The sequence below is a fragment of the Melopsittacus undulatus genome, chromosome 4 (assembly GCF_012275295.1).
Source record: "Melopsittacus undulatus isolate bMelUnd1 chromosome 4, bMelUnd1.mat.Z, whole genome shotgun sequence".
NCBI classification, from domain to species: Eukaryota; Metazoa; Chordata; class Aves; order Psittaciformes; family Psittaculidae; genus Melopsittacus; species Melopsittacus undulatus.
Genome location: NC_047530.1, coordinates 95,204,920 through 95,326,815, shown reverse-complemented (window position 1 = coordinate 95,326,815; position 121,896 = coordinate 95,204,920). Strand labels below are relative to the sequence as shown.

Genomic DNA, 121,896 nt, shown 5'->3' with positions numbered 1-121,896 from the left:
ACAGCAAATGTTGTCTTATATAGCACCAAGAAGAATTTTAATTACAGTGTGAAGGAAAGACACCACAAAAGCTTTTTTTTTGTGGTGAATCGTTTTAAGCTGACATTTTTATTCTGAAGTAGATGGTGTTTTCCTAACAATAAAAATTAAACTTTACATTAAAAAATAAAATATACCTGTTTATTTAAAAAAAATCACACTTATACAACTTAATCTATGAAATCTGATTTATTTTCTTGCATAGCAAATTCTCTTTCAAACTTTGAAACAGATAAAAAAGCAAACAACAATGCAGTGCTTCCTTTCCTGGTCTTCTCTTACCCCAACCTAGTCAAACAGTAGGAAGTAATCATTGAATATGCATGACTATATCATGAACCTGAACATTCCTTTGCAAATTAAACATACAGTCCTACTCTTAAATTTATTATGTGGAAATGGCACTAAAGAGTTGGCACTAAAGAGTTCAATATTTACTGTCAATTAAGTCACTTCTACTTGACTTTCCAGATAAGAAACTATTTTGGTAAGTGCCAGCTCTAAATACTCAACAAGGGACCGTATATCACCATAAATAAAACACCCAGTTCTGCTGTTCATTCCAAGATGAGGGACTAGATGTGACAGGTAATCTCAAATACATATGCATATCCATTAACTGGAGGCCCAGGTAACTGGTTGGAAACAGCACTGATTATCATAGTATAAATACTACAAAAGAGGAGATGTAATCAAACTCCCTTTCTGACATGGAAAAGATGATAGTAACATTTAGTATTAAAACCAAAGGAAAGACCAGTTGAGTAAGCGAATTTGATTGATGTAGCTACTTTCAAGAACAGAACTTCACTGTTTGCCCAAGGCATCCAAGAATGCAAGGGGCCAACACTCTCCCAGTGCGTTTTAGCCATGCTTTCAGGACCCGGAAGAAACATTACAAATTCAGCTTTTTATATTGCCCAGCTGCTGGCGGTGTGTGGATACTGTAGTGCCATCCATTCTCAATGCATCTCTCAAATTGTGCAGTCTCTCTTCTCCACCACCAGCCTACCACAACTGTGCACATTGTTGCCCGTACATTTCTGGTTTCATTTAAGGACACGTCAGTATGTTCAATGAGCCAGAAATTACCAACAGAATAAGTAAACGAGTTTTTAACCTTACTAATTGCACTATCCTGTATAGTCTTATTTAATCATACATACAAATTTATGCTCAGTTTTGACTTTGTGTTGCATTCCATTTTCTGAACAACTGCCTCTTCCCGAGCTGCTGGACAACCACACATATTAAATCTTTCCACACAGTTTTGAGAAGGTAGTATTATTTACTTCAGCTTTAAAAAAGTACTGGATTGATTACAATGCAAATACATACTTTACAAATGCAGATACCCATTATCTTGTGGTTTATCTTTTTGCTTGCATGGTGTATGAGGACTTCTGGTAAATACAGAGGCAGTTCTTCCACCACCTTTGTAACAGATTTCTCTCACAAACGATCTCTGTAACACCATCACCGAATTAAAGCTCAGTCCAACCAGCTATGAAACTACAGGACTCTGTTTATTTCTATATAAAACTGAGACCCTATATCTGGATCTCAAAGATGAAACATGAATTTTACAAGACTTTCAGGACTATGAAGCTATTCCAATAGTATTTAAGATTATTTTAAATGACTAGACAGAATTTATGCCAAAACCATTAAGATGTGTATTTTATAATCTGGGGCTATCAGTAATTCTACAAGGCAACACATTTACTCCAGAAGTCAGGCCAGGTTAAGTATTTAGTTATTAATTATCTCAAATGCCTTTTTTGTGTGTCTGTTTGGTAAAGAACACAGAGGTAATAAAATTCATGAGACATCTGCTACTTTATGCTGTTGCTTTCAATGCTCAAAGAAACCTAGACTGTTCAGACACTACAAGATGTCTGAAACTAAGGTCTTATATTCACTCTTTATTACTCACAATTCAACATTTAAAAAAGCCTTACATATTATTACCTATACAGTGCCACAGTTGTGCATTGGAAGTTTACAGACATAACACGTCACCCTTTTTCACAGGAATTTATAATTTATACACAATGATACAACAGATAAGACATGATTATCCGACAAGAAGTGCAAAATGACATATAACTAGTTGGTTTCAACTCATATGCATTATCTTCAATTTCCACATTATTGTTATTATGTGGCTCGTGAGCACCCCAGCTCACACATCAAGCTTAATACAATCTTCTGTAATTTCACATTCATAACATCTTTAAACTAATGATTACTGACATTTAAATTCAAGTGTAAAATCCAAACTACAAGCATTCTTTGTATACGCATTCTTCAAGTTACACAAAACCTACAAGCTATTCCACTCTTAAATATATCTACTTCCAGGAAAAGGCTGCATATGGTATATTTTTATTAGATTACTCACAGCAATAAAATCATATTGTGCATACAACAGCAGATCAGTCTCCTGCTGCAGTTCAGTAGCACCTGTTTTTAAATTATTTCTGAAATAGTTCTACTTGCTTAAATCTCCCACTGGGCTGAGCCTCAGCAGCAGTCCAGTATGGCTCTCCAGGCTTAGCCATACTGCAGATGCCATTTTGTTTAATTTTATGGATACAGCTTACCATGATTAGAAGGTAAATTCTAATCACAGAAAAAACATCCTAGAACATCCAGTGCTAAAGGGACATCAATGACACTTCTGGCTGATGTGACAATGGGAGTTATGTGGTCATCTCACTTTGGTAAGAGAGACATGATGCAATGCGAGATGAACCATGGGTGACTCCGCGCTTGAAGATGACATGTATCAGAACTAAACAATCAGCTTGTGGAGATGCCAGATCCAGTTAACATACAGATTCCTGCATTTCTAGAATACACTTGATGCTGCAGAATGGTCACAATTACTTTCTCTTCCTACACTTTGATCTGGAAATGAGTATTAATCAAATCTGTGAACAGAACTGTCTTCGCAAATCTTTTTTTTCAGATTCCTGAAGCTTCATCCTTAACCGGTTTGTGCCAGTGAATGACACTGGTATCTTGCAGTCAAAACACAGAACTTCACTTGCAGTAAGGGGTCCTAAGAAACAATTCCGCTCCCTACCCAGCCATCCCCCTATCCTGGTACTGCAAAAGGTTTGGAATGCACAAGTATTAGCAGGATAAAAGTTACTGTAATGACAGAGAAAGTGGGGAAATGTTGAACTGTTTGACAGCTTACTGACTCTAGAGCACTGATGGGCGCTAAGCCATGAACTTCCCTGGCTTTTACACACATATGCAAATAATCATTTGGGTTGAAACCTGTCCTGCTAAACTTACTTCCTTCCAAAGCAAGTTGGAAAGTTTGAAAAATACCAACTGAACTCATTTCTGAGCACTACTGCTGTGAAATGTTGATGTATTTCTGGTGTTTTAGACTAGTTCCAACACTGCCTTATCAAATGCACCACTTCTAATACTATTCAGCAAATTTTTAAGACCCCTGTCCACTAAAAAGCATCACATCCAAGATCCAGATTTTCAAAGTCTCAGTCTCAGCTTTCACTAACATTTGTACACACCAACATTTTCTACATACCATCTTTGTGCCTGCTCTGAAATGACTCAGCCTTAACCATGACGAATGCATTAATATTGATCTGCATCTCCCTGGAATTCACAAGCAGGTTGTTTTTTAGCTCTCCCATCACAGCAGTTCATGCTTTACAGCAGACTTCACATAAAAAACACATTTTCCTATGCCACAACTCAAAGCTTAGTGCAAGTTATCAAAAAATCAACTTCTTTTCCATCTTTTCTTACAGTTTCTCTAGCCTATTTTTCCCCACTTACCAGGAGGTCTGTAACGTAGGTGGGGACCTCCTCGTTCCCTTCTGTTGAACGTGTTCTGATTTTGTAGAATTTAAGCTTAAAATTCTGATTTTAAGCATTCACCACCAGAACATGTTCATGTACGAGCCCACACATACCACAGGACATGGTGGAGGGGAGGGCTGGGAAGACGTCCTGAATTCCAGCTGCTTTCCAGTGGAAAATTTTCTAGTAACTGCCAAAGATATGTAAAGTACTACGATTCCTTACTCCTCTTCCTGAAATGGAAGATGAGCAGGCAATGAAAAGCTGTAATGGAATCTGAAGCAGAAGAAAGCACATCTAACACAGAGTAAGGTGGTGGTAAATACTTAGAAAAATATAGGATTTAAACTTTGATGCCTTGCACTAGTTTCCTACTAGCAAAGCCTAGTCACTTCCTTGCTCAGTGCAACAGTAACCTGAAGTGCACTCAGAGCTGTGTAGCTTCTCTCATCCACTGCACAAACAGTCCAGAAATTTAATCCAGAATTTTTCACTGCATCACTGAAAAGGGAGTCCTGAAAGTTAAGAGCAGCAAAAGCTCAGCAGTGTCATGTCCACATCTTTTAATGCTGCACTTAAGAGTTAACAGCCTTAGGGTGGCTTTGAAATAATAATTTAAGAATCCATAAATATTTTCAATCTTAAATTCCCTTTACATGCTAGAGTTCAAGCAAGTGGATTTGTGACATTTCCCATTCTGCCGAGCCTTACATACTTTCTTACTTTGAACTGCAATTCAGATTTCACATACCATTAGCATTTATATTCCACCAACAGCACATATTGGAACTTATGGGTATATTCTTTGAATGGTAAATAGTGACTGAAATGTTTCAAATAGAAACCTCTCAGCAGAGTCTACATAAGCCAAGCTTCTTTTGATATTACAAGAAAGGTAAGAAAGGCGCCTGACTTTCTGATCTCTTCTGCCTTTAAAATAGCACAGAGGTGTCTTGTATTGTGCAGCATGCAGCAACAATATTAAAAACTCACTTGAAATTAAAGTATTTCAGAATTGGATTTGAGTATCAAATTAGGGCCCAGGTGTCACTGTAGATGACTGTATCAATTCAATGGTCAGCTATGGAAAAAATACAGAAAAAAAACCCACATGAAGAAAGATGTAGAAAATAACGATTTTTCACTTTACAACACACCTGTAGCAAAAGCATTCTGACCAGAAATGGCAGAGAGAAGACAGATTCTGCTGACGCTGTGTTAAAACAAGAACTAGAAAATAATACATGAAGTTAAAAAGGTGTGTAATGCTTTCTCCACATATTACAAGTACCCCATGGAACACATTATGGGTAAGGGCTGTTCATGTCCAAATGTCTAAACAATGTTCTGAAAAAGCTCTAACAATAATAATTTTATTCAGATAGCTTGATTTTTTTTTTATAAAAAACCCAATAAAGCCAGTTTATCAAGATTTACACTGATCCCTAATTATTGGGAGCGGAGAAAGAGAGCCCTGATGTTGGGAACAAACAATTTTCCTGGGGAGTTGCAGACATTTTGTTTCTTTGCTCAGAGTACCAACCACTCTTCCCAATGCCAAGGACAAAACCTGTGTCTTCTAACATTGCTAACTGCCAGGTATTACTTCAAGGAGCAGAAGTGCCTGCTGATTTATATCTTTACACTGTCTGAGCTCAGAACTCACACCATTTACTGTTCTAACAACCAATTACACTTAATAGCTAACTTCTAGAAATTTAATCTTTTGGTGTACATAAAACAAGGAAAATGACCAAGGAAAGTAATTTCTCAAAAGCAACACTGTAAAGCTGCACTAGCACATGATTCAAGTCTGGCTGCAGTGATGCTTCTGAATTTACAGTTTCAGATTTGATAATCAAAATTCTGTCTTGTGCAAGCATTTCTACCTTTATATTTATTTAGTTTTCATACACTCAGAGAGCAAAAGGGGTGGATCTACCTATACTGGATACGACATGGGGAAATCCTGGGAAACTTGCCCAGAAGTGACTGAGAACACTTCTCCAGCTGCAATGCTATTCAGCCTAACTAATCCAAGCAACTGGCTACCAGAAAAATCACAATCAACGTATAATAAAACACATGCACAGACTGACAGATGTAACATTACCAGTATGCAAAAAAATTAAAATGAAACAAATTAAGAACTCCAAACATTAAATTCAGATTGTTTATTGTAAACAGAATAACTCTAGCACTCTGTCATACTGGCTGTGTCACATGCACCCAATTCCACATCAACTGCTTAAAATAGCACTTGCAAAAATTACAGTTATGTAATAATAATTTATGGTTTCTTACATAAACTAGTTAACAAGCACTAAAATTGAATTACAGTGTATTCTAGGTAGTTTTTTATTGCTTGTAGACACTGCAGCTTTGGATCCATTGTAATGAACCCATTAGTATGCCTGAGTTTATCAAAATTTACTGCTATATCAAACTCAGAAACTGTAAAATGCTGGAGAACACTTTAAAGGAATTAAGAGTTGCTGGAGAACTACAAGGGTTTCCACATCCAGTCACAGAACTTTGAAATTCTACATTTTTTCCTCTGGAAAACATGGTTTGTGAGCTGATGTTAAGTACACAGATATTCCAATTTATGTATAGAATTTGTTAAGAGTCAATAGTACTTCCATGAATATATATATCTATTTATTTTTACACACGATAGAAGCCATTTCATTTTATTCACTGTAAGAGTGTTATGTTTAAATACTAAATCCCAAAATATATATTTTATATGTTGTCAAAAATTTTATATATATATATATATATAATACAAATATTTTGACTAAAGAAAAACTATAAACAAAAGCGAAATGCAAGAGGGTTAAAAAGCCCATTTTATGTGATGGATCCATGAAATATGTGGTGAACACAGACACCTTAGCTGGTTTTGCTTATATTATGTTTAATATTTTTTCTGAGACTACAAAAAAAAATGCCAGTGGCCTTCCCTGGCAACAGGTTACATCACAAATTATAATCAAATTTATTAAAAAGGTTTTGACACGTACTGATAACCTTTAAAATAACTTTTAAATACACTGTAATTATTCAGTTAAAAGAGACTCTCAGATAAACGCAACTTAAGGCCCTTACCCTGTCAAGCATTCATATAATTTGGCTTCAAAGCCAGTGTAAGAAAAAACATTACTTCAATTACAAAAACACCTCTATCAAATATACCTGGATTCTGACATGTGACAACACCCATGTCACATCAGGGCCTTAACTTCGTGTTCTTTTAACAGGAACCAAACTCTCAGTAACACCCCTGACGAGCAGATTTTATATTCTTTAGTGCTTTGCATACTCCATACTGTCTGAAAAACTGCAATCAATTTTATGCATTAAACAGGTAGGAGAACTTGGTAAGATGCTCCCTTACCTTCTTCTATCTTGGGGCTGTACCAAGCAAAAGACCACTCTGCAAAAGTCAGTATACGTGGTGAAGATTAGACACCATATATTATTGTTTTGCCGTTCTACTACATTATGGAATATATATATATACATACATATGTATATATAATTTCAGCACAACTCTTTGTCCTTCTAAGTTCTGTGCAGCCTTCTTAAAAGAAGTAGGAAGAAACATTTTGTGATGTAACCTGAACCACCCCCTGTTCTATGGCAGTACTGCACTGTCCCAGATACCTTTCTGAAGGAGTAAGGACCCCCACAGATGTATCAGAACTATAATGTATCTGATTCATTACAGGGCCCGTATCTGACATTCACCTGTTCTTTAGTCAAGAACTAAGGTGTGCTTAAAGTTAGTTGCACTACGAAGTGCTTTGCTGGACTGAGACCTAGCATAACAAAATGAGGCAAAACAGACCGAGTTCTCCACCAGTACACACACAACTGAAAACAAAAAAATGACACCAAATAACGTATTTTATATGCCAAATGGAAACAATTCACAGTAACACTAAAAAACTGAATGGGATATTGACAGTATCAAGAGACTGCGACAACACTTTTGATAACAAAAATAAGATGCACTATTAAAGTGTTTCCAGCATTTTACTAGTTTTAATATAAAATGTCCCCCAATTTGTATAGAAAGATTAAAATCATGCTCATATCTTCAATTATTCTCATTAAGACAATTCTCACTTACTACCATGTTGTCAAATTTCCTTTTCTTCCCCCTGCACTGGTCTTCATGAAACTTAAATAGAAAATATGTTGGTTGCATTAAGGATCAATTTAAAAAGTATCATTCAACACATCACTTCAAAAAAAATGTGAAAGTCTCTGTTTTTAAGAAAAATTGTTGCCCACATCCCAGAAAGGATCTACTTTTCCTCACCCTCTTCAGTCTCCAATAATAATTGGGATACTAATGGTGGTTTTCAGGAGTAACAAGGATATTTCATTTTGTCTGGAGGGTTATTTTATCAAAATGAAATTTTGGAGGGATATACTATTTTAAAAATATACTGCATCTACAAGTTTTTTATTATTATTGTTTCAGTTGATTTTGGTTTTCAACAGGTTGTCTGTAATATAAATGACACATGACCACAACTGATTTTTATATACTCTCTATCCCTAACACACAGCTAATGTCAAATTAATCAAGAAGGAATTCAGGACTTTCATAACGGACAGAACCATTTATCCTAATGATCTTTAATCATTTTGTTCATCATGAAGTCCCCTGAAACCATGTCAGTACTCATCATCTGCATTTCTTCACTGGGGTTCTTCACAGTTTTGCAGCCATGAAATTGATATGTGGTTTCACCAGTGGGAAGAGTGGCAGACTGCGCTTGAATTCTGTCATATTTTCTATCACATTTGGCTGCAAAGAAGCATATGCAAAAAAAAAAGCCTGCTCAGCATCTTTAACCACAAAAGTGAGAAATTCCTCTCTTCTAACTTTTGCTACAGCTGCATATAAACACAACTTTCTTGCTCTTTTCTGCAATATTAGTGATTCAAACTTCGTTATTACAGGATCCCCCAAAATAGACTGTTACTTTTCATGAAATAAATGGTTTCATGTTTCCTCTACATAATTTGAAACAGTAGCTATAATGCAGTAATTACATTACTAATAATGGCAGAACCTTCAGTAAATGCAGGGCTTGTCTTTTCATTTACAAATTCTACTTCAGAACATCCCACCTATCCTTTCAGTATCAGAGGTAAGATTATCAAAACAATAGCAATTCAATGAGCTATTATTTTTAGTAGCAGTAGCAAAGTACATTTTTCATATCTCAGTCATAATAGCTAATACATCATATAATTCATACAGATGTTTCCACCATGGTGATTATTTCACCTATAAGGGCTTAATAAGAACATAGATCTACTACTGCACTATGAACAGTTAATTATCTATTGCGACAAACACTACCATCCTTCTTCAAGAAAATTCTTTTAAGGTCTAGCCCTGTGCTATGATATCTAACCACACAGTGAAATATGTAATACTTGTATGAAGGGAATTTGTCAAATTGCATCCTCCACAGGTTACACATTGACAGTAATACTCATTGATATTTTAGGCTTTAAGATACTGACCAGATAGTTGGTTTTGTTTGGGTGTTTTTTTCTGGGTTTTATTTGTTTTAAACAAAGTTGATGAAGTTGTCAATGCCTATGCATCTTTCTCTTGACACTTGATAAATCTGATCATATACCATCAGTACTTTCAGACAACTATAATCTGTAATATAATCTGTGTATAACTCCACTGTGTAGGTATTCAATAAAAAGAAAACAAACAAGCAAAAAATAATCAAGAAAAATCCCTGTTGTTACTGAGGATTACAGTGCATGTAGAAGAGAGCTGAAATGTCAGCCCCACAACAGCATGCATTTCAGTAAGTTTGCTTCTCCCTATAAACTTATACTAAATTTCAATATTAAGAATACAGCTTGGATTTTTTTGTATTGTTTTTTACCTGTGGTAGTGGTGGTGCTGGTGCCAGGTTCACATCATTTTGGCATGGAAATTCTCCAACAACAGGGCCTATTTAACATCATCAAAATTAATTCAGGACCATAATTTAATCAGTAACTTTTATATAAGAAAACTGTTTTCTCTTACAAGACAGGAACACGTATCTACATGAAAAAGAGGTTATTAATTTTGAAGTAGCTCTAAGTAAGATTTTTTGAACATTTGTCTTTAGAATTACAAAGAGCTTAATCCATTACTTGATTTGAGAACATATGCTGGGGCAGTGGCTTTTATTCATTTTACTTACACATAAACAGAAGGTAGAAATAAGAAGTGCTAACCTTCTGGTCAATGAATACTTCAAACTGTTTTTTAATACAAATTATGAGAACAGTAGTACATGACAGTGATACATACAATAAGAGCAGTGCAACAACAACACATGTCTTTTAGTAAGGACATGCTTATGGAGGCGTGGGGGTTACTCCATGTACCAAAATTCTGAATAGCAAACCCACCTGTCCCCATGTATTCCCTACTCTAGTCCCCCCCCCAACTTTCTGCATCCAATCCTCTTGTCCATAAGTACTTCTTGTCTTAAAAATCGTAAACCTCCCTTCTACCTCCATATTTACATTTCAACCCTAACCTTCACGCTAGGAGTTCAAGTGCTTCACACTCCAAAAGTCCTTCTAAAGTGTCTACTGCTTCTGATTCTTTTCCACTATGAGAGAAAATGATGTGCCTCCAGGAGGACAGGTTCCCTCTGGGAACCTTTTTAGTCTTCCTCCACTTGGCAGAATGCTAATTTGGACTCATGGGAAATGCATTAATGTCCCAATTTCTTCTTCATGGCAGAAGAGAGGCCACATGCAAAATTAAATTGTTTAGGACTGGAGTGTATTGCAGAGAGAATATCTTGCTATAATCTCTGTAAGAGTAACCACTTGTGAGGTTTTCTCCCATGCTCACCCTTTTAGGATGCTACCATTTCAAGCAAATAATAAACCACTCTGGCAATGTATTTACTGCACTTGACAAAGTCTTCTCCTGATAAGAAGTATTAGAACTGATTCTATTTAGTAATGATTAGTCATGAAAACTGAAAAGATTCTTTGAAGCAAGTCTTCTTTACTCAGCTGCACTTACAATTTCCACAGTACCATAAAAATCATTCTGAGACTGGAAGGAATTTCGTGACAGGCATACAGCTTTTTGCTTCTTTCTGTTCTATAGAAAGCTTTTAATGTTCTTGATTTTGCAACCAGTTATATGCTGGAATATAAATCCAGTATAAACTGGTGAGAAACCCACACAAAACACCACAGAAGATTTTAATCTCAGTTTAGTTATATTAACCAGAAACACTTTCAACCTTTTAGTTCTTGAATTCTAAAAACGTAGCAACACAGTTTGCAATGCACAGCTAATAATAATTTGAAAATAAAACCTAAATGAACTTAGACTTTCTCAAGTTTAAGTATGTTTGACATGCCCAGAGGATTGGGGCTTTTTGTTTGTCTGGTGGTTGTTTTGCTTTTTCCCCTTTGAGTGTGCTTGAATAAAACTGTGGACATTCATAGCTTGTCAGGTGAAAAAAACAGCCACCATATTGTACTGATAGCTGCAAATCTTAATTTCGTTTTCCCTGTAGGACTCTTACAAAGTTTTATGCTTGTTTTAAAATATCCCATTGAAAACATGAGTGCTACTTTAAGATACATTGTTTTAATATCAATATACTTCAAAATGGACATGTGTACTTCACAATTTTGTGCCCAGAACTTGGTTTGAAGCACACATGTAAAGAAAACCTGTCAAAGTAGTAGTTTCTCCTCTGAAAGGTATACAGTTTCCAAAGCTGAGTTTTTCTTATAGTGCATTTATATCATATAACATGGTTATCTTTAACTATGATTTGCTTGAGCAGGAACTGATGAAGTACTAAGCACAATACTTACAGGAATCCATTTCCCTTGCAAGGACATGTACTGATACCTTGTGTCTTCTGGGAGCATCTATTGCCAACAGCACCTAAAGTATAAAACATCAAGTCCTTCAGGTGTGGGAAGTGTCACTCACATTATAAAACAGTAAAAGAATGAAAGCATTTACATTTTAGTTTAAGCTTTATAATGAAGGATGAATTCTGGGATATCACAGAATCATTGAATGCTTTGGGTTGGAAGAAACCTTGAAGATCCTGTAGTTCCACCCTCCCTATCATGGGCAAGGACACCTTTCACTAGACCAGGCTGCTCAAAGCCCTGTCCAGCCCAGCCCTGAACAATTCCATGCATGGGGTAGCCACAGGTTCTCTGGGCAACCTGTTGCACCACCCTCAGTGAAGAATTTCTTCCTAATACTTAATCTAAATCTCCCCTCTGTAAGCTTAAAGCCCTTCAAATATTTTTAGAGGTCATCCACAAAGTATTTTGAATTATTTCACAATCAAATTTAAGAAACTAAGGCACTGTTTCAGGCTTAGAAAAATTGGAAGTAATAGGAACTCAGCCATTCACTATCACAGTATCAGAAACCTAAACCTTTGCAGAATTTTCAATCCCTAGCAGCCTTCTGGAAGCACATCACCCTGAACACAACTATTAAGCTCAGCTGGGCTAGGTCACTCATCTAACCAAGTATTTCTCCTTTCGAATACCAGATGATGTGCAAAATAGTACAGATTCCTACATAAACAGAACGTGGATACTTGATCAAGTTATCATTTATTAAACAACAGCTACTGAAATTCCATTTGCTACGTTTGTGCTTGCTGCATATCTTCACCCATACCATTAAAAAAACAAAACAAAAATGTTAGTGTTCACTTTGCCATGTAAATAATAACCACTTTTAAGCTCTAAATCTCATAAAATAGACGGTAATGCAAAATGACCTTAGATGAAGGAAGTGAAAAGAATAAGGACAAATACAAACCAGAAACTGCTTTGAAAGACATTAGTCACCCCCAAAGAGAAATGAAGAACACAGATACACACATACCCATGGTTCTTCATGGGTAGAACTTTTTCCATCCAATAGTAAGTCCCTAAGACATATCTTCATTATTTTTCAAAGTATTCCCATAGCTGTTAGCTGCTCCTTAAGTAATACAACACTACATACACTTTGCAGTATAGCAAATTATCATTGCCTATGGAATTTGTTCCAAACTGAAAGGAATGAGGCCAAGTTTACTAGGGGGGAAGGGAGAGGACCCCTTACTATTTCAATTGCTTATATTAGATATCTATCTAGCAACTTCATGCTGATCTGCAATGTATAATTATTGCATCATTATATGTTCCTTTGTTCTGCCTAACTATGAGAGAAGGAAAAAAAGCGTTGATTTACAGTGAATGAAGCTTTAAAAATAACCATTTTATTCACAATTCATACACACAAAATAAGCTGAATCATTTATTATAATTTATTAGTTGGAGAAAAAAAATAAAAGAATAAATTTGCAATTTTGGCCAAATTTGGTCATAGAGCAGCACATTTTTTTATTCATAAAGGATGAATACATGAGAGAAAAGTAAGAGCTGGTAAGAAGGGAAAAAAACAACCCACCAACCAAAAAACCCACACAAGAAAAGCAAATCCTTTCCTGCAATTTTTACAGTGTAGCACTGCTAGTTGCCATTAAAGTAAGTAAGGTTCAGGAAACAGAATTACTATTAAGGTATCTGCATCAATCATATCATCTACATAAAACAGGCATAAGTATATGCTTTCATAGTTCACACAGATCACATCCAGTTTTAGCTACATCTCCTTCCAAGTAACATTTCAACTATATAACTGACTTACCTTATAGAACTGTATAATATCATCCTTGGTCAGAGTCTTTAGATAAGCCACTTCAATGTTATCTGCACAACAATAGTAAAAATTAGAACAAGTCTGCAAATCACAGCTCATTATTAGCACACTACTTATTCAAAGTACATTTCTTTCAAATTCAGATGCTATAATTGACTGCAAATGATACGCTTTTCATTGTTAACTTTCAAGCTAATACTTGCATCACTAAAAGTGTCATTGGAAGCTTGACAGAAAAATTATACTTCAGTAAGTCCATTTGATTGGACTTACTAAAAAAATGCATGTTTGAAGAATACCGATTGCACTTTATGTTATTCAGTAGCTGAAAAAGATATGCCTACTTCTGTATATTATCTTCAAATCAATGTTACACATTTCTAATGCAGACTAAGGATGGCTTTTATTCACAGTTAGGAAACAGGGTGGTAGGATGTACTTTGTACTTATATTAATAAATGTAAGGAACAGTGCCTACATCATACCTGTTAGGGAATAATTATCTTTTAGATATCTGGGGATAATGTGTCTTAGTAGCTACACTGCTTCATATGAATTAAGTCATAAGGTAATATCATTTCTTCACAAGCAGGAACATTTTTTGTTGTAGGCATGCTTGCTTTTCTTAGGGTTAACAGGAGGAATAAGAAAGAAATGCGTGCAAAAGAACAAATACGCAGCTAAGAATTCTGTGAGGCCGGCTGTAAGTAATTTATGTGAAAATACGAAGTTTGACACAGTTTGGAAAATAACAAGACATTTGGGAGAAAATTTTAAGTAAAGTAAAAGTATTATAATGATAAAAACATAAAAACCTGAAAAAAAATCTTTCACTTCTTAAGGCTAGAATATGAACTTCTGGTTTTGACAATTCTAGTCCTATTAGAAAATCATTAATGAAATAAGATTACCAGTGGGCAGAGGGGAATTAAAGATATAAAAGTCAATGGAAATAATGAGTTGAGTAGGATTTAGATGTTGAAGATATGACTACAGCTAGCAGTAAGAAATTCCAGAGAGACAGTATAGATCCAAGTATGGTAAAAACAAACACTGAAGGCAGAGAAAAATTAAACTGCTCCGTCAAACACAAAAAGAAGTACTTGAAGGGATAAGTTTCCTTTCCACTCCATACACTCAGGCATGAAACCTTGTCAATAGCTCTCATTCTCTCAAGACCAAGCTAGATGACAACTCAAAATTCTTCATTACTGAAACAGTTCAGATTCTGTCGACCAAAAAGAATGTATTTGTTATTGTTACTGTGGAAAGCCAATATTGTGCATATAAAGCAGAAAAGAAGTCACAGGACACAGACTTGAGTTTTATGTAAAAAACTGTCAGCCCATTTTCAATAATAACACTTGAAGTTGGGTCTTATTTGATCTTCTGCAAGTTTGTATCTTCACAGTATTGTGGATGAATAAAAAAATGAGAAGTGTTTCTTCAGGCCTATTCTAAGCTGAGACAGGTCACATGTTAGTTGAGATACCTCCTATTGCCTCTCCCATTGCTCCCCCAAAAGAACTGTCCAATGGGAAAAGGAATCTGGTTCATATGAATGTGTGCACCATCAGGAATGTCAAATTGCATTTGAATGCATCTCAGTCAAGCATTAGGTACATATGTAATACAGACATCTGAATATCACAGAAAGAAATTTGAGCTTATGTGACATTAATATCTGAATTCAAACCACTTCCAGTCGTTGACATATTCTATGTCTCACTGAGCCTTAAGGGAAAGGACAGAAGGGCAATGCATCATTCACCAACCCCCATCATATGGGGAACATCACGGAACACATTTATCTTTGTATTACTAACAGCTCCTGCAACAGTGAGTGCGCAGGCTCCACAAATGAGTTGTTTCCTCAAGGCAGCAGGAAGAAATACAACTTACTGGACACGATCACAAAAAAATATATTAAATTATGCACAGGCTATGTGAAAGTTTAGGTTGTTCCCAAATGAATTTGACACTGAACAATTACAAGTGCAGCCAAACAACAGCATTCAGTTTTAAAGGAACTGTAATTTCTCTTACCTCTGTCGAAGTTATACTGCTGGGAAATGATTTCACCCCAGTATTTAGCACATTCTGCAGACAGCTTCTTTGGTTTGTCTAGACGACGAATTGCTAAAGCTTGTATGTGTTTCTGGAAGGCCTCTTCTGTCATATCCTCTATGCATTTCTCCATAGTTTTTAAGAATGCTTCAACTCTGCTTTCTAAATAGTGTGGAGGCTTTTCAGACTGTATAATAAATCGCAGTCCTTGTATGCCATTTGCCCGACGTGGACCACTGAATACAATGTAACCTTGGCAAAACAAGAACAGTCAGAAATTAAAATTATTTGAAATTAAAATTATTTCACTTATAATACAGAATTAAACTTTGCATAAAATTGCATTCCTGTCAAACATGACATGTTTTTTTGCTGTCAAACACAGCTGCGTTTAATTCAGTATTATAAATGACATAATACATGTTTCCAAAATAGGCCACCATTGTGTTATAGATTTCTAATCATTCTTGGATGCTCACGTCAGAAGTGGACACAGTAGTTCAAAGTCCGTACATGAACAATATTATTGTGTGTGGATCTTGGAAGTTCCCGTTATAAATGGGATGTGTATCCCAGTGTTGTACACAGCAGCATGACACTGATAATTTATGTTCTACTTCTGATCCACTGTAACCTGTAGATTGTTTTCTACACAAGTGTTACCTAGCCATTTCCTTTCTAGCTTGTATCTGTGCCATTGATTATTCCTGCCAAACTCTTCCTACCAAACTGCATCTTATTCACGTTTCTAAAATGTCAAACGAATTTTGAAGTCTAATTCTACCTTCGCACACACTTGCAGCCTCTCCCAGCTTCATATTATCTGAAGATTTAATAAGTATATTCACTCTTCTATAAACCAGTTTCAATAAAAATACTAAATAACACTGGAACACAATAGAGCTCTGTAGAACACCAGTCATGACCTAGATGCTATTTAGCTTGAGAATATTGTGTACCTTTCCTACTAGCAAGAAGAGACATATGACATCATTACTTCCATCCATACAGCCAAATTCTATTTGCATAAAAAAGTTAGGTGTAGTTTGACCTGAGTTTGTCCAGTAATAGTTTCCGAGTTACCTTCTGTGAATTCAGAACTGGTTTGATAAAACCTGTGTTTTACAGGATTAGAATTAAGCTGACTGATCTCTAGTTTCTCTGCTCCTCTTTCTCCTTTTTTAAGGAAATGTCACATTTACCTGCGTTTATTTTTCCAGTATCTCACCTATCATTCACAAATACTTTCTTATAAGACTTCTAATTCCAAGATTTCATAATATTTTTTAATGTAATGTACAGTTCATCATGCCTGAACTTTTTAAAAGCTTTTCATTTGCATGAACAACCTTTAATCTGTTATTTTCCATTTCAAAGGTAAGGGTTGGCCTTTGATCACTGGTATTTATTTTGGAAATCACCTGGTTACAGTTGGCATTTTAAGTGAAACTAAACAAAGCCATCCAAAACCACTTTGACTTCTTTTTTCCACAACTAACTACTTTTCCTCTTTCTTGTCCTGGTAAATCATTTCTTGAATGAACTCTTGGTACTACTTCTACTGTTTAGCAAACTGCTAACTCCTGAACTTCTTTTCCCCCTTATCTTTCCAGGAATCTTATTAACAGTTCCATCACATTTACTGAATTTTGCTGGTATTTCTATTGTCTTACTTCTTAAGTCTTGTTAACTCTACCATTTGGCAGCTATGAAGTGCTGGACGTGCTCACTGCTCTTCCTCACTGGTTCCGCCCCTCCTCTTTAATTCTTACCACCAATCTATATAAAACCTGCCACAACCACATTCCAAAAACCTGCTAAATAACCTGGGTCCTGCCCTATTTTCAACAGTTATCTAGTTAAAAGCCTATACCGCTGATTCTGCTAGGTGCTCACAAAACATCTAATCTTGCCTGATATCCCTGGTAGTTCACAGTCATCACACTGAGACATTTGCCTGTCTCTCAGCTTTGGGAAAAACTACTCCTCCTCATCCATGCTTCAGCTATGCAAAGTCTCTGTCTATCCTTGTTATCCTGTTTGGAATAACCTTACCAGTTCTCAGTCGTACTGGTTCAGGTAACAAATACTGGTACTTTTTGGTGAACAGCTGTATTCTTAAAAAGTCTGAAATGTATTTAGATCTTCACTAACATGGCAGCTTACCCACAGAGCAGTATTCTTAAAATAGGGCTTATGATTCAATCAGGTTCACCTGGAAGTAGGATCACAAGCAGGAAAGAACATACTAATGCTGATTCTTTAAAATGATCTAAAATTTAGGAATCTGATCTAATCTCCTTTTTGTAAAAATTCTAGATATTAAATTTGCCATACAGTGACCAAACTGTATCTTAAGCCAGAGTTGGTTTCAGATATTTCAGACATCTTAAAAATTATGCTTGCTTCTTCTCAATTTAGAGTCCATGTATGGTAACATTCCGTTGAGTCACCAGCAGTTACAATGATTTACTTTTACCAAATGCCCTTTAAATGGCAGTCACTAAGCAGAGAAAGAACACCTCATCATGTCTCATGTAAATGTGTGTGTATGCATGCATGTGTGTACACAGACACACAATCACTATGTTGACACTTACCTAATTGTTCCTTGGTGCGCAGAGTATTGAAGCAGGGTTCTGAGATAATCTGACAAAAGAGCTCCAGAAACATATTCTCAGAAGTGCTCTGCATGTCTGTCTGGTAATATATTTCAATGCCACAATTATTATGAACTTCATTTCTCTGTTGATATACAAACCAACCTCCTAAAAGACAAAGTTAAAACATCGATGTTATTATCTACAATTAAAATTATAATGGTTAATCACTTGTGGAATGGAATTATTATGAACAGTTTAGGACTGTTAAAGCAGAATTTCCACTAACAGCATACTTTTCACAAAACCAGTAAAGAAAAGATTATTTTAACACATCGAAATGTCACAGCTTGAGCATATCAGGAGGTAAACTGAAACTGGCTGCTTCTCCTCAAGCAATTATTTTTGGAACTGGAATGGAATTCTGCATTGCCTCTACTGTGTAAATAGCTTCTAAAGACAATTTGTCAGAAACATTTACGGACATTAAAAATAATCCAGCATTTAATATCAATAGCTTCTTTGGTATATGGTAGTTTCCACAGGCTGATTATCAGCTATGATTTACTTGCTTTGACTGTATAGTTACATCTATTGCCACTCCTGTACAACTCTCAGCAATTGCTTGAACCTCCTTTCTTACACGTAACATTTTATATTTTTTACATAATAGAAGTAAAATTGTATGCAAACACCATGAGACCAAAAGAATTTGTATTGAGAAAAAAGAAGTTACCTGTGTAACAGCTTTTAGTTTTCTCAAAAAAACAAAGAGTCATTTAGGATAATCTGTCACTGAATGATCAATTAATACTTAAGAGTGCTCAGTAACAGTGCCCATTCAAATGTGTATACTAAGTGTTGTAAAGAGTGGGACAGGGCTCTTATTTCCACAAGTCACATTGAGTGAATTAGGGTGGGATCATAAAATGGTTTAGGTTGGAAGGGACCATAAAGATCATCCACTTCCAATCCCCAAGAGGTCCAATTTATATTCACAGATTAAAAATGAAACCAAATTCATTTTCAAGTATACCAGAAAGATGGTATTAGTGTATAATTTTATTAACAAAACCACACCCTAGTTTTATTTTAAATTTAAAGTTTAAAATAATTTGTAGTCAGAATTTGAAACAAACTCCCAGCAACAAAGTAGTTTTAAAATGCCATTATCAAACACAGAATCTCAATGTAATGTATGTTAAAAAACTGAAGTGAATCATTTAACTTACTGTCAGGAAGTTGCACTTCTCTATATCTCACTAGTTGACTGGGAAGGAGTGGCTTTGTATGAGCGTGCTCAATCAGAGTGTCCTCAACCATCTGCATAATTCCTAATGCAGCCTGGAAGAGGAAACAGAAGAGGATTTTTAACAATAGTTGGTCATTCTGTACCGAACAGCAAAATAAGACTTTTCAATTACTGATGGTGACATAAGAGAAAGGAAAAAAGAAAAATCAGGCATAAAAGTAGGGATATTGTAATTTAATAAAAAAAACAGCAGAAGTTAAGCAGAGAGGAGGAAGTAAAGGCTTCAGGAGCAAGGGTTTTGTGGGCGTTTTCTATGTTTATCTTGTCTACACGTTCAACTACTACTGCTCATCCCCAACACTTGTGAAACTAAAAGTTCAGTGGGCTCCTATTTTTGCCTTTACCACTTTGACAAACTCATCTTTCAAAGTTTGAAAACAAGATACCTATGATACATCTCAGCAGGTGGAATTTTAAGAAAACAAATTAGCAGTTAATTTCAAACACACATTTCATTGACGTTCTGGCAGTATTAGGAATCACTGCCCAGATACTTTCTTTTATTTGATGGATTAAAACAATAATAATTTAAAAATCATAAATAGTGGAAAAAAAATCATTCATTCAGGCACTTAAGTTTAAAAGCTTGACCTGTTAAGGGTTATGTATTCTTGTAGTCTGCATACTGGAAATTACAGTAACTTGCTACAGAGCAGTTTTGGCTGAAAGCCAAAATCTCTTAATCTGCGCTGCCACAAACTCACAAGTGGTCTTATAAAATCATGGAAAGTGCTGAAAACTTAATAAACACACAGCCCTTCTAACACCCCCACCCAGCATCAGAGACAAAAAGACTGATGTCTAACAAAAGCCAGTTTGAAGGGATAGAGAAAAATACCACTACATAGTCTTCCAATCAAGTCACTACATTAAAACAAAATATTTACAAGACTGTTCAGACAGATGTTCTGAACAGGATTAGTTTATTATTCATCCACTTGCAGCAAACAAAAAAAACAAACAGTAAAAAAGCAAATATCAAAATGAAATTAATTCCAGAAGAAATGGGAATTTTAAGCAGTTAATAGGTCTAATTTTTCAAAAATTACAGACTCACAAAACATTGAAAGGTGTCATAAGATTATGTAAATTTTTATTTAATTTTAGTTGGAACAAAATTAGATCCAGGTTAAAATTTCTGAAATTTGTCAGTGTTGATGATAGAAGCTTTCCTACCTGCATCTATTCAGGGAGGTTTGCAAATCATCTCTAAACATTATATTGCTATGGGCAAAACAGTACAACCTTCCCAGTTCTGTGGCTGTAGGACTCTTCAGTAGTCACTCATAATGCCAAACTAAAGAATGCATTTCAGTGCTATGACTGCATCAGCATGGAAATCTATGAACTCTAATAATTCAGTTTCATTTCAGAAGGAAATGACTTCCAGACACATACATGTAAGAAATATGGAAGGTAAGAAGTGAGTGTATTTTTCACATTTCTCCACATGAAAACAAACTAAAAAATTATTAGAAAGATGAACAAGAAAACTATGCTTCCAGTGCTGTTAGCTCCTTTATCTTTTTATTTTTCCCCTTCTTACCAGTTAATTTTTTTCTCTATACATTAAGCAGTCACTAGCAGTGTTTAGAACATCTGCTAGTAAACTATCACAGAGCTGGTATAACACAGAAATACCGCTATACCAGCCCTACAAAAAAAAAAAACAAACAACAAAAAACAGAATGAAAACAGGTACAAGAAAAGTATTACATTTTGTATTGGTTCAAATATTCAAACATTTGGTTATATTTCCTATGCAAATACAAACTTTTACTGTTTTAATGGAAGATAGAACAAATGCTTTCTGATTTTTATTCCCAAAAAGACAGAACTGACACTTATCTTTTATGGCCCACCATTCCTCTTCCGCTTTCTGCAAAGTGCTTCATTTGGAAGGATCTTGAATTCTTAAATCATTGCTAGTTAGCCTGAAACTTTCAGGATCTGCAGCATATCATTCCTTCAGCAGCTTGATCACATCACAGGAATGATATGCAACACAGACTTTAAAATATTTAGATCCTAAGTTGCTTTTTATTAAATTTCCAAGAGCAATAAAAGGGCATCACTTAGCCTAATAAATCTGAAGTGGAAAAAGTGACACCGTGATACTCCCATAAAGATAAAAATGTACAAAGTCAAATTATGAAATCACCTTTGGCAAAACTGCTTTAAGATCTGAAAAGATTAAACTAGTCTTCCATTTTTTTATGCTGCTTTTAAATAAAAACTGTTTTATTAAAGAAGGTATCACACCAACCTGTTTTGTTATATTGCCATGGAGAAGTGCTTCAATGTGTAACCGTGACAACAGTTGAGCTATAAAGGCCTTGAGGCGGGGAAGAGTGACATCTAGAATAGATATTTAGACAGTTAAATCATTTACATGTATTTTTACATTAAGTACCACCTAATTCATCATTAGGTACGGTGCAATGCACAGGAGGAGAAACTCGTCATTATGAAAAAGTGAATCTCTTCTTAAAAATGCAACATTGGCAAGTTCCCAGGTCTAAATACCAGCACTCATCATATAGTTTATTTCACTTAGAATTCACATACAGTCTGACCCAGATTCCAAAAAGAAGAAAAAAGCCTCCTTTCCAATCATGCTGAACAAACATTCATTATCCAGAGAAAATAGCTGCAATCATTCAGGTGGTGTTCCAAGATAAAGCCGTAGCTATTAACTAAACAAGCAGCATGTAGTTTATAATGCTCAAGAAACACACTGTGCATTTAACCATCCAGACTGAAAAAAGAACCTCAACTCAAATATGGTGTTTTGATAGTATCTTTGTAATAAACAATACACAAGAAAAATACTTTTGCAATATATCCCAGAATACACATATACACATATTCTATGCTAGCTTGTCTTAGCAAAGCAGTTTGCATATATAATGCAAAATATAGTTTAGTATATTGAATCAACAGAGTAAGAGAAAGTACAGCTGAATGGGTGGGGTGTTCATCCCAAATGGAGTGAACATCTCCATTCTGAATTCCGACACTACAAGAATGCCCACACTGTAACACCAAATCTATTACTTTCTCATTTTGTCACTTTCTCAACTAAAATAAAACCTAAAAATACTCGTCTATTTCACAGAAGTTTTGAAAAGATGAATGCAATTAAGACTTTGAGGTCTCTCAGTTATTCAGTGGAGGACACACATATCTAAAAGATCTGTTAGCTGTATTAGAAAAACTGATACCATGCTTATCAGTCTTTCCCTCTCTTATGAGGGGTAACTGACCACCAGTAAAAAAGTTAATTTCCACATTTTTCTCTGATTCCAAATCAACTTTTTATTGTTGTATAATCCTATTTTAAGTTTTACCTCTAGAACTGCTTTTTAATAGTGCAAAAGATTATGGTCACATTGAGTGTGAGAGAGGAAAACAAAAAAATAAAAATCATGCATAAACTCCCTGAATTTCAAGCAGATTTCCAGCAGTGCTAAATAGACAGCATTCCTTGAGAGCATTCAATTTTCAGTCATTCTTATGCTGAATACAGTAGTATTAACCTTATAAATACAACTTACACATGGAACAGAAAATCAGTCACTCAAAAAGCAATGACCTACATAAAGCTGAATCCACTGACATGAACATCAGTCTTAATTTTGTCATTGACTTCACAGGCAGCATTGGCACCACTGCTAATCTCAGAGATACCTGCAGTAATTTAAGAAGCTACGCAACTAAGCATTTATAATTCTACTCTGGAACAATCCTGTAGAAAAAAACACACCCCCTTGTGCAGCTGGGTCAGGGCATCTATAGAGTCTGTCTTAATGAAGCAGTTTTCAACATTACAACTTCAAACAGTTCGTTCTGAATCCACCCCCTCAAATATATACAAAAGCCAGGTGTTCTTCTTGAAAATAATGTCTCAGTGTATTCTATGAAGATATTACAAGATATTTTGCAAACTGTCCCAGTAACCACCTTTTGTTATAACACAGTCAGACAGAAGTAGGGAAGGAATTCTTCAGATAATACTAAAATAAATTAAAATCTCTTAATTTGAAATTTCTTCTTCCTGTGCTCTTTGTTTAGAGCCACAATGTTCTGGAACTGTAAAATTATTACTACCTACGAAATACATATAAAATATCTTTATATAGAAACAGGAGTTAAGATTCCCTGATAATGGGAAAAATAAAATAGTGTGCACATTGGGAAGTACAATGCAGGAACATTCAATGTTCTGCAAGATGTCAGCTAGTGCCAAACGATTTTGGCGGTGTTGGTTAAGCACTGCATTCACCATACCCTGAACATTATTTTAGCAGCATTGGTTGAACATTGGATTTGCCATAATGTCCTGGTTTGAGCAGTAGCAGTCATTTTTTCTCCTTCTTGGTAGCTGGTGCAGTGCTGTGTTTTGACTTTTGGGCTGAGAACGGTTGCTGATAGCATGTATGTTTTGAGTTACTGCTCAAATGTTTGGTTTGTCCAAGGCCTTTTCTGAGCTCATGCTCTGCCAGAGAGGAGGGGAACCGAAGAGGAAGGAGAGACAGGACACCTGACCCAGGCTAGCCAATGAGGTATTCCATACCATAGCACATCATACCCAGGATGTAACCGGGAGAGACCCAGAAGGGGCTTCAGCTCTGGGGGGATGGAGGAGGTATCGGTCGGTGCTCGGTTGGGCAAGGTGGGGTGAGTTATGAGTCGGTGGCTGGTGAGGTGTTGTATTCTCTTCACTTGTTATTTGCTTTATCATCATTATTTGTAGTAGTAGTAGCAGTAGTGATTTGTGTTATACCTTAGTTATTAAACCGTTCTTATCTCAACCCGTGGGGGCTACATTCTTTGGATTCTCCTTCCTAACTCTCCGGGAGTTTGGGGAGCAAGGGGGGGAGTGAGTGAACGAGCTGTGCGGACTTGGTTTAAACCACAACACATACCCAGGTTCATAGCCATAAAGCCATTCAAGATTTGCTTCAAGTTTTACCTGCAACTTTAGCCATTTAAGGCCTTTTGCCTGAACTACTACTATATAGAAACTAGAAGACAAATGCAAAGGAATGGACATCCACCAGCATCAGCTCAGGTCAGGCACTGCAGGGACTTCACTTGAATAATGGGCAGAGTTGAAAACAGATATGTTCAGTGGTTTAGTAATGAGACATTTTCCATAAGAAAAAAAGTGGGGGAAAAAAAAAAGGTTTTAAACTGGCAGAACATTACCATCTAGGGCTTCTTTTAATTCATCTTTGGTCCAAGCAACTTCTGTCATCAGGAGTCGGAGATAATACATTGCATGCTGGTGAGGCTGTTCAGCTCTGAAGTTGTTCAGTGATCTCATGTACTAAAACAAAACAACAAAGTTCCAATTATAGAACTAAACATAAAATATTAACCTTGTACTCAACAGATTTATGTACCATTGAACCAATGTATTTCAAATGTTAAGAACATTCTCTTGCTTGTTAGACCCGTTAAGAAAATGTTTAATTACCTTAGTAATGTGGGCCTCTTAACCTTACAGATTTAGAAGTAACCATTAAGATAGTTGAATGAGCACGAAATAAAACTTCTCAATAAAATTAATGGCTGGAATTAATGACCTAAATAAGTACTTAGATCAAGTTGCCCTACCCAGGAAATATGCATTCTGTGACAACTGTCCAGGGATGGGGAAATATCGCTAACAGAAAGCGTATTTTTCTCCTAGTTGCTTCCCTGTGCTGACTTGGTTAGAAAAACACAGGAGAACCTGGCAAATTCTCTGCATTCTTTGCCTGGATAAAGCAAGTACAAGAGAAGAATCAGTGAGTTTTTCCAAAGAAATTCGTTTTAGTCCAGCTGCACCTTTACAAAAGAAGCAAAATCTTTTTCGTCTACCAGAGGAACTGGAAAGTACAAACTAATAGTTTTGTCAAGCTGGAATCACTTCCAGTGCAGGAGAAGAGCAACTTATTTCAGGGCACGTGAGTGAGAAACAGCAAGCATGCCATTTCTCACAATATGCAATCTTTTATCTGTTCCAAACAGAAGCTGGTATCTCCCTTATCTGTCAGGTGTAGACATGAGGGGAGAAACTGCAATCTCCCCATCCCATTTGACTTTTTTGGTTTTTGCCAGTATTTTATGTACACAAAAAGCCTATGCAACAGAAGTCTATAAAATTACAAAACATGCATAATACTAAGTTCATGCAAACCATGAAGACAACAGGGAAACATCTTAAACTAAAAGGGAATAATCCAAAATAAGTCATTCAGAGACCTGTGGGTTGGGGTTTTTTACCTTGGCGTTTGTCACACCCAGATAAAACTTTCCAAACAATTAGTGTATGTCAGGTACACAGAGCCCTAAATAAAGTTCTGTCACAATAAATCTACCTTGTGTTTGATGTCCACCTGCTCAGAATTTCCTACTGAATACTAATGAACTAAAGATGGCCCTGGCATCTGTCTAGACCAGTCACCTGTTCAAAAGTCACCAGCAGCAGAGGATTAAGTAAGGTTATAGCAAGCATGGAGTGATACTCCCTTTAGCCCTCTCTCTCATCACTGCAGACTATTTGCAAGCTTGCTGGGACAAAAGTCAGCCTGTTCCCTAAAATCAGTCTAACCCTTGTGCCTCACTAACCCCCCAAACAAATCATTGCTATGAGTGCCAATATCCAATTTCTGCATTTCCTTTGTCCAGCCTCTGTTGTGCTCTCAATAAAGGACCAGAACAATTAACATATTTTGTTTGGCTTAACAACTGTAACCATTGTTCATAAATTTACTTCAGGAGAAAAAAAAAAAATCTAATGAATCTAATGAACATTCCATATATTTAGATCAGTCATTAAATTTAGGAAGTGAGGCTTACAGAAGTCAGCATGTACTTAGCCAGCTGGGATTATTTTTGCACAGAAGGATCTTGGCCCAGGAGCAGAGCTCCTCTTCCTATCTGGGGAGAAGAAGTGTCGCAAATCTTCTCAACATTTCCTCTACCCTTTCATCCATTTCACCCTTCAATTGTTAGATTCCACTGAGGCCTTTCCAAAATGTAAAACAGGATACAAAGTTAAGACTTCCACTCCTGTCCCCCCTTTTTAGATTCCTACAACTATCAGAGCAAGCTGCAACCCCTTGATCGATCCTTAGAAAGCCTTACTTACAGAAGATTCCAGGGCCAGTTGTATTTAACCGAAGAATTTAATATAAACTCTCCAGGGAACTCGGGGCCACAAAAAAGACAAAATAAAGAAGATTCTGCCATCCCACTGAGGCACAATTTCACTCTCTGTTCCCATGGATAATCAGATTTCATTTCAAGCCAATGCATTCAACTTTAAATTACTTCAAAATGCAAGTTTCTCATGTAGCTTACCGCTTCCTTGATAATCTCAAATCGTTTTTCATCGATCTCAAAAGTAGCCATTTTCTCAATGATCTTCTTGAGCAAGATATGTTGCTTGTCATTATAACCTTTTACAGAAAGCTATGGAAAAAGTGCATAATTTGCTTTAAATGTGGAAGATAAAAGAGTAATACAATTACCAACTCTTGTATAATTCAAGGAACAATACACTTTTCAACACTTAGTCTGAATTCACCATTATTCAAACATTAATTCATACTAAAATAAAATCCCTTAACCCATCAAAAAATAACTGACAACAGAATATTGCATATTTGCCCAGGGGTTATGAATGCAAAGAATTAATGTAATTTCACATTGATGTAAGCAAACTGTACTCAGAATACAGACTTTGAATGATTACAAGTATTAAATCCAGTCAGTAAACTGTACGTTTGAAATACTGAAATGGTTTTACACTAGGGTTCTTCTCTTGGTAATGAAATCTAGATTAACAGCCTCCTTAAATATTCTCTTCAATTTACTTTTTACCTTGTTGCATGTTTATCTTGTTGATCAAAAGAAAATTTTGTGTAAGTGAAAGTAAGTAGTACTGCAAAAAGGGGTACTGTCAACAGCAAGACAATTTATAACCAGGATGGTGGTGGGCTGAAAAATTTTCTAATGCCTTTTCTCACTAGACGAAGTTTCTGTAGCTTGATGCAATCATACAGTAATTTTTAAGTTTCTATGATGTGGTTTTGTGGTTTTTTTTTTAATGACTAATTTCAAGTATACTTTCAAAAGAAAATATGTATGATCAGGTCAGTATCTCCAGAAAAAGGAATTAAATTGTACTTCTGCAGTTTAATTATTAAGGGTGAAACTAAATTTTAGGACACAAACCAACATACAGGGAGAATTCCTGCTTTCCAGCAGGAAGACTTTTTTTCTCCAATAGTTGCTGAAACATACCTGAACCACGAATTTGAAAGAAACAAAAGCCATCATAAATGGATTTATGAAAAAGGCTGATACCCTAAATCAGCATAAGAACAGAAACTGTTCAAAAATCACCATGGATGATTGTTTCCAGTGTGGCATTCATCCTTCCTTTAAGTATCAACATTGTATAGTTACACCTATTAGTTATAAAACTTCCCACAATATAGAATGCTCTCAGACATCAAAATAGAGTAAACTGATTATAATTTTGAAAATTGAATATTTACTGTGGAAGACTATGAAGACCCTATAAAAACCTTATATTTGAAATAACTCTATAGACTGTGACTAAAAATTAAGAAACTACACACACACTCTCCCTCCCCCCCGTTTTTTCTTTTAAAGGAATTAACTCTGACCATGGAAACATCAGCAAGCTTTGAAACTAAGAATAGATAACTATGTTTGCAGTAAGTTAAGTGAATGCTACCAGAAAATGAGATTTGCACTAGATTAGAAAAACCCAGAAACTGCAGCACACACTCTCATATAGAAAACATGGACAATATGCATTATGTTCTCTTACTAAGATACTTTGGAAAGTAACAGTTCTACAAGAAATTTCAAAACACATTTTGGTACAAAATGGTGGTTAATGTAAGCTTTTAACAGAACTTCAAGAGAGACTATTAAAATCTACCATAAATCTCATAGGAGAAACTGAGTAAGAAATATTAATGATAAACTGTTATCAAGCAAGTACTGTCAGCTCTTTAAAACAAATTATAAAACATATCACTACAAGGAAAGCCATAAATATCCAGCACTGCATTCTAATAAACACATGCACAATCCATTTCCGTAACTCACTACACCAGAATTAGGAAATTATAATGAAATCTCTAAAGTTGAGATTCATTCAACAGAAAGGTTAATTATATAGAGAAACCAGCAACAACACTCTCAAGATTACCATGCAAGTAAGTAAAAATGTGAACCAGAATGCAACAACTGCACTGCACACAATGCTTACAAGACACCACAATCTTAAACAGGTCACTCAGTACTGATTAAAATAGTTTTGCTTTGCCTTTAATTCATGAGATATGCAAGGATAAAAAAAAAGCATTAACTATCTCATTTGGAAATGCAGAAGTCAAGTGTTTTCTCCAAGCTCAACAACTCCCAAGCTGTTTCATTTCCTCCTGCGTTTTTTTCTTACTTACAAGTATTGCATTCATTCCTGATGCAATGCCATAGATCAAACCTGAGAGGCGTGCTGCATATGTATACTCTTTTAAATCATCCTTCAATAACCTGATAAACAGGTATGTCATGTTGCAATGGAGAGGATCAGCATAAATGTAGCGACTAACAAAAAGAAAAACAAAAGAAATGCTTTGATACCTCAAGCAGTGACAAAGTAATGGATGAAGAAATATGACTGAAGAGTATGTATATGCAGCCTCATGATCAGTAGTTCTTGAAAAGGGAAGTTGAAGCATACCATTGATTTAATAGCATGAAAAGGGGATCTTCTACCCCATCAGTCAGAAACTTTTTAGTAGCTATCTGACAAACTGAAATAAATATGTCAGCTTGGAATAAGGTTGCTTTTTTTCTCTTTTTTTAATGGAGGAACAAATTTTACAACTAATTAATTTCATGAATGATATAAAAATAAAGAAAATTTGTTTAATATGAATGGAAAGACTGTTGAAGGCTTTGAACAAAATTCAACTTAAAATTCAAATTAAAGAAAGGACGGTTAATAATCAAGATCAAAATGAGTAACAGCCTTAGACCCATTTTTTTAAATGAAAGTCCTTCCATCAAATCAATATAAAAATGTTGATGAGTGGAAGTAGTTTTAAGGCTCTAAGCTCTTCCTTGATTTGGGTACTTACATACATCCCATAGATGGTATTTTGGAGATCATAGTTCAAGCCAGCTAGTTCTGCTGCATATGCATACTCGTTGAGGGAGTCTTTGAGTAGTTCAAGGTACAAATAGGCCATGTTACAATGCAAGGGATCCACGTAAGCAAATGGGCTGGAAGAAAATGTTGAAAGTAAAATATGCAGTTTAAAATGATTTTTCAGTTTCTTTTGGCCTTTTAAGTTTGACCTGAAGGAAGCAATATTCTCTGTGAGTATGCTGATGGATCCCATTATGAAGGATTCCTATTTTGAAGCCAAGAATGAACATACCTGAAAATAATTATTTAGCTTGCTTATGGTAGCAAGGCCTAAATATATTGAAGATTACAGAGATATTCTTTTACTTGTGCTCCTAAATCAAGACATCTTATATTTACTTTCCGGAATAGTTCGAGTTCACCAGGAATAACATAAACTAAATACAAGCTGAATAACCAATATAATTTAACAGGCTGAAATTAAAGTCCACATGCTGACCACTGATATGATTAATACTTTTTTTGCTAATTTAATCAGAAAACAATGTAGTGTCTATTCTAAAAATTAAAAGATGAGCAATTCGTAATTTGAAAAAGATGCTAATTTAATCAGAAAACAATGTAGTGTCTATTCTAAAAATTAAAAGATGAGCAATTCGTAATTTGAAAAAGATGATAAGTTCCGCACAGGAAAGATGTTTGGCATATCGTTTACCATATCACCGTAATTTTTGTGTCATCTTTTTTATGCAAACAACTACACAAGCTCTAGGGTTGCATGAGAAGCATCTGACCACGTACAATAATGTCACAAATTTCTCAAAAAGATAAACGTAATTCAAACTGTGTTTCAACTGCACTAATTGTTAAGTATCTGTATGTTTTAAAGATCTGCAGTCAAGACAAGCTATCTGTCTTATGACTGAGGATTTATTTCTGAAGTTTCTGAAACACATATGAAATCAGTATCAATTTTACAGAAATAATCAGCAGCAACTAAAACAACTTCCTGTCAGGATACGGCTTACAAGTCAAAGCCCCACCATTTTCATTTATTTTCCCTAAGCAGCAGCAATGGTCATATTCAGAGACACGACAATATATATGCTTATGCCTACATAGGATGGTACTTCATAGTGTATACCAACATTAATGTAGTAGAAGAAAGATCACATTGCCACAATACACACACTGGTAACATTAAAATAGGTATTTTTCAGAATGTTCCTAGGCCTTGACTTCTCCTTCCTTCTAGATAGGAAAGGAAGCATGGGAAGAGATTAAAAACATTAAATTCTATTAGAAAAGTAGAGCCTGCTATAGTCTGAAATCTTAGCCAAGGATATGCTTTTTTATTATCACTGGGTTAATTAGTCTGGGGTCAGACTGTTCTATTTACATTTCTCTCTACAATGAGAATTTCCCAAAACTGAGCAACTTCAATATGCTCAGTGATGCAAATCCAATTAATACTGAATTTTTTAATTAATACTGAATTCAAAGCAAGATGTAGGTCAATCCTATGTTATCATAAACCTTCCTCCAAATTCATTACATTCTTTTCCACTTTGATACTAGAATAGAGACTTAATCAGTTTGAATGACGACTGTGTTTGTATTGCTTATAAGTTCTGCATACTCATTAGCTGGTAAATGCCAACAGGGAGTTCTGGAAATAATGAAGACTACTAAATCATTAATCCCCAAGTAAAAAATAACAGAAAACAATTATGATAACACTGTTCTGGGAGTTGCATTCTATTACTGGCAACTCTGCAAATAATGCTTGTTTCTAGTCTTCCTTTTTTTTTTTACCATACTTGAAGAAGCAAAACAACTTAATCACTGACAATGTATTTGAAAAAATCTTAGAAGTCTGGCTTTACCCCTTTCAAACAGAGCTGGAAGTGACACAGCTGGAATCAACACTGAAGTCTTGATCCTGGGTTACCTTATGAACAACTCGTAACTCAAGCTGGTTGAAATATTCCTTAGACTGGAGAGTAGCAAGTATTCAGTTAAAAATAATTAGCATTTTATCCTTAACACCCATCTCACTAAACCTTGAGAAACTTCAAGTTCAGCGTTTATAACCACCTTTAGGTATTTTCAAAAAAACAACATCATGTTGTTTTGCTTCCTTTTAAAAAACAGTATGTGTTGAGTTCTGAATTCATAATTTGTACAAAAGCAAAACCTTAATCATCACCCTTTAGGCTGCACGATAAATCCCATGTCAGAGGTTTTTACTGTGGGTTTTTTTTAATGCAAGGTATGTGCCATGTAAGGATTTTCAGGTTTGGAACAAGGGGACTCCAGAAGGTTCGCATACCCAGATTGTTCCTACTGGATTTTTATGTTTGAGAGAGAAACCACCCTTATCAACTTCCTTTTATCTACACAGCAGTTGCTGCTATAACATCTGGGTTAGGAATTCTTGCAAAGATTTGTGATGATCAGGGCTACAGGAAGAAGAAATCTTCCTGTTTTTTCTGTCTTTGAAAGTGGTCTGTAATGTTAAAAAATTCTTGTAATTAAAGCAGCACAGTCATTGTATTCTGACCTAGAATTGAGGCTAAAACTTTCTATAAAAACTCATGTTATTAAGAGGGCTTTTTTCACTTATTCACTCAGCCACCAGAGTTATGGGTAATTTCATCAAGTGTCTCGACTAAACACTGTACATTTCACTATTTCCTCCAATAAACATCAGCATGACCCACTTGAAAGACAGATTCACTAAGAATCTTTTTTAAATATCAAAACTAGACAAACCTGCTTACAACTTCTTTTGGAGATGAGGTACCAAATATTGTCAACATCTCTTCACATCTGTTCATATACAATTAACTGTTGTCTTTTAAAATAAGAGGGAAGAACCCTCACACCCAATTCCCAAGAAAAAAAGCCAGCATTCCCCCTGTAACTATTCCTAGGATGAAACAGGCAAATCATTTAGTTAGATTAGTTGGCAAAGCTCAAGTACTCCTGGCTTTTCAAAAAGGCTTACTGAAATGAATGTACAAATTTAACTGGGAAAGATTATCACCACACTAGTTCAAGATGTCCCTGCTCGCTGCAGGAGGGTTGGACTACATGACGTTTATCAGTCCCTTCCAACCCATTCCATGACATCATTCATATGTGCATAGACTCACACTTTCGTGCATTCTACATTAAGTCTATTATTATCTTTTAATCATTCACAAACTGGTATTGAGATTGTATCACACACAGTTAATCTGGAATATATCAAAAAAACAAAACAATACACATAACTGTATGACAAACTCAGTATCCATCAATAAAATCCTATTTTGGATTTTGGCCAAACATAGTATAAGGCAAAGCCACCAAATGCATACAAAATATTGCAGTTGTTGTTTCTGAATAAGAGATTTTAATCTTCTATTTCCTGACATGTCAAAGTTGCAACAGTTGTAATGTTTGCCCTGTGGTTTTAAAAAGCAAAAAGAAGAAATGTCCAGGCAACCTATTTTCCCCAACTAGTACCAACATCAATACTGAGATCCAACACTCTATTAGAAAACCCTCCATCTAAAATTCTTCCAAGAAGAATTTCAAGTGGTTACTCAAACGAAGGACTCAATATGCATTATGAAGTTACACCACTGCCATGCTCACTTAAAAAAAAACAGATGATTTTCCTGTGATGAAAATAATGCATGACCAGAATTAACATTACAGCATTTTATCCTGAGGTGAGAATTGCACATACATTGATAATACAGACAACATTATTCTAAAATAAAAATAATTGGTTGTTGTGTCAGTTAAATAAAACCCCACAATTTTAAGCACTTAGGATTTTATACTGGCTTGCATTCTCAAATTAAAACAGAACTTTAACCTAATATTATTAGCAGAATAGCATTTTATAAAGAAAACACTATCTTAAAATGGTCACAATTTAATTATAAATTTAAAATAATACCCACTTTTAAAGAGGTGTTTTGCAACATATAGTTGGTACTACTGGCAATCATATCTCAGTATAACAAATAAAATGTAGAAGAAACCTGTTTTCAACATATTTTTAGATTAATTTTTCCTGTTAATGTAGATGGAGCACTTCAAACTGCTTGCCACTCAACTACTGCGTAACTTACATAAGTCTTCTTGCTATCTCTACCTTACTGCATATACCCAGGACAAAGGTTTTAAAGCCTTAAAACACACAAGAAAGTTTTTGTCACAGAAATGCACATTTCAACAAACAAGAAACTTCTGGAGAGCAATTTGTGCAATATACTTAACACTGCATACCTGAAAAATTCAAAGTTGAGACAAGCTTTTGGCAAAAAAAACTTGTCATCCTGCTTGAACCACAGTTTGCTCATAGCAGTGTCCTGTGTCAAGAAAAGAGGTTTTGTTAAGTCACCTTTTAACTGTAATATACTATGCCATTTAAAAAGTCTCCACTGCTTCAAATCTCAATGTAGTATTGTCTCCTTGCATCCACAATCTTGATGTATACACTGTGTGTATACCCATCTATCCTTATGGAGACTCTTCTTCGCATATATCACCTTTAACAAGCAATTAAATAGCTGCAGCATTGTGAATGAGCTTATGATCAAAATGGGAACTACTTTTCTAGAGCAGGAGTGATCAAAGACAAATTGTTAGTTGCACAAAACACCCTGCCAAAGCTAACATTAAAAGACGTGCCATTATGCAGCACTATATCAGCATATAGTTACATTTTCAGACTAAGAATATAATTGCATATGTAATGCTTTTAGTAAAAAATATGAATCAGAATCATAGAATAGTTAGGGTTGGAAAGGACCTTAAGATCATCTAGTTCCAACCCCTGCCATGGGCAGGCACACCAATGCACAGTATGTTGTTTTAAAGTAACATGGCAAACATAGCACATTTAGAAAAAGTATTAAAACCAGTTGAAAATGAGTTAAAAGAACTGTCACTAATTTTTTCTAGAATAATCTCCAAGTATGGGAAAGATTCTAAACAACTTCCTATATTGCTTCTTCTCCCATAAAAACTGTGAAATAAGATACTCTTTCTCTGTTCCAACTCTAGTTAACTTTATCCCAACATCTTTTCTTTGAATTGCTATGGTTCAGAAGAGAGAACTTTCAACTGTAAAATTATTTCTCATGGTTTTGAGCAGATGTTCTTTGCTTTTCAGGGATCTGGTGTGCATGGCATTCTCCTTCTCTTTGCATAAAAGAAGTAAATTCTTGTCTCTCACAGCACACCTTCCTTTACACAACATTTGACTCATACTAAAAACCCTTTTTACAGCTTCTCTCTGAGACAATAAAATTTTTCTTCTGTTAAACTGCTACTATGCAGTTTTGAATACACCTTACACCAGGGATAGTGTGATAAACAGTAGAGCCTGTGTGTAGTACTGGAGACTTGGCCTGGTAGCTGGAGACTGCTAGCTGCAGTCCATTACTATGGACTATCCACTACTGGCCATCAAGCCAAAGCCCGTATCTTAATTGCTGTCTTTCCCATGGGTTTTTCAGAGCAAGATGTGCCTTTGCAACAGGTGACACAGTAACATGCTGCCAGTGAAAATGGCCATCCTGATCATGTATTTATGTTCCGGTTTGTCCCTTTCCCCACAACATTGGTCCAGTCCATAGTAAGCTCAGGCAGGCATATAAAACACAGAAAAAAACTGTTCTGGTTTGATTTTGGTGGACAAATGCCAGGACTCACAAAAAGGAAAATGGCACAGGAATACAGATGGGGAGAAAATAAATGAGATACAGGCAAAATAGATAATGTCTATTTCATCAAGTACAAAAGATTAAAAACATTTTCCCTCAGAAAACAATTTAGGGGGAAAGGAAAAACTAAAAGCAAATAAGTTTCTAAAGCAATGATGCCTTTACAGCATAGCTTTGGTGTGGATCAATTGCCTAGTTGCTACAGAGACACTGAAAGACCAACAAGTTTCTGTAGTAAACCAATTAGTGCTACTTAATAGAGCTGTAATATGTCTCTGCTGAGGTTTATGGTTTCAACTCAGGATGAATATAAACCTGCTCAAAGTCCTCCTATGTTAATAATACTGCTTCAAGTATATATCTAAAACGCCCCGTGCAAACAAGTATGTTTTCCTCATGGATGCCTTTGCACTAAGGTAGACATATTAATCTAGTGTGCAAAGAAGTATTCCTGAATTGAGTATTCAAGCTGAAACATAACATGTAAGTGCAGAAGACTCTTCCTATTTGTCTTCCACTAGGCCTAGAACAGAGATGAGCATTAGCAAAGATAACTATGCTTTAGCAGTGAACAATACTTTTTAGTAAATTTTAGGTACTCAGAAAATTGAGATTTGCTAAATAAACTGAGATCATTAAATGTTGCTTCCAGAAGACTGGAGAATGATGTTTATTTACATGCTTTTATTTCTCTCCATTTTTCCATGCAATCACAAGCTTTACCCATACACAGTTACAAAAGAATAGCCTTGTCTACATCCTTGACTTACTGAATATGGCTCAAAAAATAGGAGTAGCAGCCACCCTTCTGCTGAGTAAACAGCTTTAATACTATTTCTATCAATTCTTAACACACTTTCAAAAGGGCAAAGAGAGTTCAAGCTGTTTGTAGATTCTTTTTTGTGAGAACCCAGTCATAATCTAGAGTTCAGCAAGAATGAACTTTCTACTCTCTTTCTAGCAATATCTTTAAGCTTTGTACATTTTTGTTATTATAGTTTAGAATATGACAGATCTGTATTTAAAAAAAACATACAGGAATTAACTACAAACTTCCCAGAAGGTTAGCTAGCACACACAAATGGCTTACCTTGACAAGGGCAGGGTACTGTGTCGCATCTTTTTCCAATGGTAAAATCTCAAAGTTAGTAGGAATGAATTCGTTCTTCATTGGAAGCTTGAATTTCCCATTCAGGTCAGCATTTTGCCATTTCTAGACAAACAGGAGAATGTCTGCTTAATCAATGGTTATAGACTTATTTCTTTTAGACTGTAACAAAAGTTCTAAAAATGTGTTCCACTAGCTTACGTGTAAAATACCATTAAGATAATAGGGAAATGAAGATAATAGGGAAAGAGAGAAATATCTGGCAAACCATGTTGGAGTAGGCTATCAGCAGCATGAAGTGCTCCAAGGAGGAAGACAAAAAGATAAAAACCAATTTTGAAAAAAGTTTACAGTAGAGTGGAAGGTCAACGTCTTACCTTTTCTGCTACTGTGAACTCTAAATGAAGGTATTAAACTAAATACATAAGCAAGAATTCTACTCAGGAACATAGGAGGTAAGGATAAGCTAAAGGAAATGAAGTGCTCCTGCGCAATGTCTTTCAAAGCATGCTCATCAGGTCCAGTTTAGCTCTAGGGTGTATTTTAAAGCCATCTCAGAAGAACAGATCAATAACTAGATTTTGTCTATCTCCTTTGCTGCAGTTTTGATTTTTAGAAGCTCATTTAATTGGCAAAACACACTCATTTTCTAAATTGCAAAAATCAGTTTCAAAATCACAGTTACATACAGCAGTTGTAAAAAGATTCTTTTCTTAAGAACAGATTAGCTCATTACCATTTAATAGAGACTTCAACTTTGAAAAGTTAATGCTTACATATTTAAGGAGACACTACATATGTTGAATCTTTTGTAGGAAAAATGGCATAACATTCCTTTCACTTAACCATTAAAATACATCTGTCTTGTGTAATAAATATTTGAAATCTGAAGACTAAAATAAAATCTTTACTTCTCATAATATTCAACAGCCTCATTGTACAATTTTCATGCTATATGCAGCAGCAAATTTAAGTTCTTCCTTCAACTAAATGGAAAATCTGACAAAGAATTTACCACTGTCTTTTGCTTGCAGAGATTAGAATATATTGTAAGTTTTAACATGCCTTAATAACTTCATCAGAAATTGCTTCTTGCTTGTACTGTGTTCCATACCAGTCTTCTGTTCGATCAGTTTTTCCTTCAAAAGACTTGGAAACTATTGCAACTCTGAAAACAAAGAGACAAAGCACTTTGGCATGAATGTGTCTGAGAAAAGATTGTGAGAAATTATTCACACTGTTCCATCACCAGAAAGCACTGATTTCTGGAAATGGTCCCTGAACAATTACAGAGTGCATCTGACAGCAAGCACACATACACTGAACTACACAATAAGGTTAACCACAAAATCAGATTATTGGCATCACTTAATTTTACCAATTTTCTAATGTGCTACAACCTAAAGTTACATACAATTGTTGCTGCACTCAATTTCTATTTTTTAGATTTTGTCATTGTTCCAGAAAACACAGAAAGCAGCACTTGAGATCTACGAAATTACTGAAGTGACTACATTTTTCATACAGCCTATACCAACACTCACGTATGTGAAAATACTAACTACAGAAAATTTATTCCAGACCTAGTGTTTTAGATTGCATTATTGCAGTTTCACTCTTGCATTCATAATCTGATAGTAAAAGTTTCTTCATTTTGCATACATGCTCATTTCAGATTGATACCTGCTTCTTTCCCACCCACCCCCCCACCCCCCCTTTTTTTTGTTGATTTGGGGCTTTTTGAGGAGAAGGGAAAAAAGCAGAAAGATTAACTTCTTTTACAGTCAATGCAACAGAACTATAATCAATTAGAAACCTCAATCATAGAATCATAGAATATCTTAAGTTGAAAAGGACCCATAAGGATCATCCAAATTCAGCTGCCTGCTTCTTGCAGGACTGCCTAAAACTAAACCATCTAAGAGCATCGTCAAGATGCTCCTGGAACTAAAGGATAAATGTAAATAAGAGGAAATCCAGAATGAAGAAAGTTAAAACCATCACAGTATTTTTTCAGTAGTCTTCAGAATAGGTATCAAGAAAAATCCTTTAATTCTTTTTAACACCCTACAAGATGAAGGAGTATTCAATGGAAATAAGCAGATAGCTCTACAAGTAAATAGATGTTTACAAGAATTTTGAAATGGTCAAGAAAGGTAGCACTATTACCTCCTGCATGTATTTAACAATCCCTGGATGTTGAATAGCACAGCAATGAACTCTGCCAAATCTTGTGCAGATGGCTAAAATGCACATTGAAACATCAAAATATACACAATTTAAGTGTTCTTTTTTAATACAATATCTTCAGGCCAGGAACATTCTGTTTTGTATTTCTAATGTGCATGGCAAAGTGGGGCTTTAATCAAAACAGCCATATGGATGTGCCTCAAACTATAGTCTTTTACTTTACAAATACATTACTGGAGAATAACCTTGGGATGAGCTTTTGAATATATTTTAAAAATACCAAAATTAAATAAGTGGACTATTAGTATTTTAGATGCTTATGTCCTCATACCTCCTTTTTCATCTAATGTTTACACATAAATGACTAAATGATCTAAGACTGAAAAAAAAACAAGGATTCTGCTATATTCGGCTCTAGATTGTCCTATTATGAAGATTTTCAAATTATTAATAATTTAATCTGTGCATTGTATTTCAAATAGCAGGAGAACAGTAGGGTGAACAGCTAGCATTAGATGCATTTAAACAAATTACAAGTGCATCTCAGTGACATCAGACTGTAAAGATACATTCTCAAGCAAGATTCAAAAACTGAAGCAGGATTTGACCACACTTTGAGACAGTATTTTAAATCATACATACTAAAGAGGGGTAATCAAATCTCATGGTTGAGGGACGCAGATTTTCTCTGTGTTGTGGAAGAAATTTTTACCCCTTGAAAGAACCACACATAGCATGAACACACACACACATGCACAAAACAACCCTGCTCCACTGCAGAAGTTATGCAATATTCAAACCAGAATGAGAATAATAATCTTGAAGAGATATATTATTTCATCTCACTGCAAACGGCAATAGAAATGGCTAACATTTTTATTGTAACTTCCTATAAAATGGTTTCATACCTGTTTGCCTGTTACATCTATTTAATTTGTTATATGAAAGAAACAATACTAAACAAATATTGAGCAAAGAACTGAGCGCTTTAATGCTAAAGAATATTTATTCTTGCAACACAGCAGACACTAGCTTGGTCAACAAGGCAGAGTCTATTACAGATTGTTGTTTGCATTAAAATGAGTCATAGCAGTATTCTATTATGTTTTGCATTCTAACTCAAGACAGCTGGTGAGCAAAAGCTTTATCACGTACAGATAAAGTTGCTAAGAGACTATAAAAACCATAAAATTATTAGAATTTCAGAGCAAACTATCTGGCCTTTTCATGTATTAAATAAAAAATAAATTAGAAAAAAATGGAAAAAAGAAGGAAAAAGAAGAGTCTTAAATGAAATTATTATCCTGATGAAATTCCAATAATCAAGCAGTCTGAGAGCAAGAGAAGTGTGTTTTATAGTGTAATATACAAATGTCTGTTATTTTCTGTTATTGGATATCCCTCCTTCTACCCTCTCCAATGTACCAATGCTCAAGCAGTATTGACAATCCAAGCACCCAAACAGTTGCTACAGGAGCATACCAAAATTAAATACCTAAAAATAATTCTGTCTGCTCAACATATACAAAATGAAATCGTGGAAAACAGCAAATCTTTAAGCAGTTCTTCTTCAAGAGATCCTCCTGCCCGCTCTAAACTCCAAATCACCACTGGAATGGGAACTCACATTTTGAACTCTTGGAAACATACAGCAGCATGAAACAGGCTACAAGACATTCATTCTGCCTGAGACTTACAACTAAACCAAGATACAAGCACCAAGAGCAATGAATACCAGGCCAGGAAAAGAAGCACCACAGGTAGAAGTACAATGTTATGCAGTTACTTAAATGTTTCCTGATGCATATTTAAAATTCCTAGTTACGTAACGTTGCTTCTGCTTTTCATTTCTGTGCTGTGCAGCACTATGAATATCCATACGGTTTAAGACAGAATTGAAATGCACTGGAAAAGTAAGACAGGCAATCAGGCAAATTACCATGATCTGCTTAAAACATATTTAAATTCAACCAATGCAGTTTGACTTCTGAGACATTCATGAGCACAGAATACAGCTGGAACTGTAAACGCAATTTTTTTCTATATGTATATTCTCGTACATGCAAACTGTTTCAGTCCTCAGTTATGGTCAATTTTCAAAAAAGAAGCACAATTTCTGTGATGTGATACCTATTTACTAGAGCCAATTTATTTATTTATTTATCATCTTCCTGAAATCTAAATGAAGCTACAAGTCACAGATCCACAGAAGGGTGTTACTTGGGAAGAGAACTTGTGCTTTAAAATCAATGTCCTTCCAGGAAAGATAATCAACTATTATATGCTACATTTACATAATAAAACTCAAGCTTCAAAGGGTGAAGAAGTAACAGGCTTTGAGACCACAGTATTTGTGATACTAGTAACAGACATGACAAAGCAAATTTGTTGCAAAAAACCTAACTTATATTTAAGAAGGAACAATTGCTGGTTTAAACTAATTTAAACTTTGTCTTCCAAAACATGACAGTGTCAAGTGAAAAATTTACATGTATCTATTCAAATGAATAAAACGGTAAGAGACAAAACCAACAAAAGCCTAACTTTATTTATAACTTCCCCAAAAATGATCAGTAAAACTGATGTAAGGCAGTATAGGCTATATGAAGCCAGTTCCACACAATTCTTATTAGGAAATGGAATAAGAGGGGAAACTACATGCAGAGAGATGTTGCTGGAGTGTAGCATTCCAACCATCCTGCAGAAGCACAAATTATTTCTGAGTTCAATCAAACTGAGTCTCTACAAACAGAATGGTTTATGGAGGTGGAAATAAGTGAACAAATTGTGATTTTCAACATCTTTACTCAGATACAATGCAATTAAAAATAAACACATACATTCCAAAATTGTAACATGCTTATCATCAGAGATGAGCATCAGCAGCTGCATTGAAATAACTGTTTGCTCAGTATCTGTAAAATTCCAGCCTTCACAAACTTCTGTATCAACGTTTCTGGCATTCTTTTTTTTTCTTCCCTCTAGGATAGTACTAGTGATGCACTTCAGATACCAAGAGAGGAAAAAAGTCCATTTACTACCCAGGGGAAAATATTCTTTGTCTGCTTAATTTGATGAGTCACTAGCTTCTTAAATTTTAATAAGAGCATTTATTCTGCAGATGATGGGGGGGGAGGGGGAATTATTGGAAATTACATTTTTCAGTTAAGACTGCAACACGTGCCAAGTCCCTTCTCTTATCTTCACAGATGGTTGGCAAAACCCAGCCCAGTTTGAACAAGTAAAAATGATACATCTTAAAAAGGTTTCTCTCTCAGGGAAATTAAGCCACTAAATGCAACAAGTAGTGTTTGGGGGTGGAAGGGGGGAGAAGAATATCAAAACTTCCTGTTATGGTTCAGTCAAATAGAAGCACATATGTATATTTGCTACCATCTGGGAATATGGATATTTTTCCATATTTTCAATAAAGACAGTTTGTTAAGAAAAAAACAGTTGAAAAGCTAAACTTTTTAAAAAGACATTGAACAGAAGCCTCTCACTGTGAATGCAGCTACCCCAATATAGATATATAAGCAATTACAAATAAAACCATTATACAAAGGAAAAATTCAAAATCATTGAATCATAATGTGATTTGGGTTGGAAAGGACCTTAAAAATCATTTATCTCCAACCCTTCTGCCATGGGAAGGGAAACCCACGCCTTGACCAGGCTGCTCAAAGTCCCCCCAACCTGGCCTTGAACACTTCCATGGATGGGGGATGGGGCCATTGTAAGACACAAATTACACAAGGCATAAAAAGAAAAACAAAACAAAAGAGACAACCTCCCCCCCAACAAACAAAACAGACAAATAACAACAGCAAAGTTGGAATTATGTGGCACATATGAACTCTTTCATTAAAAGGGAGAATAGAAAGGTGAATATGAACATAAATATCAGTAAATGGTGGGTAACCAGAACATATATAGATATTTAAAAGCACATGCCCACAGTATTTTATTAGTCTGTAGAATCCGCTCAAAGACAAAAGAAGAAAACAACCTACTGGATTGCCAGATGCATATAGATACAGATGTAATTTAAAAAGTTAACGACATGGTGATCTTTTTATTATCATTTATAATCTCAACTCATTCTTTCAGGAGAGCCTTCAATCTTTGTATCATACCATGGAATCATAGAACAGTTAGGGCTGGAAAGGATCTTAAGATCATCTAGTTCCAGCCCCACTGCCAGGGACAGGGATGCCTCCCACCAAACCATGTCACGCAAGACTATGTCCAACCTGGACCTGAACGCTGCCAGGGATGGAGCTATTCACAACTTCCTTAGGCAACCCACTCCAGTGCCTCACCACCCTCACAGTAAAGAACTTCTTTCTTATATCCAATCTAAACCTCCCCTGTTTAAGTTTTAACCCGTTACCCCTTGTCCTGTCACTACAGTCCCTAATGAAAAGTCCCTCCCCAGCATCTGCACAGGCTCCCTTCAGATACTGGAAGGCTGCTGAGTTTTCCATGCAGCCTCCTCTTCTCCAGGGTGAACAGCTCCAACTTTCTCAGCCTGTCTTCATACGGGAGGTGCTCCAGCCCCCTGATCAGCCTCATGGATGATACTTTTAGTAATATTTAATATTGCCAGGGTTTTTGTTCCCCCAAGATATTTTACCTTGCCAGCAATTTAAAATAAAAGATACTCTAAAATTATATCCCTTGTTATATTTTACTACACTCTGAAGTATTTTAAGATTAAAAAAAATTCTAGTTCATTTCATTCTACTTTTAATTTCACAGTGCTTAAAATGTGTCTAGAAGGAATACAGTACTATACACAAGTTAGTATTTTGCTTTAATCGCATGAAAATAGAAAAGCCTGATTAGTTCAGATCTTTAAACACCTGATGCCCTGAATATAAACATTTAATTCCCACTAAAACTGAAAGGACTTAAGACTTTTATACCTAAAAAAACCCAGCTTGCATTATTATCATAAAAGCTACACACAAGCACAACTATAACTTTTGAGTGTACACTGAAAAAATGTATCATTTAGAGAAATAGGAAAAAGCAACATGACACAATCTTAAATTTTGATTATTTGGGTTTATTTTGTTATAGTTTTGGAGAAGATAAATAGTCTGAACAAAAAGAGAACTAAGATGTAAATGTATAGTTATTATGGCAATAGCAAACACTAGTGTGGTTTTAGTCTACACATTATAAGTAATACATTTATCATTACTCTCACCATATACCATTCAAACTCAGAGTATGCCTGCTGCTACATCATTACAGACCTCCTGCAGGCCTCATTCAATCCATGTTAGAATATCAGTGCTTTGCTGAATTCCACTGTTCAAACTGCATTTAATCAGTCTTTGGTTCCTCTCTAGTTTGTATGTATTCATATTTAAGCTTTAACAGGACAGCCGTAGGCATAGCTGTGGCTATTTAAGCTTCAGAGAACTAACCTGCTCATACTTACTATATCTTTAAGCCCTACTAAAATCTATGCAACAAAAAGAACCTAGAATTTCTTTAACAATACACTGAAGAGCCCATAAAACCAGATATATTCCAGTTCTGAAAGTCTCTTTATACCCCAATATTTAGCTTTCTTAATTAAAATGCTTAAAACTACATAATCATTATAATCTACTTTTTATGCCAGGTAAGGTGAAGAGGCAATGTGGTTTGTCCTGAGGGAAGATTAAACACAATATATTTCTTCCAGCAGCCAGAAAGAAAGCACAGTAACAACAAGCTAGAAGAAAGCAGGGTAAAACCCAAGACATTTAAAGCCCACGAATACACGGAAACCCACATACACAGATGTTACTAGATGATCATCCTTCTCTGATGATGCACTTTATTCAGTCACCAAACCACCAACACTATTCCATTATGAAAACTTTGAACCTTCCTGTAGAGAAAAGCATACCTATTCTATCAAATTTAGCTTCCAAACCACCCCCACCACTATGCCTCTCCAGTCTAAACATACTACACTCCGCTACTTAAAAAGTCACATACAGGTTAAATTTGAAATGCCGAGATGAAAACACTATCTCCATTATCTGAAAGATCAATGCTTCTCAGTTCAAACACTAAAGTTGGTCATCTTCAGTTGGCATTTGCTCTAGATGTGTCCCATCTTGAAAAAAATCCTTTAAAATTAATCCACAACTACCAAGCTTAAATATATTCCCATTAAGTCACTTTGACAAATGAGAGAAAACTGATGTAACCCTACAAAATTACTAGAAATAAAGATACATATAATAGTAAACAATTCTTTTCTTTGGTTACTAATGTTTCAAGTAATAGCTAAATTCCATATATATTTTCTCTCTCTGATAACATTCTTGCTCATCTTACTCTTCCCCCTCACCCCACTTTTGTTTCAAACAAGGACAAAGAGAAATGCAAGACTGCAACTGCAAGTGAAAATATGGGCTTATATTAACTAAAAAACATTATGAAACTACTACATATTTGAAAAAAACCGCAGCATGTAACATACTAAATTTTTCTAAAACGTATCACCGCTATTCCTGTGCGGGAACACATTCTGTAGACCTGAATTTTCTCCGTCTGCCTGCATTCCCTACACTTTCCTTTGTCACCCTAGTAACTTTTGAACAAGGTTAATTATGGCTACTTTACACTCAAGTACTGTCAGCTGGAAGGGAGCGTGAAAAGGCTGGCAAAGCCAGCAACAGGAGTAACAGAAACCTGATGAATGGTCTGTGACCTCCAGTAGCTTCTGATAACCTTGAAGAGTGTATGAATGTATTTGCATATATTAATTTGCTCTAGCAATTTTTGAAAACTTAAGGAAGAAGATGCTTTGGAAGTTCTCTGGCTAATAACAGAGACCAAATTTAATTATGAAAGGTATTCTTCCCAAAGTCAATATTGACTCTTTGCTTGCAAAGTTAAGAGCCACATTTTACATGAAGCTGTAATAAACATCACATCTGATTAAGCACCTGTAGCTTGTTTACTAAATTGGTATTAAAATCAGTATTAAATCAGGATTAAAAAAATGGCTTACATATTTCTTGTGAGCAATTCTAAAACCAGTTACAAGTTCAGATTTATGTGGAATTTGGTTAAGCTTTCTTCAGAGAAGTAATTATATATTCCCGCTTTAGTTACTAAGACCAGTCTTTGTGTTAAAGGTAAGCTCTTGTACCATATTTCCAGGAAGTTGGGGAGTAGAGCAACATGAAAATGCATTCAAAATAGATGTATTTAATACTAAAGGAAAGAGAATCTGGAAATTTTCTTTAAAGTAGTGTTCGTTCAAAATATGGTCTGGAAATATTCAAGTTTCAGCTGCAGTATCCCACACACATTACACATGAGATGCACACCCACACACAAAGATATAGGCTCTTCTTTAAAGGGCATTAATTACTATGGCAACTACTGTGACTGACACAGGCAGGTTCAGTTACTTTATCATTACTTGTATACCCATAGAAACACCAGAACCCCATGACATTTATAAATACAGTTCCAATTTTATCCTACTTTATCCAGTATTGGAAATATACCATCTTTTGAAAATGAAGTAACACGCACCTTAAATTAAATGAATATACAAACAGACCTTGCCATGCAAACACAGTGAAGATTCGTGCCCAAACTTTTAAGTAATTCACAGTCATTTCAGATGGCTGAAATATATAAACCCTAGAAATACATGAATGCGTGCCTCACTGTCTTTCTATAGCCAACACTGACTGAATATTTCAGTTTGGAACACATGCAGAAACAGACACCCCCCCCAATCATTATTTTTTTGTATCATATACCTGGCTTACAAAACATGTTTTTAAATACAGCGAGACTGATACAGAATCCCAAGCAAGAGCTTGTTTCTGTGTTTTCATCCGTTTTAATAATCTCTCTATACCACTAATTTAATATTACAATATACAAAACAGATACATTAAACGAGTCAAGTGACAAGAAAAAAAAATCAGGCCAGAAAGTACTAGAATAACAGTTACCCATGCAACCTTCTAGTAACTGACTGTGCCACATTATACATGCAAATATATACACACATAAATCTACATACTGTCCTACTCAACCTCTGCCCTGTTCGGTGCACAGAACAATTAAGAAACAGTTATTCGATATTTTACATATTTAGCTGAGTGCATGACTGACTTCTCTTTCCAATATTCACCTCTTTTTCTAAATAAACAATCACTAAAATGTCTCTCACACAATACTCTGTGTTACAGAAACTGATTTCATATTTTAAAATATCCCAAGAGACATTATTTTCATAGATAGGAAGGTAAACTTTCATTTCTTTGCCCTCTGCAGGCTTTACTGCATTTAAGCCTGCATAAGTTTTGCTGCTTAGCTCCTTCAGGTTTGGTCCCATCAGAGTTCTGCTGCTGTCCTACCACAGGCTCTTTGACTCAAACCTCTTCTCTTTGTTTCTTCTGTTTGCCCCATTTCCAAGATTCAGGACTCTCAATTGTATATCCTTGCTAAGCCTGACATAATCTTCCCTTCTTAACTCCAGTCTGCCTACTAGTCTGAGGAAGACATGCTGTATAGAAAGGACTGAACGGACATTTCTGTCTGAACAGGAAGAGCGGCATGCCCTCTTACTAGAGTGCTTATTTTCTATGGGGAGCAGAGACATTAACACACAGAAAAACTAGCTCTTTTTCAACAACATTTACTTTGGAGTTGTAAGAAACACCTAAGAACTTGTGTTTCCATTAGCTCATCTGCTTTCTTATAATGTCTGGTTTAAATTACAAGTTATTGCAATTTAACTTACCGAACATTTTCTGGTCTCAATTTGTCCAGTACCATCTCTATTAAATCAGGCCTAAATTCTTCGAGCAAATATTCAGCAGCCAATACTTCTTCTATAGGGTAATACTAAAAAAAACAAACAAAAACAAAACCATAAATAAGCCCAGAAGCATGTAGATGAATTAAACAAAAACATGCATGAAAGAAATACTGTTTTGTAAAGGAAATAAAAGCACATGTTTCTGGTCACGAAATCAGTATTACCATTGTCATTTAAAGTTAGAAGTGTACAGATGTCTTAAATTCTTTCTTAGAACTAAACAAGATGAAGAAGTAGTGAAATTATGCAATCATTTCTGCTCTATTACGTAATTTTATATACCACATATTACCATTCTCTTGAAATATTTTATGTCCCAGTATAAGAAGTCACACACCTTTGAACACTGTTTTGAAATAACTGAAGTAAAAAGAACATAGCAAATGCTGACCCCTGGAGGATATTTTCAAAGACAGCAAAACACAAAGTACTCATTAAAGTGCATTTGGGAAAAATGAAACATAACCAAAACAGAACAAACAAAAAAATAAACCAAACTACAAACAAAACAAATAAACAAAACCCATCACCATTATAAAAAACCAAAATCCACCACAAAGACAAAACCAACAAACCACTAAAGTTTTTTTAGCATTCGCCAAGAATTCAAATTTTTGTTCACAGTAATTGAAAGTATATTTCAGTTATCTGACAGCATAATACAAATTTAGATATACATAATTCTAGTGGGGCTTTTTAGGATCAAACTGAGATTCTCTTCCAATAAATCACAATTGAAGAAGAAAAAATACAGTTCCAAGTTCCTCCGAAAATTCTTAGTACAACTGATTGGAAAACTTTATTGACAGACGTTTAGCATGGGAAAACCACTAGGTGACCTAAGCACTGAGTACCTGCAGTTTGCCATACAGTTGTACTTCTGACCAGAACTATTATAAAATGGCTTTCTGAATTACACACATTATACAAACAACTACAGTGGAACGACTTCCAGAACAAAGCGTAACACACAAATGATTTTGGAAAAGAGAAAGGGCTGGGGGAAGGTGTGGAGACCAAGAGCAATGTACCAAACCTGTATCACAAAAAATTCAAATGTGAGTGCTAAAGATCCAGAATTTGAAAGGTCTATCCTAAAAGATTAATTGTACACTGATGAATTCTCATTTAGCTACATTCTGCATGAACAGCTAAGCAGACGAAGCAACTTGAAGGGGAGATGTTAAGTAATCTCTTCTAATGCTCTTCTAATCTGAAATTATCAGGGCAATACAAATTTAGAGACCTGAAATCTACACTTTATCTCTTTTATAGACACATGCCACTGTCTGCTCACCAAGTGGAATTGAACATATATTTTCTTTGGTTACTTTATTTCTGCATTGCTTGAGCAAGAGGACTGGACAAGATAACCTCCCAGAGGCCCAGTCTCAACTATTCTGTGATTCTTTTCAGCAAGGTCAGAGCATAATGTAACTAAACCAGAACAGACTAAAACCATCTAGATATGACAATCAGATTAAAATAAAATGTTTAAAATTACACAACTAAGGAGACAAAACACAACAGAAGAAAGAGCATTGCAGACCAGGGAACAATTACTTGGAAAGCATCAAGCCTACACATGAGAAATATGAAACATAATTTGACAGAGAGACCTTTGTGGTGACTCCTAAGACCAGCACAAAAGTGCTTTAAAGATGAACTTCTGCTCTGTTGAGTAAAAGGGTTTTGTAAAGCTTTTTGGTAAATACGTAACAATCTATGACATTATGTTTACTCATGCTAACTTACACACATGTTCTTGTCCAAGTTATGAAAACCAGTGAGTATTCATAAGCACAGGAAATCACCAAACAATAATTCTAGCTCAATTAATTCTACGTATAGACTTAGTATGATTTTGAGGCAATAAAGAGAACTAGAAAAGTTCTTTTTCCATTAGTGTTTAAGCAACTAACAGCAGAATCAGAATTACCATTCATACTGCAAAGCACAGCAAACAAAAAGCAGCAAAAAAAAAGCTCATGAATCAATACCCTGCTCTTTAGAACACTGCTGGCAACTTCCTGGCCTGATTTTTGGAGACAGCAATTGTAATCGGGAATGATCCAACAAATACAGATCACTGAAAGACTGTTTCAGAAGTCCATTTGTTAAAGAGATTTTATGTATCTAACAGCACAAAAGCAAGAGACAAATAGGAGCTCCTTTAAATACTCATTTAAATTATTTCAGTTGTCTAATGCTTCTTAGTACACAGCAAGACAATATCAAAATTTAAGACCGTTATTTCAGACTTTACATATTAAAGGTGCAGGAGCATTAACAGGAATTCCAGCCAAGAAAGCAAAAATGGCTCTGAGTAGATGTAGACATTAGCTGTGCAATGAAGAATGGCTGCAATGCACAGAAGTTGCGAGAATTTAACTAGACAAAAAAACCTTGACTAAATCTTCCTTTAGTGCAAAATGAGGGAACTGAATTTTGCAAGAAATATAAAAATTAAGTACATGATTCTTTCAGTACCAGTACATGATCATATTAGTAAGAGTCAAACATTTCTAATTTCCTCTTTAAACAAATGTTTATGCTTCCTGCAGTATTTCAACATTGTTAACTATAAAAGCATTTAGAAACACAGTGCTTGTACTGATGATAAAATCTTAGTTTTCTAATATTTCCGTAGAGAACATTTCGCTATCAGGAAGACACGGAATGACATGGCACATATGTCTTAAGAAACACTGAAACAGATCAAATGGCAACTTCAGTTACTGTAAAATCAGGTCTACGAAGCACAGAAGTATAAAATAGTAGAGACTGAAGGAAATCTGACTTACTGACTGCCAAAACTAAGATTTGTGCAGCATAATATTAACTTCCTAAGCTCCAGGAGTACATGGGACCTTTGCAAACACCTGTACTTACTAAAAGTATAATCAAACATAGCACTAGATGATTACTGTATTGTAAAAAACACCAAAACCAATTACTTACATGCAACATTCCTCCAAGCTTTGATGTATAACCTCGTGGTCGTTCCTTATCTTTAAACCTGAATGCCACAGCATTTAGATCCTAGGAAACAATGTAGGAAATGGTTGAAAAGTGTATATTAAGGATGATTTTAAGAATAATTATTGGTACTTAATTGTTTTTTATAAAGTTAAAAAAATAACGGAGTTTTGTTATAGCCATTTTATAGTAATCAGACGGGTATCTAACACAAAAGTTCTCAGTAATATTCAAGTTGCAAAATACTCAGAAACAATGTGAAGAGTTATACAAGTCCTGTACATCCCGTTCGTAGTAGAGATCTGTCTCAAAGCTCAGATATTTAAATTTCCCCAAATTTGAAAACACACCAACTTTGATACAACCAATGCATAGTGTTCCAGTGCAATGACTGTTGTTATGTTAATGAACTGAAGCCTTTCCCTCTTCCTTTTTTGTTCCTTTTATCAGCCAACCAAAAGGTACTTTTAGAGACAGAAGTGTGTTTGTTTATGCTGTCTTAGCCACAGAAGTAGAACACATCATTCTTAGAATTCATTGGCAAGAATGAATTAAAGAGATCTAGGACTATAAAGCAAATGAAAAGGACAGTCCATCCTTCCCTGAAACCATGCTGTGAAACTCATTCAACAATTCAGCTGAAAACAAATTCAAAAGGTTATTTTCCGACTGGTTTGCTGTCTCTTGCTGACTCACCTCACAGCCTCAGGAATACCTGGACTGTTACAAGAGAAGCAAGGGAAAAACACAGCAATGAGATAAGAGGATGGACCTGCCTCTTTAAAATCCTGTATTTTCTTACAACAGCAGTGAAAAAAATTCTTTGGGACTTTTACAAGAGGGTAATGAGACTTCTTTTACAGGTATACTATGTCAAAACGCAAGAAAAGTTAATACATCTGCAGAATTTCTACACTTGGAACATACTCAACAGTTTTCACCAAATAAAGCTAAGATGGAAAAAGAACTCTTTAACCCAAGTATTTGCAGTGAACCAACAACTCTATATGCAAAAATGACACTTTATTTCACACTGTCATTGAGTGTAGTAATAGGATACTTTACATGCTTTGCTCTGTGCACATAGAACCACACGGACTCAAAGAAGCATGAACAGTTCTGCAAAGACTGAAGTGTACAGCCAAAGTACCCCATGAAAAGTTTTAATTCATCTCTCAAAAAGGTGAGAGAACAAAGAGCAGATTAATGTCCTACAGCCTTTACAATCTCAACTATATGATTTGACACGTGAAAGAAAATAGGGGTAGAACAATAGCCATTTCAATTTCCAGTTCAATGTTACCCCCCACAGCAAATGTTTCTCCCACTCCACCTTCAGTGAAGACTAAGGAAGGTTATGTAGAGTCCCTGTGGACAGATTAAGATCTTTCTTTCTATACCTCCATTATGCTATCATAAAACATCAGCTCACGGCTCTGTAAGAGCATTTCGCAACTACATTAAGATAATATGAATGCACTTGTCATTTGTGTCACATTGTACCCTAAAATTAATAAACTTTACCATGCGATTATTAAAAGATTATTTTCACAGACAAGGAATCTGTTTATATTTATAATCCAGAACTCTAAAAATACAAACGCATATTTCAAGTACCAATCACTGTACCTTGCACTCTTGGAAAACCCATTCCTGAGGTCCTTCTGTACGTAGCTTTTGAATATATTGAAACATGTGCAAAATTATATCTTCAACATGCACTGGAAAGAAAAAGACTTACTTAATTCATTGAGTTCTGCACAAAGAAAAAATTCTGATGAACACAAACATGCAAGCTTATATTTGTAATTACACCCCAACACATCAAGATACTCAAGTATATATGCAATCCCACTGGCAAAGTTAAACATTTTTTCCTCAGACATGCACTTGCTCCCAGCTAATTCTGAAAACTGCAGTAAACATGTCTTATGTTAAGATACTGATTTATGACCTAATTTAACTCAGGTCTAATTAGCATGAATAAGTAGCACACACAGGTATTAACAGCTTTTCTTTTAAGCAAATTTACTTTAAAATATTTAATGAAATACTTTGATAGAACCTCAACTAAGTTGGTTTTCTTATGTTAGATGAAGCATGCTAGCATACTCAGAGATCTAAACACAGAGTAACAAACAGTTAATTAAAATAAATTGGCTTTCAACCTATAAACACAATTAGTCTCTTTGGATACAAACACTAACCCATCAGAGCAGGAATAATAAGGAATGCAGACATAGTGCTTCACTTACAAAGTCCTTCTTCTGTCAAGTCCACATTAATGATGAAAAACATGAAACCTCTAGCACCTTCCTTCTGTCCTCCAACAAGGGTATTTACCCATCCTATGAAATAAAAAAAGAAAATATATTACACAAAGAAATCTGTAACAATATAGGCTACATTTTATTTTTTTCTTTTTTTTTCTTATATTTTGACTACTTTAAACGTTCTCCTCTTCCTTAACTCCTATAGCAATGATGCAAGTTAAACATAATACAAGTCAGACCTACCTGATTTTCTGCTCAGTGATATGACAAACTCAAGATAATGTGATTACTGGGAAATTTATTTCTATTTGCAAACAGTAATATGAAGAAAAACAGTGAAAGATACACTCTTCTTCCCTTCCAGACATTAAGAGACCTGAGAGTATTCTCTAAGTCAGTGACAGAATAGGGCCAAGATCATTATGCCAAAGTTTGTATAACCATCTAAACAAGGGCAGATAAAGAGGAGTGCAAGAAATAATAGCTACAGTAGTCAGAGTGCCTGTTATTTATTATTACCCACCACAGAACAAAAATATAGCACAAAATTACTTACAACCCAAACTACTCAAACAGTTGGAAGCTTTAAATTTAACACAGAGACGTCAATTTTAAGTGAATTGTAGCTTCAAAAAATGTGTAATAAATTAATTTTTAGCTCTTTACTTTCAAAGGCCTTACCTTTGGCTTTAAGCTCTGACAGAAGACTCCCTGGGCCTTCATGCCCAATCAGATGACCAAGATAATGGCCAGGATTTGATTTATAGTACTTCTGAAGGTCTGGTATGGGAAATGTGACATAAAGATTTCTAATGTCCTTAATGGGTACCACTTTGTAAAGTTGCTGAGGGGGAAATAAACAAGGAGATCCATAAACAAAAGGGAACTCTCATTATTTTACTCATCTCTGGAGCACATATGTTCCCTTCACACATGCACAGATATTTTATTACAAACATATCAACAAAATCTGGAAAGTAAAACTTAGGGCAACACTTCAGTCATTCACGATGCAAACAGAAAAAAAGAATTATCTCAGTTACTTACAGCTGCAACCAAATATACAACCTTTACTATAAACTACATAATACTGTACTCAGCATGGAAAGAAAGGTAGGTGGAAAATTAAGAAATAAATATGGAACTTAAAAGGGACACTGATACAAAAGTAATGAAGTGCACAGTGCACTACTGAAACATGAAAAAATATCATTTAAGATACGCACTCCTGATGGAAGACTTATCTCTGTACATACCCGGAGATGCTCTTCTTGGAAAGGATGTTCAGGAAACTCTGGTATAGGAACATTTTTATTCTCTACTTCTGAAAATAACTTTACTACTAAGCAAGTCAGCTCATCCAAGGATTCTAGAATAAAGAAACATTAGAAAAAGCATAATCATTATCTGAAGATTCTGGCAAATTTGGATTTTGCATATTCTTTGGGGGAGACATGAATCCTATAACTAGTTTTAATGGTATGATGGTTATAGATTTCGAAAAAGGAAACCTATATTTAATACTTAAACTTCGAACTATAACATGTTTCAAGGACTGTGGTTATTAAAGGAAGGCTTCAATCATGATTAAAATAAATCCAGTAACCAGAAAAAACGTATTTAAATTTTACTGATGAAACTAAGCTGGAACCAAAGAAAAGACACACCAGATACTGTACATTTACAAAAAATAAACATTCCACAAAAGGTGAACAGACATGGCATTACAGTGCAAATTTTCCAGAGTGAAAGCACCTTTGCCAAAACTCGGATTTTCTTCAGCCTCAGTTCATCTCCAGTACTTCATGTACCCTGTGAGCCAGGGTCATCTGTCCTCAGTGCCCTAATATTTCACACACATCTGTGATCTGTTTAAGCATTTCATCTTTAACATCCACTCTACTTCCAGTCCTACTCTCCAAAAAGAACGGGAAGTCCATTTGCAGACAATCAGAATTTGATGTTCTGCATGAACTCACCTAAATTGACCTGTACCATTTATGTTGAAACACTGCATTCAAAATAGCTATCTGCTTAAATAAATGCATTTTGGAGCCCTTCTCAAAGTGAGAATAAAATAAGAAAGACACATCCGTCAAATTTTTTAGCACATGCCTTTCAAGGGTGGGTGTTTCTTGGATTGCTCAAAGTACAACCTTAATCCTTGAAAGATTTAAAAAATCAGTCACCTTGCTCTATTTAGAATCACAGTTGGATTTAGAAGGCAGAATCTTCCCTACCCAACACATGTATGCTCCTGCACTTAGAGAACAGTGCAGGAAAAAAAACCCTGAAGTAAAACACAACCGCAAAAAAACAATGCAAACTGAGGTGAGTCACTGTGCAATAAAGCTTTCTGAATGGCATGTAGTTCTACTAAAAGACCATTATTCTTATCCACACCAGCAAAATACAATGAGTTCGACACCATCTCTAAATTGGAGAGACATCAATTTGATAGGTGGACCACTCCATGGATAAAGAACTGCCTGGATGGCCACACACAGAGTTGTGGTCAATGTCCAGCTGGAGACCAGTAACAAGTGGTGTCCCTCACGATCAGTGTTGGGACTGGTCTTGTTCAACATCTTTGTCAGTGACATGGACAGTGGGATTGAGTGTGCCCCCAGCAAGTTTGCTGATGACACCAAGCTGTGTGGTTTGGTTGACAGGCTGAAGAGAATGAATGCCATCCAGAGGGACCTTGACACGCTTGTGAGGTGGGCTGATGCCAACCTCATGAAGTTTAACCATGCCAAATGCAAGGTCCTACAACTGGGTCGAGCAATCCCAGGCACAGCTACAGGTTGGGCAGAGAACAGATTCACAGCAGCCCAAGGAGAAGGACTTGGGGGTGTTGGTCGAGAAACTTAAGAAGAGCTGCAGTGTGCGTTCACAGCCCAGAAAGCCAACCGTATCCTGGGCTGCATCAAAAGGAGCGTGATCAGCAGGTCAAAGGAGGTGATCCTGCCCCTCTATTCTGCTCTCATGAGACCTCACCTGGAGTATTGTGTGCAGTTCTGGTGTCCTCAACATAGAAAGGACATGGTACTGTTAGAACAAGTCCAGAGGAGGGCCACGAGGATGGTCAGGGGACTGGAGCACCTCCCATATGAAGACAGGCTGGAAAGTTGGGGCTGTTCAGCCTGGAGAAGAGAAGGCTGCATGGAGACCTCATAGCAGTCTTCCAGTATGTGAAAGGGGGGCTACAGGAATGCTGGTGAGGGACTCTTCATTAGGGACTGTAATGATAGGACAAAGGGTAACGGGTTGAAACTTAAACAGGGGAAGTTTAGATTGGCTATAAGGAGGAAGTTCTTTACTGTAAGGGTGGTGAGGCACTGGAATGGGTTGCCCAGGGAGGTTGTGAATGCTCCATCCCTGGTGGTGTTCAAGTCCAGACTGGACAGAGCCTTGGGTGACACAGTTTAGTGTGAGGTGTCCCTGCCCATGGCAGTGGGGCTGGAACTAGATGATCTTAAGGTCTTTTCCAACCCTAACTATTCTATGATTCTATGTTCATTTATGCTTTACAACAACAGCAAGGGTTCTCTTTAGGTCAGATTTCCAGTTGCCAAGGTGCTTCTTACTGAAAAAGTTTCCACTCAGAATTCTGTATGTGAACTGCCATGCTAAAGCTGTTCTACGATTACTCAGTGAATTTTGCTTTTGATCAGCTAAAAGTAAGTGAATTTCATTACTTAATTTTTATCAAGCTTTTGAATATTTAATACTATTTACTACAGAAATTATATTTTGGTTCCCCCCACCACTTTTTACTGACACTGATGTATTCTTATTTATTTTACACTACATACATATAGTGGTGGAAAACAAAAGAACCATTAGGCTGAACACAGCTTTAGACAGCCATTTATTTCAGAATGCACATGAGTGGAGGGGGACAGATCATGGGGTACTTGCAGTGCGTAACTCAACCTACTTTGTTACAGGACTTCTATTTATGTATTAATCAGCAGTACTGCTACCTTGATAGCAAACATATTTCAGCAAAGATATTATGGAATAATGCTAACAATATCTGTTTTCTACAGCTTGCTTTTTGTGGGTGAAGCTCCCTGAAAGTAATTTTTAAATACTTGTAAATTTTCAAATCTGATGCTAGAGGCAAGCCCTCAAATAGACAAAACAGTCAGGAACATAAAGCCTTCCAGAAAGTAATTGCATCATTCTCTTGCTTGAACAAATAACAGTGTCTTCTCAGGGAAAATAACATACAATTTTTGTCCAAATAGCATTTCACTATTACAATAACAACCACCTAAATACAACAAATAAGGGTAGTTGTACAGCATTTCGTATATATAGGCAAACAAATAACCCAAGTTACCTTTCAAAAAATTCTTTTATGAGAGTGAGAGGAAAAGTCCCAAAGATTGTTTCAAAGGCTCTATTTTTTCTAAATATTGAACTATTTACAAGGACAACACAAAGAATTTGACTGTGAAAAATGACTAGTAAAACCACTTAAATTCAAGAGTTTAATGAGAATGATTTTTGTATTTTGCATTAAAAAAATACATATGTGCAAACTGCAGAAATGTTTGAAAGGAACAGATTCTAAGACTATTTTTTACAATTTACTGACATTTGAAATGCAAATCTTGTCTGTCCTGGAATATTGCCTGTCCAGTAAACAGCTAGTTGAAAAAAAGATGCCTTGAAACCTTCAAAACGGAACTGTTAAATGCGGAAGAGATTCTTAATTATTTTGAACTCTGATCACTATCTACTTACCTTCAATTAATAAATATTTTTATGGAAACTTTTTTATTTTGCTCAGATAAAATAAACAAGAAACACCTGAGAAGGGGGAAGCACTCTTTAAATAACAATAAAAATAAAATCACTATATTGAAAAATATTTACAAGCTATCTTCATCAGTATCACGGTGTTTACTTGAAGATTTCCACTACTACCAAAAGGCTTTTTCACACATGACATACATTACGCCCTATTGGTATTGCCTGCATACGTACCAGTAACATGTCTGATATCCCACCTTTAAAAAATAAAAAATACATATAGCACATTTTCCTTTTCAGCTTGCAACAGTGAAAAAAACCCTTCACCACAGTCAAACCAATGTGTGATGTTACAGCAGATGAGATGTAATAATAAATATATTTGAAAGGAATTAAGGAACCTGGAACTGATTTGAAATGAGTATATGCACAAAACTTGGATTCAGTTAAGAAATACAATCCTCACTGTGTCTGCCCACCTCAAAAATCTACAATAAAAAATTATTCAGGTATATGCTATGATTGAAATTAAACAGGTATATTTTGTTAATCAACTTCATACTCAGCATTCTGTAAACAGAGAGTAGTAAAGGAAGATTTCACTTTTGGAATTTTATTCCATTCACACTCATCATCCGAGCATTACTGTAAACCACCATGCAAATACCGGTTTGACAGTGTATTTTCAAAAAGCAAACACTTTTCAACACTGTTATTAAGCTTTTGGCAAGCCTATGTAAAATATCAACTCAACTGTGGAAAATTTTAAGCAGTTGGAACCTCTGTTAGTTAATTCAGAAGTAGAATCATAGAATGGCTTGGGTTGGAAAGGACCTTAGGATCATCTAGTTCCAACCCCCCTGCCATGGCAGGTATACCTCCCACTAGACCATATTGCCCAAGGCCCTGTCCAGCCTGACCTTGAATACTGCCTGGGATGGAGCGTTTGCCACTTCTTTGGGCAACTGTAAAAACTAAACTGAAGTAAAGCCTTTTTATCTGAATGTTAGGTCAGATTTATCCTTTGATAATACAGAAAATTTTGTAGTGGAAATGTAAGTCTAAAATATTAAAACAGTACGGAAAGCCCTCTCAACATCAGAAACCAGACAGGAGCCAGTCTTCAGAAGAAAACATACAAAGACAGAAACTGGTGACTTGATAATAGATTTAAAATTTTCAGTTTATGTTTCCTACTATAAGCGTATAAACGTGTAAATTCATACATTGCAAGTTACTTCACTAAACATAAAATTACGTTTAGTCAGTCTGTACAAGTTTTACTTTCTTCCCTTCTGTAGATTTTCCAACACTTACATTCACTTATATTTTCTTCCAACATAAATACATGTAAAGTCTTACTCAACCAGCAGAATAAAACTCACCTCTTCCTAAGACACAAATAGCCATTAAATTTGATGAATAATAAGTAGAATGGAACTTCAATAGCTCTTGTCTTACATCTATTCCTTCTTTGGTTGGTCTAGTTTCCAGAGTGAGTTTGTTCCCTGTAATTTAAAAAGAAGTTGACTACATTTGATGTTTATGAATTTATAAATGAAAAATATAAATTAGTAAGTCTGCTTTCCTCCAGATGGATAGTAATTTGAAAAACAAACAACAAACCATGTATAATAAGTAAACTGGATCAGTGCTGTCTCAGCATATCAGAGACAATAAGTACTTCCACTCCCAATCTGCACATTCCTAAAGAACCAAAGATGGTTTAGTCTCCCAAATTAATCATTTTAATTTAAATGGGTTACTTCAAAGCAAGTTAGCTGAGGCTCTAATTCAAAGGTTTTTAATTTAGTACATTTGCAGCAGGTTTTTGCTCCAATATACACACTCCTATCACAGGAATCACTGTGTGAAATTACTTGTAGCATTGTGTGACGTAAGTTATAGCCTAGCATATTAAATTAAATATGTAATTACTAATTTACAAATATTATTTGTGAATTCTGACTTCAGCTTCTGCTTCAAAAACAGCTGAGCTGTTGCTGCAGTCGGGGAATAGGAATAGAGAGAAAGAAAACTACAACTGAATAAGCCCAAAAGCAGGAGATACCAAACTTTCTCCATTAAATTATTCTCCTGTTAATTAGCACAATTTTTACATCAATATCAGGATTTCAAAGATTTATTCTAAAGACACACTCCACATTTACAATCAGAACAGAACTCATGTTTAGTAAAGGTTAAGAAGAAAATCAGAGTCTACACTGATTTTAACAGACTCCACTTCTCACTTCTACATGGGCACACAAAATGGCCAACAGAATCTACAGATCAAATGTGCAAATACTCTATCCATTAAATCTGTGATCAGCAACTCCCTTAAGCCACAACCAGACCAGATACAGAAGAGAGCAAGGGATGCAGAAGAAGAATAAGGCAAGAAAGTGTAGCGGGAAAGTTGACTTACGTACATACAGAAATAAACAGAAAGAGAGAGAAGACAGAGAGCATGCCTGCCATGCACATATGCCCAGTGCACAAATCCTACAATCACAGATGTAAGTGAATACAAATCAATGAGGCAAAATAAGCTACATAAATATGACAAGTTTGTTGTCCAGATGTCTGGTGATTAGATTTGCAACACTCAACAAATCATCATGAAGAGACTGCCTGAAGCAATATATAACTTTAATTTTCAAAGTTCACATCTAAGGAAAAAGCAAGGATTCTTAATTACACCTAAAAAACGTAATTAGGGTATAATGTTTAAAATATTTTAGTCTGTATTCATAGAATCATAGAATAGTTAGGGTTGGAAAGGACCTTAAGATCATCTAATTCCAACCCCCCTGCCATGGGCAGGGACACCTCACACTAGACCGTATCACTCAAGGCTTCATCCGACCTGGTCTTGAACACTGCCACAGATGGAGCATTCACAACCTCCCTGGGCAACCCATTCCAGTACCTCACCACCCTAACAGTAAAGAATTTCTTCCTTAGATCCAGTCTAAAGGAACTATCACTATCTATCTATATCACTATCTATATAACTATATCACTATCTGCAGACAGATGAAACATGGGTTTTCTTCCCCACAGAATCGAGACATAGGTTAAAATAAAACAGAGTAAAATACAACAAAAAAAAAGCTAAAGCTTTAGCTCAGAAACTGGGCTGTTGCAATACCGGAGTATATTAAGAGGCAAGAGTCTTGTAAGAAAATGAGACTTTAGACAATGCAAAAGTACCTAGGAAAGCACTTGACACTGGTGAAGGTATTAACAGAGAATTACCATCACAGGCATCAACTCAGGGAGATGGACAAATGGTATGTGGGACAAAAGGCACATCCTAACAAGAAAACTGGAAGATTAAGGTGAATTTGTTTCTCTGGACAGACAAAGAATAATAGAAGGTTTGCTGGAAAACAGGCTGCTACAAGGAGTGACCTGAAGTATCAAATTAAGTCATTCCTGTATTCTGCTAGACTAACATTTTAACTGGTCAAAAGGGAGCAGTAGGAAGGATGCCAACTGTAGTTCTCATGAAAACACTACCACAGCTGTCATCTCTAAGTAAATAAAAAACATCAAAGCTGGGCTCTACATCTGCAACGTTAGATCTACAGGAAGGCTATAATTTAATTTCAGAATCGGAGCCTAATGTAAGAAGAGGTGAGTATGACTACTGCTATTGAATTTGAGCACATTTCAGGTATTCTCTCCATGAAAACATTTCACTTGTATCCGCCATAAAACCTTTAATTGCAGAAAAACATTCTGCAACTTTCACTTACGTTTTCTAAGTGCTATAGAAAAATTAAATAATCTCTTCTGTAGCAGAGATTACAGAATGTTCTTCAGATGGTTGCCTGCCCAGATTTTCAAATTTACCTGTTTGGAGAATGTAGTTACAGTTTTCCCATTGCAGACAGCCTGTCTTTCTTGGTGAACAGAGCAAACATGCTCCTGTAGCAGCTGCCTACCAGCTCCTCAACTATAACCTACATCAACAGATGCAAAAATACTCTTTCTTGATACAGAGGAAGAAACTAACTCTTTAAGCCCATTATCTGCCCTTTCATCATCCTATTGTACCAAATATTTTCATCAACTATTCATTCAGCAAACCGACCCAGCCACAAAATGCACTCATGCTCAAGGATCAAACAGTGCAGTGAATGAATAATACCCCTGCCACTTCGACAGTTTCAAAACCAAATTCACATAGAAAATAATTCCTATTAAAAAAAATTGAAACTTCTGGTAAAGCATCAAACTTTTGTGGTTTTGATCATAAACACAACATCTTACTTTAATATTTTTAAATTGAGGTTTTGGGATGTTTAAATTGCTACTAAGCATTCTCTGAATAATAAAGCCAGAAAAAACCTACAACCATAAGATTAGGATTTGTCCAAGACCCTTTTATCTATCCATCTACTGTTGCTGTGCTCTGTGCTTAAGACTTTGAGTTTTATATTCTTACTAGTAATTTTCACATTAACTTGCTCATCTTTCCAATTTGACCTAGCCACTGTCATGTGGTCCTAATGCAATACTAGCTAGCAAAACCAGCATGTGTCTAACAACAATTTATACACAGTTCATTCACTTTGTTATGCACAAAGACTTAACAGTACCAAATTATGACAAATCCAGTAATAGGAAAACAGCATTCACTACAGTAATTATCAGAATCATAAAGGATGCTTCATCACTGTACTGCAAGTCTTGGATCACTCTGTTTTTGTCTAGCTCTGCTTGGTCTACAATGTGGAAAATATGATAAAGCAACATAATAAACTTGTATAGAAAGGGGGAAGAAGGCGATTGTTTCAGTCTGTCTTTAACAATTTTATATAAACAATGCTCCTGTGTGTTACACAGAACTCCAATGGATGGATAATTATATTCTGACAAACCTGTTCCAAATTTACTGAAGGGATGATTAGGATTTCCAGTAGCCTTCTCTAATTGAAACAACCTCCAGGCATCATTCATCAGGTTCTTCTCATGCTCAGAATCAACAGCATTCACTTCCCTGTCTTTGCAGCTTTCATCAAACAAAGGGCACAGGAAAAACTGGGCAAATCTAAACAGAAAAATTTAAATTAAAGGCAAAAGTACTGTACATAAACGGTAACAGAAAATGATGAAGTTTATGTACCTCCTGTAAACACACTAATATATTATTTCTGTAATGCAAAAGTTATAAATTATGTAACAGTTCTGACACTGATTCACAAATTTCATTTCTCAGTTTCTTTATTTATAAATGTGGACAACAATGTATTAATCATATAAGGTACTATGATGATCAAAGACCTTACATCACAATTAATACACTGAACATTTCTACTGTTTTGAAGTTTAGCTGCAAGAGACTCTTTTAATCTCAAAATCAAGTCAGTTTAGTCAGACATCAAGGGAAAATCCAAAGGGAAAAAAAACCACTCTTTACCTCACTGACTACACATCTTTCAATTTCTGTCCCCTCCCACAAAAGGCAGAGATTTCAGTGAGCTCCGTTTACTAAAGGCATCCTAATATATTTCTGGACTTAATCCTTCTTTTGCTACCAATGAAATAAGGATCCTATAGGAAGCATAATATTTGATTATACAAGCAGAGTATCTGCACAATGCAGAAGCTCATAATCATATTCTGTGTCCCATATGGATTGAAATACGAATATTTATAAAAACATTCAGTGTAAACACAAACTCTGAACTTCAAAAATACTGCCTCAGCAAAGAACTCTGCTCGCTGAGAAAAACTGAGCAAAACTTTTGTACTGAAAAATATCTGGTATCAGTTTTAACAAAAGACAGCACCCTCAAACATTTCTTTAATATCATAACAAAAAAAATAATAAAAAAACCAACCAAACAAAAAAAAACCCACAAACTCTCACATAATTTCAAACTGCACCCATATAATACAAATCTATTTACCTATCTAGTGCACCTTCCAGATGTTCATGTGATACGTCAAAGTAATAGTTGGTATGTTCTCCACTTGTGAAAGCATTTGAGCTCCCGGCATGCTCACTAAGAAATTGGCTATACTCATTCTCTTTTGGATACTTCTTGGTTCCCAGGAACAACATATGCTCACAAAAGTGACTAAGCCCAGCAATGTTGGGGGGATCAGACAAGGATCCTGCAGGAAGAAAAATTCCATGTAACCATTTAGAAAGCAATATTAAATTGTTAAGTCTTTTAAAGTGCTTTATATTACAGTGTGTTGCCTCAGGCAATTATATCAATTCCATAGATGTAAGCAAACACTTGTGCAGCTATAGTCAACTAAATTCAATCTTAAAAATAAAATAAAGACTTAGTAACTGAACCAATTAGTGTCTCAAATTGCCTCTCCAAATCAGCCTGCACTGCCTTACAGAGACAATTTTTCTGCTGAAGTCTATGACTCATATCGGTAAGAGCTGGCAGATCAGTGTTCTGACATCTATACCTTGACTTTAATAATTGCACTATGTAAAGGGCAGCAATTGCCAACCACAATTAAGGAGGTATTTATCCTGTGGTTTATAGGATGACTGATAACCTGTAATTGCCTGAATGCACGCAGCTACTGATGACCAGCTAGTAATTACAAAGGCAGATGGATTAAAAGACAATAATGATGTGCAAGAATGGAAGCCAGAAATGTGGAAGTCAAGAGTGACCTGTTTTGGAATATGCTATGATGTTCAATGGGAGAAATGAAGGCAACAAACACATCTCCTTCAGTACATGTGCAGACACTGGATGCTGCAGTTGGCTATGATTGTCACAGTACCTAACAAAATCACATTTGGCATCCTTTGAGTGAGATAATGACTTGTGACAGCTATCTCCATAATAAAAAAGGCCAGAAATTTTCAAAGCTGCTCTACTATTTCTGTCCAAACACCAACGGCAGCCAGAATTCCCAACTACAAATACAGCAAGAGGACCCTTATGTAATGTGTGTGCACATCATACTTTCCAAGCAACTGAGAAACTACACAAGCTTGAGAAATACCTCAGATCTAAGAAAGGCTTCCATTGTTCCAAAGAATCAAAGTAACTACCTTCCCTTCTATTTCCAGTGTTTCTATTTGCACACCTAAGCATCACTGGAGTTAGGGAGTGCCCTTCCAACTCTTCCAGCACTACAGCATTTTCTCACCTCTACACATCAACAACTTAACATGAAACAAAAAAAAAAGTCTGACATAACAGATGGAGCTGTCTGAAATAATTGCACTCACACCCACCCCTTTTCTGCTTACAAAAGATCTTCCATAACATGAAACTTAATGGTTAAAAGAAGTCTTTCTACTGAGCTACACCTGAGAAAACAGAGAGTACAGTAAGAGTATTTAAGTAACTCTAATAATTTTCAACTTCATGTGTCAAAGAATTAAACAAACTCTAAATGACAATAAAAGGTGAATCTGCCAACTGGATACCATGTCTGCCAGTTTATTTGCAATTAAAAGATACCAAAACTTGAAGCAATTTTATTAATGACATAATGAACACAACGTGCAATAAATACCTATGTGTACATCAAGTGCTGCTGAAGATTTGTCTGTTGTGGGGTCACTTATGAGAAGAGCTTTAATGCCATTTGCCAATTCCAGTCCACGATATTCTCGTTTATCCTCAGGTGATTTGATAATTTCATTTGTTATTCTCTTAATAGCTGGATTGTTCATTTTGTTGTTTGCCTCTGTCTGAAACCTAGAAGAAAGCAGAGGAAATGTCACTGTTTTTACATAGGCCCTGATAAAATTTTAATATTATGATAAAGAATTCTGGGCAATACTGACACCGAGAAATTGAGTTCTGCACAAAACTCACAGAACTGGACTAAAAGTTTAGTTTAGATCCTGAAAGATACTGCTGTTAGAACAAAAACACAAAACACCAAACCAAAAACCAAGCAACATTATACATTTGTATAATTGAATGTTTCAAGTTTTATACTAACAGTAATTTAAGAAAGTAAAGAAATATCATCCCCTTATTCAATTATGATAAAAACTAAATTAAATGAAGCCTACACTGCTCTCTCAGGTGTACTTTTAGGCTTCAGAAAAGTATTTCATGTGTCTGAATTGGCGGTTATATTATAAATGTTGTAACTTTGCAACTGTCAGATAAACAAAATTTTAGTAAACCACTGGATTTGTACACTCCACCATGAAAGGGTGACACCATTTACCATAAAAATACAAACACGCTGTATTGTTGCCCTGCTAAGCAGGAACAAATTCACATGTTTGAACTTCTACTATCAGTTTAACAGACATACTATGAGACATGCTTCCTTAATGGTATAATTTTGAAATTCTAAGAAACTAAGTGTGAATCTGAAAGTATAAACTCTGGTTATTCATTTTTTTAAATGCCAAGTGAAAAGGTGAGCCATTCAGATTAGGATATTTGGGAAGCTCGAGTAGAACCACTTGGCTGCAAGTTAAAAACAAACAAGCAAGCAAATAAAAAACAACCACACCAACACACAGGAATTAAAAACAAAAAAAAACCCACAAAGACACACACACACACAAATATAAGCAAATCCCAGAAACAGGCAATCAAAGAGCTGTGCTCTGAACCAACCATGTGGTTTACTCCAGCATGTAAGAGCTACTGAACAGCTAAAACACTGTTTTATCGGAAGGGTTTTAGAACAGGGCCTGTTATGTGGTACCAATCAAACTCAAATCTTTTCCTGTGGTGAAATGTTGCTTGCTATATTGCCAAGTAACTTAGTACATAAGCTTCATTAGTCACTGCTGAACTAATTTCACTTACAAAGAAAACCAGATCTGAGTCTAACCCTACCACAACACATAGACAAAGGCATGAGAAATTCTGCATGGCCTGGTTGATTTCCCATAGATAACAAGGAGTTGTATGGTAGTTGCTTTTCCATTTTCAGGTTGTACCATTCAAGGAACTTTACCCAAGTTTTAAGACTACGCACAAGCTTTAAGAACACATGAGATGTGAAACATGAAGGACCGCACAGATCACAACATACTTACTGTTTCAGATCTTCAGTCATAACCTTTTAACTAACTCTCTAGCTAGCAAACCAATTGCACATTCAGTGTTACCAGGTAACAAAACCCTTTGTTTGGAAAAGAAAAACTGTTTACGTATTTTATTTACAGCTTAAACGTAAAAATTAAAAGTCAGTTAATAAAATCTCCTTCCTAAAATTCTCTATCTTCTCAAAACGGGAAGAAGTTCTGCAAGCTCCTGTCCCTCTGGATTATCTCCTTTCCATTTATTCATGTGATTCTACAATATAAAAAAAACAGCCAACTTGAAGTTAGCAGATGCAGAATTATCGCTGTTGGTGTTATATATTACAAAGAGGCTAATAAAGAGCTCATTATTAAGACCATGTTAAGGACAAAAAGTTTATGAACATAATGTCTACAGTAGAATCAGTGAAAAACAGTGTTTCACATACAGAAAAATAAGACTATCTGTAGCAAGAGTGAAAGTTTGTATAAGACTGTATTTATGCTTGAGGAAGGAGATGCAAATTGGAGAAGCTATTGTGAAAAAAAGCAGTAAAGTAAGCGTCAGATCTTTGAATGCTTTTCAAAGAAGTAAAAAAACAAAAAAAAACTTACTTTGGAACTTTTAAATAGACTTAAGTTCTAACATGCCCTTATATGAAAGAAAGCAAAATTACAAACAGGAATTATAATCCAAATAAAAAAAAAAAACAAAAAAAAAACAAAAAAAAAAAAAACCACCCACAGAAGTGCTGAACACAGAAAGCATCAATGAATAATCAGAACTTGAGTGTCTCTAAGCAAGTAACTTTAAAATGTGCAACTTAATGCATTTTAGAAGGAACATGGCTCTCATACCCTGAACTACCTTCAAAAAACAAGTGCAATCAAATGTAACCACTAAACAGTATCCAAAATGCTAAATTTCAATGTAAATATCTACATTCTCATTTAAACCTGTCATTTATCTACTAGTTTAACCCTGTACTTAGGCTAAGCCTGCCTGGAGCACCTATAGACTTTCTTCCTCTGAAAAAAATGCAGAAACCATTCAAAACCAAAGGATACTCCAAGAACAGCAACTTCTCCGTTTCTCTGCATCAACAGCACTGATATAATCCATGCCTATGGTTTAAAAAATTCCCCCTTGTTCAAAGTTAAGTAGAAATACTCTACTAAACTTAAGATACTGTGCAAAATTTATTTAGAGAGACTAGATACTACCTTTCATAGATGAAAATCAGTAACTAAACTGTTCTTAATTGCATTTCACTTGCATATAATTCTACTGGATTGACAAATAAAAGTAGGCAGGATACCAAGGAGGACTCAACCTCCTGACTTCACTTCTGGCAAGGAGCACCTCATTAAGATACTAGCTGCTTATCATAAGATGCATATATACTATAAACTTCTCATGGTGTTGGGTTTTTTTAAATGTTAAACGATTTCCTCATCCTCTCATATCTCTTTGTTATTTCTACACCACATCAAGTCACAGAACTTTACTGTTTGTTCCGATGACTCATCTTTCCAATGTGATTCATCATATTATGCAGCTTCTGTGAAATCTTATGAGATTTCAATTGATGCCTTGTGAAGCTGTACACCTCCATTTTACCATCATTCCCTACTTCTGCGTCTTTCCTAGGCTACCTCCAGCTGGCAGTCAAATTTCAGTACAGGAAAAGCCTGTAATTTTCAAAAAGGTCAAAACTGGTAATTAAGCTTTCAAACCAAGGACTTGAACTTGTGTCTCCATCTTCATTGTTATTTCAATGGGCATTGTGAATACAACCTTCTCTTCAACTTCAAATGGGTTTGCATGATTAACTCACAATTATTTCCCTTCTAAACCATAGTACCAGACAACTCATATCAAAGCAAAAGCAGATCAACTATGAAATATTCCTGAAGGGCAATGTGTCAAAAGAATAAAACCAATACCTTCCTGCTCAAGTGCCATTCCTCCTGGTGCTATGTTACTACAATACAATAGCTAGAGAAGAAAATGTCATTTATTTACACAGTGATTTTTTCTTAAGGAGTAAATTGTAAGATATAATATTGTACATACAACTGTTTTTATGTGCAACTTCCAAGCTAAGTACAATTGCTTTGTAACAATACCACATTCCATTCTTTCACAAGAATCCTAAAAACCCTACAAACCACTTTTTGACAACAGACTGCTTCTGATCATAGCAAAAAAAAAGTAATGGAAAGAAAGAATTCTGTATTTCTTGTAGTCTCTTGAAAAATAGCTTAACCCCTGAAGTCATGTTCAGATGCTGTCCTGAAATGTAAGAGCTGTATCTACTTGCTCTGTCATCACAATGAGTATTGGGTGCTGATGGTCAGTAGTATTAAATTAATCCACAAAGTAGATTATATGTTTATTGCAGAGCTAATATCCTAATAAAAATGTCATGAGAAGAAATACCATCATATTACTTTCACAACACAGAAGCAACAAAGAGGCAGTAAAGCAAAGGAGGCAAGAACAAACACAAAGCATTACTGCGGCACTAGTACTTTTTCCACTGGCTCAAAAATTGACAGATGGCAACATCACACAGCTAGACAGAAACAGAGAAGATAATAGGGATGCTGGAACTGAGAGTAGTGTTCCTATTCAATGACTATGAAATGTTAAGACAATCTTTCTCATCAAAATTACTTCACTTGTATGAGACAAGTATCAACTAAAACCGATGCTGAATTACAAGCTACAGCTACTTGAAATAAACTCAATTCTACTCTTTGAGGTCACATTTTTTTAATGATTTCCGGTCAGGCAGCCCCTTCAAACCAGCAAGGTTTCACCTGCAAACATATTACAGAGCGGGACTAAGTGATATATGATTATGCCTAACTATTTTAATCTAAGTTATTTCAGGAAACTTACTTTAATTAAAAATTAGCCAGTGTAGTCAAAACTAAGTTCAATGTTTGAACAATTAAAGGACCATATTTGAAAACCAATTAACAGAAACTCCTGAGGGTTGCTTCAATGCAAAAATGTAACTAGCTAATAAAAATATGACCCCCAAAGCACAAATGCCAAAGTGCTTTCCTTGATTCTTTTTCCATGACAGACTGCACATATTTAAGCTAAATGTGGGTAGACAGGTCTGAGACAGATGAATGGCTGTAAACACTCATCAGCCTGAAGTAACCAAGATGAATGGCAACAGTTATCAGCTCAGCATATTTTGATCCTTGCTTTAAAATTTTATCAGTTTCCTTAAAATTGGGGTTTGCTTAAAGCTTTTATGCAACTGAACCCAAATTACTTCTGAGAGCATTACAATGTACTCACTTTAAGCTTACACTTCTGTACACCAGGATATGAATTGCTCCTCATGTTTAGCAACTCATGTTTCATGTCTTTTGCATATACTTGATCTGTTACACTATTGTAGTACAACTGTCACCAAAGTTCTAGCAGTGTCTTTGAAACTATACAAAGACCACAGTAATGTTCAATCTCACATTCTGCACCTGTCCTAAGTTCTGTGTTTTATTTATATCTATTTCCTTTTACTTCCTTTCCCATCCACCCCCTCTGCTTAATTGCCTGCCATTTACCAGGGTGAAGTGAAACCTTTGTTGAACCAAAACACTTCCCTGTCCTGCAACTGAGCTACCACCGGTAACTGTGCTCTCTGGATTATTCACTGATCTATCTTGGTTTACAGTTCTTAATAACTCACATAATTAATTCTTCAGCTGCAAATGCATGGAGCAAAAGAAGCGCTGTGTGCTTCAGCAGGAGGTCCGGTGCTGCAAAATTACCAGTTAGAGTTTCCTTACCTCTCTTACCAGGAAAACAGCACTGAACTGAGCCCTACGGAAAAGTCCACAAACTTCTTCATTTGCAAGCTCGTGGCTTTGCAACAATAAGTCTCAATTTTTCTACAGATCTTCATTCCTCCTCTTCACCTCTTGCAACTACCTCTCCTCACAACAGCAGTAGAATTCAATGGCATTGTGACATCCTTGTATATATAACAAGTGACGTCACCAGTAAGTCACCTCCTCTCTTCTTGATTCAGTAGTATATCATAATTAAAAATTATTTTTTAGACTAAACCATATGCAGTACAAGTCAGAGGAATGTTTTTACTAAGTTCTGTTACAAATAATGTAATAAAAATGGAGTAGAGAAAGAGTTATCTCAAAAAAAAATAAAAAAATAAAACAAATTAAATCAACTCTGGTGACCATTACCATAAAGGCTACTTTGGGAGACTATACATAACTTTTCAGATTACAGGTTCATCAGTAGACAAACCTAGCAATCTTTCTTTTACACATTTACAGATTAAACAGTTCACATTATTCAACATCCGTAAAGCATCAATCTTCTGTAAATCTACTTGTCACGAAGCTAGAGAATATATGAGATTCCAACACATTTCTGATGCTGATCTAAATAAATCTGATTGCATACATGGACAGATAGATTGCATAAGTAGATAAACTGCTCAAAATGTTATCATGTTTTATCCCTTTCAAACTCCTTAGGAATTCAGCATATTACTCCGTACATAATAGCTCCAACTACAAAGGCCCACAATGATTTACTCGGTGCTACCAAGTTATTAGGAACAACTAATCATGCCAAATTAGGCAAGTTTGAAGATGATGAATATTTATAAGGTTTTGTTATGGAGTTTATTTTGAAGAAATCCTGAAGCTTGCTACAATTAAAGCACATTCAGAACCTCAGTGTGCTGTTTTTTGCCAAGTCTGTAATTGACTCAGAAAATTCCCTCCTAATGATGGTGGCCAGGGCAGATGCCTGCCTTGCTTTCATTCCCAGAAGGGTCCGGCTTCTACAGCTTCTAGATCACAGCAGTAAAACTTGGTCCGCCACAGCTTCACTGCCAACATGGCAGTAGAAATACTGGTGTTTCTGGAATAATAACTGGCATTAATGAGACAATACCATGTGTGAACTTGGCCCTGATAGCTTCATATGTAAGATCAGCCCCTGGCTGAATAACTAGTAAAATAATGCATGTGGCTCATTGTCAGTCCAACAGAATAAGATATACACTCAAGACACCAAAACAGTAATTTACTGCCCTGAAACTACATTTCGTTACTCGACCATTCCACAGTTTCCAAAGCACTAGGTAAAAAGTCAAATACAAAGGCATGATTTTATACAATCTGATTTCAGAAACAGCAATAAAGCGTATCCAGTTTTTAAAAATCTCTAAATCACTTCAGCTTACTTTTCCTATTTCTTCTAAATTTGCCCCAATTAATCAAAACACACCCTTCACAGTAAACAAGTTTTATCCAGGTTCATTAGAAATAGAAAACAAAATTAATCTTTCCCTAGTGCTTCTTCATTTTTTTTACAAGACTGCTGAAAATAGGAAAATTCCAAAAGGGTTTTGAAGCCTTTCATTACATGAAAGATTAGGTCTTTATTAAATTTAAGTAAAATTATCTGGTTTTGATCTTTAGACAATACATGATCTTCAGAATGACTTCACAAATCTGTCATAGTATTTTGGCTTGTATCATTTTCATCAGTCTCAAACTGCATGCTAAGAACAACACTGACAAGACTAGTTTGCGTGTAACACAACCAGCTGCTTGGAAGTGTATTTTACTTATTTCCTTCAGAAATGTACTCATTAATCCAATTAATTGCTTTATGCATTGAATACTCACAAGCCAGTGGTTCTTATTCTTCCTCCCTCCCTGACATTTTTCCTCCACCACCCTACAGCTGCAGGGCTTGGTCCACAACCACAGTGCTGCACAGGTGTCTAGCACATGCCCTGCACACACTAGGAAACAAAACTGGATGTTACAGGGAAGACCTCTCTGGTTTATTCTACTGTATTTTGATGTGCATTTTAAACATTTTATCTGCAAGCAGCACATCAGATTGCCCAAGACTCTTTGTAAAGCCAACTCACTTAACACTTTATGCTACCATCTGTTTCTTACCCTCAAAAAGAAAAACTTGTGAGGTCTGAATTAAAAACTTTGGTTATACTGCATAACAACAAGAAATACACAGAAAGATGAGAGAACTGGAAAGAAAATCTGATCTACCAACAAACACAGAAAGAACTTTGGGATTCTGAATCATGACAACTACTGTAATCCTACTTTAAAAGCAACTGCTTATCTAATACTAGCACTTTAATCAACTGACCTATAACAAGAAGCAGTGATGTGTTGCAACAAAGGAAGTCCTGGCTATTTACCTCTTCTGTGTTCTAGTTATTTGATTTTGGACAATTCTAGCTCTACTGTTAATGCTGCAGGTAAACTCTCAATTCTATGGCACTTTTTTTTCATCTGAATTTTTCAGGCAAGCTATAGTTCTGACTCATTCCAAAAAAAAGCTGCAGAAGGTGAGATCTAAATAGAAAGCTACAGTGAAGCAACTTTCAATCAAACTCCATCACAAATTACCTTATTACATATACACAGTGCTATTTCATAAAGATATTGTATCAACTTACGGACATGGTAACAGCTGAGAACAAAGATATTCCCTGACACACTGTGCATATACAAATGCATAACTGGACACAAATCCAACTAAATAAATTCCTCAACAGACATTTATTACTACAAACTTTTTGATTCCTACCTTGTTAAAACTATTATGAAAGGATCTAATACAATAGAATATATCTAAAATAACAACTCAACTTGTGATCTCTCAAATGGTCTGACAGTATTTTTAGTAAATGACTTCTACAATAACCTGCAATGACCCCTAGCCACATCTTCCAGTTTAGTGAAGCACTGAAGGTAAAGAACTTTTTTGTCCCTTCCCGCTTTCTTCTCCTAGATCTAACAGGGTAGGGAACTACTTCATGTGCAAAATAAGTTGTATCCTTCACACTCTGATCAAAGTCCCAAAGGCAGGGTTTCATCTAAGGGTCTAAGCTGCAGCCTTACAAGCGACTGAAGACGTAAAGGAGAAACGGAGGAAAAAAACATGCAAACATGAACCTTGTAGGGACCTCCTAACTAGAACAGAGGCCATAAGAAGTTCTAACTGAGAAATTATCTTGCTACTTGACATGCAGATGAAGGTTAAAAATTCTATGAGAAGAAAAACGTAAAGCTGAAAAAAGGTAAAGAATAAACAAAATTCAGAAATGGAAACAGGGCACATGTCATTAAAGAAAAGTTTATTGGCACGTTTGCCATCTTCAAAAATATCACATGAAAGCACTACGCCTGCTCTCATATCATTATTGTTTATGAAAATCCTAATTCACAATTAAACAGATGATCAAATCATGGTTGTAGGCAGTCTGAAACACAACAGTCCTACTCACATGCGCAACGTTAAGTCCAAATACTGCATATTTTCACAAGCTTAAAGACAAGTAATGTAGCAAGACAACCTACAGCCAAAGAAAAGCATTAGCTCCAAACATACATTGTGGATCACCCTTACAATACTGCAGCATTCGCTGCAATTATGAACAATAACGGTACATCTGAATTTTGACACACGAGAATTGACAGCATGAATCATCATAACTTCCCCCCCCCCCCCCGATTTACTCGACATCTCTTGCTTTTGCAGTGTTAAATATAGGTTTTGCTACTAAGATAACAGATATAGTACTAAAGAAAGAAAGAAAACAACTTTGCCTCTCTCCCCTACTCAGCTCCCTTCCTGGAAAAACTTTGCCGTGCTGTTACGCAGTTTAGTTTTCCCCTAAAGCGAACCATGCCAAGCCTCTCGCCCCTCCTCCCTCCATCGAGGTTACTTACTGTTTCCACTGGAACTAGTAACACACACACAAAAACAGGACACACACAGTGGCAGTTACTGGCCAGCTTGACACATACTGAAGAGGCCACTCCCATAAACGGCGGGTAACTCTCATAGCAGTTTCTTTGCAAAGAATTTAAACTTTTTTTTTTTACCACTTATGGCTCAGGAAGACCTGGCAAGTTAAGCAGCATGCAAATTCCGGGGTCTTTTTGAGGTGGGACGGGGAGGACAAACATAACAAAGCGAGCCCACCGGGCAGCTAAAGCCGCGCCATAGCCATGAGGCTGACTACCAAGCCTGTTTTGCCAGCCGAGGTGCTGGCTAGAGACACACGGGACACCGGCCTCGGGCAGGGCAGCGCAGGACACAGGCCTCCTCGGCACACACGGGCCCGCCGACCCAGCTCACTCATCACTCCCTCATCACTCCCTCCCGAGCCCCGCGTTTTCGCTGCCCTGGCTGCCTGCAGGCCGCGGGCTGAAGACGCGCTCGGGGCAGGGCGGGCACTCGCCTGCCCGCGCAAGGTGCCCCGGCCGCGCCGCCACCTCTTACACAACGCAGTGGGGGACAGGAGCGATCTCCGACCTCACAGTGCGGGGACCCGGGGGCCTGCCCCAGCTCACCCACTCACCCGCCCCAGCCCCCACCACACACACACCGTACCCGAGAAAGCTGCGCCGCCGGCACTGAGGCAAAACCTGGGAGGCTGGGACGGCGCAGGGGCGCGCTAAGCCCAGGAGAGCCCGCCTCAGCACAGGAAGCAGGCGCTGCCGCATATCCCGGCCCCGCCGTCAGCGCCCGGCCTCACCCCGCCACCGCCGCCCGCCCCGGCCCGGCTCCGCTCGCCTCAGCACGCGCCGCTCCTCGGCGCCATCTTCTCCGCCCGCCTCCCCTCGCCGCCTGGCCAATCCCTCCCCGGCGCCCTCGGGGTCCCGTCCGCCCTCCGCGCCCGGCGGGGCCGCCACCACCACGCCGGGCCTAGCGTGGCCTGTACCTGGGGGTGCGAGAGACTGTCCCTGCTGCTGGGAGGGGGCTAGGGGGCCTCTGGGAGGAGGCGGAGGTGGAGGATGGCTGGGCGGAGAGCCGGGAGACACCCGCCGCGGCGGGTTTGGCGGGGGCGCGGGGGGCTGGGGAGTCGCGCCCGGCGGCGGACGGGGCTGCGGCGAGAAAGGACAGCGGGGAGACCCCGTCGCTGCTGCTGCTGCCGCCGTCTTCGCGGGGCTGGGCTGGCGCCCGCAGAGACACCGTGTTGCGGCCCGGCGCGGGAGGGAGCGGCCCGTCCGCTTCCTGGCGGCCGGGCTCTGCGTTCCTGCCGGCGAAAGCCAAGACAAAAGGTAATTAGGCGCCTCGTAATTTGAGTACAGTGGGTGCGGTGCCGTCCTGAGTGGCAGAGATTTCAGATTTCCCCGTGCAGCGGGTGTCAAAGTCTTCCCTCCTCCGGAGACAGAATTTACCTTGCGGGAGCTCTCCTTCGGGAGCCTTCTGTCTGCTGCTCCCCTGCTGCGGGAGGTCTGCGGAATTGCTGCCCCACCTGCTCCGGGCACGGGGCTCTCTTTGCAGGATGGGCCTGTGAGGTGGAAATGCTGGATATGGTTGAACTTCTATTATGAACTCCCTGTATTTGGTTTCGGGGGAGGTTTTTCTTCTTTATTTTTTTTTCTTGGTAGATTTCCCTGTGGGAAAGTTGTGGTTGTGGCTGCCTGCTTTAATTCCCTTCTTGAGAAAAAAAGAAACAAAGCAAAAAAACACTCCAGAAAACCCCACTTTTTGCAGTTCTAGTAATGTGTTTTCTTCAGGTATATCTATTTTCCTATGTCTTACTTATCAAAGAGAAAGAAAAAATCTTTATGTGCTACATTTAATGCCTGATTTTAGCTTCCCCACTGCTTGCCTGTATTACAGGTGGTATCTCATAGCTAGAAGCCCCTCCTCCTGTTATAAAAAGGTAAAAAAAATGTGCCCTGATGAGTTAGCTAAGGTTAGTTCTACATCCAGAGGTGGGACTGAAGGTGTATTCATAGTGTTAAACTAGACAGCTTTGGTCAAATAAATTAGGAAGTGGCAACGCACTACTTCATATGGTCAACAAAATCTGTCAGGGGATTTGGGTAGACATTCAGCTGCTGGTTTTTGCTGAGGTCTGCCTGCTATAGAGATGCTCTTACCAGTACCTGCACTACCCAGTTTAAAACGTCTGTCTACATCAAGTACACCCACACTTCGGGCCTCAGTTTAGACACAGAACGGTCTCTCAAGTTACACTAATCATGGTTGGAGCAAGACAGTTGGTAGTTTTCACCTAAATTAACTGTTTGGATTTAGAACTGTGTGGGAGCCTAATTATAACACAATATGTTAACTCCTGTGAAAATTAAGGCAGTCTGGGTTTTTTCCATTTGCTAGTGTATGCAGAAGTGAAGACGAGGCCACAGAGAAAGAGGACAGAAGAAATGGTGAGATCTTAAATCTGTTTGTTGCCATTGCATCAGAGAGGGTAATACCACTGTGTCAGGCAGAAAGCACACTGCTAGGTGAGTGCCTCTTCATGATCTGGAGCAACTGGGGATGAAGAGGTGAATTAGAGTTGCTTTCTTAAATTGGATGTATAGTAGTATAGTTCTGCCCTCACTGTTAACCCAAGTTGAAGGTATGTTCTATCAGTTATTAGAAGTATATAGAGTTTCAGGCAGTTTATTCCTTTTCAGGTTCTGACAGAGAGTGTGCTAGCCTGATGTAGCCATACTTATCTATTTAGCTAATGCTGGCCTGATGTATGTTTAGCTGCTCTGGTAAATCCTGCTTTTCACTATAGATCTTGCCAACAGCGTACACAGGAGCAATCCTGGGAAAGCAGACTGCACCAGCAAAGCTGTGGTGGTTTGCTAATAGTAGGATCTGCAGCAAGCACTTCTGCTTCTGTACGTGTGGTGATGAAAGAGCACACCTCCTCATGCAGCTAACATAACTATTGCAGCAGAGGTTACACCTATTGTACTTTATACCTATTCAAAGTAAACTTATTTTGTGGGTATTCAATGGCACTGATTGTGTTCTTATAATCTAATCCCTCTCTTGTTTCAGTTTATACTAGACGAAATTACATTCATCCACTATCTTGGACCTTTTCTAAGTTTCAAGGATGTTTTTATCTTTTGATGACACCATCAGCAAAAGTAAAGAGGACTTTCAGTAAAATTCCTTTCTCAATGTAGTCCAGCAGCTAAGATTCCTTCCCTGAAAAATTTTAATTGTTCGTAGATAATTGGTGCTTTCAGGCCTCCCTTCTTCATCTGTCCTAGTGTCTTCCTAGTGGAAAAGAGTTGCTGTCCAAAAGATCAAATGAACCTAAGTATGATCTAGCATTAAGTGTGGAAATTATTCAGAAATTCCCATGAAGAAGCACTATGGAGTAGCAGTGTGGAAACCCCTCTTCAGGTTATGTGATATAACAGTACAGTACAGGGAAAGAGATCCTCAAAGCAGTAAGGTTACAAATAATTTAGAACAAAACTGATATTTTATATTCCTCTTGAAAGCTAAGAGGCAGCAAGTATAGAACTCTTAAGTCTTGCTGTGCTTCTAATGGAAGCATATTTTTCCACCTAACTCAAATTCTGGATTAAATTCAAATTGTAATTTTATGTAAAAGGGCTTTGTAGAAGACTGGCCTCTGGCTGAAGAAAAACATATTTTACAGTTGTTTCTGCTCCAAAATAAATAATGGCAATTTAATGACAAGGCATGTACGAAAAAATATTGTCTGTTGATTGCTCTCAGTTTAGAAATAATAAATGAATTAAATTTTAAAATATTAAAGTCAAAAGATAGTGAGAAGCCAAGGAGACACTTCCTGTTGACTTCAGTGGATATTGTCAAGTCTGTAATTTTCTAATCTTCCCATTGTTTCTTTTTATGTCAAGGATGCCATACAGCTACATTCCTTAACTGAAAACAGGTAAGTGTGTAGAAAACTGTAAGCTTGACTCTAAGCTAATTACACAAATACGTATACCCCACTATGTGTGCTGTTATTTTTTTATTATGGGGAATAAAACTATAAATTAATAAAACTATGTAGAAGTTCTTATGTGTCTGTGTCAGTGATGTGGTATACATACAAAATAAGGAGATCTTTTATTCTGTGTAGTTTCCCTGGTTGCTTGAAACTGATTCTGGCTTTAATCATTTTATATATGCAGAGTCCTTAATTTTGAACAATAGTTATAGCATTGTATCTTTAATTTTTAACAGTGAAATAATTATCCTCTTACTTTGACTGAAGGAGAACTCTGTTCTCAGCTGAAAATATACCAGTACAGCATGTGTGTGTAAGTCCTGATTGTTTAACTTTCTATGTGGACAACATAGAGTTTACAGTATTACTGGCCAATCAGACAGGCTGTTCAAAGGCTAGAAATTGCTTTATGTTTATCATAAAGGTGTAGGTCATCTCCCCTTTAATGTGAATATGCAATTTATCAGTGAATTTTTTTTATGTCACTGATAGTATTGAGCTCTCCACTTGTTCAGTACGGCTCATAACACTGTGTAGCATGTTGACAATCAAAACAGGTGTTACTAAGCCTTGAAGAAGTCTCACTCAGACTTATAATTTGTATTAATTATTGTCTCTCCATTATTATAACCTTTCTTAATTCTTAGCTAATTGTGTTCAGGTGTTCAGTGTCAATAGTTTTATTATTGGTTAGGCCTCCATACCCTATGATTACCCAGGTCATCTGATATGAATCCTAGGAAAACACTGATCTGTTTTTTTTGTTTTGATACATGCATTATCTATGAATGTTGCTATAATACAATGACTTCTTCTTGGCAAGCTTTAGTGAAAAATTGTCCTTTTTGATGAGTAAATGGGGATTAGTAACCTCTACTGAAGTCATTACGTTGAAAATTGTGTGTAGTATTATATAATTTATTTTTCTGTATTTTTTTCTTTTTTTAAAAACAACACAAAACCCCCGTATTTGTCACAGATGATGTACATGCCTTTTTAAAAGTCATTCTCACCATCACTGTTAGGACTAGCCTAAGTATTTTTGGGGTTTTTTTTCCTCATATTTATTGCTTGTGAAAAGCCAGCTCCCTATTACTCAGTTTGTGTTTATAATGTAGTAGTATCTTTAGGCTCTACCTAGTCTAAGAAAATGTATGCTATAAATTGACCTTGTAAAACAGAGCTGCATCTATTAAACTGTATGTGTTCTTTAAGCTAACCTAATTACTAGAAATACATGTTTTCCACTTACCACAGCTATGGCAAAGGTAGCTATCATCTGGATTGAACTCCAAATAATTAAATAGATTACTCTTGTTTAAATGCAGGTTTGAATGATCTCTTCTTCTGTGGTTGTGAGAGATATATTTATATTTTGAGCAAGATTCTGACTAATACAAGTTACGCTTTCATACTAGAAAAGAACAGGCAGAAATGGGAAGAAAAGACTTTTTGTGTTCCAATGCTGGTGCATATGAAGTAGTGTAGAGCAAAAGGTAACAATTCAGTATATTTGCATACCTACATTTGAGTTTTCAGTTTAACAGTAGCCTCTACACAATTGTCTGTATGAATTATTTTTTGCTCTTAGCATGTATGGAATACAAAAAGCAAGTAGAAATAAGTGCAGTTTTGATATGTTTGCAATGGATATTGCTTTTTCCTTAATTTTCCCACTTGGTTAAATCTTGACATAACTGAAAAAACATATTATTATGATTTTTAGTGTTTCATTAGAGAGAAAAAAATTAGCATCCAATTAGCACCAAACTAATTTTGGTTAGAAAGTTAAGCTCTAGGACTGTTAAAAAATACAGGTCCTTAGTTGTCTGTGCATATAAATTTTAAGTGTTTTATTACAAGCTTTTTCTACAGAATCCTGGCCTTATTCCTGGGTTTGAGGCCAATTAAAAAATTATTTTGAAGGGCAATAATGCATCTAGCAGTTATTAACTTCTGAATGTCTGTCCTTGTAAAGTAGTTTTCATATAATAGATTTATGTGCTATATAGACCTTAAGGTTGTATTATTTTCAGTGGCATGCAAGCAGTAAAGTCTTACATGCTCAGAAAAAAAAAAAATTAAAATTGTTACTCATCACTGTAAAGATTTCATGGCTCTTTTCCTATCTCATCATCAGTCAGTATTTAAAATGACAGACAAATTTGTTGAATGTTTATGTTTTCTGAATGGATTTCTGCTCCTAGCAGACCAGGAATCCAACACTTCATGTCATCTGTAAAAATGTGTGTATTTCTCAGATCCTGTTCTTCGTGCCTAGTATAAGATTGACTGGCTCTGACATTGTTCTGCATTTGGAGATAAATGGTAGAGGACCATAATCTGATGCTGCTTCATGTCACTGTCAGAAAAATTACCACAAGCCTTGTGGGTTAGGATTCATTTGTTATTAACTCCAAGAACTCATGGAAGAGGTGTAAGTTTCAAAGTAGCAAATTTAGGCGGGGGGAGGGGGGAGAAGGGGGGAAGAAGGGTATAAATATGTAATCAAAATTTTAGCAGCTGGGAAAGCCCTAGAACAACATCAGCAAAACACTGTAGCACTGTAGACCATAACAGGTGGATAACAGTCCCTAGGAGCCAGAACAGATTTGTGGAAAACTAAGCACATCAGACCAGTTAAATCTTCTCTGACACCTGCTTCTTCGTGTCTGCCCACAAGACCTGTTACCCTGTCATAGATCTTCACCTAGCAAAGCTTTTAATACCCTCTCAAAGGAAGCTCTTGCAAGAAGTGACATAAACAGCTGGTGAAAAGGATACAAACTGGTACTTGGTGTGGTTCATGTGATCTAGTTTCAAAATAAAAGACTGATGTAGTGCATGCACGGTGCTTTATTTTGAACCTGTAGCAATTTATTTTAATTGTAAGGTAGGATTTTCCCACTTAACTGAGCAGGGAACATCAGCCTGTAAACATGTTGAAAGGTATTATGTGTAGAATTCATTGTGACATTGATGAATTGCTCTGGAGACAGGCTCGAGGAGCTCTACTGTGAATTGTGAACGCTGTGCCCCACTGGGTAAATAGAAAAACAACCCTGTTTATTTGTTAAAGCAGGCAAAGTAGCACTTCCACTTCAAAATCAGTGTTTCCTGATTTTTAACGTGACGTTTAAAGGAAACGTGGCCTAACTGGAGAGCCAGTGAGGACAGAAGGATGGATACCCAGTGGGCTTGGCCTGTGAGGGAAGGTTACCTGGACGATGCGCATCTTGAAGAATGGTAACGCCGGTGAGAAATTTGTATGCTCTTAAATCCACGGATAGGGAGCGGCAGCTGTCAAGGAGGCCGCGCGTTTCCCGGCTGCCCTCTCGTGAGCGCCCGAGGTAGCGGTTCCAAGAAATAGCTTCGAGGTGGACATCAGGTGGAACATCACGGCAGAGCGCGCTGCGCGCTCGGCAGCATCAGGACTTAAGGAACCAGGTCAAATCCGCCTTCCGCTGTCATTCCTCTGCCGTGACCGGGGTGCGCTCCTCACCCCGCTCGGTCACGTGGTGGCGATGGACCGGGGACTACAGCTCCCAGCATGCAGCGCGCTCACGGCAGGGCATGCGCCTAACCCACCACGGGGATTTGAAAATGGGTCCCATGGTGCCCCGCGCCTTCCCGCTGATTGGCCGGGCCGTGGGGAGGTGCGTGATTCAAAGTAACCGGCAGAGCGCGCGCCCCCGGCTGAAGTGCGGTAGTGGCTGAAGCGAGTGGCGGGTGGTCGGCACCATCCCCAGCGGCCCCGGTTTATCGCGATCAGCGCTTCGCTTTTCTTTGGCGCCGGGGCCTGCCATGGCTTCTTTCGGCTTCCAGGGAAGCGGCAGCAGCAGCTCTAAGAAGGAGGAGAAGGGCAAGAACATCCAAGTGGTGGTGCGATGCAGGTAGGCGCGGCGGCCCCCCGCCCCGGGCGAGAGTTGAAGACCTGTTAGCAGCAGGGTAAACGGGCAGCCGGTGAGGCCCCTCCGGAACCTCGGCCTGGAGCGTACGCTGCGCAGCCTCTCAAGGAACCCGCTGTGCTCGGCGGCCCGAGGCCGTCGTCCTGTGAGGGACTGCTGGGGCGCCGCGCTGCCTGCGGCCCTGCTTCCTGCTGCTCAGTGGTCCTAGGAGAGAGCTGCGGGATGTAGGTTTGACGTGATTTGCCCACTGATACTGGATCTTAAGAACCTTTAAGTGTTGCTTGTTAAAACTGTAATGCTGATAATGGCGTAAGAATAGTGCTCAAAATACTTTTGGAAGTTTTTCCTTTTCTTGTGTGTGCGGTTTGGTTGTTTTTTGTTTGGTTGGTTTTTTTTTGGGGGGGGTGGGGGAGGATAAGGGTTTGTTTTTTTCTTTTTTTGAGCCAGAGCTGCAGATGTTGGCTTATGCGTTGTTGTTAAAGCCTTTTGCAATTATCTTCACGCTTGGACTTCCTATTTTTACAGATGCACAATGATAATAGAAATTAAAAGCTATTTTATCTTATTTTTGAAATGCAACTAAAAAGCTGCTGAAACAAATGCTATGGAATGGGTGAAAATGTTGATTTAAATCAATGCAGTTGTAAAAGAAGAATAACGTTATTGAAGCAACTGAGTGTGAAATGCTGTCTGGAGTGATCATTTTCTTTTTCATCTGATTAGTCAATTGTTCTGGAATAGCCTCACTAAGTATCAGTGCATATTTGAACTAAATACAGTGTGTATTTTAATTAAATATGATGCTCAATATATCAGTAGCATCAGGATTGTCTTTGGTGTAGTGTTTTGTTTTTGTTGTAACTTGTAGAATATGTCAACATCCAGTTCTTAACCCTTAAGAACTTTCTAACTCGCCTTTTCTCTCTCTTGTTGTACAGCTTTTCTTTTTTAATAGAGATTCAGTGTGTTTGAGCTAGTAAATGTTTTTCCACCTTGCCACTTTTTTTCCTGCACCAGTCAGGTTCTCTTTACCTTACAAATTGTTAGATAGACACAGTTGTATTAATTTGATTTCAGATTTACTTCCAAAACCTGATGTGTCAGAGCTTTTCAATAATACAGTCGGAATGGTTAGGTTTGGAAAGGATCTTAAGATTGTAGAGTTCAAAGCCCCCTGCCGTGGGCAGGAACACCTCATACTAAATTGCCTAAGGCTCTGTCCGACCCAGCTTGAACACTGACGAGGATGGGGCATTCACAGCTCCCTTGGGCAACCCCAGTGCCTCACCACCCTCACAGTAAAGAACTTCTTCCTTATAACTAATCTGAACTTCCCCTGTTTAAGTTTGAAATCAAAAATCTCTTCAAGCTATGCATTTGCTATGCTCTGGTAAAACATCAGTCTGGAAACTCAAACTGCATGCATTAGCATTTTTAATATGAATGCTAATATCCTTCATACCGAAGGGGAGGAGCCTGTGATCAAATGTCACCATGGCATACCAGGTTACTGCTTGTCTGTTGGTGCATGTTGATGATCTGCATGTATGCTCCAGCATAGTTGAAGTGTTCCTCTACTCTCAGGGTTGTGGGTTAGCATATCGTAAGATGCCTGCATTTGTTTCATTGATGTATATGATTATAGAGCAGAATAAATTCATTGTTCAGTCTCCTGTAATTTTAAAAGTCACAAAACCAAAGCTGTAACTTGGCCCTGTGAGTGTGTTTTTAGTGATCATCTGTTGCCATCAGTTTTGGCACTAAAGTGTCCAGTGGTGTGTCTAGAATCTAACACTTTGGTCTCAGTGCTTTGTTGAAGAAGAAATGTTAGCCACAAGAGTCAGGAAACTCAACATGCTGTGCACTTGTGGTATCTTTTTAAAAAAAAAAATATAATGTAAAGAAATAGCATCTGAAATGCCTCTACTGTCAAAATATTTTAAAGGTTGCTACAGTTCTGGTATTGCTTACTGTTCTACAATTAGCAGGCCCTATTGGTATTTTTGGTGCTTTAAAGTATTGTCACCAGTGTGAGATGCAGGCTTCATTGCTTGTGTAAATGAAAAAGGAAATTTTAAAATGTAATTAATTTCATTTGCTGCTGCCTTAACTTTCATGTGCAACTTTTTCTGGTTTTGAAGGCTCTTGTTTATACAGCTATTTGGTATGTTTAATCTTCTACCACTCCTGCAATTGAACAACACTTTCTAGTGCAAGTTAGCTGTGTAAGCGTGTAAATGATCTTAAGAGTGTTTATGATCTTAAGAGTGTTTATGGACTTGTTAAAAATACATATGTAAACAGATTAAAAGCTGTAGATTCTTGAGTTGTTCCACAGTGGGTGGAAGAGAAGCAAGGTCTGGAAACTGCCCAATTGCAGCAGTTTTTCCTTAATTATTAAGTTAAAAGCTTTATGTCCCTTTTACTCAATTACACTATTCTGGATCCTTAATCTGGATGGCATTACAGCTTTGACAGTTTATGTTCTTGTTAGCAATTATATCAATCTATACTCTTAATTCCTGTCTTTTAGGCCTTTTAATGCTTCAGAACGTAAAGCAGGCTCCTATCCTGTTGTAGACTGTGATCAAGCAAGAAAGGAAGTTAGTGTCCGCACTGGAGGAGTGACAGATAAGACATCAAGAAAGACTTACACATTTGATATGGTAACTGCTTGTCAATTTGGGGACTTGCAGAAACAAGTTATTACACTTCTCTATTATGGTCTGATTACTGTGTGATGCTCTACATTACTGTAAAGATAACTGGGATGGGTTTTCTTTGTCTCAATAGGTGTTTGGAGCTCAGGCAAAGCAAATCGATGTATACCGGAGTGTTGTGTGTCCCATTTTGGATGAAGTTATTATGGGCTACAACTGTACAGTGTTTGCGTAAGTAAGCCAATAAATATTATTAAGAAATTTTCTTTTAATTTTAGTTTATTGGTTACACTTTAATTTTTTTATCCTCACAGTTATGGCCAAACTGGTACCGGTAAGACCTTCACAATGGAAGGGGAGCGGTCACCCAATGAGGAATATACTTGGGAAGAGGTATATTTTCATTCCTGAGACTTCTCTTGTTTATACATTAGTTCAAAATTAGAAATTGAAGAAGGATAAGGAAAGCCAGAAATCGATGCCTTTCAAATCCTGAAGTTGACTTTCCTGAAATATTTGTAAATTAATAAATGGTCTCATTCATTTATATGAGAATCAAACCTTTGCATTTTTAATGCATGCATGCAAGTCTTGGTGATCTTTATATGGAAGATTATCTCTGTCTAAGGCATTTTTGCTTATAACAAATCATGACTATTTATCTGTAATTCCACCCCCACCCTCAAATCTCTCTCAGTACATTTATGTATTAAATATTTAACTTACAGGATCCACTGGCAGGTATAATACCCCGTACATTGCATCAAATATTCGAAAAACTCACGGAGAATGGTTCTGAATTTTCTGTGAAAGTCTCTCTTTTGGAAATCTATAATGAGGAGCTTTTTGATCTTCTGAATCCTACTCCTGATGTTGGAGAAAGACTGCAGATGTTTGATGATCCTCGAAACAAGGTTAGTGCTGTCTTCCAAAATTTGTTATTGCAAGGCTTTCAAGATTGTTGAGGTTAAGAGATGTATAATAAGCTTATATTATTTTCTGACAGCGGGGTGTAATTATTAAAGGCTTGGAAGAAATAACTGTGCACAACAAAAACGAAGTCTACCAAATCTTGGAAAGGGGTGCAGCAAAAAGAACTACTGCAGCTACTTACATGAATGCATATTCCAGGTACAAATCCTCAGTTTCAGAAACTTTGTTCTGTTCTTGTTTTTTTAAATAGGATCTTGCTGAAAGAGTAAAAGATGTTGAACCTAGTGCAAATGTGGCATGATCTTGGGATTCTGTATCACAGTTTAGGTTGTCAAATGTGGGTCAGAACGCATATACAATTTCCTTATCACATCCTGTAGGGCAATTCTAATAGATGTGTGAAGGGGCATTATAAAATCTGAATGCTTCTCATCTTAAAAATAGGCAAGCTGTTTCTCTCTGCGTGATTTTCTACATAAGCTTTCTCTTGTTTACAGTTTGCATGCTTTGTTATGAATATGTCCTATGTTAATATGCAGTGTCTAGTCGGCAGTAGCCCTGGCATCACACCTAACTCTGAGATATAAGTAGCAGAATGTTCTTAATCTGGCATCTAGAATATTGAAATTTAATTAAAATTCAAAGTTAACTTTTTTAAGGCTTTCTATGCTTATGGAAACGAAAAGAAGTCTGACATATGCATAACTGATATACATTGTATGTAGTAGCATGCAATTAATATTCTCCGCAGTAGATAACTGTACATCTTCAAAAAGAAGGCTGTAGTCCACTCAAAGTTTGGAAGATATTTAGCTGATATACCTGTATTGCAGAGATGGGTTGCCTTTGTTTTAGCTGTTATAGGTGGCTGGTGATTTGTTTGTTTGTTTGTTTTTCTGCCAATCCTGTTTAATAAATAAAAACTTGTTGACAGCATTTGGGACTTACACCACTATTCTGGAACTTGGACGTAAGATTGAAGGGGGTAATGTAGCAATGCAGGCTACTTCATATGATTGCAGCTCAGTCAGAATCTAATAGAGACATCTTGGTCAAAAGTATCATTATTACTAATTTATCATTCTTATACTGCAGATGTGATAGCCATGTCACTGAACAAATAGTCATCCAGTGTTGTAATAAGCAAGGAACACCATGCCCAAGTCATAATTTTATTTTAAAATAAGCTGAGCACATCTGTGTACTAGTGCAGGGGAATGGGTATTTGGTTACCACAGATTAGAACACAGAACTAATTAAATCTGAAATTACGGGGAATTTAGGTAACTTATTCTGCCTGAACTGGTTTTATGCATGGTCAAACTGGTCTAATTTGATGTCTGTGTCTTTCTATATGTCAGCTTCTTATTGTAAAAGCCTATTAAAGGAAAACTGAATTCTTTTATAGCCGTTCCCACTCTGTATTTTCTATTACCATCCACATGAAAGAAACAACAATAGATGGAGAAGAACTTGTTAAAATTGGAAAGCTAAACTTGGTAAGTATTTGAACTAAATGTTGTTGATGATGTTCTTAAAATAATCAACTAGAATAATCTGACCTCATTCCCTTGATCTAAGGTGGGGTTGGGTCTGTTTTCCAATACTGTAAAGAGATATTAACGGTACTTGTCACTCTGAAGAACATCAGTCCCATTTGACATCCTTCACAACTCATAAGCTGGTTTGTGTGTTGCATTCTGCAACACTGTGGGGTGACCATTCTTTAGGGTCATTTGAGACAGAAGCATGTCCTTCCTCTTGCCTTTCAGGTTGATCTTGCAGGAAGTGAAAACATTGGTCGATCTGGAGCAGTTGACAAAAGAGCTCGTGAAGCTGGAAATATCAACCAGTCTCTCCTGACTCTAGGAAGAGTTATTACTGCTCTAGTAGAAAGAGCCCCACACATTCCATACAGGGAATCTAAACTCACAAGAATCCTTCAAGACTCTCTTGGAGGACGAACAAAAACATCAATAATTGCCACAGTTTCTCCTGCATCTATAAGTCTTGAGGTAAATATAAGTCTGAAAATCCATTTCTAAAATAGGTATTATAGTTTGCTAATGATACAAAAATATTGGTGAACTCCTCATCTTGATGTACTGTTACTACATCTGTTTCTCATAGGAAACCCTGAGTACGCTAGAATATGCCCACAGAGCAAAGAATATAATGAACAAGCCTGAAGTTAATCAGAAGCTAACAAAAAAAGCTCTTATTAAGGTAAGCTAGACATGTATCTTAAGTTACAGATTAGGTTTGATTCTGTTAACATAGATTTTGCTATGAAGGAATAATAGAGTTGTGGAGAACCTGTAACTAGTAGTGGTGCTTTTCTGAGGTAATTTTCATCACTGACCTCCTGTTTTCAAACTGGTGTAGCATTAGTCACTTTGCATACACCAAAACTGTTGCTAAGAGTAAAACTGGATAGAGAGGGCTATTACTACTAGCCATGACTGTGTATGGATTATCTGTTTACAAGTCAGTGGAGAGCCAGTATTAGCAGCTTCATTCCCTACAGGATGCCTGAATTAAAGTGAAATTATCGGTAAGTATGAATATAAAGTAGTTGACTGCTACTAAAGAAGCAAGGATTCCCACTGTAAGCTGTTATATGTGACCAGGTATGATTGAAGTGGGATGTTTCAATGCTCTAAATCTATCCAGTGTTATGAATTTAAATGGTGCTATACTGAACTTATTTGTAACGGAAGTGCTTATGCAAAACTTCCACAGAGCACTCTTTGTGAAGTATCTGTTAAGATAAATCGTGAAAGCAAAGTATGAATTCTGACATTTACAAGTGATTGTTTCTTTATGCAGGAATACACTGAAGAGATTGAGCGTCTGAGGCGAGACCTTGCTGCTGCACGAGAAAAAAATGGAGTCTACATTTCTCCTGAAAATTATGAGTATGTCTTCAAAATTTCTATAAAATCTCTAACAACAAATCTCAGATACTGGTACCTATTGTTATACAAATATGCTTTTGGATCTACTTTCACACCAGAAAATTGAAGATAGTAAGGAGAATTTAGCCAACTGGTTTCTTAGAAATTAGTTATTATACAGTTAGAAGCCTAAAGAATAGGCTTGCACTAAGGATTTTATTTGTTGCACATATTTTATATATGCAACTTCCAGTAAGCATAGCTGTTATGCAGCTTTACCCCACGGAGCCATTCTTTCAGTGGAAGCCCATATATAAGAGTAAACTAGACATAATTTACTTCACTTTGTAAGATGGCTAGTTCACACAGGAAATTTATAATGGAAAATCACTTCACATCCTTTTTGCATTAGGTGAAAATTACATGCTTTTCATACAGAAGTTAGCAATATATTTTGAAGTTGCTGAATATGTAGTATAAAACCCAATAGATAATCTTGAAATCAGCTCTTACTTGACTAATTTGTTTGTTTTAATCCTTGCTTGAGAGCCCTTAACGGAAAGCTGACAGTTCAGGAAGAACAAATTGCAGAGTATATTGACAAAATCAGTGTCATGGAGGAAGAAGTGAAAAGAGTAAGTGGCATTTCTCAACTGTGGATTAAATCTGCCAAAAAAGGAAAGAAACCTTTGGGAAATGAAGAAAAAGGTTGGAGCAAAGAACTTTCTGAAAAGTTTTTGTTCTTAACATTCTGTAAATAATCAAGAGTGGAAACTTCCTAATTCTATGTTAGTAAGTTGAAGTATCAGATGCTAGTTGCAGGATGCAATATTTTTTTTTTAAAAAAGCTCTTTTAATGTCTAGCACTTTAATTTGCTCTGTTGGGCTTTTGGCAAAAAATCTGCTTGTAAAAATGGTATCTCAATTGACTGGTATCTGCTTAGGAGTAAAGAATAAGGGGGGAGAGGAGAAGGTGATGAGCTCCCACTAACAAATTACACAGAAAATGAGAGCTTTCTCTTTAAAAGAAATGCAGCTGTTAATTTGCTGAAATACGTAACTACTCTGTGTAATCAGCTTTACTAACTCTCTTCTTCATTCTACCTTAAGTTTGGTTAGTGGATTTTTTTTTTCTGTGTTGTAACAACTGCTTGGTCTTGTGTTTTGAGTGGGGAAGCAAGGGATTATTACAATGAATATGGTGTTGGTTTGTGCTATCTGTTGTCTAGGTTTAAGACCTCTGAGCCTTATAGCTGAAACTACATTGCTAGATGAAATTTACCTTCTGGTATTTTGGTGTAATTTGAGAGATAGGAGTTCTGTTGATATTACAAAAGGAATGTTTCCCTACTGATTTTTGTCTTCTGCTTTAGATCACTGAATTATTCATAGTTAATAAAAATGAACTCGAACAGTATAAAACAGATCTGCAAATCAAGGAGAAAGAACTGGAAGAAACCCAAAAAGATCTGCAAGAAACAAAAATTCATCTGGCTGAAGAAGAATATGTGGTTTCAGTTTTGGAAAACACTGAACAAATACTTCATGGCACAGCTAGCAAGGTTGTCACGGTTTTTGCACCTAACTGTAACAGTAGCTTCCTATGTTTGGGAGATTCATAGGCTCTTCAAGGAAATAATTTTTGCTAAATCATGATGAGAGTGTGACAAAACCTGAATTCAAGATGGGACAAGTAGGGTTAGCTCTCTTTACAAATTATATTATGATGAAAGGCTACTTTAGATTGTAGTACTTTGTGGTAATATTGACAGTTGACTGCTAAACACACTGGTTGGTTTGGAGCTAATCTTTCCTTCAGGCCAGGTTGTCATGAGAGTTCCAATGCTTTGCACTATCTATGTCATGAGCTGTTTTGCAGAATAAGTAGCTTGCTTTCCTAGGAATTTACAGTTGGCCCTACAAAAGAATGAGTTATATATAACTGGGGTAGAAAAACAGCAAAGAGATATGTGCAGTAATTTACACTCAGTAAATAATGGAAACTGTTTTCCTGTAATGTCTGTGTTTTAAAGTATCATTTTAATGTTTGTAGACTGCTTGTAATTATCAAAACAGACTTAATGTGGGGAGAGATGTCCTGCTATTTAAACTGCGAAGTGATAAAACTTGTACCTTTAGTCAACATGAAAATATCTTTCTACTCAAATTCCTGTAAGGAGGGGAGGGGATGCCTAGTGTTTTGCATGTGGGTTGTGAGTGTGTAAGAGAAATAGGTACAGAAATTATTTATGCTGACTACAAAACCAAGAAGCCACTATGTGTTCGAATTCTCAGTTATTTATCACAGAATAGTACTGGAAGCCTCCTGCTTGAGTACTATTAATGAATATATTTACTGTCAAATCTTTCAAAGAAAGGTGAAATGGTGAGGATTTTTTTACTATTCTGGGATGATATCTTAAAGGACATACTTAGTATTTAAGAAGTTGTTAATGTTTTAATTTCAAAGAACGAATGGCCTTTACAGGTAACTTCTTTCTGTGTTCTAAGACTACGAATGACATAACACCAGGATTTAGAACAGTGGTAATTTAATTATATTAAAGGAAATACCTGTCTTTGTAGGGAAATAACTTTTCCTTTAACTTTATTCTATAACATATACTTGACTTCTTGTTTATAACTGACTAAAATAACTTGAAATTGTAGTTACTTAGTACAGTTCAAGAAACTACAAAAGATGTATCTGGCCTCCATGCAAAACTGGACCGAAAGAAGGTTGTTGATCAACACAATGCTATCATCCAAAATACATTTGCAGGACAGATGAATGATTTGTTCAACAAAATACAAGATTCAGTTACTGAAAACAGTTTGAAGCAGCAACAGATGTTGAAATCTTACACAAATTTTATAGGTAAGTGTAGTATCTGTATCACGATGCCATCCTGTGTTTTTGCAACAATAGTACCAAAGATCATTTCCTAAAATGGATCTGACTTAGTAAGTGGAAGAAGCTTTACTTTAAGCAATGTAATGATAACAGTTGCATTAGTAATGTAGATTAACAGCCTTTCTGTGCTGTAAGAGTCAATAAGGTGATGAGCAATAAAAGGAGTTTCTATCCTATGGTGGAGCTTACAAAAAATACTTATAACACTTCTTGATTTCTTTTGTAGGTAACCTCCTGTCTACCAGTTCTTCATCAGTTAATATTCTTGCATCAGTTGTATCAGCGTCTTTTGCCTCTGTTAAAGAATTGGTGTCTACTGAAGTTTCTCACGTGTCCAAAAAAATAATACAACATGAGAATCTGTCGCTTGATTGTAAAGCTGAGCTGCTGAGATTAATTGTTAGTAAATATACATACTCTTATGTTACTTAAATAGATTAAGCTGTTCTCAATCAAAAGGGGTTCTGTAAATATTGTATAGGGTTTTTTTTCATGCCTTCACCTGTCTCTGCTTCAGTTCTTGGCCATGATTATGTCCTTCCCCGTTTCCCCTTGCATGTCACCCCACAAGCTGTAATGTACTTGTATTGCAAATGCTGTCATAGCAGAGTACATGGATATGTATATGAATAGCTTCTTACAAATGAGGATGAAGGAACAGTCATATCATGATTTGCTTTTTTTTTTTTTCCCTCCCCCTGCTGTTCCTAGGAGGAACATACATCTGGTTTAGGAAGAGCATTAAGTAGCTTGACACCAATGTTAGAACTTGTCTTGGGGCTAAACTGTCAGTTTCAGAATAACATGAAGAAATACTCTGTTGTGGTTGACAAGGTAATGCATATCTGTTATCTCTTTTCTTGTGCTCTTATTTTATTTAATTTACAGATAACACTTTAGTGGTTTTTCTGCAGCATGTCAGAGTTTCCAGTTCTGGTGTGGCTTTTGTCATTTCATCCTGTCCCATGAGTCTTGCCTTTTACCTCTTTCTTTCAGGTTTCTTTTCCACTTTTAAATGTGGTGTATTTGTTTATTACCTATATTGGCACAACTGCTCATCTAAATGCCACGTAAGAATGGTAAAACATGGATGCTTAAAGCTACATGTAACAAATATCCTTAATATAGTCTCTCCTGTGTTTTAGAAGTCTAAAATAACCAACTCAGAGAAGTTTTAACTCTTATAACCTGGTTTCCTCAACAAATAGTGCATGGCTTGCCAGCTCTAGCTTCTTGGTCTTGTCTTATGAAGTACCTTGTCTGTGTCTTCCTATTTTGTCTATCTCACATGCCAAATTTTGTGTTTGGAAAAGCCCATACCAACTTCCAGTATGTCACTTCAGATTGTTCTAAGTGTTATTTTCTACCTTTTATGCACAATAGTTTATTAATGCCTTTGACAATTTCTGTATAAACTATGCTAGGGAAAAGTATCCAGTTCTCACCAACAGACAAATATCTAACTTTAATAAAACCTTCTTTCAAAGATGGAGGCTCATAAAAAGGAAATTGATACCTTCTTTGAAGATCTTTCTCTCACTTTGAAAGAATTACGGGAAGAAACAGACAGTATTTTTGCTCAGCTTCAGAATGATTGTGAGACTTTAAAAGAAGAAGTGGAAGTTACGAGGTTGGCACATACAAAGGTATCCTTGGAGTTAAAAAAAATTCTAACACCAAATGTGATTGCTTGTTTTGATTTAAATTCTTTGTAGCAGTAAACTGGTGTACTTGTTTCAGAACTGTTAGGATAGTAATTTGATGATCTAACTCTTTTCAGCCTCATGGGCTGCTTTAAGAAGCTTGTATAGGAAGGTAACAAAAAATGTACCGTTGCTCTAAGCATGTCCAGTACATATGTTTACATGTATTTCCAAAAACAAAGTGTCTATATCTTCTCTAGAAAAATTGTAAAACAACAAAGCTTTTTATTTGCTGCATTTTTAATAAAGGCGTTTGAGTACTTTTTAAGAATGTTAAAAAGTGCAGAATAACAGTGAAATGTCTGACACTTTTTTTTCAATAGAACGCAGCTCAATTGATGTCCTTACTGCAAAGCCAGCTTGATTTTTTCGCTCAGGAGACTCAGAAGAACTTAACTAATGTACTTGCAAAAAATGGAAGCTTGAAGACCACCATCTCTGCTGTACAAGAAAATGTTCTCCTGTAAGGAGCGGATTACTTTTCATGTATACTGTTGTGAGATAAAACTATGTATGAAGAGGACTGCAAAATTAGATGCTTTTCATATTTGTATGTTTATAAACTCTTCTGGGCAAGACCTCTGTTAGAACTGAGTTCTGCCACAGAATATAGATCATAGTTCACCTTTCCCTGGAGTAAGAAGTAGCTCTATAAGGCTTTTCCTGAAATTTGTCTCTTGAGTGTATTTCAGATAAGAGACCATGGTTTTGGAAGCAATATGCTGATGAGCTGCCCTTGGTATGGCTGGGATTCAGAATTTCATACCATACAGGGTTAGCTTGAAGTATAATAGTGCATCTATTACAGCATGCTTCATTCACTTGCAGACTGAGTAACTAAGGCCTTGCTGAAATTGTTTTTAGTTTGTGGTTTGGTTTTCTTTTTTTTTTGATTAGGCTTTTTTTAGGGGATTTAACAAACCTCTACTGCTCAAAGTGCTGCAATTTGTAAATCTGCTAAATAGAGCAACATTATAATTAACTGGTTTAATAGAACTGTGCTACTTCACTGCTTCTGATCTCAAATATTTCTAAATATAGAAAGTGCTAAAATCCGCCTTTGAAAATCTCTGACCTCTTACAAACATGTTGTTGCAGGAAAACTACAGACCTTGTCAGCAGTGCAACTTCCAATCACAGCAAATTTATTGCATCTCTGGATAATTTCTCTCAAGACCTCAGGACAATAAATGCTGAAAACAAGATGATGCTGGAAAAATCCACTGACCACTGTTGTCAGCTTCTCACCAGTCTCAAAAATGTGTCTCAGGATACTGATAAATGGGGTGAATTTACGACTGCTCAGATAGTCGACTTTACCAATCAGCAGCTGTTGTCCTTCAATGATGAGAACCAGCAGCTTGAGTGTTTACAAAAGGTACCTATAGTCATTTGTAGCCTAATAGAATCATAGAATCATAGAATAGTTAGGATTTGAAAGGACCTCAAGATCATCTAGTTCCAACCCACAGGGACACCTCACACTAAACCATATCACCCAAGGCTTCATCCAACCTGGTCTTGAACACTGCCAGGGATGGAGCATTCACAACCTCCTTGGGCAACCCATTCCAGTACCTCACCACCCTAACAGTAAAGAATTTCTTCCTTATATCAAGTCTAAACCTCTGGGAAAAACTTTCGTAGTAGAATTTGTAGGGAAAATAAGCTTTCACTTATAGTTAGAAAAAAAAATGTCAGTGGTCACAGCAGATTGATGTTAATTAGTTTAAATAGATGCAATTAGAGGAAATCAAAAGCTTAACTTAAGACTTTGAACTTTGAACTTAAAACACAATTCATAAAGTGGTATTTTGATTAATCCATGTGGCTAACTTCTGCTTGTAATCTGGGACAGTTTTTACATCTTTTTGGTAGAGCACATCTCTAATTCTAAAGCTTTATCTACCAATAGTGTCCCTGGAAGATTTGCACAATTATCAAATGCAGATTGTATTCTGGGTGATGCAAATTACTTTATTGGTCAGACAGATTAACATTATGGCAGAAAGTACTCCTTTTAAGTATTTACTAGGTCTGGTCTCTTATGTGAGACTTGTTGGTTTTTTGTCTGGTTGGGGTTTTTTGTGGGTTTTTTTTTTTTTAATTTCCATCACAAACTTCATTTACCTGATTGTTCTAATGGGTACTGAAATAGGCAAATCCAACGTTTTACTAACTTTCAGAAAGAAGAATTCGATTGTTAAAAGTATTTGCAGTCTCAAGACACTCCTGTATCTGTTACACCTACAGAACACTTCAGGCATTTCATTCTAGTGGGAATGGCTAAAAAAATGTTTTCCTTTTCCCCTACAAATGCATAAAGCTTCTAGTGCTTGTAGGAATTTTCACGTTCACTTGAATATCCTAGTTCTGTGCAGGGTTGTGCATAGAAGCATGAGAAATCTGATCTGAGCCAGATGTCATTATCTTTATTCTTACGAGTAGCTTTCTAAAATGATCATACTTTCTAAGAAACTGAGTCACTTCTGAAGATAGTTCTCAAAATGAGTGTGTAAAACTAGCACTGAAACTTCTCAATTTGAGGTCTCAGTTGTTTTTGTTTCAAGTCATGTCACTAATTGTGTACCACATCTTAGAAAAGAGGCCATAACTTTACTGTGTTACTAGTTGTGCTTTTGTCTTTTTTTGCAGAAAAATGAAGAGAGCTGTGATACAGCCATAGCTGAAATTGACGACCATATTGGTAGACAAAAAGTTGCTGAGGAGAAGGTACTTAATGGCTTTCTTGAGCAGATAAAGGTTGACCAGGAAATACTTTTGAAGCAGAAGCTGGCACTTCATGAGGAAGCAGAGCGCGGACTCACTCAGGTTAATGATTTCCTGCAGGAGGATCTTAAAGTGGATGTTCCAACAGGTATTTAAAATAGGTTGGGGACAGAATGGTCTTACAGAAAGCAATTTGAGTTGCAGAATATGTAAGAGAAGGCCAATGGGAGCATACTATAGCTAGCAACCTGACACCTTTTTTAAGATGCATGCAAAGAATGATGACTGAACAAAGCATGACTTTGTTAAGTTAATGTAAAATTGAGGATCTGTAATTAAAGCAAATGCTTAAAGCGTTTAATAGTGCCTTTCATTAGTGTACAATCTTCATTAAAGGGGCAACTCCACAGAGAAAAGACTACTTCTATCCAGTCACACTTGTGAGAACAGAATCCCGGGAACTTCTGCTGGAGCAATTAAGGCAAAAACAACTAAAGCTTAATGCTGTCCTGGAGAGTGTGACAGAGGTGGAAGATAATGTAGATCAGGTATGTGTGTGAAGGGCAAATGAAGCTCTTCAGTGAGTATTTCACATCTTTAGGAGTTTTTTCATGCTGTTGTGGAGAGTTGACTTCGAACCCCAGAGCTGTTGCAGCACTTGTATTTTGCAGGGTACCTGGAGCTATATGTGCCGAGCTTTTTGACAAAAACAGTATCTTGAAAAATAAGGGAAGACATTAATAATTTAGAGACTTTCATTTCTGTTTTTCAAAAATGGAAGTGCCATGATTTTTATAGGTCTGATCATGCCTAATACATTAAATACACTTTTCTGAAAACTTCTGCTTTAGGACCTGTTGGAAGAAGAGGAAGGGTTGCAAGAAGCAAGTGAAAGCCTTGCTAGTGACAAATCCTTATTGGATGCAAACATGTGCTGCCAAGCAAATGGTGGTGTTCCTTTTTTCCAGGTAACTTACACAGCTGTTCAGAATATCTGTAGATTTAAGAATGAAGGAAAATTATTGTTCCATAATAGTGTTGTAGTTTAAAGTCACCTACTATAATTTAGCATAGTCTAACAACTTCTCTAAATCCTGTAGATTATGCTTTGTTAAACTTGAAATAACAGATTCTGGTAACAACTAGTTAACATCAGATAAAATAATGCAAGTTTCTGGAAAGCTGGACAGACAGTAATAAGCTTCTCAGCAGATAATCCTGCATGAAAAACATTGTCATCATTTACTAGATATAAGCATATGTGTTAAAAGTTGAAATTAGATGTGGAGCATTTTCTTAGAGGCCAGACACAGAAATGCTAGCTTTCTTGTTTCTTCTAGGTTTTGAGGGTGGTAGTGGTTTTTTTTGAGTGGTAGTGTTTATTTGGCGGGTTGTGGTTTTGCTTTTGTTTTTACCTTCTTTCCTTTTGAGGCTCTTGCTCTACCAATGTAACTGTCTATAGCCCTTCTTTGTTTGCTGGGGGGAGCGTGTCATGTCTTTACCTGTCATGGATCCCCTTAAAAGTAGCTGCTGAACTTCCAGATGTCTACAATACGTCTCTTCAGTAAATCTAATATTAGGGATATTTTTCAGGAGTTTTACCAACTTGTTTTCTCATAACACTATGTAATGCAGTGTACATGAACAAGTAGTCTTTAGGTTTTTTTTGTATTCTCTTAACATTGGATGTTTTCTTTAAATCCCAGCACAAAAGGAGTCACAAAAAGGATAAAGAGAACAAATCTGCAGCTGCAGTGGAGAGCAAGATAGAAGATATGACGGAACAGTTTCTACCCAAATCTAAGCCTCCTTTAAGATCACTGAACTAAGATACCCACTGCAGAGCCCTCTTTTGAAATACTTAAGTTTAATTCTCTACTGAGCCATAACTTTGGTTATTCTCGGTCTCTGTATATAGTGATATATTGATGCAAAGTTGGATCAAAAAATTGACCTGCCAGATGTTCTGCTTTTGTCACACTTTTATATGCTATAGCTTACAAAGTATTAACAGACTTTTTTTAAAAAACAGGGGGGGAAAAAATTGTGGTGCTGTATGTTAAATAGATTTTTATGTTCTCGAGTCAGATATCTTCTCAGATTGGAAACAGGAGAAAGGGATGAGGTAAAATGCTTTGTCAGCATTACCAGCTACCATTTTATATTTTGATGAATTGTAAATAGTGTTCTGGTTTTGTACCTGCTTTTTAGTTTGATTCCTGTTTTTATGAAGTAGCTGATTTTGCCTGGGATACTTCAAATAAATCTTTGATACATGGAAAACAAATGTTATAAGCACCTTCCTCAGAGTAAAGCAAGCTTACATGACTTTCATTTTATATTACCATGTTTAATTTAGCTAAAACATTAGCATCTATGTCATACAGCTTGTGCTGTCAAAAAACGATGGTTCTTTCCTCTCTTTCATAATAGGCAATAGCTCTATTTCAGTGCCTTTTCAGCATATGGGAGTCTCACTGTTATGTTTTGGGTTTTTTTATTTTCATTTGTTCTGAGCCCCACTATTATTTTCATCTTAACCTGCAGCTGTGATGGGTTGCCTTGCATTTGATTACCACAGATTATGTATTGTAAACTGGCAGGATTTCTTTGAAGATGTAGATGCTTACATTAGTACATGCAAACTTGGTTACAAATGCAGCTCCTATGTTGCATAACAGTGAATTTCCAGTAATTGACAGTAACATCTGACCAGCTGTTCTCATTCTGCTTACCTGAGAATTTGAAAAAAGCTTCGAGCTACAGTGTGCTAAAAAAAAAAAATAGGTGAATAGGATAATGATAGGAGTGGGGAGAGCGACTGGATGGCAGACTTAATTTAAATTGAAGCACTATTCTTAGTTGTCAAATATGATTTAGGATATTGTCAATTTTTCCATATCTAGCTTTCAGGCTTAGGTTGATGTTTCTTTACATGGGTGGTCTGTGTGCTTATTTGAGCAGGTATGTTAACTAGCTAGACACTTCAGACACCATGCTGCCAGCACACTGCAGTCCTGTGCTATCTGAATCTTGCAAATTTGAGGCTTAATTCAAGGGCATAGTCCAAGCATCTTTTAGAGTATGACCTTGTACTAATTCTCTGAACTCTAGCATGAGATAGACCATTCATCATTTGTTTGTCTGATACACCCATCATACCTCCTACTATTGTTTCTTTTGCCTCTGTGGATGAAGTTGATTGCTTTTTCTTAACAGCCTGATATGAGGAAGGAAAGCATTTGTTTCCTTTCAAACTAATAAGAAACACAAATACAGATATTTTTTTAGGAGTAGGGTATGATATGTTGGCAAGCAGCTTATATAACAAGTCTTTATATCAGAGTAAGGGACATGAAACACTGGAAGCTGTCTCCTTAAGAGCGTGTTTGGTATATTGTCAAATTCTGGAACCAGACATTTAACAGACCTAAGAACTCTCCAGGGCCTAAGATACATTTTCTTCCCCCATGTACTTTTGGACACTAGATATTAGTATGATCTTCCAAGATACTCAAGAAATCATTTGGGTAACTAAAATTCAACCAGAAAAGTTGATCCCACAGCAGTATTGGAGGCCCTCAGCCAGCTAGGAGAGGTTTGTCATCCTTTTACCCTGCTACTTTCACAGGATAGGTATGAACAAACAAACTGGAACAGCCAGTACCCAAGGAGAGTCATACCCATAAAATCATGCCAGAATCTGTGCTTCCTAGCTTTATCATCTTCAAGATTGTCTCCTCTACTCTAGCTGTTTGGTTTCCTCTGGTACAGGCACAAGCTGTTTTCTTGGTAACCTGGAGACAACAGCTGTATGAATTTCATGGTCTGCTTGCATGCTTTCTCTTTTTTTCTGAATACCCCTCAGAGCCATGTTTTCTTTCTTTTGCAATACTGGGAAATAAAAAAAAAAAAACAATTGGCAGATCATTGTTTCATTGGCCATGGTGTCCAGAGGTCACACCAGCAGGAAGAATAGAACAAAAAATCTGGATGCAGAACTTTGTCTCAGCTCCTCTGTCCGTGTCTCTTTGCCCACTAGATGGCTCTAGCACTAAAGCATTAGCCCAAGGCTCAAGTACTGGCCTTTAATTGTGACTTAGAAATAAGCATTTTGCCAAGCTTTTTTGTCAAGCACCTGTTAAAAGAGCATGTTTCAAAAACATACTGAATTTATGTTTCCACAAAGATAATTCCTTATTCAAGCTTCGGGGAGGTATTGTTTTATGTAGAGCAACATTTAACAAAAAGATGATCCAGCCTACTTCTTGAGCTTTGCTGCAGGGCTAATGGAGGCTCTCAGTAACTAAATTCTTGTCCTAACATGTTCTCTAGGTTCCCCACTATGTGGGCATTGCCCAGAGTAGAAATCAATGCCTATTTGTTTTGGTATATTGTACGATGTATGACAGAGAAAAGAATGTAAGAAAAAGCAAGAGCTATTTCTTGTATATAGCCCCTGGATTCAGAGGTCTAATCCAGAGGGAAGAAATGGCATAGTTTGAATTTGTCTGGTTATAAGGCATCTTTTATAAGAGTAGGAAGCCATTTCCACAGAACAAATAACAAGAGTTGTACCCTGACTGAATTAGTCCAGGTGAGCATGAGGGAGCACTGTGGTGTCTGGGGCTGTAGTATGTGAGTGTGTTCTGATGAGTGTTTTCAGATTCTGGATTAGTGGTCAAATGGGACAGCTCTTGATTTAACAAAAAGCCCAGCTAGGATGAATGTGATGTGGAAAATTGAAATGAGGAAGAACGGGAATTTAAATGCATGTAAAGGGGGAATGCAAAGAGAGAAATAAGAGGGCCACAGTAAGCATGGATAAGCAGAACCACCAGCTTGCTTTTCAAGTGATAAATGAGGAGTTAGGAGGAAATAGGGGAAAGGAAACTTCCTGCTTCCTCCTGGAAATCAGGTTGCTGTGACACTTGCTGTATCAGAGTGGTTGGGGGATGCAATGTTTATTTGAAGATAGAAGACTGAGCTGACTGTTGTTGATGACTGCTTTTATTTTGGGTATCAGAAGTAATTGTGTGGGGCTAGGAAGAGCAAGGAGAAGGTGCATAGTTGCTAGGCTCCACCTTTCTTTTTTCTGTTAGGTGTCAGTCACCATTGCAATCATCTGTTAAATGGGTAGGGGAAACGAAGCCTGTAACTTTGTGGTGATAAAAAGATATAAGGATCTGGAAAAATAAAGGTTAACATTCCTTTTCCATTAAAAAGAGATTGAATGAAGAAAACAGAAAGTCTTAATGTTTCAGAGCATTAAAAACAGTAGAAAAGAAATAAAATTTTAAATATACTATTGGTAAATATATCCTTTTAAAACAAGTGTTTATAGCCATTTGACTACTCTTTTTTTCTTTCCCTGTTAGAACCTACATTTTATGGTAGAGGGCAATGCTCTGTAAATTGTACGCCCACCCATGCAGTTACTTTATAAAGTTAAATAACAATAAATCATGGTAGGCTTTGCATTAGTAGGCTTTAAATGATGTAGTATTATAGGTGAGATGTAGACCACCTAGTAGAATAGGCTGTTCTTATAGGTTGAACACAAACTATCTACAGCAGTATTGCTATGCTCAACCTTGAAAATGTTAACGATATGAACACAATGAAGTGAATGTTTAAATCCCAGTGTTCAGAACACTTCTAAAATAATTTTTGGTTCCTAGTAAATGGTCTAGCAACCAAAAGGAGGGCACATTATAGCTACCCAAGTACTCTTCAGCTAAAAAGTCTCCTGCTGGTGAAGAAGTTATAAACAAGTTGCCATTTTTATGATTTCTGAAAATTGTTCCAGATTTCTCGAATTTTATGAGAAGACTATCAGTTTTCAGGTGACACAAAGTTAGAGTTTGTAAAATAATGATAATTAATGGGATTGTTTCTTTTTTTTCTGCAAAATATTAAATCTATATAAAAGTTCCCTTGACTTTTTTAATTATACTTAAAATGCTTTTGTGACTCTTGGTCTGTTCGTAACCTAAATATTGTAAATCAAAGAATAAGACACGATGACTGAAACTTTGCATTTCCTTTATTAAAAAATAAAGTAGAAAATAAACAGAAATTTTATGCAAATTAGATTTTTCTGATCTTTCCAGATGTAATCATCTGCAATTTTTTATTATGTATATATAGCTTTGACTATCATTTTATTCTGACAGTGTCCAGAGCACTGAAGCTAATAGGTGAAGATTTGTTTTGATGGGATAAGGAATTGCATTTTTATTGGAAGAAGTTAATTTTTAAAAATACCTCTTTTTCTTATTTTTATTTTTTTCCTAATTAACAGTCTCTATGGCCAAAAGATTTCATGGCATTTAGAAGGGTTTGTCTAGGCAAGCCTAGAAGTTGTTTTCATCCCTAATTCTCTATGTTCTTTCACAGGTGTTTCAAGCACACCTACTTCCCCCACTTTTTAAAATGACTTTGGGATATTTGGGGATAGGTATGATGTTGTTCTGCTGTTGAAAGACTAGACACTATGTCAGCTGAAGCTGCCACTGATTTCAGTGGCCACTGGATGATGCCAGTGTCCTTAAGCATAATGTTTATCATAGGAAGAGGAACATTTTAAACCTCCCAAAGATGGCACAGATACCCCCTGCATTCTGGAACATAACTTCATGCTGTCTCTGATCACCACCACTATTTGGAAATAGAAACTTATAAACATGTTTCTGAGGGAATAAATTCCTTGTTGTTTTGTGTGCTTTTTTTGTTGGTTTTTGGTTGGTTTGTTGGTTGGTTTTTTTGAGGTTGTTGGGGCTTTTTGGCACAGCAGAGCTTAAGTAATCCCTGTCATATGTAAAGATGTGTTGGGGAAATTGGTTTTTCACATTTCAGTTAGCTTCCCCTAACACTCAAACCTAAACATAAGCAGCATTATCATTATGTTCAGAAGGTAAAGGAAACAGCAAAGTAAATCACTTATCATTTGTTACAGTCACCATCTTGTATGACTTAATTAAATATGACATTACTTTCAAAACCATTCAGCTATAGATATATATTTAAATGGTTATAACACAATAATGATAGGCACCAAAATCTTGCTCATTCACTGTAACAGTTTATTTTAGGAAATTCAGTCTAGCAGGATGAACCTTGAATATACAGATTAATGCAAGGAAGGAAATTTTATGATGTCTGTTAGTTAATACAGAAGCCAATCTTATTAATCAGGGATTTACAGAGGGCTGTTTTATTAGATGTTAATCATAGCTTATGTTGACAATTGATTTTCATTGTAGGACAACTAAATTTATTATTTGTAGTAAGATAAAGATAATTAAATTGACTTTATAAAGGTTACTATCATAAACATTAGTACCTGTGAACAGCAAACATAAACCTGCTTTAGCAGCAAAAAATCAGTTCAAGTGTAGGTGCTTTCTTTCCCTTACATTTAGTAGTCCCTGGACGTTTTTAGCCTGCATTTTATTTTCCAGAGTTTATACCCACTCCTGTGAAAAACTGTTTGGGTTGAAGCCTCACTTTCAGCTTTGGTTTTTGTGGGGTTTTTTTTTCCAATAAAACAGAATTAAAACATTTGTAAAGTTATAGAAGTAAAACAAAACAAAGCACGAAGTACATGTGTATTATCTGCTGGAGTTTTACCCTGTCATTTCTCAAATTTGTTATTAAATTATTAAGAATAATGTTAAATATGTTGGATCTATAATAAAAGCTGACTTTTGGGAGAGGTATTAAAAATAGTCATTATTGAGGAAGGTTAATTTGGACCTTGCAAAAATGAGAGTACTTGAAATTCATTTAGCCTTTTTTAATCATATTGTTTTTATAATATGTATCTCTCCATTCCTTAATACTATCCATCCATCTGAGTAGAAGTTTTTTAAAATATGAAGGAATACTGCAAATGACCTAAAGTGTCAAACCTAGTACATTCCTGAGCTTTGACATTGTGGGAACTACCCAGTACAAAACTAATTCAATCAGAATAGGAAGTTGTTCTTGTGTGGACATCTTTGATGTTCTGACCCTAGAGCTCCTTGCTGCTTGCTCCAGGGGTAAGTACAGATATTGCACTGCCAGGATTCAAGTATTACAGAGATATTTGTTATTTCTGTGGCATTCCTGCTCTGTGAATAGCCACAAAAATCTGGTCATAAGTAAGTATCCACTCCAAATGAAAACGAGACGGTTGCTAACACGCAAGTGCTGGAAATTCATGCTGCCATGCTTTGAGGGCTGACTACCACTGCTGTCTATCTGCCATGCTAAGAAAAGTTGCTGTGTCAAAACACAGCCTGTGTATCTCTTCCTACATCACCATGGTTTGGATCTTCCATTCATGAAGCTGTAGTTACTTCCACTTGCATTTTCTGTGCAGAGGGGCCTAGTCTCAAACCCAGCTGGAACTTGGTGTGGCAGGAGATGGGATTTCATCCCTCGCCACCTTTTCAGCAGCTGTGGTTGATTTTGGTGGAGCTCAGAAGTCCAGGTGAAGCTTCAGTGGAGATTGCCATCTTGTGCTCAAGCCACTTGTCTGGGTTTCAGCTGCAACTGAGTTGAGTTTTTCCTACTAGCTGGTGCAGTGGTGTGTTTTGGCTTTAGTCTGAGAATAATGTAGCCATGACACCACCTCTTGGCCCTAGGTTTTCCACTCAAAACAAAGCATGGCCTGGATTCATCCTACCTATATTTGCTCAGGTGCCTAAATGGAGGTACCCAAGTGAGAACCCTGTCATACCCTGCTCTCTCCAAAGTCAGGGAATAGAGATGGGAACCTCAGAGGATGATTCCTTGCTAGGTGCTCTGCTTGTTTCTCTCCATCAAATACATGGGAACCTAAGGAGGTAATTATTCTGACTTGGATGCTACAAGTGCATAGATGAATTTTGGATAAGCACCACTCACTTTGAATTTCCTACTGTGTTTTTTTTTAATTTGCTGAAACATAAAATACACATGCTTTGGCAAAATTTTGACTCTTCACAACTACCTCACACCCTACTGTTAGCCACTACTGTAAGTCACTATAAATAGCACTTTCTGACTCTCCATGTGTGCACTTGTAGTGAAGGTGTTGAAGCCATAGCAAGAACCTGATATTGCCTAGTTTTAATACATTGCTTAATCTGCTCAGAACTAAGCCAAATCAGACTCATTCTTCAAGCAGTTTCAATTTTGATGTAGTATTTACTTTAAATGAAAGGCCATGATCCTGTTCAAAGACATGATTTCCCCCTCTCTCCCCTTCTGTCATTAGAGTCAGATAACAGGAAGAGACAGTAAGATAACTGCCACTTATTTGGATTTCACTGAAGCTTTCAAGCAGAAATGGGGATGCCAGCCACAGCCAAATCAATTCATTTAAATGATTTGCTGGTTATCTGTGTTAGTTATTCCCTGATTATCTTGCTTGGTGTCCAGGACTAGCTCTATGCTTTTGGGCTTGGGTTGGCTGTTTATTTTAACCTGTTACTTCCAGGGAACATTCTGCATCATGAGCAGCACACCCCAGTCTGTAGAGACAAGAATAATTGGCACTGGAAAAAATGAGGACTGGTATGTTAATAACTGATTGACACAAAAAAGCTGGAGGCATCTTAACTTATTGGTGAAAGAGGGCTAATAAAGTAGCCTTTGATTGCTCCTTTCAAGACTATAGCTTGAACATTTGGATCACTGCTTTTGTGTCATAACTAATATTTAAATTATGGATATTCCAAGAGCTCCCTGCCAAGATACACTGAACAGGACACTATGTGAATCATCCTGAAGAAGAATTTAGCCTAAAAGACCAGTCAGAGAGCAGGTGAACAGGCACAGGCAGGAGTGGATGCAGTGACCTGAGCTCCACCAGCAGCATGCCAGGGCAAAGGTAAGTGTTCAGGTCCACAGTTTCAATCCAGAGTCTCTGGACCACTAGACCAAAGGTTTTCTCCCTCCCCTGGCTGGCAGCACAGTGCTACTGTAGTCACTGCTACATCCCTCACTGCGAGTTAATGTTCTCCATCCCAGCAGCACTCAGACAAAAGAAAACAAAGAATCACTGCTGCTGTTAATGCTGGACTTGAATGTAGGATTTCCTTTCATAGAGCCTGCCATCATACAGGATGAGGAACTATAGCAGTGTATAGGAAGTTTGAGTTAGTATTGAGATACTAATGTACTGTGTGATAGAGCTGGAGTAGCAGACTGGCTAATTTGGTCAGACTGTGCAGTCTGACCTTCTCCTTCCTGCAACCAAAGGGTCTGAAAAATTCTTCAAAATCAAAGGAAACATCCTGTACTTCGAGGCTTCTGGTGACAAAGAGAAAATGAAGCCTCTGAATTCTATCCTCCTTCTCAGTAAGGCAGGCCTTCAGCCAGCAGACAGTTTTCTGGCTTTCAACCATGTGCATTTTAGCAATGTAATGTAGATAAGCATTATACAGCTTTCTCCACAATAGAAATAAATCACTTGATTCTATTCATTACCTTGCCTGAGTGAATTTGTCTGCAGTATTTAAGGGAGCTAGCACGCTGTCTGAGCTAATGCAGAAGTGGGGAAACTGAACTGTAACCAAAATGAGATTCTCTCATTCTGAATGATGCAGAAAGAAACCTCAATGACAAAGCAATACAGATGAAATCAGACTACGTGTTTTCCAGCCAAACACCCAGAACAAGAAATGGAAACAACTTGTGATGCTATCAAAATTATGGGCCAGCTTTTCTTCCCTCCTGGACTGGAGCAACTGGTGCAGCCTGTGGGGTGAGGCTCCCTGGCCAGGTGAGAGCAAGAGCGGTGGCCACAGGACCAGGGATTGCTCCCTGCCTCAGCAGCCTGCTGTTCTCTTCTTCCTCACTCTGTGTGTGCATGTAAGGCTCTGCTTGTTTTGCTCATCAGTCAAGACAAATTGAGAAGTCTGAGGAGAGACTGATAAACCAGCAATTATAGAGCAGAGTCAACAAGAAGAGATGGCACCACGTTGGCCAGTGGGAGCGTTTGTTCAGGGAGGGGAGAGTGCTCCAGGAACAGATACAACTTTCACAGCAAGATAACAGGTTTCCTCTTGACATTAGTCCCCAGTGAAGCTGATCCAACCTGTAATATTTGCAAGATCTAACTTTTGGCTGGGCTAACAAACCTAGCCATCCTGAAGCCTTACAATACTCCATTTCAAATATATGCTTTGCTGTAAACTTCATATATTAATGTCAGCTGAATCAGATCTAATGAAAATGTTCAAAGAGAAATTCAGAAGTGTCAGAGTCAATTTTCATTTTAAATATTTTTCTTTTTAACTTAGAGGCATCTGTTGACATCTGTGTCTAATGAACAGGGGAACATTAGAGTTGCTCTACTAAGACAGCCCATTACCTCCAATGTCTTCTTCCTGCCAGTGACCAGAAGAGGCTTCTGTGGAGAACTGTGTGAGAAATGGGCACCGATAGAGAAATCTTTTCCTGCCTTCATCAAACAACAGTGTAAGGGCTTCCTGAGTCAAACAGTGTGACCAAGCTATGTTTAATACTCATCAATGTACCTATCCTCTATTAATTTGTCTTCTCCTTTTCTAAACCCATTTGTACTTTTGGCATTCAGTGCTTCCCATGGCAACAAGTTCCATAGTTTAATTATGCGTTGTGTGAAAAAGTACTTCCTTTTGTTTGTTTTAAACCTACTAAAACAGAATTACAGGATGCACAACAGAATTGCATGGGCAGACTTAAATGGGAAGATAATGTGGAACAACAATGGAAAATCAGTCTCAGCACAGAGAACTGGAAACCGGCTTTGTTTTTGCTTTACTCTGACCACCAGTACATGGTTAGTTAGTACTTCCTATCGTTCCTCTCCCTGTCATAAATAAGCCAATTTACCTGATTAGTGCAGAGTTAGAAAACAGTCTGAGCTCCATACAAAAATGGCAATGTTTGTCAGAAAAGCAAGGTCCACGGTCTTCCTTTTCTCTTAGAGAGGAAAAGATGTGCTGACAGCTGTGTAGGGCAAGGAGAGCCTCTGAGTTTCATTTGAATCTGATAGGTGGTGTGGCAGTTAAAAATGTCAATATGATTTGGGGCTTGTGGAAACACACCACAGGGAAAGGGCGAGCAAGCCTGTCTTCTTGGAACTGCCACGTGATGCATCTGGGAAAGGTGAGTGCAGTTCTCTGCATCTCATTACCAGGAAGATAAGCTGGAGGAAGTTCAGAGAAGAAGAGCCAACTGTAGCTATGTGCTTGGAAGAACTGGCTGATGAGAAGGAGTACAAAGAGCTGACGGCATGGAGTTTGCTAACCAACACTTAGGGAGTAAGATGACATAATAACTGTTAACTAATGTTTTAAGTGTACACCTGCAGGAATGAGAGGAACTAGGTTAGTGTGGGATGAGAGAGTAACATAGTAATGACAGGCTTAGCAGAAAAAAGAACGTAATAACAATACTTCATCATCCCTGGCCTTGCCACAGGTCTGGATTTGACCTGGGCGTTCCAGGTCTCAGTGTGTAACATTTAACAGGAGCACACAGGTTATGATGCTCTCACTCAACAAGGAGAAGTGTGGGCACAAAGCTGTCAGTGCCATAGCTCGCACTATAAAGAGGGACTTGAGCCACCTGCTCCTGGCCCAGCAGAAAGGCCCACCTGGTGCCATTGGAGTTGTTGCTCTTCATGTCCCAAAAGAAGACAGAAGCACTGTTCATGTCCCATTTGCGCTCCTACCTGTGGCAATGCCAGCAGGACTTTGACCTTGGTTCAGGTATTCTCTGGAGAATGGGTCAAAGTTAGGGTATTAGGCAGATACGGAAAAAATAATCCTGTTTGGGCTTTATCCATAGGTCTATGTGCAGTCCTAAGAAGCTATTGATGTTGTGAAACCCATGGACAGGGAGACTGATGTGTCCTAAATATGAAGAAACTGTACAAAATGCAACTGCAACATGGAATGAAAACACAACAGATTGCAGCAGGCTTGTGTGGCAGGCCTGACCAGCATGGCTTCCTTTCTGTGATTTTTATGGTTATCTGGAGCATCTTAACGCTTTAGGAATTCACTCTTCAGTGATACAGACATAAGCTTTGACAGGCTCTGATGCTCTCTCCCAAACAAACCTGTTTATCTGTAGAGCACACTTACCCTGGCTAACTGACTTTAAAATACATTCTTACAGCTTAATATTTTACAGGTGTGCTATGAAGGCTACATAAAGAGCAACACCATGTCTCCCAATAGATTCAGTCCTGAGGTGAAATGTAACATCATTTATCACTTCAAAGAGACAAAAACAATAGAAAAGCAGCTTCAGAAGCCACAGAAATAAAGTGATGCAATGAGGGCTTGGTTTAGTCACATTGTAAAATTAAATTGTTTGTTTACCTTTAAAGGTAGGTGGTTCTGAACTGATTCTGTAATCAGCATCCAACTAAGCCTGCCTTTACTTATGGTCAGGTTTTCAGTACATCTGAGACTGCAGAAGACCTCCTTTTTTCAACAACAAATCTCCTAGAAGGTAATGTAATGGCTGAATCATAGACTCATAGAATAGTTAGGGTTGGAAAGGACCTTAAGATCATCTAGTTCTACCCCCCCTGCCATGGGCAGGGACACCTCACCCTAAACCATATCACCCAGGGTTTCATCCAGCCAGGCCTTGAACACTGCCAGGGATGGAGCATTCACTACCTCCCTGGGCAACCCATTCCAGCACCTCACCACTGTAACAATAAAGAATTTCTTCCTTTTATCCAATCTAAACCTCTGCTGCCTAAGTTTTAACGTGTTACCCCTTGTCCTATCACTACAGTCCCTAATGAATAGTCCCTCACCAGCAATGCTGTAGGCCCCAGGCAGGGTTCACCCAGTTCCTCCCAAGCTGTCAGATGTTCTTCACAGGCTAAATGTGAGTTATCTCTTCCTTCAGTTTAAAATGGTTATGTTATGTTAATTCATCCTGAAACTTAAATTTGCATTACTTTTTTTTAAGAAATTTTAAGTAGTTTTTTTAAAAAAAGTACTGAAATGGTATATTTTTCCAAAAGTCAGATCACACAAATTTAAAACACACAGCTGCAGTGTAGAACACAGAGGGCAGTGTAGAATCTGTTCTTCTAAAAGCAGTCTGTTTCTAGTACATGACAATAATATTACACGAGGAATTGTTTTCATCTATTATGATTCTGTACTTGATGGATCTCTCCCACAACCTACTGTGTCTCTGAAGCCGCTGTCCTGGTGAGCAGACTGCTTTCTGCATCTTGTCCCTAAATGTTCTACATATCCAGTGAGTCTGAACAGTTTTTTTAAATCCCATCTCTGTTCACATGCTGATTATATCTATGACTGTACATTAGTATGTGAAGAACTGCATGGATTGGCTCATGACCTATGCATAACTTTTATAATTGTTTAAATGACCCCCACAGACTGCACTACAAGTTCCTGCCTTGGAGTCCTTGAAAGCCGACATATATTTGAATGGTGGGATTTGCTGACTGTGCTGAGGAAGGGGAGCCCCAGTGTGGTGTTCCTTCTCCAGGCATTTCCTGCACGTGCCTGCTCCAGCAGACATAGGTGCAAAAGTTTGGGCTGTAGAGTTTCCTCTGAATTACTCTGCTAATTCAGCAGCCAAACTGAACAGTGTACAAGCACATACAAGGATGCAGCACTAAGCTCTGAGTTGAAGTTCAACCGTCTCTTCTAAGCAGCTACACACTGGCTGCTGAGGACATTATTCAGACACTTATTTGCATCTTTTTGTAGTAGTTTTGCTGTAGTGTTTTAAAGCAAGCATTTTAAAATATACAAGGTATGGTCAGAGACCAACACTCTGATTAGTATCTGCATCAGGTTTGGTTCTGATGTCACGGTTTGTCTTCAAGGAAACATCGGGTGCTATGGTTTAGATTCTGCAACACTAAAACTCATATGTCTGCACCTACAATTTCAGGCCCCAGTACTGGCATGAGGTAAGATTATGAGATGGTCAAACTAAGGAAGGGCTGAGAAAGAGCAGCTGCTCTAAAAAGTTACTCAAACCTAATCCTCAAAGTGCTAGGAAAAAACTGTAATATTTTGAATACAGATTTTACAGATATATCCAGATTTTATATTGGCATATTTATTTTCATGACAAGCATGATGTATTTTTTGTTTGACTTTTACCAAAAGTGTTATGAGTACATGTTGTGGATATTGCCATTCCATCATGTACTGCTGTCCCGGTTTCCAGGACAATTCAGAAGTAATTCTATTTGGTACAAAGCACCTTGCTATCAACCTGACCTCATGCCTACCAGGAGAGCTGTACTTTCAGCTGCACAAGCATTTCAGCAGCTTTCCATGACCAGCACTGCTGATGCAGAGAAGCAAAGCACAGAAACATGATAGTTCAACCAATAAATGTTTCCCAACCAGGCTCCAAGGGAGAAAAATTTTAAAATTCCCAAAAGCTATGACATAAACTCAAAGAGCATGGGAAAACCTGCAACTTTCCAAAAGCATTCCCTGTATTTTCAGAGTCTGAAGGGAGTGGAACAGTGATTTGTCTGACAGGTGACTACTGCTGAAGAAGGTGAATGAAACCAGACATGGCAAAGACCCACTCAGGATGCTCACCTACACCTTCCTTTGAGCCAGCTTGAGCTCACATCATTTAGACAGCCAACAGTGAATGCAGAGCTGAAGCAAGGCTCTGTTTATTAAATGATGCATGCTTTCAGAACAGTAGAAATAAAATAACTTTCCAGGTTGGATGTCAATTGCTTCTATATCCCACAGGTTGAATGGAAGCCTTTACACTTTGAGGAAAGAATCCTGGTTTTTCTTTATCTCCCAAATCTTGTGGGTTTCTTCTCTGCTACATGATAGTATCATCGGGGACCTAACCAGAGCTGTTGGCAGAGATACATAATTCAGAAGTTAGTTTTTCCTGATTCTGCATGTGCAGGGGGGCAAAATGTGCAGAAGCCAGCTTAGCTGAGCTTCCAGAAGATGTGGCATCCTCCTGAGTCCCTATCACAAAGCAGAAACCCACGTTGCCAGGTGCCAAATATTCTCTGTGTAGCTGAAAGTGCCACTGGTACTCTGGGACACTGAGATTTTCCCACTATCTGGAAATTCTGTAGTGTCATCAGACCTAGCAGTAACTCTCCTGCCACCTTTGGTGTGAAAAGAGTATAATTGGCACAATAAAGTCCTCTGTGCTCAAGGATTTGAGGCTGGGCAACCATCTGCAAATGGTGCTGCTGTGTTTAATCAGTCAGCTCTGGGCTATGCAGTTTCCAGTACAGGGAAACCTCAGTTGCGGGGCAGGAGCAAGATGGGGACATACCTGCCTTAGGGAAAATTATTCTTCCTTTAATTTCTGCTGTTTAATATTGTACTTTACAAGATATTTCCAGGTGCAACCATCAGGGCATATTCTGTCATTCTGTTATGAAAAAATACATGATTTGCCTATGAAAATCATCAGCTTCAGTGAACTCCAAATGCTTTACTCAAGTTCTGAATTTGTCTCTAAGGCAATTCCTCGTTTAGCCTTTTAGTGCCCATTCTAGCCAAGTATTTTGGCTCCTACACACAGAAATGAAGCTTTTGAAGAGTTTCTGTACCTGAGAGTCTAGCAATCTATTTTTCAGATGAGGACAGATTTCAGATCCAGCCTTCTAACTCCACTGTTAAACGGCCATTAATAGTTAGCTAGATTGTTATTGGAAGCTTATATATTTGACTATTAACAGCAACTGTGTGTGCACATCAGCTTCAGATAAAACAAACCTACCTGGGGATTGATTTTATGATGCCAAAATGATAAAGTTTGTTAAAAAATGTAGAGTGAATGTGTAAGCTCTGGAAAACATTAACAAAAATAAGTAAGTAACACTCCCTATTCATACCTAATTCCTACTGACATCAAATTTAGCTATGTGTACTTTGGACCTATTGGAGCTGTTACAGTGAAAAATCACGCTACCCAAGTCCTCTCTGAAATGTACAATATTTTGTATCCTGATTACTCTGTAGAAGAAATAGATGTTTTGTCATCACTGTAGTTTAGGCAGATTCTCCATTGTCTGCTATCTTGTTATAGTCATTTATATCAACACAGAGTGGGTGTATGGTAGCCAGCAGTCTGTGTTCACAGCATTTTATATTCAGTTTGCACTTACGTAAATGATTGTGCAAGATGTGAGAGACAACCTAGCTCCTGGGAATTATGTGTGTTTCTGGGTGTAATCTTTCTGTGTGTAGCCAACACATAAGAATACAGAGAAGTTTTAACATGTTACAGTTACCATCACCCCAAATAAATATAATTAATCAAGCAACCTTCAGTTGCACTTATAGGCAGGATCCAAAAGAGCTCATGGTTTCTGGTGGCAGATATATAGGAAATATGAGCCTGTAAGGAATAATATATTGCTTTGTTTTTCATAGCATTGCTCACCACATTCTCATAACGGTCAGGTAAGAAACTCTTTAGGCTAAGGAAGGGTTAGGAAAGTGCATTCCAAAACCCATTAAAGCCTCTATAGTTTCATATGATACCTCTTTGCAGTTCAGAATAGAACTGTGGTGAATTATGTCACACTTCAGCTGAATAGAAATTCTGGTTTAGAGAAGCTGGTATCACAGTAATCACTAGGACAGCCCAGTCCAGAAAGAACGTATTAAACTCCATTTATAACACGGGGCCATGTGTTCCTTCCTTTTACCACAGAGCCATAAATGTTGCATATCTCACTTTGCAAGTCAAGGTGTCCCAGAAGAGATATTAACAATATTGTGAGCTAGAGGAAATGGAAGCACCTTACCAATGTGCTCCCCTGAGAGTCTGGCATGTTTTGGCTTGGAAATCCTTGACAAGACTCAAAAGCACCATTAAAGCATATTTGTAGCCTTTCTTTTTTCCCCCTCCTTCCTCAGAGCCAGTGACAGCATATAGGCAAAAGGCACTTACTGGTGGCAGCACATCTCACCCACAAATATTCAGTGCCAAGAAAGAAGAGCTCTTCAAGTCATCAGAGAGCCATGTCAGGCCATGGGTGGCCTAAACATTCCCAAGGTGTCCATGTCTCTCTGCAGAAGTTTAGGATCTTTGTTTTGCCCAACTGTAAACCACAGTTCCAAATGGAAGAGCAAAGGAAGAATTGAAGAGGCAGCCCTTGGCTGACTTTTTGCTGGACACTTTCATCTCCTGAAGTTTCTCCTGTGATAGGGCACCATAGGTTTTCAGTACAAGGCAAGGATGTCTAAATGCTAGTGAAAAAAATCTGCTTTCCTCAAACCCAATGTTCAGGAACAGCTGAACCAGTTCTGCTGAAAACTTAAACATACTGAGCATGAGGCAGATTCCCTCAGAATAGAATTTTTTCCACCTGGCTGATTTAAATTTGGCAAAATCATAATCAGATGACTATAGGGATGTAGGATGGAAAATTATAAGCTTCTGCCAGCTCTGCCTAGAATAATAGTTCATATGTTGTCTACCTCTTTTTAGACCAGGATTTGTCTTGTTCAGCTGCTTCTAATGAATACCCTGAAGATTGACCTATCTTGATGTTTATTACTGTTGTAAGTCATTTAGTAAATCAAATCATGAGGGTGAGGAGGAGGAAGATGTGAGAAACGAATATCTAACAGATGAGTTACCTGGAAGAAGGCAACACCAACTGACATCACCCCGCAACAAGCAGTGTCTCTGTCTGGAGCAGTCTGGCTTCCACACGCTAGGAAAATCAGAGAGGTGAACTGCCTTCTATTTCCTCCTTGGAAGGTGTTCAAGGCTGTGGCCTCACCTCTCTTGGAAGAGGCATTAAATATTTTCAGTAATGGGAACGGGTGGAATGGCTGCGGGCTGGATCCTCTTGGAAAGCGCGGTGTAGCATCAGGGGATGACGCTGCCGGTAGTCTGCTCCGGCTGTTGAAAGATGGACTTTGCTGGGTTACTCACTAATTCTGTACAGCCAAACACAGTTATTGCAGCTAGGAATGATTCACCTCTGGCGTAACTCTCCCAAAGCCTGCAGTGTCATAGATGTGCTACTATGGGAGAAACTCCTATTTTTGAGGGCAGAAACCAGGTAGGTACACATTGGTGGCAAGAGAACCTGTGAGGCAAGGGAAGAGTTCCGAGCTTCGAGATTCATTTAACTTATAATTCACGGTCTAGTTTCTGTATTCCTCAGAATAAGCTCCCTAGGAACCAGAAATCTTCCGTGGGGTATTTATCGCAGGTTATCAAGGGTGGGATGGAAATGCCGCCTGGCATTTGCCACTGGTTTCGGAAGCGTTCATCGCCTCGCTTCCCGACATTGGGGGTGGGTGGTTTGATTTTTTAAGTTTTGTTTTATTTTAACGCGTTTTCCTGACAACAACAGCCCCGCGCCCCTCTGCCCCTCCAGCCTTCCCCCCCCCCCCCAGCCGTGCGCACCCGCGTTGCCGCCGTCCAGGTGTTTCACGTTATCACCGCTCTGTAAATCCCGCTCACGAACACGGTGACACATAAACGCTAAATTAAGGCGACGCTGCTGCCCCCGCCCCAGGGCTGGGGGCGAGGGATACGCGGCCACCCGCAGCCGGGACGCCGAGCTGGGCTCGGATGCCGATTGCACGGGGCTCCTCGCAGCACCAAGGGGAGAGGCAGCGGAGGAAGGCTCCACTGCCCCAGCGCAGCCCATGAGCTGCCCGCTTCCCCCCTCGACACCTGGGGCACCTGTGGGGCTCCGACTGTGGAGAGAAAGCTTCTCCGGGCTCCACGCAGCATGAGATCTGGAAAAGGAGGGCTCAAGGCTGCAGAAGAGAGTTGTCGGGCCAGGCTTAGAGCACAGTCCGGGGGCACCGCATTGGGGGCACCGCATTGGCCACATCACTCTGGGAGCATTCTGCCGCTTTCCCTGGGGAGCTTGTCCACCCCCGTTCTCCATAACTCCCTGTCCAGGGGACGAACGAAGCAGCTTGTTTGCACTGGGGTGAGCTGCTTGTCTGTCCGCCCTGCGGGGAGCGCGTCCCGAGCGGCGGCGGGGCAGGCGGGCGGCCCTGGGCACCCCTGTAGGGGCTGGCAGAGGGGCCGCCAGGAGTAAGTGGGGTCCCTGATTTGTATTAAAATTATTTCCCTTCCACTGAGCTCAGGACTCCTCGGAGGGGGGGATTTCACAGAAAGCGAAGGGGAGGACAGGGCCCCGAAGTTATTACACCAAATAATGAGTTCTCCAGCCGCTCTCTTCGGGCTGAGCCGGTGCCAGTGCGGGGATGTACACATCCCGCCCGCCGCCCCCCAGAAATCCCCAGATTAGCACGAAAACTTGGGGGTGTTTCAAGCGTATTCCAATAAAATTAATGGTAAAGGTCTATTTTAATCGGGAAAGGAGTGTATTTTCTCTCTCGCTCGGTCCCTCGAGGTTTTTCAGATAAATTGCAGTGCTTTCCAGAGGGCACCTGGAGAAGAAATAACAGAAATATTAAAGCACTGTCTTGGTCGCTCTGACCTCGTGGTGTCTACAGCACCTTACTTCAAATGCCCTCTAGAATGTAAAATCCGGTCAAAACTGTATTCATGGCAGCGATATTGGTAATACCGTATTTTACTCGAAGCTGCATTATCTCCCTCACAACAGAAACTACAAACAAAAAGTAGGTTCCAAAAGAAAGGGAAAATGTTTTATTTAATCCAGAAAATAATTAAAATCTCATGTATTTTTATTGGTTTTAGTATCCAGCAGAGTGAAAATATTGAAACTCCGAGACCCCTTGCATTAAAAAGTCACAACTGTTCTATTTTATTAGTTCTGACTGTGTGAAAAAAATTATAAGGACAACATTGAAAAAATCCGGGTTTTAGAGCCCCGAATGGCCATAAAAACAATAAAATCAACTATAAAACCTGCACTAGTGATATTAAAAAATTATGTAGTTCAATAAATGTGACATTTCATGAATGCGGATTTAATAGCCTCCAACCCGTGGAAAGAGGAAGGCTGAGGTCTAACAATTGAATTTGAAAGGGGCGGTGCTGTAGAACTGCAAAATTAAGTGCTTCATTTTTCTTGTTAGGGATTATGCAGTGGTAGTGGAATGTAATAACTGCGCCATTAAAACTTCCTTTTAACAAGGCCTATTGCTTGTATAAAAGTCAGAAAAGAATAATCTCTTCCTCTATTTATTTGTTTTCCAATAATACAGCAAAACAGGTTGTGTTTTTTCTCTCTTTTTTTTTTCTTTTCACTTAAACTTGTTCTCAGGATTTTGAATCGACAGCTTGTAAAATATCGTGGGGGCCCTCCCTACTGCTGCCTCGTATCGTGCACGTCGTTATTCCAGAGGGCAATGGGTCATCGGTTTACCGTACATTTATTAAGTAAATCAAGCTGCAAATCCAACACTTCCAGATGAAAACATTAGCTAAACCCCTTGGAAAGAGCAATGCCTGGGAGACCGAGCACACAGAGAAAAAATAATCAAAACTGTCAGCTCGCTTTACGTGTACCTGATATTTACAAGACACAAGACCACACTTTAAAGGTGAGTTTGGCATTTGCTAACAATGTAAAGAAAGGAAAAAAACAACCTCCCTATATTATTAAAAATGTATATATTTCCATTTCACCAACACCCTTTCGTCTTGGTCTGAGCCTCTCAGTTATTAAGATCTTCGTGGGTTTGAACCAGAGACCTTTCTCTTTCCTTTTTTTAAAGAAAGCTAAGCCAGCACCTGCTATTCCTTAACAGCTCTCCGTGCTCCTGTCAGCTTGGGGGGGCCGAGGGAAAAGGGGGACGGGCTCCCCAGCGTGTCCACAGACACGCGGGGGGCACCTGCAGCCTCCGTTCCCACGGAAGAGGTGGGAGAAGGTGACGCCACCCGCTGCCGTCGGGGCGAGTCCAGGGTGGGTGACGGTGCGAGGGGGAGAGCGGAGGTCTCAGTCCTGCGGGAGCGGAGCGGGGCCATGGGCAGCCCCGCCGCGGTGCCGGGAGCGGGATCCGGCTGCGCCCGGACGGAGCGCACTACCCTGCCTCCCCGGGGTGGCGGGACAGGAGGAAACACACGGCGGGTTTTTAAAATGAAGCCTGTGGTGCCCAGGTGGCGCTGCTCGGGCCGCCGGACCTTCTGTGTGCCTCCTAGCTCTGCCCGGCAGGGCAAGGAATGGGAAGCAGCGCCCCGCTGCTCCGCTGTCAGCCAGGCTGTCTGCCCGTCCTGGGGGAACGGGGAGAAACCTAAAAGCGGCTCCCGCTCCATGGCCGCGCTCCCTCGTCCCTTTCCCTGTCCGTGCAGCCAGGCAGAGCGCCCGCGGGGCATTTTCGGAAGAGCTCGGTGTGTGTGTGTATTGCCCCTCCTCACTCAGCTCGGCGCCGGGCCACGCTACGGGGGATCACAGCTTTCCCCCGTGGGGAAGCCCGAAATCCGAGCACGCTGCAGCGTGCGCGGGTAGAGGAGCTGGAGTCGGTGCTGTCAACGCCGGGCACCATGCCCGGTCCTGTCCGATTCTCTCTCCGTACCTATGTTCCCCCTCGTGGTGCCGCCGTGCCCACCCAAAGCGCGGTGCCGTCGGTGCCCGGTCGGGCTGGGGATCGCGCCCCACTGCCCGGGCTCCCCTGGGCTCCGGCAGCCGTTGATTGGCGCCGCGGGGAGTTTGCTCGGGGAGGCGGGGGGAGTGTTCGCCGGCGGGGGGTGGTTTCCCCCTTCCCTGGCCGGGCTCATTGGCTAGACGGAGCCGTGGCAGGAAGGGGACAGAGACCACGCGGGCTCCGCCCCGCGCCAATAGAAGCCTATCGAAGGGTAACCCGAGCCCAGAGAAACCCGCGGCGGCGGTGCCAGCACCCATCCGCCGCGGTCGGGGCCGGCTCTCCGCAGGGGCGGCCGGGGGCGCGGGGGGTGCGCGGGCGGCAGCCGGGTCATGCAGTACCAGCCGCCGGGCGCGGCGCCGGCGGCCCTGGGCGTCGGCGTCCCGCTGTACGCGCCCACGCCGCTGCTCCAGCCCGCGCACCCCACGCCCTTCTACATCGAGGACATCCTGGGCCGAGGCTCCGCCACCGCCCCGGCACCCCACTCCTTGCCCGCCCCGCCACCGCCGACGCTGCCGTCGCCCAACTCCTCCTTCACCAGCCTGGTGTCCCCGTACCGGACCCCCATCTACGAGCCGACCCCTATCCACCCGGCCTTTTCCCACCACCTCGCCGCCACCTACGGCACCGGCGCCTACGCCGGACCCCTCTACTCCTTCCCCCGCGCCGTCGGCGACTACGCTCACGCGCTGATCCGCCAGGACCCCCTAGGTAAGTCAAACACTCCCCGCTCTCCCCTGCTGCCGCCGCTCCGCTCCCATCCTGTCCCGTTCCCGTCCAGCCGTCAGGGGCTGAGAGGGGAATGGGAAGTGAGTGAAAACTCCCCCTCCTGCCCCGCCGCCTCTCTGCGCTCCCCTGGTCTCCCTCCGGCCCCCGGCTGATTTACAGTAAATTAAAGACGCGCCGCTCTCCGGCGCTGGCAGCGAGACCGCAGTGCGCGGCCGCGGTGACTCAGATTTGTTTTCCTTCAACCAAGTGACTCTGAGAGTGTCCTTAGTAATGTCGCGTGTGGTTTTGGTGGGGAGTTTTAATTGTGCTGGGAGATCGCATGGCAGATCTCAACCTTTTCCTGCGGATGACTTGAAAAACAGGCGGGAGGCCGGCTCCTCTCGCCGGGGCCCCCGCGGCTCTCCGATGGGCCGGGTCGGTCGGGCCGGGCCGGGTGGGGCGGGCCGGGCCCTGGAGGCCGCTGTCGCCCGCGGCCGGGGGGAACGTCCCCGGTGCGGGGCTGAGCCCCGCGCTCGGGCTGCAGCACTTGTTCTTCGTGATTGCAAAACTGGACCTGAGTCACCACATTTGTGCAGTGAAAGAGACTGACCCTTTCCGTTCATACAGGAAACCTTGAGCTCTCGATAGGAGTAAATCTGGTTTCAGAAGCTGTTAAGTGTTTTCCTGGCCGCCTGAAGCAGGCTCTTCCCCGGGAGTCGTGCACATTGCTGATTACTTTATCGACATCCTCAATACAGACAAATTCAGGAAACACTCGACTTCTGATAGCCGGGATCCGTTTTTCTGATATTGTTCATTTCCTCTGTGTGGGATGTGACTTTATGACAGCTAAAATAACCAGTTGCTTCCTATTTTTTTTTTTTAGTCTGTTTTGCACCAGAATTACTAAAGCCTGACGCAAGCAAAATCTTGAAAAACAATGCAGCAAATTTCAAAGGGTGCAGGCAACAAGACTGAAAGACAAACAGAGTGACTCAGTGGCACTGGCCAGAGCCTCCGGCCGCGGCTGCCGCTCCGCACGGGGCTGGCTCACGGCATGTCGCTGCCTGCGCCGCCTCGCCCCGCACCGCTGCCCCGGACACGGGCGGACGAGCCCCTGGCCGGGGGTGCGGGGCCTGAGGTGGTTCTTGCCAGGAGGGAGTGGGGGCCCCATGCCCTCGGTTTGGCGCACCCCCGCGCCCAGCCTCTCAGTGTCCCCCCCGCTCTCCATGGGTGCAGGGAAAGGGAGACGGTTTCTTTGGGCCATCGCAGTGCAAGAGCAGAAGGAAGCAAAGGTCCTTTTTTTTTCTTTCTCTCTTTGCGAGATAGACCAACAGGAAACACATTGACGGAAATGTTGCCAAAGCCGGTAGAGTGGCTTTCACTGGTCTCTCTGAGGTGAAAAATCAGAGGAGGCAAAAGATCATGACAGGAGCTGGGGGAAGTCAAAGTAGGTGAAGGAAATCAGCTGGCCCTGGACCCGGACCGTCTCCAGGCCCTGGCTCAGGCCGGGATTCCTCTGGCACGCGTGTCCGCGGCCGGCTGGTGACACTTGGTCTCTGTTCCTCTCTTTGAAGGGAAACCGCTGCTGTGGAGCCCCTTCATCCAGCGGCCCCTGCACAAGAGGAAAGGGGGGCAGGTCCGCTTCTCCAACGACCAGACCATCGAGCTGGAGAAAAAGTTTGAGACTCAGAAATATCTGTCCCCGCCAGAGAGGAAACGCCTGGCCAAGATGCTGCAGCTCAGCGAGAGGCAGGTGAGGCCTTGCCCGCTCCTCGGGGAACGCCACCTCATCCCCCGGCAATCTTCGGCCCCGCTCCAGCCCCTGCCGTGCCGCTGTAGGCTCCCGGGGACCCGGTCGGCCAGGCCCGTAGAGGCAGGGGGACAGGCTGGCTCTCACTTTTTGTTCGTGGCTTGGTAAGGCTTCTGGCGTTTACCAGCTTCGACACTACCCTGCGCCTTCTCTCGTTGTCGTTGTCCAGGTCAAAACGTGGTTTCAGAATCGCAGAGCCAAATGGAGGCGTCTAAAGCAGGTACGGGGATGTTTTCGTTTCTATAGAAATAAGTATTTTAATTGTCTTATCTTACGCTGTGCTCGCCTATTCCAGATTGTATGCAGAAGTCATCTGAAAGGCTGTTTAACCTCTTCACCTTGATTAAAAAGACAAATAGTCATGCTGGAAACCACGAGGGCTCGTTCAGGCAGCACTAACGTTAAAAGCTCCTAATGTAGTTCCTATATCAATTATACCCGGCTTTCACACACACCTATTAAAACTCCACGCTAATTGTTTTGTAAACCCATATGTTGTTTAGCCAATTAACGTGGAGAAGATAAGTAATTGGCAGCAAATTACTCGGGTAGTTGTTTTGGGGAAGAATATTTACCGGTCTTTTAAATC

The 121,896-nt window shown here is 38.1% G+C and overlaps 3 protein-coding genes across 7 annotated transcripts in view; 2 read left to right on the top strand and 1 right to left on the bottom strand.

Moving 5' to 3' along the window:
- Positions 1-213: 213 nt before the first annotated feature.
- IDE (insulin degrading enzyme) lies at positions 214-81,844 on the bottom strand. Of its 5 annotated transcripts, none has more exons than XM_031044705.2 (25): positions 81,733-81,844; positions 65,235-65,419; positions 63,644-63,851; positions 62,612-62,781; positions 59,105-59,227; positions 54,209-54,321; positions 53,634-53,796; positions 52,935-53,027; positions 52,309-52,400; positions 50,662-50,742; positions 47,623-47,726; positions 37,716-37,818; positions 36,633-36,755; positions 34,101-34,183; positions 29,803-29,947; positions 26,981-27,091; positions 24,839-24,959; positions 21,894-21,985; positions 19,548-19,659; positions 18,316-18,483; positions 15,695-15,967; positions 13,637-13,698; positions 11,782-11,854; positions 9,822-9,889; positions 214-8,710 (listed from the first exon to the last, which is right to left on the bottom strand). In XM_031044705.2, exons 2-25 carry the CDS (start codon positions 65,392-65,394, stop codon positions 8,615-8,617), a joined length of 2,937 nt encoding a protein of 978 aa, XP_030900565.1. In that variant the 5' UTR covers positions 65,395-65,419; positions 81,733-81,844; the 3' UTR covers positions 214-8,614. The 5 variants fall into 5 exon arrangements, with proteins under 5 accessions (XP_030900565.1, XP_030900566.1, XP_033917211.1 ...); XM_031044706.2 differs by lacking the exon at positions 81,733-81,844 and adding an exon at positions 75,952-75,971; XM_034061320.1 differs by lacking the exon at positions 81,733-81,844 and adding an exon at positions 75,492-75,534.
- A 350-nt stretch (positions 81,845-82,194) lies between these two features.
- On the top strand, positions 82,195-102,163 carry KIF11 (kinesin family member 11). Its single transcript, XM_005144054.3, has 22 exons — positions 82,195-82,405; positions 84,954-85,086; positions 85,214-85,311; positions 85,395-85,473; positions 85,809-85,994; positions 86,087-86,211; positions 87,422-87,512; positions 87,786-88,028; positions 88,144-88,239; positions 88,843-88,931; positions 89,458-89,545; positions 90,284-90,472; positions 91,581-91,788; positions 92,051-92,223; positions 92,536-92,658; positions 93,312-93,470; positions 93,851-93,990; positions 94,626-94,905; positions 96,183-96,405; positions 96,654-96,805; positions 97,109-97,225; positions 97,964-102,163. The coding sequence occupies exons 1-22, from the start codon at positions 82,317-82,319 to the stop codon at positions 98,084-98,086; spliced, it is 3,204 nt and encodes a 1,067-aa protein (XP_005144111.2). The 5' UTR covers positions 82,195-82,316; the 3' UTR covers positions 98,087-102,163.
- Positions 102,164-119,029: 16,866 nt separating this feature from the next.
- HHEX (hematopoietically expressed homeobox) overlaps positions 119,030-121,896 on the top strand; it is a 5,326-nt gene continuing 2,459 nt past the window's right edge. Inside the window, exons 1-3 of the mRNA XM_005144094.3 lie at positions 119,030-119,497; positions 121,072-121,250; positions 121,477-121,527. Coding sequence (XP_005144151.2) covers positions 119,119-119,497; positions 121,072-121,250; positions 121,477-121,527 — 609 coding nt within the window. The 5' untranslated portion in view covers positions 119,030-119,118. The remainder of the gene's footprint in view (positions 119,498-121,071; positions 121,251-121,476; positions 121,528-121,896) is intronic.

Bases quoted from the DNA above. Each gene is read 5' to 3' on its own strand.
- IDE (XM_031044703.2), bottom strand. From the start codon at position 75,273: ATGCGGCAGCGCCTGCTTCCTGTGCTGAGGCGGGCTCTCCTGGGCTTA. The intron at 63,852-65,234 runs GTATTTATTGCA...TTCTTCCTGCAG, and splicing joins AGCACTTGATGTACACATAG to GATCCTTGTCTGATCCCCCC. The intron at 29,948-34,100 runs GTATGCAGTGTT...ATTTTCTTCCAG, and splicing joins CTCAACTTTGAATTTTTCAG to CCCATTTGCTTACGTGGATC.
- KIF11 (XM_005144054.3), top strand. From the start codon at position 82,317: ATGGCTTCTTTCGGCTTCCAGGGAAGCGGCAGCAGCAGCTCTAAGAAG. The intron at 90,473-91,580 runs GTTGTCACGGTT...TTGAAATTGTAG, and splicing joins TTCATGGCACAGCTAGCAAG to TTACTTAGTACAGTTCAAGA. The intron at 92,224-92,535 runs GTTAGTAAATAT...TGCTGTTCCTAG, and splicing joins CTGAGCTGCTGAGATTAATT to GAGGAACATACATCTGGTTT.